A 140,839-nucleotide genomic window follows, 5' to 3' on the forward strand; every position below is an offset into this window, starting at 1 on the left:
GATCCGCTCCCAGGAGCAGCCACGGGGAGCCGGGACCGCGCTGTGTCCAGGTGGCACGGAGGAATTTGGGATCATCCCGAGCTGAGGAGGCCGGGATGGAGGGGCGGCCCTGCTCAGGGATGTCCGCGCATCCCGAGCGAGGCACAGACTCTTCAGGGATGCTGGAAAACCAAAGGATTCCCAGGAAGGGAGCAGGGATGCTGGACCAAGCCCGTGGGATGTCCCTGCAGATCCACGCGGCTCCAGAGGGAAGCTCAGGCTCCCAAAATCCCGGGGCCAGCTGCTGCGGCTTGCCAAGGTGGGAAGGGGCTGGCAGGAGCCCAGAATTCCTGTGGGATCCCAAGGTTGGAAAAGCTCCTGGTTCCCGTGGGTGGCTCCCACTGCCCGGGATCCCGGGATGTGGCTCCAGCCCCGTCTTGCATCCCATGGATTCCAGCTTTTCCTCAGATTCCAAAGGAAAAGCTGCTCCTGCCACCATCCCAGGCTGCTCCAACCCAGCCTTGGACATTCCAGGGATCCAGGGGCAGCCACAGCTGCTCTGGGAATCCCAGCCCAGCCAGGAATTCCGTCCCAATATCCCTTCTCTTCCCTTCCCTCTGGCAGTGGGAAACCATTCCCTGCGTCCAGTCCCTCTACCCCTTATCCCAAGTCCCTTTCCAGCTCTCCTGGAAGGTTCTGGAAGTGGCTCTGATCTCCCTGGAGCTTCTCTCAGCAGGAATCCACCTTCCACTGGTCAACCACAAACCCCGAAACAACCCATAAAAAGCCAGGAAGCAACCATCCAACCCCTCCGGCGCTCCGGGAACACCAGCTCCCCGGGATTGGCAGGGAATGAAAGCATTCCCTGCTCCCTGCCAGCGCCGCTGCTGCCGAGTGCGATCCCGGCGCCGCTCCTGCCATGCATCCATGATGAGCCAAGAGCCCCGAGGAGCCGCAGCTTTCCCTCAGCCCCACTTCGGAGCCGCGTTCCCGCTTTTCCGTGTTCCCTGGCACATCCATGAATATATATTGACCTTATTAGAGCAGCGGCTGCCAGCAGCGCCCAGGCCTCGTTTGCACAAATTAAAGCTGTCGGCGGGTAATTTATGGAGCAGCGGGAACGCCGAGCGGCGCTGGGAGGGAACGGCCTGGATTGGGGAGCAGGTGGGGAAAGGGGATGGATTGTGGGGTAAAACGGGATGGGAATGGTGTGGATTGGGAAGCAGATGGGGAAAGGGGATGGATTGTGGGGTAAAACGGGATGGGAACGGCCTGGATTGGGAAGGAGGAAGGGAAAAGGGATGGATTGTGGGGTAAAACAGGATGGGAACGGCCTGGATTGGGAAGGAGGAAGGGAAAAGGGATGGATTGTGGGGTAAAACAGGATGGGAATGGTGTGGATTGGGAAGGAGGAAGGGAAAAGGGATGGATTGTGGGGTAAAACGGGATGGGAATGGTGTGGATTGGGAAGCAGATGGGGAAAGGGGATGGATTGTGGGGTAAAACGGGATGGGAATGGTGTGGATTGGAAAGGAGGAAGGGAAAGGGGATGGATTGTGGGGTAAAACGAGATGGGAATGGCCTGGATTGGGAAGGAGGATGGAAAGGGGATGGATTGTGGGGTAAAACGGGATGGGAATGGCCTGGATTGGAAAGGAGGAAGGGAAAGGGGATGGATTGTGGGGTAAAACGAGATGGGAATGGCCTGGATTGGGAAGCAGATGGGGAAAGGGGATGGATTGTGGGGTAAAACGGGATGGGAATGGCCTGGATTGGAAAGGAGGAAGGGAAAGGGGATGGATTGTGGGGTAAAACGGGATGGGAATGGCCTGGATTGGAAAGGAGGAAGGGAAAGGGGATGGATTGTAGGATCAACATCCCACTCAGGATGGGATGGTGGTGCTCAGGTGGGGCTAGGCGTATTTTTTTAGTGGTTTCTTGCTCAGGATGGTTTTCTCCCTTTCTCCCTTTCCCCTTTTCCCTTCCTCCCTTCCCTTCCCTTCCCTTCCCTTCCCTTCCCTTCCCTTCCCTTCCCTTCCCTTCCCTTCCCTTCCCTTCCCTTCCCTTCCCTTCCCTTCCCTTCCCTTCCCAGATTTTTCACCTTAGGGCACTCCCAGGAATGGCACATCCATGATTTTCCTGGAAAAGCTGTGCCAGGGCCTCCCCCCCCCACCTGGAAGGAACTCGTTCCTCCCTGCAGAGCGAAAAGAGACACAAAATCCGAACCTCCATCTCCCAGATCCGCCCAATCCCAGTGGATCCCAATCCCTCCCTGCTGGAGCCGCACTGATCCCGCGGAGCCGCGGCCGGAGCAGCGGCTCCGGGGTTGGATTTGTGCCCTGGGATTCGAGCTGGGGCTAAATTTGTCCCGTTGGCACTCGGGAGCGGTGACAGGCACGAGGAGAGGGAAGAGCCTTCCTTTTCCAGTGCCAGCAAGAGCGGCTGGAAAAACCTTTCCCGCTGGATTAGCACCCTGAGGCCCCCGGAGCTGTCACTTCCAACTGAAAAAAAAGGGGGAAAAGCCATTTTTTAGGGATAGCAACGCGTGGCAATCCGCCGATCCCACCTGGAACACGCCAGGAACTCCCTTCATAAACACCCAAGCCCGTGGCTGTCCCTCAAGCCGCAATTCCAAGTTTCCCAGCGGCCTGGGGGTTATTTATAGCAGGAATAAGAGTTGGTGTTTCCTTCTCCAGGAAACTTGGGAAGGGGGTAAATGACCTCAGTGTGAAGCAATGGGATTTTGTGGATTTCTCTGGGAATCTGGAGCGGGATTAGCGCCTCTCCTCCATTCCCGGGCAGGCTGGCAGCTGCTGGAGCAGGGAAGGACCCTCGGGAAGCAAAGAGCTCCAAACTTCTCTGCCAGCCTTAGATCCAGAGCCAAACTCCTCCAATTCCAGGCATGAGGAGCGGGATAACGGGAGCAGGATCAGCGGGAATGGGATGGGAGCCCCCCCGGGTGCCTTTCCCTTGGAAAGGGATCTGATATTTATGGGATCAGCTCTTCCTGCTCAGCGGCAGAGATCCCTGCTTTTCCCAGGGATATTTACACAGGAATGGCTTCGGATCCAGCCCTTGCCGTGGGTTTCCAGGGGAGACCCTCTGGGAATTCATTCCTTTAGGAAAAAGGATGTGGCAGGGAAATAAATGCAGGAATTGCTGCTGGGGGAATGGTTGGAGCTGATGACCATAAAGGGCTTTTCCAACCTAAACCATTCCGGGATTTTTATCTCCTCCTATCCCAGGGATATTAGGACAGGAATAAGTTCAGATCCCCCTCCATCCCTCCAGCATCCTCCAGCATTCCATCCTCTCCAGCTCTTCCCAAATTCCCCTCCAGCATCCATCCCATGGAGCTGTGAATCATTCCCATTGGAATTGGTGCACGGCTGGAAGGGTTTTCCCTCTGGATTTTCCCCTCAGGTTTTTTCCCCTTCGTGATTTTTTCCTGGGATTTCTTCCTCGGGATTTCTCCCTCAGCATTCTTCCTCGGGATTTCTTCTTCAGGATTTCTTCCTTGGGATTTTTCCTCAGGATTTCTTCCTTGGGATTTTTCCTCAGCATTTCTTCCTTGGGATTTTTCCTCAGAATTTCTTCTTCAGGATTTCTTCCTTGGGATTTTTCCTCAGGATTTCTTCCTCAGGATTTCTTCCTCAGCATTTTTCCTCAGCATTTCTTCTTCAGGATTTCTTCCTTGGGATTTTTCCTAAGGATTTCTTCCTTGGGAATTTTCCTTGGGATTTCTTCCTCAGGGTTTTTCCTCAGGATTTTTCCTTGGGGTTTTCCTCAGGCTCTCAGCAGCAGCCGGCTGTGCTGGATGCGGCTGATTCCCTGACCTCCCAGCTCCGCTACTCCCTCCCTTTCCCATGCAGGGAGAAATTCCGGGAAAGCTAATCTCCAGGATTTTTAGCCCAGGAGAGTGCTTTGCTCCCGTTTTTCCAGCTGCTGCCGTTTGGAGAGCCCGTGCCGGTGGCAGCTCCGTGGATGACGCCTTTGGAGCAGCGCTCCTTCAGAAAATCCAGCAGGGCCATCTGTGCCTCTCCGCTCTTGGATGGATCATTGGATTCGAGTGCAGGCTGGGCTCGGGGCTGGAATTTTTCCGAGCCTGGAAACACCAAGGCACTCACAGCCAGGCTCCAGGGGCATTCCAGGCAGGAATGGAGCCATTCCCAGCTGGGAAGGGGGAAGGGAGCTCTTTGTCCCTCTGGAATTCTCAGGGCCGCTCTGATATTGTCGCTGTTGGGAAGGAATCTCATTTTTCCTCCTCCGCTTGATCCCATATTTTAAAATGTCCCTTCAAGAGCTGTGGAATATCCTGGATTTCCTTTGGATCTGTGAGGATAGCCCAGAACCCCAAGGATTCATTAAGCATGGGATAATGGTGGCATTTCTGATGAAAAATGGGATTTTCCATCCTGGAGAAGGGAAGGATCCAGGGAGACCTTGGAGCAGATTCCAAGGGGCTCCAGGAGAGCTGGAGGAGGAACTTGGGATGAGAGATGAAGGGGCAGGACACAGGGAATGGTTCAGATTGGAAAAGGGGGCATTTGGGTGGGATTTTGGGAAGGAATTCCTGGCTGGGAGGGTGGGGAAGGGCTGGGATGGCATTCCCAGAGGATCTGTGGCTGCCCCCAGATCCCTGGAATGTCCCAGGCTGGGATGGACGGGGCTGGTGCCCCTCACGTTCCCCTCCTGGGGCACCTGGCAGAGCCAGAGGTTGAGTTTTCCACGGCTGCACCTTCCCAAAAACATTCCCTTAACATTATCCCGGCGTAAGCCAACAAATCCGGGAAAATCCCTGAATTTCCACACTTTTCCCGCCCCTTTGGAGTCGCGATCCGGCCGTGCCGCGGGGCTGGGCTGCGAGCGGGGCCGGATCCTCGGGATGCTGGCAGCTCTGCTTCCCATCAATCTTCCCCAGGATTTCCAAGGATTTCCCGTGCCAGCTGCTTCCCTGTTTCCAGCCCCTTTTCCCTTCAGTAGCCTCGGAAAACATTGAACCCGTGCCCAGAGCAACACCAGGATACGAAGGGGAAAACTTTAAGATGTTTTGTAACTCCTTTTTTTTCTTCTTTTTTTCTTTTTCCTTTTTTTTTTTTTTTTTTTTTTTTCCCAGGACCTGCCAACTCTTAATTTTTTCCAGTTTGGAATAAGAGCCTCGGATCCATCTGTTTGCTGTCAACTGATGTTTGTTTGGAAAGGGATTTTATGGATTTTTTCCAGCTCGCACTCCTGTTCTTCCACCCAGTTTACTGAACTCCATAAATGTCGGCTCTGGCAGTTTTTTTTGGGGGGGGAGTTTTGATTTAGGATTTAATCAAAATGGAGCCATCAGTGTCTTTAATCAATGGGAATGGAGATCAAAACCAAAGGAATGGGAGTGAGGAATGAAATATTTAATGGATCCCTTTGAAAGTGCCTGATTCCCGACCTAATGGCTACCAGGGATCATTAGGACAAACTTCCAAAAAAAAAAAAAAAAACAACCTCCAAAAACTGCTCGCTGTGGTTTTTAAAGATAAAAGAGGAAAAGCAATTTAAGGCTTAAAAGCAATTCCAGCCTTTTATCCCATTAAATATTAAAAATAAAGCAGCGCCAGCGGCTCCGGAGCTCCCGGGAACAGGGATACAGGGACTGGTGTCCAAAGGTCCCTGTGCTCCTCCCGATTTGGGCCGTGGGGGTGGGAAGGTGCCCGCCCAGACTGGGCTGAGCTCTCCATGGGATGGTGGCACCGGCGGGATTCAGCGCGGAAATGGATCCGCGGAAGGCGGGAGGTGCGGCCCTGGCAGTGCTCCGTCCTGCATCCCTCCAGCTCTTCAGCCCCTCGTCCTCCATCCCTCCATCCCTCCAACCTCCCGTTCTTCTTCCATCCTTCCATCTGTCTGTCCTTCCATCCTTCCATCCCTCCAACCTCCCGTTCTTCTTCCATCCTTCCATCTGTCTGTCCTTCCATCCTTCCATCCCTCCAACCTCCATCCCTCCATCCCTCCAACCTCCCGTTCTTCTTCCATCCTTCCATCTCTCCGTCCTTCCATCCCTCCATCCCTCCATCCCTCCATCCCTCCAACCTCCCGTTCTTCTTCCATCCTTCCATCTGTCTGTCCTTCCATCCCTCCATCCCTCCATCCTTCCAACCTCCCATTCTTCCATCCTTCCATCTGTCTGTCCTTCCATCCCTCCATCCCTCCATCCCTCCATCCCTCCAACCTCCCATCCCTCCAACTCTCCATCCTTCCAACCTCCCGTTCCTCAATCCCTCCATCCTTCCAACCTCCCATCTCTCCATCCCTCCATCCCTCCATCCCTCCATCCCTCCAACCTCCCGTTCTTCTTCCATCCTTCCATCTCTCCGTCCTTCCATTTCTCCATCGCTCCATCCTTCCATCTCTCCAACCTCCCATCCCTCCAACTCTCCATCCCTCCAACCTCCCGTTCTTCTTCCATCCTTCCATCTCTCCGTCCTTCCATCCCTCCATCCCTCCATCCTTCCAACCTCCCATCCCTCCAACTCTCCATCCTTCCAACCTCCCGTTCCTCAATCCCTCCATCCTTCCAACCTCCCATCTCTCCATCCCTCCATCCCTCCATCCCTCCATCCTTCCAACCTCCTGTTCTTCTTCCATCCTTCCATCTGTCTGTCCTTCCATCCCTCCATCCTTCCATCCCTCCAACCTCCCGTTCTTCTTCCATCCTTCCATCTGTCTCTCCTTCCATCCCTCCATCCCTCCATCCCTCCAACCTCCCGTTCTTCCATCCTTCCATCTGTCTGTCCTTCCATTTCTCCATCGCTCCATCCCTCCATCTCTCCAACTCTCCATCCCTCCAACCTCCCGTTCTTCTTCCATCCTTCCATCTCTCCATCCTTCCATCTCTCCATGCCTCCATCCCTCCATCCCTCCAACCTCCCATCCCTCCAACTCTCCATCCCTCCAACCTCCCGTTCTTCTTCCATCCTTCCATCTCTCCGTCCTTCCATCTCTCCATCCCTCCATCCCTCCAACCTCCTGTTCCTCCATCCTTCCATCTCTCCATCCTTCCATCCCTCCAACCTCCCATCCCTCCATCCCTCCATCCCTCCAACCTCCCGTTCTTCCATCCCTCCATCCCTCCTTTCTCCAGCAGTCCCATGACCTCCTGGTGTTGGGAACCAGAGCTGGAAGTCTCCCCTGAGGGAGCAGAGCGGGACAATTCCCTCGTTCCTGCTTCCCACGCTGTGGGATGATCCCGGGAGATCCTTTGGGAGTCGGTGCTGCTGGGGCTCCTTGTGCTTCCAGAGCCCTCAGGAATGACAGGGACAGAGGGTTTGGGATGAGCTCGATGCCACCTTGTCCCCTCAGATGCCACCAGACAACCGGAGGTGGTCCCTCAGAGCCCTGTCCTGGGCACAGCCACCCTGGGGGTCCCTCCAGCTCCATCCCAGAGAACTCCCAGGGAAGCAGCTCCCCAGGAGCCCTCCTCTGCATTCCCATGGATAAAACCGGCATGGTGGGACACCTGTGGCTCCAAGGAGCAGCTCCCCGGGCCTCCTTCCGGCACGGCTGCGTTTTTAATCAGCTTTTATAAATTTAATTTTCAACCTCTTTCTTCTCCTTTTTCTTCTCCTGGCGTTTTTATCTCCGCTTTGGATGCGCAAATCCCGACTATTTTGTTGCCGGCATCAGCGGGATGATCAAGGGGTTCGCAGCCTCCTGAATTATTCAGCATTTTGGAGCTCCTCGCTAAATATTTTTGCTTCCAGCCTGTCAGGGAGAAGATCACAGGAATATTTTGTTCATTCCAAGATCTCTCTTCCGAGCGTCGGTGACAGGCGAAGCGCTCCCATCATTTCCAAAGGTGCTCGTTAAGGGAGGGGCTCGTCATTAATTAGAGCAGCAGCAATGCCAGCATTAATTAGAGTGGCAGCAGTGTCATTGTCACCCCCAAGGTGGCTTTGGGCACACGGGGCTGGCTGGGAATCTTCTCCAGGGCTTGGAGAGGGAACGGGGTTGTGGTGGATCGGGATGGGGTGGTGGGAAGTCACCCCACGTGTCCCTGGCTGGAGGTGGCAGTGCCACCCCCCAGACCAGGGGACACCGGTGCCTGGCCGGAGTGTCCTGGGTTGGGGACACTCAGTTCAGCCATCCCTCATTCCTGGGAGGGATGGAATCCCAAAATCCCGGAGTAGGTGGGGCTGGAAGCGGCCTCTGCCCAGGCAGGGTCACCCCGGGCAGGTGACAGAGGGACACGTCCAGGTGGGTTTGGAATGGCTCTGGAGAGGGGCACGGGCCTGGTGGGACAATGGCATGTTCTTGGTGGGATGATGGCATGTTCCTGGTGGGATGATGGCATGTTCCTGGTGGGATGATGATATATCCCTGGTTGGACAATGGCATGTCCTTGGTGGGACAGTGGCATGTTCTGGATGGGACAATGGAATGTTCCTGGTGGGACGGTGGCATGTTCCTGGTTGGATGGTGGCATGTTCCTGGTTGGACAATGGAATGTCCTTGGTGGGATGGTGGCATGTTCCTGGTGGGATGATGGAATGTTCCTGGTGGGACGATGGAATGTTCCTTGTGGGATGGTGGCATATTCATGGTGGACAATGGAATGTCCTTGGTGGGACAATAATGTGTCTGGTGGGACAATGGAATGCCCTTGGTGGGATTTGGAGGGGCATTGGCACATTCCTGGTGGGACAATGGAATGTCCCTGGTGGGACAACGGCACAGGCTTGGTGGGACAATGGCAGGTTCCTGGTGGGACAATGGAATGCCCTTGGTGGGATTTGGAGGGGCACGGGCACATTCCTGGTGGGACAATGGAATATCCCTGGTGGGACAACGGCACAGGCTTGGTGGGACAATGGCAGGTTCCTGGTGGGACAATGGAATGCCCTTGGTGGGACAATGATGCACCCCAGGAGCTGCCACCACACCCCACCAGCACCTGGCACTTCCCCACTGCCACTTTTTGGGATTTGTGGTGGATTTTCCCAAACCATCCCAACCCAGACCGCTCCGAGACCTCCGACGTCCAACCTGCTCCCGTTCCTTGGGCGAGGCACCGCGGTTCCTCTCCCCGGCGCTCCGTCTCCGCGCACCGTCACCATCATCCAACCTCTTCTCGTGGTTACATCACAAAAATTCCTGGGATCCTTGGAAAAATGGGATCGTGGCTCCGGAAATCCCTTTTTCCTTGGATTTCACCCCATGTCCCAGACATGGATTGGGAGCCCTGAGCCCCACGGCCCACACCAGGATTTATCCTGAAGAACCGGAGAAGTTTTGGGGAGAAAACACTTTTCCTTGGGAACACAGGACAGGAATTCTGATACTTTAATTTCTTTCCAAGCCCGGATTTCGGTGTTTGGGGTTTAAAGGTGTTTTTTGGGATATAATGATATTTTTGGTGATTTAATGGTGATTTTTCAGTGTATGAATCTGGGGTGTTAGGACATAATGATGCTTTTGGATGTATAATGGTGTTTTTTTGGGATATAATGATTATTTGGAGATACAATGGTATTTTTTCTGCTATGATGATTTTTTGGGAATGTAATTCTATTTTTCAGGATCTAATGGAGTTTTTTTGGAGTATAATGATGTTTTCTAGGGTGTAATGATGGTATTTAGGGTACAATGATGGGTTTTAGGGTGCAATGATTTTTTGGGGGTATAAGGATGAGTTCAGGATGTGAGGATGATTTTTAGGGTGAATTTGTGGGGTTTAGGGTATAATTATGTTCTTTAGGCTACAATGATACTTTTAGGGTGCAATGCTGATATTTTGGAGCGTTGCAATGATATTTTTGGGGGTCTAATAATTTTTTGACTGTAATTACGCATTTTAGGACTTTCAGAGCATAAAGTTCCTTTTGGGGTGCAATGATTTTTTTGGCGTGCCATGATGTCTATTGGGGATGCGTTGAGGGGCACAATGGATTTTTTGGGATTCAATGATAATTTTGGGGATCTAAAAGTCTTGTCCCATGTCCCTAAGACGGTCTGGGATCTCTTCCATGTTGGAGAGCTTGTAAGGGATTAATCACCCACCCTAATTATTTTGGAACATCCCAAATTATCCGGGCAGAACAGCAGGAAAACAACCCAACCTTGTCTTCCAAGCAGAGCCTCATTCCAGAAATCCGTCATCTGTTCATTCCTTAAAGCTCTGACAGCAAAAAACTGGGATCCAAACGTCCCTAAATGATTCCCGATGACACGCAACGGGAATTTTCCGGCATTTTTCCGGAAATGTAACGACAAGGGCGCTTCCGCTGCGATTGATTGGCTCCTAAGTGGTTGCATGTGTTGTGCTCGGAGTGCTCAGATCCCAGGCTTGGAACGCCGCTGGAGGCTGGAATTCCGGGCTCGGGGAAGCGATTGATCTGGCTCCAGAGGGTAGAATGCAGTTTTCCAGGATTGGGATTGGAGCATCCAATGAAAAGGCTGAAAAAAAGATTTGAAGTATGATTTTAAGGAAAAAGGTTGTTTGGTTTTTGTTTTTTTTTTTTTTTCCCTAAAAATCCGAGCTGGATTTTTATAGCAAATTTCCAGATTTTATTTTGGTTTGTTTAAACATTTTTAAGGATTTTTCCAGGCTTGTGGAACCATCCAGGATCTGGAAATCCCGGAGCACCAGGGTTTCTGCTGGAAGGTGAGGAGCTGGGAAGGTCCCTGGAGCCAAGAACAGCAACAGGGCCTTGATGGAAATTCTGGGAGGATGAAGAATCCACAATGATCCATGAAATTCCGGAGGGACAATGATAAAAGGGAAAAGCAGGGATGTGGATCCCTTTGGGAGCATCCCAAATGTGCTGGGAACGCAGCAATGAATCAACTTTGATATCCCATCCCTGGAAATATTCCAGGTTGGATGGATCTTGGAGCAGCCTGGAATAGTGGGCGGTGTCCCTGACATGGCAGGGGTGGGACGGGATCAGCTTTAAAATCCCAACCCAAACCATTCCAGGATTCTCTGCAATCCCACCCCACCAAAAAATGGGATGTTTGCTGTGCCTTGTGCTGCCCACGGGATCTCCCTGTGCCCGGGGAATTCCCAGCTCGGAGGGATGGGCGAGGAGATTTTGGGAAGAAGATTCCAGGCTGGGAAGGGAGGCGTGGAGGTGGCTGATCCGTGCCATCCATGGCCCTTCCCGCAGGGATGGGAGTGCTCCTGGGAACAGGGACATTCCTGGTGTCCTGGAGGGGACAGGATCCTCCTGGAGGAGACAGGATCCTCCTGGAGGGGACAGGATCCTCCTGGAGGGGACAGGATCCTCCTGGAGGGGACAAGGTCCTCCTGGAGCTGTCCCAGAGCCATTTGTGCTGCCACATTCCTGATGGATCCTCGGGAGCTGCGCTGAGAATTCCCACCCAATCCCAACGACGCTCCAAGAGCTGGGAACAGGGACATTCCTGGTGTCCTGGAGGGGACAGGATCCTCCTGGAGGGGACAGGATCCTCCTGGAGCTGTCCCAGAGCCACCCGTGCTGCCACATTCCTGATGGATCCTCGGGAGCTGCTCTGAGAATTCCCACCCAATCCCAACAACATTCCCAGGGCTGGGAACAGGGACATTCCTGGTGTCCTGGAGGGGACAGGATCCTCCTGGAACTGTCCCAGAGCCACCCGTGCTGCCACATTCCCGATGGATGCTCGGGAACTGCTCTGAGAATTCCCACCCAATCCCAACGACATTCCCAGGGATGGGAACAGGGACATTTTGCACCCGCTTCATTCGTATCCCGTGGCTTTTTCCTGGCGGAGGGACAGGATAAATCTTCCCTGCAGAATTCTGTGGCTTTGTGCTCCGTTGGATTTGAAATAGCGCAGGAATAATGGGAATCCTTGGTTGGATGGGCTGAGGCCGGATCCGACCTTGAGCCCGCGCTCTCCTGACTTTGGAGCTCCGGAGGGACACGGAGCGTTGCCTTTCCCTGTTTTTTTTTTTTCCCTTTTTAAACAAGAGATAAATCCCCGGAGCCCTGGAGCAGGAATTGCAGCCGTGGCTCCCGTGATCCGTGAGGAGTTTTCACAGCTTTCCTTTCAGCTGGAAAATTGCTCCAGTCGGCTGTGACGGGCTCGGGAAGAGGCTGAGGCCGCCTCATCCCGTCCTTCCCAGGGCGCCTGGATGAGCAGGGACATCTCCCTGGCACAATCCCTTCTGGATTCTCCTGACTCACCCTGGGCTGGGAGCAGGGATGAGATGGAGCCGCTGCTCCCGGAGCTTTCCCTGGCGCTGCGAGAGGTCGGAGCCATTCCCAGCTCCCAGAAATTGTCCTGCACTTCCCAGATCCCAGCTCCTCCGGGAGGTGAAGGTCTGGAGTGTCTTGAGCAACTCAGCCTGGGCACATTCCCGGTAGGAAAGCAGGGATTGTCCCCCCTCTGTCCCCCTCAGGTGAGGCCCCACTGCAGAGCTGCTCCAGCCCTGGATCCCAGCACCAGCAGGACCTGGAGCTGCTGGAGAAATTCCAGAGGAGGCCACGGAGCTGCTCCAGGGCTGGAGTGCCTCTGGAGCCAGGCTGGGAGAGCTGGGAATGTTCTCCTGGAAAAGGGAAGGATCCAGGGAGGGCTCAGAGCCCTGGGAATGTTCCCCTGGAGAAAGGAAGGATCCAGGGAATCCTCAGAGCCCTGGGAATGTTCCCCTGGAGAAGGGAAGGATCCAGGGAATCCTCAGAGCCCTGGGAATGTTCCCTGGAGAAGGGAAGGATCCAGGGAATCCTCAGAGCCATTCCAGGGCCTGGAGGGGCTCCAGGAGAGCTGGAGAGGGATTTGGGATAAGGGATGGAGGGACAGGACACAGGGAATGGCTCCCACTGCCAGAGGGCAGGGCTGGGTGGGAGATTGGGAATTGGGAATTGGGAATTGTTCCCTGGGAGGTTGGGAAGGGGCTGGGCTGGAATTCCCAGAGCAGCTGTGTCTGCCCCTGGATCCCTGGCAGTGCCCAAGGGATTGGAGCACCCTGGGATGGGGCAAGGTGTCCTGCCCATGGCAGGGGTGGGATGTGAGGGGATTTAAGGTCCCTTCCCACCCCAAACCATCCCGGGATTCCACGATTCCGTGTAGCTGAGGCCAGGAGGCAGGAGGCAGGGCTGGGACAGCCGGGATTGAGTTGTCTCAGGATCCTCTGGGAGCAGCTCCAGCCCCGGTGCCACAACCCGAGCTGGGGGTGCCGTCGGCGAAAATAAATCTGCCTAATCCCGAGGAATGAGCGGGAACAGCAGCAGCTCCAGGGAGATTAGAGACGAGTTTTGCCTTACAGCGCTTGGAAGGGCCGGGATTTACTTGGAAACCGAATCCCGTTAATTAGCATTCTGCTAATGGCAGCCCTGGATAAATATAGCGTTCCCTGAGCCCAGCGCCAGGCGCAGGTTGACATTTTTAGATCGTTGATATCAAAGCCATTAACGCCTCTCCGTGGGAAGCCTATTCCCAGGCGGGGCTGGATCGGGATTCTCCGGAGCCAATCCATCTTCCCAAGGCCCCGCAGCGCCCGCGGCTCTCGGGGCTCCGGAGCCCAGGTGACCCCGGGATTGTCAAAAGTCTTTTTCTCCAAGCCCCACGGCCAAAGGAGTCGGAACGCGCAGGGGCGGCTTCCCAAGGTGGTTTATTTTATCTCTGACGTGCTTTCCCAAGGAGATGAGCTCTGTCCAGCAGGTCAGACTCCCCTCCTTGGGGTGGTGGTGCCGTTTTATACCAAAAACTACGTTTTTTGTAAACCTTTGTTTATAATAACGTGCCGATATTTATCATTTATGTGTGTCTCTGCCTTAAACCAATAGAAAAGCGTCACCATCACAGCAAGACAGGGAGGGCAAGAAGAAAGTCAGGACACGCCCAAATCCCTCCATCTTGTCCCTTTGAAACCTTTATTTTTAAACCCCAAAATTCTACTTTTCCACCCTGTGTTAATCCAGCTCCCACACTGCTCAAACCCTTGTGGTTTGTGATCCCTCACACGAAGCTGGCAGTTCTTTCCACGGGCTAAAATGGAAGCCAAGGTGTTTCTGACTTGGTGCCAGGGTCTGGAGCCAGCCGGGGCAGCCAGAGGGATGAGCTGGGCTCCCACAGCCGGACCTCCGGCCACCGGCGGCACGCGGCTTCCCAGAAATGTGCTTGCATCTGTCAGAATTCCAGCTGGCCGCCACAGCCAAAGGTCAGCTCCGCTCCGAGCGGGAAAATGGGATCCGGGGACAGGCAGCGCCGCTGAATCCGTCGGGATGCGCCCCCGTCCTCGGGCACGTGGTGGGGATAAATTTATCTGGAGCGTTCCTGCCGTCCTGGAGCTTCTCCAGGGTTCAGTGAACTCCAGGAACATCAAAGGATGGGAAAGGGCTGCTGGAGGTTGGGAATTCGGAGAGCTTAATGATTATTTGGCGCTAATTAACCGCTAATTTGGGGGTGGTTATTGGTCTGATTAACTCCCCCACCAGCTGACAGCAGGAGAAGAGGAGAAGGGAACAAATTCCTATAAAACCTGGGGGGGAGGGAATTCCAGCATGGAAGGAGCACAGGATTGGGACCATTCCTGAGAATCCACTGTGTGCATTCTTCGTGGAGTTATTGATGGGTTCTTAGAAGGAATTGTTCCCTGGGAAGGTGGGGAAGGGCTGGGATGGAATTCCCGGAGCAGCTGTGGCTGCCCCTGGATCCCTGGGAGTGTCCAAGGCCAGGCTGGAGCAGCCTGGGATGGTGGGAGGTGTCCCTGCCCATGGCAGGGGTGGGATGGGAGGGGATTTAAGGTCACTTCCAACCCAGCCCATTCCAGGATTCCATGGAATGCCGATCCCTCTCCCAGACCAACGACTGGGACAGGGAGCAGTGGCCTGGCAGGAGCCGTCGTCATCCCAGGACAGAATTCCCGAGGTGTTTGGGGCCCTGGGATGGAGCCACAAGGAAACCCCACATCTCCTTGTCCTGGGTTCCACCTGGGATTTTCCCTGGCTGGTGGTGCCAGGGATCAAACAGCCCAGCTTTGGGATTGTCCAAGCCCTGTCTGGTCCGTGGTGTCATTTGAGGCTGAGCATTCCAGCTTGGGAGTTCTCACTTGGACTCTCCTCTGGAGTACCCAAAGGTGGACAGGCTTCCCACAGATCCCGCCCTGGGCGCGGAGAGCCCACGGATGCTCCCAAAATCCGGCTGGATCTGGGCTCCAAGGGCTGGGGACACCTCCCCATCCCCTGGAGCCATTCCAGACCCGCTGGGGTTTTTCCCACCTCTCCAAGAAACCAGCATGGGAGCAGGAGCATCCCTGGACTGGGATAAAAACCTGGAGAAACGCTCTGATTTCCCACAAGAGGTTGGGATCCAGGCAGATCCCACGGGATCCTGGCCTGATCATCCCTTCCCTGTGGGATAAATCTGGGGATCCCTCTCCGAGTGCCGAGGGCTCCAAAAATGTGGAATAAACACCGGGAGGAGGGAAAAACACTCGGAACATGTGGAGCTGGGAGAGCTCGTTTGGACAGCAAATTTTGGGTTTTTTTGCAGCTGGGAGGTTTCATTCCTCGTAAAAGCTGCACTTGGCTCATGGATTGGGAATAACACTTATCTCATGGATGGAGCCAGACGTGTGTCAGCCACATTCCAGGGGCACAGATTCCCCAGCATTATTCCCACCTCCGATTTTGGGGGGAGGTTTAAGCCCAGCCCTGAAACCCCCAAAAAGATGCAGGTGGCAGCCAAAGGGTTTTTGAAGGTTCTCAATCCAAAAAATCTTTAAATAAATAGGGAAAGAGTCACAGAAGCTGCAGGAAAACTTGGGATCAGGTTTGGGAAATGCAGCTGATGGGGTTATTTATTTATTTATTTATTTTTTTAATTCAGAAAGGAGGTGTGGGGGTGGAAAAATTCCCGATCCTAAGAATGGCCGGGGTGATTTGTTCCTCGGAGCTGGGCAGCCGGAGGCAGCTTTGGATGGAATCCTGCTCCCAAGGAAAGGGAGGCCGAGGAAAAGACTCTCCAAGGAGAAAAGGTTTTAATGAGCTGCGAAGCCCTGATCACCCACGGAGAGCCGGGATTAATTAGGAGCTGCCGAAAGCCGAGCTCAGCCAGGAGCTGAAGCCGCTCCCGAGTGCCGGGAAGCGCCGGGATTGCCGCTGGATTCCCTCCCGTGGATTCCCCGGGATGGAGAACGAGGATGTGGCCACCAAAACCTGGCCCAGCTCCTCCGGGTGCTCCGGTTCCCTCTGGAATGCAGCGCCCGGGTGACCGGGAATGGGGCTGGGAAGGAGGAATGCTCTGGAGGAGGGCCTGCCTTGGGGTCCCGGCTGGAGTCGGACTTCTCCAGCGTTCTCAGGGATTCCCTGCCTGGCTCCATCCTCAGCACCACCACAGGTCCCGGGTGAGATCCCGGTGAGATCCTGGGTGAGATCTGGGGTGAGATCCCGGTGAGATCCCGGGTGAGATCCCAGGTGAGATCCCGGTGAGATCCCGGGTGAGATCCCGGGTGAGATCACGGGTGAGATCCCGGTTGTGATCCCAGGTGAGATCCCGGGTGAGATCCCGGTGAGATCCCGGGTGAGATCCCAGGTGAGATCCCAGGTGAGATCCCAGGTGAGATCCCAGGTGAGATCCCGGGTGAGATCCAGGTGAGATCCCAGGTGAGATCCCAGGTAAGATCCCAGGTGAGATCCCAGGTGAGATCCTGGGTGAGGTCCCAGGTGAGATCCCAGGTAAGATCCCAGGTGAGATCCCGGGTGAGATCCTGGGTGAGGTCCCAGGTGAGATCCCAGGTAAGATCCCAGGTGAGATCCCGGGTGAGGTCCCGGGTGAGATCCCGGTGCCCACGGGGGCTCCGTCAGGATCCGGGAGGGAGGAGCGGAGCCGCGTTGTCCCTGTGGATCCAGGGGCTCCAGCAGCTCCTTCTCCCCGCTTCCTCTCAGTGCTGGAGGATGGGTTTGGGTGGCCACAGCATCCCACACCTCAAATTCCCTGTTCTTTGAGGCAGGGAATTATGGAATCCTGGAATGTTTGGGTGGGAAGGGACCTCAAAGCCGATCTGGTGCCACCCCTGCCGTGGCAGGGACACCTCCCTCTGTCCCAGGCTGCTCCAAGCCCATCCAGCCTGGCCTTGGACACTTCCAGGAATCCAGAGGCAGCACAACTTCTCTGGGAATTCCAGCCCAGCCCCTTCCCACCCTGCCAGGGAACAATTCCCAATTCCCAACCTCCCACCCATCCCTGCCCCCTGGCACTGGGAGCCATTCCCTGTGTCCTGTCCCTCCATCCTTGTCCCCAGCCCCTCTCCAGCTCTCCTGGAGCCCCTCCAGGCCCTCCTCTGAGTTTTCCCTGGATTCTTCCCTTTCCAGAGCCTCTCCACCCTCGCAGGGAGGAATTCCTTCCCTATTTCCAACCTGAACTTCCCCTTTCGCCCTGAACCCGCTCCAGCTCCCAAGGAAACTTCCAGGACGTTTCCCAAGCCCTCCCCAAATCTCCCCCACGTGCACAACCTAATAACGAGCGCTCGCCAAACCTCCTAAACCCGGGAAATTTATGGAGCATGACCCAAATTGAATTCTCCATTACAGCAGGATAATTGATTTTTTAGAAGAGAGATTAAATTTATTTTCCGCCTCACTAACGAACAGCCAGATTTCCCTTAATTGCTTGGAATGCAGAGTTGGGATGATTCATTAAAGCCGGAACATGCCTGGGTACATTACACTGTGACTAAAGCTTCCCTGCTTGGAGCAATTAAAGTGGAGAAATTTGGGAATCTCGCAAGGAACTGAATAAAAATTCCAGCTCAGGATGTCTTATTAGGCTCCTCGAGAAAAAACTCACAAATTCCCCCTGTTCTCCAGGAAATCATTCGGTGATTTTTGTAGTTTTTTTTTCCCCCTGCCTGGCGTTGTTTTCTCCTCGTGCCAGCCCTAAAAAGAAGTGGTGTCTACGAGACAGATTTCGTGCCTCGCTTCACAGTTTCATTTTATCAATCACAACATTTAGAACCCAAATTGACAGCAGCGAGGAGACATCCCCGGATTCCGAGGGGAGGCATTTTGGGCGGAATCTCGGAACATTTGGTAATTATAGACACATTGCAAAAATAAAGGTAGCGATTGAGGAAAACAGGAGTGGAGAGGGAGGAGGCTGGGAGCTGGCAGGGATAAATGAGGATTGTTTGGCACATTTGAATCCAATCCCACCCAGGCTCTGAGGGCTCACGGAAAAAGCGGAGATGGATGCGGAGCCCAGGCTGGGATGGACACGGAGAGGGGACTTGGATCCTTGGAAAACCATTGGGATGCTCATTGCTGGCATCACCCCACGGCAGGGCTGTAATTCCAGCTGCCAGGGGGGAATATTTGGAAGATTCCCTGGCACAGAGGAATGCCTCTGGAATGCCCAAGGCCCCGTTGGATGAGGCTTGGAGCAGCCTGGGATAGCGGGAGCTGTCTCTGCCCATGGAATGGGTGGGATGGGATGAGCTCTAAGCTCCTTTCCGATCCAAACCATTCCAGAATTCCACAATTCATCCCAACTGGGAGGTCTGGGACTGGGAAGAGCCCATGGGATGGCGCAGGGTTGCAATGCCGGCGCCGCCGGATCCGTGCCGATGGATGCAGGCAGAGATCCCGGGATTTATGCCACTGGAGGGAGGATTGTGGGGTTTTAAACAAACCTTTCAGGCCTGGGGTGTACAGCCCTAAGGGGAGCAAAACACTGATGTTTCTTCTGCTGAAAAACGGGATGTTCCTTCCCCACCCCGATCCCAGCCAGCTCCATCCCTCCTGCTTCCCTTGGATGCCCTAAAAGCTCCCGTGCTGCAGGATCCCGGGAGGATTCCTGCTCCAGGAGGGAATAAACCGCTCCAGGAAGGAATAAACCACTCCAGGAGGAGCTGCAGCGGTGTGACAGCAATTCCGTCCTCATCCAGGGCTTTTCCTTCTTTTCCTGGTTTTTTTTTTTTTGGGTTTTTTTTTTTGTTTTTTTTTTTTTTTTTAATTTTCTTTTTCCTCCAGGAGATGAAGGGACTTGCTGGAGAAAGGAGCTGCTCTTTGTGTCCCTGCGCTCCGCATCCCTCGCAGCAGCTCCCGGGAATGGGGAGATCATTAAGGAATAACGGATGGCTCCACCCCGCTCGAGGTGCTGGGAGCCTAATTAACGATAACGAGGGAGGGAATCGGCGGGGCTGCAGCCTGCAGAGGCCACAAAGTCATTAATTATGTTAATTAGGGGCGGCTTCTGTCACCGCAGAAGGAGCCTTGGAGCTCCCGCCCCAGCTCGGGGTGGGCTCACACCCAATTCCCTCCCTGTCCCTGAAGATTCCCCATCCCGATGTTTGCTTTGGGATGGGTTTGGGGCATTCTGGAGGGTCCCGGGGAGCTCCCGGAGGGGATGGAGCTGCAGAGCATCGCAGGAGAGGGGGTGGGAGCACCTGGATGGGGTCTCTGCTCCCACCCGCCGGAGCAGGGAATTCAGGATTGGGATATGGAGTGGGGCTCTGCGAGGAGAGTTAAAATCCTCCTCAGATGCCCCATCCCGGGAAGTGCTTCCATCCCTGGAAGTGCCCAAGGCCAGGCTGGACGGGGCTCGGAGCACCCTGGGATGGTGGAAGGTGTCCCTGCCCATGGAGGGGTGGGATGGAATGGGCTTTAAGGTCCCATCCCATCCCAGGATTCTGTGACCCAAGAACGTTCCCAAAATCCAAGCAGATCACCCACAGTGCCCACAGCTCTGCTCCAGCGGGGTTTTGGGCAGCTGGAGCAGGAAAATGCCCGAGGGATGGCCGTGGCGCCAAGCTGTGCCTTTCTCCAGTGATCCCACGGCGTTCCATGCTGTTCCACCCCGTCCCAGCCCATCCCACGCCACCCGCGCCGAAGGACGCGGCAGCGGAGCCGCTCCGGGGAGAATCCCGGGCCACGAGGCACCCACGGATGATAGAAGGAGACTCCCGAAACACCTCGGAGCACGAACCATCTGCTCGGCTGCGCCGGCCTAACAGCTCCGACTAATTTGTGACGCCAGCTTTACGACGGATCCGCGCATCTCCCGTCCACGCGTGAGGAAACCCGCCCAGCGCCCGTGAGAAATTGGTCTCCCGTTTTTGAACTCCTTTCCCTGCATTAAAGGTGAAGCGGACCATGGAAGTGCCTCGCCGCCCCCGGAGCTGCCTCCGCCTCCTCATCCGTGCGGAAAACAGGGAGAGGGAGGAAAACTGCCTGGCCGAACGTGTCAGGCCACCGGCAGCAAGCCGGCTCCTTCAGGTTAATTAATTCTTATTAATTACGTCCCTTGAAATTTTCTCCGGCTCGGTGCTGCCCGCTGGGGTTTGAGTGCAGAGCTCGGCCTTCACTTCCCGGGAAATCAGAGCGGGAGCTGGCGCTGGAAGAGGCTTTCAGGCTGCAATCCCAGCCAGGCTCTGGCTCTGTAATAAATTTTTTAAACGGCTTTATCGGCTTCCAAACAGATTCGCTTAATTATTTATTTATCTTATTTATTTATCGCCACCCAAAAGTGGAGCTGTTTGTCTGAGCGAGCCCCAGATGTTTGGGATGGCGCTGGAATAGGGTTGGATTTAGTCGGAGCCAAACCTCGCCGGGGTTTGTGCCCGTTTCTCATGGAATTTGCAGCCTGGCTGGCCTCTGCCCCTCTCCTGATTGCCAGGAGATTTCCAAGGTGAGCATCTCCTTCTTTTGGCAAGATTCAAACAACCCTCGAATGCTTTAATTTGTGCTCCTGTTTCTTCGAATTTCCCCATCTTTTTTGGGGAAAAAAGGGGGAATAATGACGGAAGCTCAGCCAGGTCCGGCACGGCCATGACGTCATGTCATCCCTCTTCCCTTCATGGTGACATTCCTGTCCTTCCCACCCTGACATCCCTCTCCTCTCCATCGTGTTCTCCCACTTCCCTTCCACCAGCGCCTCTGGAACATCACAGTTCCAAGAGGATTCCTTCCTGGGCCAGCGGCAATTCCAGGATTTCATTTTTATCCATGAAAACCTGCAGCAGGACTTCAGGAAAGAGGGAGGCTTTTCCCAGTTCCCCTTCCTCCTCCCTTCCGTTGGGCCTGGAATGGGCCGGTGATTCCAAAGTGTTGAATCTGTTGAAGCCAGGCCTTTGTTTTCTCTGGAATTCTCTCCCAAAGGCATCGGGATTCCTTTCCCTGCCTCATCCCTAGGGATGAATGAATGAGCTTCACTGTAGTCTGGGAATTGGGCTTGGCTGGGCCTGGTGCTCCTTGTCCTGGTTTTACTCATGGATTGACCGGATGGAATCTTTTCTGTGGGAAAAGCCCAAGGAATGAGTAACCTGTCTCCTTGAGCGAGGATCCAGACGGGCTGGATTCCACAAACCTTTTGGGATTCACTGGGATTTGAACAAATAAACCACCGGATGCTGGATGGAGACAAGCTGAGGAGAGACCGGGGACAAACCGGGATTTTAATGGGAAGATCTACAATTCACTGCTCACGTGGAAACTTCAATCCCAGGCTCCCTGTGAAAGAAAAGCTAATTAAAAATTCCCTAATGAGCCCGGGCTCGGTGGCTGAGCAGAAGGGAAGCACCTCCGAGCGGCAAATCCATTGCCAAGGACAGAAAACCCTCCAAGTGCAACGTGTTACAAGGAAAATGTCACTTTATTGGATGTTCCCTCGCCTCGCTAACGAGCTCTCGGGTTAATTTTAGCTCATCCGCTGCATCCCAGCTCCGTTGTTTCTGGGGATTGTGGATCTCGGCTCCATCCTCAGTGGGAGTTTTCCCTTTAACTCCCAGTGGGAATGGGGCTGTTCTCTCCCAGTAAATCCCAGTGGGAATGGGGCTGTTCTCCCGTTAAATCCCAGTGGGAATGGGGCTGTTCTCTCCCATTAAATCCCAGTGGGAATTGGGTGTTCTCCCATTAAATCCCAGTGGGAATGGGGCTGTTCTCCCATTAACTCCCAGTGGGAATGGGGTTGTTCTCTCCCATTAGATCCCACTGGGAATGGGGCTGTTCTCCCATTAAATCCCAGTGGGAATGGGGTTGTTCTCCCATTAAATCCCAGTGGGAATGGGGCTGTTCTCTCCCATTAAATCCCAGTGGGAATGGGGCTGTTCTCTCCCATTAACTCCCACTGGGAATGGGGCTGTTCTCTCCCATTAGATCCCAGTGGGAATGGGGCTGTTCTCTCCCATTAGATCCCAGTGGGAATGGGGCTGTTCTCTCCCATTAGATCCCAGTGGGAATGGGGCTGTTCTCTCCCATTAGATCCCAGTGGGAATGGGGCTGTTCTCTCCCATTAGATCCCAGTGGGAATGGGGCTGTTTTCCCATCAGCAGCACCATTTGTTTGCTCAAAACCATTCCAGGTGGGAATTTCTTCATGGAAAGGGTGGCCAGGGAGGTTTGGAGCACACATTCCTGAGGAATTCCCAAGGAATGCCCAAGGAACTCCAGGATGTGGCGCTCAGTGCTCTGGGCTGGCTACAAGGTGGGGATGGGGCACAGCCAGGACTCGATGGCCTTGGAGGGCTCTTCCAGCCTCTGGGATTCCGGGATTCAGGGGAAAACAGCACAAAAATGGGAAGGGAATGTTGGGAGAAAGGCGGGAAGGGTGAGGTGTGTGGGCGTGGCAGCGCCCAGGTGGAGCCGAGTGTCACCCTCGTGTCCCGTCCAGCGGCGCCAGGAGCTCATCCCTGGAAAACCATGGAAAACCAGCGCTGTGGGTGCTCAATTCCCAACTCTACCTGGGACAACCGGCCTCGATCCCAACGAGCACAACCTGCGTGCTCCAGGATCCTGCCCTCGCTCCCGGGGACATTCCCACATCCCTGGGAGCCGGGATGGCGCTTCCATCCCCGCCCGGCACCGTGGGCGCTCCTCCTTCCCCACTTCCCTGCTAATTGTTGGCACTCCCGAGGTGTCCTCAATCCACTGGTTACACTTCCAGGGATCCCAGCCGGCCATAAATCCGCTGCTCTGCCCGAGGCTCCCGCGCCATCTTCCAGAGGCTCATCCCGGTGCTAATTCCATGGTTCCCGGCGCTCCGGATCCCCCGGGGCCGCGCCTGCAGAGGGCTGATAAGGGACTCGGCTTTGGCGGCCGCACCAGAGGTGGAACCCAAAGATCCCGAATATTTCGGGATGTTTATCCCTGGTAATCAGCTCTTCCACTGGATGTCCTCGGGAAAGCCTGGATTGCGCTCCGTGCCTGGGGGCAAACAGCTCTCATTAATATTTCACATCGTTTTCCTTTTTTTTTTTTTATCCCATCTTTTTTTTCTTTCCCTGCTCCCAGAGCCTTTGCAGGAGAGCGCCGGGATATTTTCCCATCTCTCGTGTTTGCCTGCTGCAGTAATCATCGGATTCAATCACGCGGGCGATGTTTTTATGGATTAATAACGGGCACTTTGGAGAGCTGGGAGCTGCAATCTGTACAACCTTAATGAGCACCGTGGGGACCCGGTGCCATGGTTTCCCAAATCCTCTCCCTGCTTCCCTCTAAATCATTCCCTGCTCCTGGTGGCTCTCCTGCCTCCAGCACACCGGGCTCCCTGCTGGAACTTGTCCCAATTAATTTTTTTTTTCCTGTTTTCCCTTTTTTCTCCCCCCTTTCCTAAAAGCTCAGCTTTGTCAGCGCTGACAAAATGTTTGTCTTTGATGCCTGGTCGGGATGGAGCTCCGGGGTGGGAATTCTCCACTCCTGGGTCTGGGAATGCCGGGATTGGGCAGTTTGCTCTGCAGGTGGGACTGGGGACAAGGATTGGCACCGGGTGACACTGAGGGGACACCAGCAGGGATGGGCACCTCTCTGAAGATTCATGGATGGAGCAATCCCTGAATTCCTGTCCTGGCAGGGATGGAGCAATCCTTGAATTCCTGTCCTTCCAGGGATGGAGCAATCCCTGAATTCCTGTCCTTCCAGGGATGGAGCAATCCCTGAATCCCTGCCCTTCCAGGGATGGATCAATCCCTGAATTCCTGTCCTAGCAGGGATGGAACAATCGCTGAATTCCTGTCCTGGCAGGGATGGATCAATCCCTGAATTCCTGTTCTTCCAGGGATGGATCAATCCCTGAATTCCTGTCCTGGCAGGGATGGAGCAATCCCTGAATTCCTGTCCTGGCAGGGATGGAGCAATCCCTGAATTCCTGTCCTGGCAGGGAGGGAGCAATCCCTGAATCCCTGCCCTTTCAGGGATGGAACAATCCCTGAATTCCTGTCCTGGCAGGGATGGAGCAATCCCTGAATTCCTGCCCTTCCAGGATGGAGTTATCCCTGAATTCCTGCCCGTCTCCCTGTGGATAGCCCAGGAACCGCCAGCCCCGGCAGTACAAAGGCACCTTCCAGAGAATTCCACAAGTTCTGGATTTATTCCCAACCTCCTCCATGGGAAATCTGGCAGCATTTGAGAGCAGGCCCAGCTCCGGCCCGTTCATTTCCCGGGATTCTCCCTGGATTTTCAGGGGCCTGTTCCCAGCCTGCAGCAATTCCAGAGCCCTGGGATGCAGCTCGGGGCGGCTCCTAAGGAATTGATGGAGCCTCGGCTCCAGGATTTCTCCGGCTCAGCTTTCCACGGGAAGCTCCCGGGGAGGGAATTCCCCCCCAGCAAGGGCCGGGAGCCGGGCGCGGATTCCCGCCTGGATTGATGGCAGATGTGATCCAGGCCCGGAGAGGGAACGCCAGATCCCGCTGGGATGGGGCTGCTGCAGCAGGGCCTTGGAATCCTGCCCTGCTGGGGTGACCCGAATTTATAAAGTAAATATATTTTTATGCTTGTATTTTTATATCCATGTGTTTAAAACTTATGTTTATAGTTTTGATAGTTTTTCTTATTTTATATATTTAAATATTTGTATTTCTGTATCGATATATTTCAAATTTATATTTATATGCATTGGTAATTTTTCTTCTTATATTCTTATTTTTTATATTTAAATATTTGTATTTCTGTATCGATATATTTAAAATTTATACTTATATGCTTTGATAATTTTTCTTTATATATTCTTATTTTATATATTTAAATATTTATACTTCTGTATCTATATATTTTTAATGTTATATTTATATGTTTTGATAATTTTCTTTATATATTCTTATTTTATATATTTCATTTTATATATTTATATTTTATATATCCATATATTTCTAGATGGATATATTATCCATATGTTATCCATATTATCCATATTATCCATATATATCCATATTATCTATAGGGATATATTTAGAATTTTATATTTATTTATTTTTATAACTTTGTAATTTTTTTTTTCTATATGTATATGATCAGGGAATTACAGAATGGGCCCTGAGGATACTGAGGGTGATGTCCCCACTTTGGGGACAATGAGGGCGATGTCCCCACTTTGGGGACACTGAGGGTGACGTCTCCACTTTGGGACAATGAGGGCGATGTCCCCACTTTGGGGACAATGAGGGTGATGTCCCCACTTTGGGACACCGAGGGTGATGTCCCCACTTTGGGGACAATGAGGGTGATGTCCCCACTTTGGGACACCGAGGGTGATGTCCCCACTTTGGGACAATGAGGGCGATGTCCCCACTTTGGGGACAATGAGGGCGATGTCCCCACTTTGGGGACACTGAGGGTGATGTCCCCACTTTGGGACACCGAGGGTGATGTCTCCACTTTGGGGACACCGAGGGTGATGTCCCCACTTTGGGGACAATGAGGGTGATGTCCCCACTTTGGGACACCGAGGGTGATGTCCCCACTTTGGGGACAATGAGGGCGATGTCTCCACTTTGGGGACAATGAGGGTGATGTCCCCACTTTGGGGACAATGAGGGCGATGTCCCCACTTTGGGACACCGAGGGTGATGTCTCCACTTTGGGGACACCGAGGGTGATGTCTCCACTTTGGGGACACTGAGGGTGACGTCTCCACTTTGGGACAATGAGGACGATGTCCCCACTTTGGGGACAATGAGCGTGATGTCTCCACTTTGGGGACACTGAGGGTGACGTCCCCACTTTGGGACACTGAGGACGATGTCCCCACTTTGGGGACACCGAGGGTGATGTCCCCACTTTGGGACACCGAGGGTGATGTCCCCACTTTGGGGACACCGCCTGGGAACGGGGGAATGGTTTCCTCTGCCTCGCTATCCCGGGAAGCATCGCCGGGATTTTGGGAACACGGTGGGTGACTTTGGAAGAGCCGGGGCACACCAGAGCCACCCCACAGCGCCGGGGACACTCAGGAATTGGGGACAAAAAGCGGGATTCAGGGAATCGGGGAGATGATCCCTTCGCTCTCCCAGCAGGGTGAGGAGACTGGGAACTGAGGAATGCGGCAAAATGGGGGAGAAATTAATAATTATCCAAAGCTCATCACCGCTCATCAAACCATTCCCAACTCCATCCCAGGCTCCTTTCTTCTCCCTGCCTCCAATAAGTGCTTGAACATCCCTTTAAAAATTAAAGGAGGAGGGTTCTGGAAGAGATAAGGGATAATTGCCTGGCTTTGACTGCGGCATTGATGTGAAAATAGGATTGGAATTACTCACTCCGGTTGAAAGGTTAGTTGAAGGTTATTACAGGAAAATTGTTATTCATCCATTTTTTCTGTGCCGCTGGATAGCCCCAAAGATTAAATCCGGGGAGCGCATAATGACCCATCAGGGCGGACAATGGTGGGAATAATCTCCAGAGGCTCCCGAGAGCCTTTCCTGAATAATTCATGGCTCAGCAGCCCTCCCTCCCTCCCTCCCTCCCCGGCAGATTACACGGGAGTTTTCTTTGGGAAGAGATCATTTAAAGGAGCTTTAAAAACCACCGCGCTTTTGGACGGAAGTGGAATTACCGGCAGCATTCCCGAGGTTTGTTTGCGCCTTCATAAATCTCCTTTCCCGCTGACCTCCGTGCCATGGGAACAAAACGGCGCGGGATCAAGGGAGGCTTTGTTTGGGATGGAGCTGGAGGAGCTCCCGTGGGGCTTTTTCTGCTGCGGGCAGAGACAGATCGGAGCTGCTCGGTCACCTGGGGCAGAAATTCCTGCTCCCCTAAAATCCAGCAGGGATCGGTCCGTCTTCCCAGGAGGAGAATGGTGACGCTCCCCAAAATCGCCTCTGCTGATCCATCCGCGGCTCGGGAGAGCTCTGCGGCTCGGAGGATGCTCAGGCCAGCCCTGGATCCTGCTGGAAAAGCAGGAGCGAGGTTGGGATGTCACTTCCCGGCCTTCCCACTGCTCCCGTGGCTCCTCCGGCTCCCAAATCCTGGCCTGGCTCCGGCTGATCCTTTCACTTCCTCCCCTGGAAGCGCTGTTATGTTTTAAAAGCTGATTGTTCGTTAAAAAATCGCACGATTTCTGGAGGTTCCCGGATCCCTGGCATCGTTGGGATCCTGGAAAACAATTGAAGAAATATCCTGGATAATGATTGATATTTACTAAACACTTCATTGCTATCAGATCAAAATTAAATCCTAATTAAACCTTCTCTGGGCTTTTCCAGACAGGAGGATGAGGAAGGATGGCATTGCTGCTGCGGGATGAGCAGGGAATCCTCTGGATTGGGAATTTGCGGGGGTTATCTTGATTTTGGACAGGTTTATCTTCATTTTGGGCAGGTTTATCTTGATTTTGGACAGGTTTATCTTCATTTTGGACAGGTTTATCTTGATTTTGGACAGGTTTATCTTCATTTTGGATGGGTTCATCTTGAGCTGAAGGGCTCTGTGGCGCTGAAGTGGCTCCTCCAGGCCTATCCCATCCCGAAATTAATGAGGAAGGATTTTCCCGGGAGGAATGGAGCAGGTACAGAGCAGCTCCTCCCTCCCCTCCCAGGGAGAAGGGTTGTTAGAAATAATCCTGGAGTTTAAGGATGTGAGCGAGGACTTTTATGGATTTAGCAGGAAGCTCCAACATAATTTCCCACTAAAGCTTCTGTCAATAAATCATTTTTTAATTATAAGCTCCAATTATCAGCTAAGCTCGGTTTAATGATCTCTGGAGTGGTTCCTCCTTCCGAGGCCCGGGAAGGAACTTCTCCTCCTTCCTTTGGAGCTGCTGCTATTTTTTCCCAGCTCCTGGAAAATCTCCCCCCTCCAGTGCCCGTGTGTCCGATGGGATCCGAGTGAAATCCAAGCCTCTCCTAAATCAGGGGCTGTCCAGAGGCGCATCCAAAGGCACATCCACAGGCCCCGAGCCAGGGGCTGATTTAGGGCCGCTCCGGGATCGGGTCACGTTCCCTGGGGCAGCTCAGGAGCGCTCAGGTGCCCTGGGGGTTATTCCGGGATTCGGGACACGTGGCAGTGCCTGGGAATCCCCGGGAGAAGGGGCTGGAGGATTCCCAGCTCTCCGTGACTCCTTGGGATCCAGCAGATCCCGCATTTTGATTTTCTCTTCTCTGTGCTCTGGGATCCTTCCCATTCTCCATGGGATCTGAGCTGGGAATGACAGCAGAGTTTGGGAGAAGAGTTAACAAGCTGGGAAAAGAAGGGATAAATGACTCGGGAATGCTCCAGCCCCGTTCATCTCCAGCAGCTCTCAATGTACCATAGATGATTCCTGGTGGGATTGAGATGGGAACTGAGCTGGGAATTGAGCTGGGAACTGAGCTGGGAATTGAGTTGGGAACTGAGATTGGAACTGAGCTGGGAACTGAGATTGGAACTGAGCTGGGAATTGAGCTGGGAACTGAGCTGGGAATTGAGCTGGGAACTGAGCTGGGAACTGAGCTGGGAACTGAGCTGGGAATTGAGCTGGGAATTGAGCTGGGAACTGAGCTGGGAATTGAGCTGGGAATTGAGCTGGGAACTGAGCTGGGAATTGAGCTGGGAATTGAGCTGGGAATTGAGCTGGGAACTGAGCTGGGAACTGAGCTGGGAATTGAGCTGGGAATTGAGCTGGGAATTGAGCTGGGAATTGAGCTGGGAACTGAGCTGGGAACTGAGCTGGGAATTGAGCTGGGAATTGAGCTGGGAATTGAGCTGGGAACTGAGCTGGGAACTGAGCTGGGAATTGAGCTGGGAATTGAGCTGGGAACTGAGATTGGAACTGAGCTGGGAACTGAGCTGGGAATTGAGCTGGGAACTGAGCTGGGAACTGAGCTGGGAACTGAGCTGGGAATTGAGCTGGGAACTGAGCTGGGAACTGAGCTGGGAATTGAGCTGGGAACTGAGCTGGGAACTGAGCTGGGAACTGAGCTGGGAATTGAGCTGGGAATTGAGCTGGGAATTGAGCTGGGAACTGAGCTGGGAACTGAGCTGGGAATTGAGCTGGGAACTGAGCTGGGAATTGAGCTGGGAACTGAGCTGGGAACTGAGCTGGGAACTGAGCTGGGAATTGAGCTGGGAACTGAGCTGGGAACTGAGCTGGGAACTGAGCTGGGAATTGAGCTGGGAATTGAGCTGGGAATTGAGCTGGGAACTGAGCTGGGAACTGAGCTGGGAATTGAGCTGGGAATTGAGATTGGAATTGAGCTGGGAATTGAGCTGGGAATTGAGCTGGGAACTGAGCTGGGAACTGAGCTGGGAATTGAGCTGGGAACTGAGCTGGGAACTGAGCTGGGAACTGAGCTGGGAATTGAGCTGGGAATTGAGCTGGGAACTGAGCTGGGAACTGAGCTGGGAATTGAGCTGGGAACTGAGCTGGGAACTGAGCTGGGAATTGAGCTGGGAACTGAGCTGGGAACTGAGCTGGGAATTGAGCTGGGAATTGAGATTGGAATTGAGCTGGGAATTGAGCTGTGCTCTGTGGCTCTGCACCCACCCGTGCCTTGGGAAACTGGTCACGCCTGCCGAGCATCCCGGGATTTCCATTGGGAACGGTGCTTCTCCTCAGGCTGGAGAGAGATGCCAAGGCCTTGTCCTGGTGCTTCTTCTGCTCCTGGAGTGTCTCGGTGCATCCCACACGGATCCCGAGTGCGCATCCCACACGGATCCCGAGTGCGCATCCCACACGGATCCCGAGTGCGCATCCCACACGGATCCCGAGTGCGCATCCCACACGGATCCCGAGTGCGCATCCCACACGGATCCCGAGTGCGCATCCCACACGGATCCCGAGTGTGCATCCCACACGGATCCCGAGTGCGCATCCCACACGTGCGCTCGTTCCAAGGGGTGCATCCGACACTCGTGTCCAGCACGTGCAGCCCTGGGAATCTGATCGGTGTTCCTGGAGTTTGCATCCAACGTGTGTCCAACTGCTCATCCATGGGAATCCAATGCAAGGTCCAGCACATGTATCCAAGGGAATTATCCAACATTTTCTTCCAATGGATGTATCCAATGTTTACTTTCAATGGATGTATCCAATGGATGTATCCAACATGTGCCTCCAATGGGTGTATCCGACATGTCTATCCAATGGGTGTATCCAACATTTGCTTCCAATGGATGTATCCAGTGTTTACTTCCAATGGATGTATCCAAGGGATGTATCCAACATGTGCCTCCAATGGGTGTATCCAACATTTGCTTCCAATGGATGTATCAAATGGATGTATCCAACATTTGCTTCCAATGGATGTATCCAACATTTTCTTCCAATGGATGTATCCAATGTTTGCTTCCAATGGATGTATCCAAGGGATGTATCCAACACATCAATCCAATGGATGTATCCAACACGTCCATCCAATGGGTGTATCCAACATGTGTGTCCAACACGGTTATCCGTGCGCGTCCAACTTGTTGTATCCACGTTGTATCCGTGTTGTATCCAGCATGTCCATCACACGCATGGAACCAATGGATGCAACCAACTGATATGTCCAAAATGCGTGTGCAACACGTGCACCCAACACGTGCACCCAACACGTGCATCCCACCCACATTCCAGCGCGGAATCCAAGCCCTGAATCCCACCAGGACCGCGCCCCAGCGTGGGGTCTGGCAGCATTCCCCCCTCCTCATCCTCCCGCTGTTTCCAACCTGCCTCCCACTTTTCCGTGCCCGGATTTCCTCCCTGGCTATTCTGGAGGATTTCCCATCCTCCAGCAGGGTCACGCCGAGGGTAACGGCGTTCCAGCCTTTCCAGGATGGATGGGGCTGTTGGAGCAGAGCTTCCCTGCCATTTATCCTCTGCAATTCCCTCCTCTGGATTCATCCCCCCTGCTCCCAGGCCGGGAGACAGCACGGATAGATTTTCTAAGATCTTTTTTTTTTTTCCATAAAAAAGTATTGGATGGCGGCATTGACAGAGCTCCGAGTGTAAAAGGACAAGGAAATATTTCCAAATGGTTTCTCTGGCAGCTGGGAATTCCAGCTCCTGTCGCTTATTGACCTCTAATTGTTTCCAGTAGGAGCGGGAGACAGGAAGATCAATAGGAATTGGAGAGAGCTAAAACCCTCCTGGTGCACTTGACTGTAGTTAGGAACCACTGGAATTCATCTTCCCGGGGTTTCCAGTGCTAATTGGAACATTGGGATTGCTCCACGTGCTGGATTCCGTGCAGAGCATGAATTCCTTCCCCAGTCCCGCTCCTCGCCTGGTCCCAGGGCTCGGAGCAGCCTCGTGGCTCTCCAGCCGCCCTTCCCCACTGCGATAGAAATCCAGGAGACCCAAATTTGGGTGGAATTCCAAAGGAGCAGGAGGATTCCGACAGCTGGAACTCCACAGGAAAGAAGGGATGGATCAGTTGAGTGAGGAGAGCGCTGGCACACCAGGATATGGGAAAGGATGCGGGAATGATGTCCTGGAGAGGCCGGGGGAGAGGCCGGGGGATGGAGCTGGATTTCCAGCTGGGAGCTGCTCAGTTCGGGAATGTTCTAGGTGATTTTGGTGTGGGGACCAGGTGGCCACCACTGAGCTGGTCCCATCCCAGCCACTGGTGATTTCCTGGGAATTGCGCTCCCCTGGGAGCTCCTCTGGCCAGCGGTGGTGCTGCAGGTGCCGGTGGCGCTCCCGGCTCCAGATGGAAGCTCCTGGCTTGTGATGGAAGCTCCTGATGGAAGCTCCCTGTTCCCAACGGAAGCTCTCTGTTCCTGATGGAAGCTCCCAGCTCCAGATGGAAGCTCCTGGCTCCTCATGGAAGCTCTCTGTTCCCAATGGAAGCTCCCGGCTCCTAAAGGAAGACCCTATTCCCAATGGAAGCTCCCTGTTCCCAATGGAAGCTCCTGACTCCAGATGGAAGCTCCTGGCTCCAGATGGAAGCTCCCTGTTCTAAATGGAAGCCCCCAGTTCCCGATGGAAGCTCCCAGCTCCCAATGGAAGCTCCCTGCTCCTGATGGAAGCTCCCTGCTCCTGGTGGAAGCTCCCTGCTCCCGGTGGAAGCTCCCGGTTCCCAGTGGAAGCTCCCTGCTCCCGATGGAAGACCCCGTTCCTGATGGAAGCTCCCAGCTCCCAATGGAAGCACCCGGTTCCCAGTGGAAGTTCCTGGCTCCCAATGGAATATCCCTGTTCCTAATGGAAGCCCCCTGCTCCCCATGGAAGCTCCCTGCTCCCAATGGAAGCTCCCAACTCGAGATGGAAGCTCCCGGCTCCCAATGGAAGCTCCCTGTTCCTAATGGAAGCCCCCTGCTCCTGATGGAAGCTCCCGGCTCCCAATGGAAGTTCCCGGCTCCCGATGGAAGCTCCCGGCTCCCGATGGAAGCTCCCAGTTCCCAATGGAAGCTCCCAGCTCCCAATGGAAGCTCCCGGCTCCCAATGGAAGCTCCCTGCTCCCGGTGGAAGCTCCCGGTTCCCAGTGGAAGCTCCCTGTTCCCAATGGAAGCTCCCAGCTCCCGATGGAAGACCCCATTCCTGATGGAAGCTCCCAGCTCCCAATGGAAGCCCCCTGCTCCTGATGGAAGCTCACAGCTCCCAATGGAACCTCCCTGCTCCCAATGGAACCTCCCTGCTCCCAATGGAACCTCCCTGCTCCCAATGGAAGCTCCCTGCTCCCAATGGATGCTCCCTGCTCCCGACGGAAGATGGAAGCTCCCGGCTCCCGGCGCTACTGTCACCGGGAATCACGGCCCAGCCCTAATCTGTCATTAGCGCATTCAGCACTAATTGCTGGCAGGGTGCCACGCGCCTATTTTCCCGTTTTAACAAAACATTTATGCATGGAAGATTTAATGCCAGGTATCAAGCATATCATTGTAAATTTACCACTAATTAAGCCTAATTAAAATAATTAAATGGCTGCCGAGTCACAATGTGAATGAAAATCACATTTCCTCTCGTGCGCTCGCCCCTCTCCCCGCCGGCCTCCCTCCGGCTTCCCAACACAAATATTTTCCCATTTGGATGTGGAAGGGAGGAGTTTCATCCCAACCATAACGCCGGGATTTGGGGAGAAGCTCCTCAATTCCAGGACCTCTGGAGATTTTCCTTTCTGGGGATGAAGGGCGGACAATCTGACAAATCTGTTCCTCGGAGCTTTTGCATATTCATCACTGCTCGGGTTTTTAATCAAAGCCTGGGCCATGAATAATGGATGGAGTTGGGATGGGGTGGGATGGGATCCAGGAGCTCCAGAGGATGCTCCGGGCACAGGCTCCAGGGAAAACTCTGGCTGGAGATCCAGGAGCTCCAGGGAATGCTCTTGGAAGGGCCTCCAGGAGAAACAGGGACTCCGGGGGATGTTCTGGCTGGAGGCTCCAGGAAATCCAGGGGATGCTCTGGGCAGGGATTCCAGGAACTCCAGGGGTGGGAAGGAGAGAGGGAAGGAGGGAGGGAGGGAGGGAAGGAGGAGCCACCGCCGGGCCGGTCCCCGTCCCCCGCTGTCCCTGTGTGGTCCCAGCCCGGGCTCACAATGGGCTCAAAGCCCTTTTTGTGCTCCAGCTGCGCTTTAGGCTCGGCTCATTCAAGGCCAGCCTGGCAGAGCTCCGATTAACCTTTGCTTTCCCAGGCACGGCCTCATTCTCCCTCGCGGCGGGGTCCCGGCACTCTCAGCCCGCCGGGAACGGCCGGGAAAGGGCTGAGAAGGGGCTGGGAATGGGAGTGTGGGAATGGGAGTGTGGGAATGGGAAGTGTGGGAATGGGAAGTGTGGGATTTCCTCTCTGTGCCCGCTGGGATCACAGGAACTCCCAACCTGCTGCCTGTTCCTCGCCTTCCTCTCCGTGGGTCCCGAGCGGAGGGGACATTCCTGCTTTGTTATCCCAGGAATGAGCGTCATCCTCCCGCCATGGCGTCATCACCATCCAGCTGGGACATCATTGTCATGATTGTCATCATCATCATCCTGCTGGGACATCAGTGCCATCATCGCCATCATCGCCATCATTGTCATCATCATCCCGCTGGGACATCATCGTCATGATTGTCATCATCACCATCCTGCTGGGACATCATCGCCATCATCGCCATCATTGTCATCATCATCCTGCTGGGACATCATCGTCATGATTGTCATCATCACCATCCTCCTGTGACATCATCGCCATCATCGCCATCATTGTCATCACCATCCTGCTGGGACATCATCGTCATGATTGTCATCATCACCATCCTCCTGTGACATCATCGCCATCATCGCCATCATTGTCATCACCATCCTGCTGGGACATCATCGTCATGATTGTCATCATCACCATCCTGCTGGGACATCAGTGCCATCATGGCCATCATTGTCATCACGATCCTGCTGGGACATCATCGTCATGATTGTCATCATCATCATCCTGCTGGGACATCAGTGCCATCATTGACATCATTGTCATCATCATCCTGCTGGGACATCATCGTCATGATTGTCATCATCATCATCCTGCTGGGACATCAGTGCCATCATTGACATCATTGTCATCATCATCCTGCTGGGACATCATCGTCATGATTGTCATCATCACCATCCTCCTGTGACATCATTGCCATCATTGCCATCATTGCCATCATTGTCATCACCATCCTGCTGGGACATCAGTGCCATCATCGCCATCATCATCATCATCCAATTGCTGTGACATCATTATAACCTGGCCATGACATGATCATCATCATTGTGCTGTGACACCATCATCACAACTGACATCATCATCCTGCTGGGACATCATGGTCATCATTGCCATCATCATCATCCTGCTGGGACATCATGGTCATCATTGCCATCATCATCATCCTGCTGGGACATCATCTTCTCACCATCACCCTCGTACTGTGGCACCACCCCCCACCATCATCCCGCCACGACATCATCCTTCCATGATGTAATTGTGACGTCATCGTCCACCATGATGTCGTTCTTCTGCCATGACATCATCCTCCACAATGACACCGTCTTTCTGCCATGGCATCATCCCACCACGTCATCTTAGTGCAATGACATCATCCTCCTGCCGTGATGTAACCTCCTCACCATGACATCATCCTCCTGTGACATCATCCTCCTGTGACATCACCCTGCTGTGACATCATCCTCCTGTGACATCATCATCCTGTGACATCATCCTCCTGTGACGCCATCCTCCTGTGACGCCATCCTCCTGTGATGTCATCCTCCTGTGACATCATCCTCCTGTGACATCATCCTCCTGTGACGTCATCCTCCTGTGACGTCATCCTCCTGTGACATCATCATCCTGTGACATCATCCTCCTGTGACGTCATCCTCCTGTGACATCATCCTCCTGTGATGTCATCCTCCTGTGACGTCATCCTCCTGTGATGTCATCCTCCTGTGACGTCATCCTCCCGTGACATCATCCTCCTGTGACGTCATCATTCTGTGACATCATCCTCCTGTGACATCATCCTCCTGTGATGTCATCCTCCTGTTACGTCATCCTTCTGTGACATCATCCTCCTGTGACATCATCCTCCTGTGACATCATCCTCCTGTGACATCATCCTCCTGTGACGTCATCCTTCTGTGACATCATCCTCCTGTGACATCATCCTCCTGTGATGTCATCCTCCTGTTACGTCATCCTCCTGTGACGTCATCCTTCTGTGACATCATCCTCCTGTGACATCATCCTCCTGTGATGTCATCCTCCTGTTACGTCATCCTCCTGTGACGTCATCCTCCTGCCATGACGTCCTCCTTGCTTTCCCACCGCCCATTTTCTGGGAATCCCATCCTTCCCCAGCGCAGGAGCCCCTGCCCAGCTGTGCCCCCTCTGTCCTCGTGCCCCCGTGCAGCTCCAGCTGCTCCCCCTGGATCAAACACCGGTTTTTCCATGGATTACCATTTTTTTTTCCCCCTGGGAATTGACCCCTTTGGCATTCCCGGCTCCCTGGGCAAACGGAGCCGTTTGTCTCCGTGTTTGCTCGTTCCATCCCAAATATTTGCCTGCCAAGCGAACGCCTCTCCCGGGATGTGCTATTAATGGGATAATTAGGCAGCCGCTAATGACAAGGATTCCTGGGAATTATGGCAGGATTTGTTTTGGCATTTGGAGGCTGGAGTGCTCCAATCTACCTGAGAGTTAATTAGTTCATTAGTGCTGGTGGAACACACCTGGAAATACAGGGCAGCCAAGGAACACTCTGGTTTATTTTCCAGGAGCCTGTGGAACGCGTTTTTCCGTGGGATACTGGGGAAGAAAACAAAATCCTCTTCCTTCCAGATGCTGGGATCTTCAGGGAAGGCTCAAATCCCGGGGATTTGGGGTGTCCTGGTCCTTTTGGGGTTTCTCTGCTGTCGCTCTGGGGGTCTGGCTGAGAGCAGCGGGAACGGCCGTGGATTTTCCGGATCTTTCCCAGTTATGTAACCCCTCCCCGGCTCCCGCCGAGCTCCGGGTGCCGCCGCTGGTGACAAACCCCGCGTGGGGCTGGCCCCACGCTGATTAATTAGGAAATTACATTTATATAACCCCTAATCCCCGGCTGGGCCTCGCCAGGGGCTCGGGAATTACATCCAGATTAGCCCCAAGCCCGAGAAAACCCCAGGCTGGAATTATTGCCCAGGCACAAATCAGCAAATTGGACCAATCTGGGGGAAAACGGCCAAAATTCAGTTTTTTTGGGGTTTTATCTCTCTTAATTCCCTCCTCCCGTGGGGCCTGCGAGGGGTGAGAGCTCCGTGCAGCCAGGGCTGATTCCGGCTGAACCTGGCCTTTGGTTTTCCCAACAAAATTGCTTTTATCCTTCCCAACATGTGTTCCCAAAGATTACAGGGCTGTAATCCCACACGGCTTAACCGGGGGAGGGGGGGCCTGGGGAGAGCTCCGGGAACGGCGCCGCCGGAATTGGGAATCCCGCTCATGGAAACAGAAAGAACCTTAAGGGATAAAGGATTGGGGAAGGAGGGATTGGAATACTTGGGGGGATTTGGGGGAGATCACAACAAATCATTTCAAAGTGTTTTGGTGGATTTGGTTTGGGGTTTTTTCTGGGGGAGGGTTGATTGGAAAATAGGTCGTGGCTGCGGATTGATCCGGATCCGATCGTTATAAAGGACGCGTCTTCCCCGTAATTACAGGGACACGTCCAGGAGGAAGCCTGGAGGCTTTGGGAATGCTCCACTAATGGACAAAGAGCCCGGCCGGGGCTCCCTGCTCCGAGGGGATTTGGGGATTGATCCATCCTGGAAGGCACGGGCAGCTGAGAACATCCTTGGGAAGGTCCATCAGGAGCGGATGAAATTCCTAATAGGTTTGGGATGGGCCAGAAGACAGGGAAAGGACTCGGATCCTGGGAATTCCCTCTGCTCCAGGGGTTTGGGGGGATCCGGCGGGGCTGGAGCTGCACCCTCCCCATCCTGTCCTGGTGATGGGATCTGGCAGGAGCAGGATTAACTCCAGCTTTGGGATTTGCTGGAGAGAGGAACTGCAGATCCTGCAGATCCTATTGTCTGGGATAATTCCCGCTGTCCCGGGGTAATTCCAGCTGTCCCAGGATAATTCCCACCGTCCCGGGGTAATTCCCACTGTCCTGGGATAATTCCCACTGTCCTGGAGTAATTCCAGCTGTCCCAGGATAATTCCCATTGTCCCGGGGTAATTCCCACTGTCCCAGGGTAATTCCCACTGTCCCAGGATAATTCCTGCTGTCCTGGGGTAATTCCCACTGTCCTGGGATAATTCCCCCTGTCCGGGATAATTCCCGCTGTCCCGCTCCCTCAGAGGATTGTGAGGATTAAATGAACTCACGAGACACAAATTCCAGCCCAGATCTGATTTTCCCCTGGGAATCGGGGTTAAAACTTCGGGAAGGAGAAACTCCCGTGGTCATTCCAGAGGGGGGAATTCCCAACAGCCCATCCCGAGCTGCTGGGAGCGATTTTGGGATCCCAAACCCCAACGGGATCAGCGAACCCTCCTTGGATTCCCTGATCCCACCAAAGCGCTCCCACGGAGACTGGGATGGATTTGGGGCTGGCTTTGCCCTGCCAGGACCCAAATCCTTTCCGATTTCCCATAAAATCTGCTGGAATCTGCCCATGGATGCAGGGACAGCTCCCACCACCCCAGCCTGGCCTTGCCAGGGATCCACAGGCCCGGCTGCCCTGGGAATTCCAGCCCGGCCCCTGCCCACCCTCCCAGGGAAAGATCCCTTCCCAATATCCCAATATTCCCACCTCAGGAAGGTGGGAATAAACCCCGGGCCCACCATTCCCTTCCATCTCCAGGATTTTCCCCTCCAGCCCTGGAAAAATGTCATTTTATGGCCCCGTGTTCTGCAGCGTTGGCGGAGCCTCCGAGCTGCGGTTTTTCCTCCCGTCAAGCAGAGTAAGGAGATGATCCCGCTGCAAATCTGATGGAAAAGATTCCCTTTAAAGTCACCGATGGAGCTCAATAAATAACGAGCTCCGGGGCTGCTTCCCGGAGACAGCGGAGCAGCACAAACAAACATTTCCGCGGCTGCTGTTGAAAGGAGAAATAACCCCAAAACAGCAAAACCTCGGCGCGCCCTGGCTTGGGGGCAGACCCCAAATTAGGGGGCAGCTTTATCCCCCTGCTCCTGGGGTGGGAACAAGGAAATGGAATTTAGGGAGACCGGGGGTGTTTGTGGGAGGAGGAGGAGGGAGAGGAGGAGAAAAAGGAAGGGGAAGAGGATGAGGATGGGGATGAGGATGAGGATGAGGATGAGGATGAGGATGAGGAGGAAGAGGAAGAGGAAGAGGAAGAGGAAGAGGAAGAGAAAGAAGAGAAGGAAGAGTGACAAGGGCACAGAGGCCTCAGCAGAATTTGGATTCAGCAGAATTTGGATTCAGCAGAATTTGGATTCAGCAGGATCTGGGTTCAGCAGGATTTGGGCTCAGCAGGATTTGGGCTCAGCAGGATTTGGGTTCAGGAGAATTTGGATTCAGCTGGATTTGGGCTCAGCTGGATTTGGGTTCAGCAGGATTTGGATTCAGCAGGATTTGGGCTCAGGAGAATTTGGGTTCAGCAGGATTTGGATTCAGCAGGATTTGGGCTCAGCAGGATTTGGATTCAGCAGGATTTGGGCTCAGCAGGATTTGGGTTCAGCAGGATTTGGGCTCAGCAGGATTTGGATTCAGCTGGATTTGGGCTCAGCAGGATTTGGGCTCAGCAGGATTTGGGCTCAGCAGGATTTGGGCTCAGCAGAATTTGGGCTCAGCAGGATTTGGGCTCAGCAGAATTTGGGCTCAGCAGGATTTGGGCTCAGCAGGATTTGGGCTCAGCAGGATTTGGGCGCGGGCCCGGGGCCACCCAGCTCGGGCTGCCCCCGATGATCGATCTCCTCCCTCCCTCCCTCCTGCGATGATCGATCTCCTCCCTCCCTCCTTGCTGCGATGATCGATCTCCTCCCTCCCTCCCTCCTGCGGGACGCGGGGCTTTGCGGAGCCTCTTCCCTTTGTTTCTGCAGCTCCATTGGAAGCCCCAGGGATTTATGGCCTCTCCAGTTTATTGTTGATCCAGATCTTGATCTGCCCCGGGCTTATAACTGACATTTAAATGACACCGCAAACAATGAATCAATATTTATGGATTAGCGCGCCAATACGAGTTGTCCCGGGATTCTGGCTCCCGGCAAACGGGACAATGAGGTCAAGGTCAAGGCTCTGTCTAACGAGGGGTGGGCGCAGACAGGAGCTGCCAGCGGTACTGACTTCCTAAGAGGAATTCATTTATGGCCGGCATTCGGCCCCGCTGAGCTCCCCCGCTTCCCATCCTGCGCTTTTCCCCAGGATAACCGGGAATCACTTCAAGCCCCGAGCCCGGAGTGATTCCCCCTGCCTGGAAAACCCGGGGGAAAACCCGGCGGAAACACCCGGCTCCTCACAGCCCGCTGCTTTTCCAGCAGGATTTTCCCAGGGGAAAGAGCCCGGGATGCTTGGAGGGGGAGCAGCGGCTGGGAAATTCATCCCGGCCTCGGGGAACCCAGAGGGGTCAGGAGCATCCTGCATCCCTTCAAAATCCCGGCTTGGATTTGGGATCATCCCTGCATCCCTTCAAAATCCCGGCTTGGATTTGGGATCATCCCTGCATCCCTTCAAAATCCCGGCTTGGATTTGGGATCATCCCTGCATCCCTTCAAAATCCTGGGTTGGATTTGGGATCATCCCTGCATTCCTTAAAAATCCCGGCTTGGATTTGGGATCATCCCTGCATCCCTTCAAAATTCCCAGGTTGGATTTGGGATCATCCCTGCATCCCTTAAAAATCCTGACTTTCAGCTTCCAATGGCGTCTTGCTCCCTTTTCCTAACTGAAATCGGGAGTCAAGCTGCCAAAAAAAAAAAAAAAAAAAAGAAAGAAAATTAAAAAAATTCATTAATTAATAATAATTATTTATTTTTTAGGGATTTTCCCGGCCCTGCTCCTGTCTAACTCCAGCAGCGGCCGCGTGGATGCGGCACTTGGGGGAGCGGCTGGAATCAAGGCTCTCGGGGGCTTTTCCCTGGAGGAAAAATTCCCGAATTCCCGATTGGAACATTCTTCCCATCGCCATTCCTGCTGCCCGCTGCCTGTCGCAATCCCCGGCAGATGCTCCCCGTGGGATTCCCCCAGTCCTGGAGAGCTGCACCCCGAGCGGGAAATGGGGGGAAAAGCAGGGATTTGGGGATTTTGATTTTTTGGCGCTGGTTTGGAAGCCGTGTTTATCCCTCGTTAAAAGCGAGCTGAAAACTTTCCGGGCTAAACGAGCCCCGTCCTCCTCCTCCTCCTCCTCCTCCTCCTCCTCCTCCTCCTCCTCCTCCTCCTCCTCCTCCTCCTCGCGTTTATTTACATTATAATCATCCCGAGCCCGCGAATTGTGTCAATTATTCTTTCCTCGGGGCGAGCCAAGGGTTCTTTGTTCCTCGCTGGTTTACAAAAGTGAAATATAGGTGAGGTTCGGGACCTCCTAATCCCCGATGTAATTCCCGCTCCCCGCAGCTCGGCCGGCCTCGCATCAGCCGCACAAAGTCGCCGCTCTCCATCAAAGAATTCCTTATCTGCCCGAGCCAGCCGACCAACAAACCCGCCCCAGTCTCGCCGCCCGCGCTGTTTATTTGCCCGGGACCCCAGGAAATCCACCGGCCGCAGCCAAACAGGCGCTTTTCCCTGAGAACGGGCGCCGGGTGGGAATTTCCAGGAGCGCCAAGAGGGCCCGGGACCACAGCGAGCCTTTTGAAGCGCTTTTTATTTTTTTTTTTTTTTCCACGTTTTAGGAGCCCAAAACGAGGATGAAACTAAAACGACGCGAAGAAATAATCCCCCATTCAGCCCTGAAAGGATTATTCTAATTACTTTGATTATTAAAGATCAGACAGATTTTTTTTTTTTCCCGGTCCTCCTCCTCCTCCTATTTTTTTTTTTTTTTTTCCCCTGCCAGCAGAAAATAAACCAAGAAATCCAAATCCTCGCTGGGAATTGAGGAACGCCTTAAGTAAACAGCGGGAACAAGCGGGCAGTGTGCGGAGCGGCGGCCGGGGGGCGGGGGTCGCGGCTCGCCCCTTTCAGATGCAAATTCGGGGGGCTCGGCTCCCCGTTCCCCCGCTCCCACCGCGGCCGGGGGCGCAGATGGAGCCGCCGGACCCCCCTCGCTCCCCGGCCGGGCCGCGATTCCTTTAAGGAGTCTGTTTGTTTCTGCTGATGAGGGCTGTTAATTTGCGCAGCGGTCTCATTAGGCCTAAACCACCAATTAATTCCTTTTGTTCCCGTGAAACGGCTGATTCCCAAACATTTCGGCAGCCCGCAATGGATGGCTGCGAGCCGCAGCCGCGGCATCCTCCCCGCCGGAGCTGGCGGCGCTCCCGGAGCCGCGGCAGCCGGGCCAGAGCCCCAAAAAACCCGGCAGCGCTCCTGGATCTGCCCCGGTACCTCAGCATCCCCCCAAAATCTACCCCTGTACCTCAGCATCCCCCCCAAATCTACCCCTGTACCTCAGCATCCCCCCAAATCTGCCCCGGTACCTCAGCATCCTCCCAAATCTGCTCTGGTACCTCAGCATCCTCCCCAAATCTGTCCCTGTACCTCAGCATCCCCCCAAATCTACCCCTGTACCTCAGCATCCCCCCAAATCTGCTCTGGTACCTCAGCATCCCCCCAAATCTGCCCCGGTACCTCAGCATCCCCCCAAATCTACCCCTGTACCTCAGCATCCTCCTGAATCTGCCCCGGTACCTCAGCATCCCCCCAAATCTGCCCCGGTACCTCAGCATCCCCCCAAATCTACCCCTGTACCTCAGCATCCTCCTGAATCTGCCCCGGTACCTCAGCATCCCCCCCAAATCTGTCCCTGTACCTCAGCATCCCCCCCAAATCTGCTCTGGTACCTCAGCATCCTCCCAAATCTGCTCTGGTACCTCAGCATCCCCCCAAATCTGCCCCTGTACCTCAGCATCCTCCCAAATCTGCCCCGGTACCTCAGCATCCTCCCAAATCTGCCCCTGTACCTCAGCATCCCCCCAAATCTGCTCTGGTACCTCAGCATCCCCCCAAATCTACCCCTGTACCTCAGCATCCCCCCAAATCTGTCCCGGTACCTCAGCATCCTCCCAAATCTGCCCCGGTACCTCAGCATCCTCCCAAATCTGCCCGGGTACCTCAGCATCCCCCCCAAATCTGCTCTGGTACCTCAGCATCCCCCCAAATCTGCCCCGGTACCTCAGCATCCTCCCAAATCTGCTCTGGTACCTCAGCATCCCTCCAAATCTGCCCGGGTACCTCAGCATCCCCCCCAAATCTACCCCTGTACCTCAGCATCCCCCCAAATCTGCCCCGGTACCTCAGCATCCTCCCCAAATCTGTCCCGGTACCTCAGCATCCTCCTGAATCTGCTCTGGTACCTCAGCATCCCCCCAAATCTGCCCCGGTACCTCAGCATCCCCCCCAAATCTGCTCTGGTACCTCAGCATCCCCCCAAATCTGTCCCGGTACCTCAGCATCCTCCCAAATCTGCTCTGGTACCTCAGCATCCTCCCAAATTTGCCCGGGTACACAGGCACACCCAGCCTTGGGGGCACCCCAAAACCCTGAGGACACCCCAAAACCTGGGGACACCCACAGGGTGACTGACACAGGCACACCCAGCCCTGGGGGCACCCCAAAACCGGGGGACACCCCAAAACCGGGGGGCACCCAGGGGTGCCACGGGCATTCCCAGGCGGGGCGCAGCTCAGGAGGGTCCCGGGGGCTCCCCGGCTCTCCGAGGGTCGGGGGGTCCCTGTGCACCCCCAGATTTGGGTCGCTGGCCGGGGCTGGAGCTGGCCCGGGGGGAATCGTGGTGTGAAAAGCCTCGGGCACGCGTGGCTATGAGCAGCAGCATTGGAGCCTTTAAAACCTCCGCTTTTTTCCCTTCTCTTTTTATATTTTTATATTTTTTTCCTTCTTTTCTTCTTCTTTTTTTTTTTCTTTTTTTTTTTTCTTTTCTTTAATATATATATATTTTTTTTTTTTTTTCTCCCCCTGCAAGGTAAATTCCAGCTGGGATCAACGCTCCCCAGGAATTCCCCCGCAGTAAGTTGGCTGTTCACCAACTCGTCTTGTAAAAAAAAAAAATAAAAACAATAATAATAGTGAAAAAAAAAAAAAAGATTCATTATTCCTGTTGAGCTGAGATGAAACAATTCCCTGGAATTAACGAGGCTCCATTTGGCCAGCCCAGCTTCTGCTCCAATGAAAATTTTTCATGTTGCCCAGAAAAGCCAAAAATCCCCAAACTCCCGATTGTGCTCCCGAGGATGGAATTCTGCTCCCGAGGATGGAATTCTGCTCCCGAGCACTTCCCTGCCGGGACTGTGGGAATCCAGGAATTCCCTCTGGCTGCCCTGGGACCCTGGCAGGGCTCAGAACCCCCTGGACAGAGCCCCCAGAGACACTGGCTGTGATCTCTGTCCATGGAAAAGAGTTTTCAATCCTACAGGATCAATTACCAGCTCTGAGTGTTTGATATCAGTAATAATTAAGTGTGGCACGGGTGCAAAAGTCAAATTTTAGGATTCTAGATGAGGGGTCCAAAGGGGACAAGCTGGAGGACATTGGGTGTGCCTTGTCCTTTTTCTCCTTCTCCATGCCCTCCATGTCTCACTGTGGTGTTGGCATTTTTCTGTTGGTTCAGGCTGGGGACACACTGTCCAACGTAGGTGACAGATATTGGCACGTTCTTGTAAATCCAGCCCAGGGAGTTTCTGGTATTGAATGTTTGTCACATCCCACTGAGGGCAGAGCCCCACACGCTGCCCTGCTCAGGATTCCCACCTCAGAATTCCCTGATCAGAATTCCCAGCTCAGAATTCCCTGATCAGGATTCCCACCTCGGGATTTCCTGATCAGAATTCCCGGCTCAGGATGCGCTGACCAGAATTCTCTGCTTAGGATTCCTTACTCAGGATGCCATCATCAGAATTCCCGGCTCAGAATTCCATCGGAATTCCCAGCTCAGCATTCCCTGACCAGAATTCCCAGCTCAGGATTTCCTGATCATAACTCCTAGCTCAGCATTCCCTGATCAGAATTCCTGGCTCAGAATTCTGTTGGAACTCCCAGCTCAGAATTCCCTGCTCAGGATGTCCTGATGAGCATTCCCTGACCAGAATTCCCAGCTCAGCATTCCTGGCTCAGAACTCCCGGCTCAGCATTCCCTGATCAGAATTCCCAGCTCAGAATTCCATCAGCATTCCCGGCTCAGCATTCCCTGATCAGAATTCCGTCGGAATTACTGGCTCAGCATTCCCTGATCAGCATTCCCTGACCAGAATTCCCAGCTCAGGATGCCCTGATCAGAATTCCTGGCTCAGAATTCCGTCGGAACTCCCAGCTCAGAACTCCCAACTCAGAATTCCCGGCTCAGCATTCCCGGCTCAGCATTCCCTGATCAGAATTCCGTCAGAATTCCCAGCTCAGCATTCCCTGACCAGAATTCCCGGCTCAGCATTCCCGGCTCGCCATTCCCGGCTCGCCATTCCCGGCTCCCCAGATCCCGGCAGGAGCCGGGGCTGAAGGGAGGATGGTTTTGGGATTCCCGGCAGGAGCGCAGCCCCGGCAGCGATCCCACGGGACCGAGCGTTGGGAATTCCTCCCCCCATCGATCCCGGCCCCGTCCCAGCTCCAGCGCCGCCCCAGCTCGGGGGTCCCCCAGGGCTGTCCTGTGCCCCCAACCCGCCCCTGCTCCTGCCTTTCCCCCACCTCCGTGAATTCCATGGATCAGAGGTCTAGAGACACTTTGCTCGCGGTTCAGCTTCAGTACATCGACTTTTTATTCTTTTTTTTTTTTTTTTTTCCTCTTTTCGGCCCTTTTTTTACAAAAACCAGTGGTAGTTATGAACAGCTGTACAGGTTCTGCTACATACTTTGGTGTGAAGTCGAGAGCCCGGCTCCGGAACGCGCGATTCCTGCATTTCGCTCCTGGCATTCCGGGAGAATCCCGAGCAGAGCCCAGCCGGGGGGAGCCCAGGGCAGAGCCCGGCCACGGAGCTGGGAATGCCGGGCTCGGGGGGCAAGCTGCCCCACGGATCCCAAAATCCGAGCCCTCCGGGGCTCCGCCGGCCCCAGGGGCATCAGTCGGAGCCGGAGCGCCCCAGAACGCCTTTCCCAAAAACGGCTCCAGGGAACTTTTCCTTGTTGATCACCCCTGCCCCACGCGGATCCCACCCCAGGCTGGGAATTCCCTGAGGCAGCTCAGGAGCTCCCACGGCCACGGAACAGCGGGAACAGCGGGATTGCCCCGAGATCCCAACTCCTCCTCCTCCTCCTCCTCCTCCTCCTCCTCCTCCCCAGCTCCGCTGGGAGCAGCCGGAGGGATGGGATGGGTTGGGATGGATTCCTCAGGGATAGGATGGATCCCTCGGAGGGATGGGATGGATCCCACAGAGGAGAAGGATGGGATGAAGGCTCCTGGGAGGGATGGGATGGGACGGGATGAAGGCTCCTGGGATGGGATGAAGGCTCCTGGGATAGGATAGGATGGGATGAAGCCTCCTGGGTTGGGATGGATCCCTCAGAGGGATGGGAGGGATGAAGGCTCCTGGGATGGGATGAAGGCTCCTGGGATGGGATGAAGGCTCCTGGGATGGGATGGGATGAAGGCTCCTGGGAGGGTTGGGATGGATCCCTCAGAGGGATGGGATGAAGGCTCCTGGGATGGGATGGGATGGATCCCACAGAGGGATGGGATGAAGGCTCCTGGGAAGGATGGGATGAAGGCTCCTGGGATGGGATGGGATGGGATGAAGGCTCCTGGGATGGGATGGGATGGGATGGGATGAAGGCTCCTGGGATGGGATGGGTTGGGATGGATTCCTCAGGGATAGGATGGATCCCACAGAGGGATGGGATGAAGGCTCCTGGAAGGATGGGATGAAGGCTCCTGGGATGGGATGAAGGCTCCTGGGATGGGATGAAGGCTCCTGGGAAGGATGGGATGGATCCCTCAGAGGGATGGGGTGAAGGCTCCTGGGATGGGATGAAGGCTCCTGGGAGGGCAGCAGCTCCAGCTCTTCCCCATCCTCCTCTCCCCTCTCTCCAAACCATTCTCCCCTCATCAATCAACCCTTGAAGAGCTGGTTTTTATCTCCTCTTGCACCAGATCCAACTCGCCAAAAATAATCCATAAAAATGCGGTATAAAAATCCTCTGCCGTGTGCTACGATACAGGCGAGCACTTCTGCTACACAAATACTTTTATTTTTCCCGTTAGGTCTTCTTTTTTTTTTTTTTTTTTTGCCTTTTTTTTTTTTTTTTTTTTTTGTCCTTTTTGGAACCCTTTAGTACAAAAGGCCTGTGGGGGGAGGGAGTTGCTCCATAAAACCAGAAGACACAAGACCATAAAGCCCACAAGGACCACGAACAGCCCCCCACCACACACAAACCCTGCTTGTTAGTAAACTTTGCGCTTTTAAAAAAAAAACTGTATTTTTTTTTGTCTTTTTTTTTTTTTTTTTTTTTCTCCAAGGTTATCAATTCTAATTCTTTACTTTTCATTTGAATACAAAACACATAAGTTTGCTATTATCTTTCGTGGCTCCCTGAGCTGAATTTTCTAAGCTTTCTTTGAAATCACTCCTCATTTGCTTCTGTCCGAAGACCAAGAAGGGCTTGCGTGGGCTTCCCCTTTTCTTCAAACATCCAAGCACGGGGGGAGGAAAAAAAAAACCAAAAAAAACAACAAAAAAAGGGATAAATCCATAAATCCATCTATAAAAACCAAAGCCCGAGGTGATTTTGGGTTGATGTCCCGTCAGTAGCTGAGGATCCGAGCGATTCCCCACCATCACTAACACATGACGCACGACAGGAGGAACAACTTTTCACCGGTGGACATCTCTGCTCAGCCTGGATGGCAAAGTCCCCACGGACACTTCCCGAGCGGGGAAGGAAAAGGAGGGGGGGAAAAACCCCAAAAAACAAAAAAAAAACCAACAACAGGTGGAAAAAAAAAAAAAACCAACCAAAAAAACCCCCAGAATAAAATTGCCACCACCAAAACCATCAGTGGAATACAATTACAGCAGACAAAAATACACAACTAAGTGTACTGGGAGGGTCCCCCCTTCCCACGCTATTTCCTAGTCCAGTATTTACATTTTTCACAAGTCTTATGCGGGATGCACAAAAAAAAAAAAAAAATCCCAATAAAAAAAGGAGTCCTTTATAGTGCCACCAAAGCCAGACGGAAAGAACCGGAAAACCAAAAAAAAAAAAAAATTTTCAAAAGGAACCCCAAAAGCTTAAAACCAAATAAAAATCCGTTTAGGGCTTCCATGTGTGCCAGAGTTGCAGATCTCCAAATAAATCCGAGTGTGGCGGGCGGAGCTGGGCCGGGCGTTCCCGGGTGTTCCTGGGCATTCCCGGGTGTTCCCGGGTGTTCCTGGGCATTCCCGGGTGTTCCCGGGGTGTTCCTGGGCATTCCCGGGTGTTCCCGGGCATTCCCGGGTGTTCCTGGGCATTCCCGGGTGTTCCCCATGCTGCTGGAAGTGCCAGGCTCAGTAGATGACCTCGTAGACCGTGGCCTTCTTGTCCCCAGAGCCCGTGACGATGTACTTGTCATCCGCAGAGATGTCACAGCTCAGCACCGACGAGGATTCCTTGGACTGGGAAAAGCAGCGGGGAGAGGACGCGTCAGGGGGGAGAAAACCCAGAGCGGTGGGAGAGGGAGAAGCCAGAGGGTCAGGGAGAGAGAGAGAACTCAGAGGGGTGGGAGAGAACCCAGCAGGATGTGAGAGAGAGAACCCAGAGGGGTCAGGGAGAAAGAAAATCCATCAGTGGGGAGAGAGAACCCAGCAGGATGTGAGAGAGAGAACCCAGAGGGGTCAGGGAGAAAGAAAATCCATCAGTGGGGAGAGAGAACCCAGCAGGATGGGAGAGAGAGAACCCAGAGGGGTCAGGGAGAAAGAAAATCCATCAGTGGGGAGAGAGAACCCAGAGGGGTGGGAGAGAGAGAACCCAGCAGAATCGGGGAGAAAAAGAGAACCCAGAGGGGTCAGGGAGAGAGAATCCATCAGTGGGAGAGAGAGAACCCAGCAGGATGTGAGAGAGAGAACACAGAATGGTGAGAGAAAATCCATCAGTGGGGAGAGAGAGAACCCAGCAGGATGGGAGAGAGAGAACCCAGAGAGGTGGGAGAGAGAATCCAGCAGTGGGGGAAAGAGAACCCAGCAGGATGGGAGAGAGAACTCCTCAGTGAGAGAGAAAACCAGCAGGGTGTCAGAGAGAGAATCCAGCAGGGGTGGGAGAGAGAGAATCCAGCAGAATCGGGGAGAAAAAGAGAACCCAGAGGGGTCAGGGAGAGAGAATCCATCAGTGGGGAGAGAGAACCCAGCAGGATGTGAGAGAGAGAGAACCCAGAGAGGTGGGAGAGAGAATCCAGCAGTGGGGGAAAGAACCCAGCAGGATGGGAGAGAGAACTCCTCAGTGGGAGAGAGAAAACCAGCAGGGTGTCAGAGAGAGAATCCAGCAATGGGGGAGACAGAGAACCCAGCACGGTTTGGACAGAGAACACCTGAGTGGGAGAGAGAGAACCCAGAGAGGTCAGGGAGAGACAGAGAACTCAGAAATGGGGGAGACAGAGAGCCCAGCAGGGTGGGAGACAGAGAGCCCAGCAGGGTGGGAGACAGAGAGCCCAGCAGGGTGGGAGACAGAGAGCCCAGCAGGGTGGGAGACAGAGAGCCCAGCGGGGTGGGAGACAGAGAGCCCAGCGGGGTGGGAGACAGAGAGCCCAGCGGGGTGGGAGACAGAGAGCCCAGCGGGGTGGGAGACAGAGAGCCCAGCAGGGTGGGAGACAGAGAGCCCAGCAGGGTGGGAGACAGAGAGCCCAGCAGGGTGGGAGACAGAGAGCCCAGCAGTGGGGTGGGATTCCAGGATCCCTCAGCAGCACCCATGCTGGGGGCAGCACCACACCCGGCACCCCGACACCCCTCCAGCCATCCCCAAGGATCTCCCCTCTCTCCAGGGTAGTTGGGAAGGGGGATCTGGGGGCAGCCCCCACCCCACCCAGCTCCCCTACCTGGAAGATGCTGGCTCCGTAGGGCGTCCTCCAGGCGTTGAGCAGGTTGTCCTTCCCAGTGCTCACAAACCACTTCCCTGCACCAGGAATTTGGGATCAGCAGCTGAATGCTGGCAGTGCCACCTCCCCGACCCTTCCCCGGCTCCACAGGCTGGCTGAGCCCAGAGGTTTGGGGGAAATGGGAAAACCTGGAGGTTCCCTGGGAGTCCTGCCCAGCCTGACTCAGCTGGAAGAATCCAAGTGTGGATTCCCACCTCCGGTGGTGCTCCGTGGCCACAGTTAGGATGGGGTTATGGGAATAACCCAGGGAATAAACCCTGCCAGAACCAATAACCCAGGGAATAAACCCTGCCAGAACCAGGATGAGGTTATGGGAATAAACCCCACAACCAGGATGGTTTTATGGGAATAATCCAGGGAATAAACCCTGCCAGAACCAATAACCCAGGGAATAAACCCTGCCAGAACCAGGATGGGGTTATGGGAATAAACCCCACAACCAGGATGGGGTTATGGGAATAAACCCTGCCAGAACCAGGACAGGGTTATGGGAATAACCTCCATCACATCCAGGATGGGGTTATGGGAATAACCCAGGGAATAAACCCTGCCAGAACCAGGATGATTTTATGGGAATACTCCAGGCAATAAATCCTGCCAGAACCAGGATGGGGTTATGGGAATAAACCCTGCCAGAACCAGGATGGGGTTATGGGAATAACCACAGGATGGTTCTATGGGGATAAACCCCACCACAACCGGGATGTGTTCACGGGAATAACCCCCACGTGCAGCACCCATGGGATGGATCCTGCTGGAAACACCCGAGCTCATCCCCCCTGCAGCTCATGGACATCCCTGGAAGTGCCCATGGCCAGCCTGGGTGGGGCTTGGAGCACCCTGGGACTGAGAGGGAGGTGTCCCCCAACTCAAGGCTCCTCCCAGCCCCAAACATTCCATGATCCCACGATCCCATCCATGAGGAGGGGGTCAGGTGGAAGGTGCCCGGAGCTGAGCCTGGAGGTGTCTCCCAACCCAAACCACTCCCCGAGTCGGTGATGCCCATCCCTGTCCCAGCTGTCCCAGGGGCTGCTCACCGCAGTAGGCGAATTTGAGGGAGAGGACGCAGCTCTCGTGCAGGTGCAGCTGGTACTTGTCGGGCTTGGTGTGGTGCAGCACCTCCACGTTGCTGCTCTCCATGCCCACCGCCAGCCACTCGCCCGTCGGGCAGTACCCCAGGGAGAAGATCTGCGGGAAGAGACGGCCACGTCGGCGGGAATTCCCGGCCTGAGAGATCCTCAGGGTGCCTCCCCCAGCCCAGTGCCCGAGGTCTGGGATCTGTGGCACCGCTGGAGGTGCTGGCCAGCCCCAGGTGGATGGAGCGGGTGGGCAGAGGCAGATCCCTGCGTTGGGATGGCTCCATCCCCATGGATTCTGCTGCCCTTGCCAACGGGACACCAGCTCTGTTCCTCTGGATCAGGGCTGATCCCTGCTCTCATGCCATCCACAGGGCACCCAGAGAACCCCGTGACATCCACGGGCACCCCACGAGAAGAGCTGCTGCCTCACCCTGCCGGGATGGAAAAGAGGAGCTGGCACAAGACCCAGGGAGCCCCATGGCTCCAGCACCCCTGGGCCACCCCAGAAGCAGCGGGCAGAGCCGGGCTGGGAGCCCCCAGCAGGAAGAGCCCCTCCGGGAGCCAGGGCAGCAGGAGCCCACCTGGGAGGTGAAGTCGTGCTGCTGCAGCTGCCGGCCCTCGCGCAGGTCCCAGGAGCGCACGGTGTTGTCCAGGCCCCCCGTCCACAGCTTCGTCCCGTCGTGCGAGATGTCGATGCAGCTGGCCCCGTCCGTGTGCCCTTGGAATTGCCTTGGGAGCAGGGGAAAAAAACCCCATGGAATTCCCACCGGGAAAAGCTCGGACCACGTCTGCGCGGCTGGTCCGCAGGGAATGTTCCTGGCAATCCATCCCGGGCTGAGGAGCAGCAGCCTGGCCGAGGACTGGGCTGGTGTAGGGATGAGCACCGGGAGATGGTGCGGCCTCACCAGAGGGTGTTCCTGGCTCCAGCCCAGAGAGGACGGTGGATTCCCCATCCCGGGAATGTTTAAGGCCAGGCTGGATGGGGCTTGGAGCAAGCTGGGAGAGTGGAAGGTGGTTTTGCTCAAGGAAAAGAGGAAAGGGACCATGATGGGCAGAAGAGGGAAAGGGACCATGACGAGAGGGAAGAGGGAAAGGGATGGCAATGGGATGGGGAAAGAGGAAATGAGACATTGATGAAGGAAGAGGGATGTTGATGAAAGAGGAGGAAAACATTGAAAAAAAGAAGAGGAAAAGGAACACTGACAAAAGGAAAAGGAACCCTGACAAAAGGAGAAGGAAAGGGACATTGTGGGGGAAAGGGAAAAGGGGGAAAGGAACACTGACAAAAGGAGAAGGAAAGGGATGTTGCAGGGGAAAGGGGAAAAGAATGGTGACAAAAGGACAAGGGATGTTGTGGGGGAAGAGGAAAAGGGGAAAAGGAACACTGACAAAAGGAGAAGAAAAAGGATGTTGTGGGGAAGAGGAAAAGGAACACTGACAAAAGAAGGGATATTGTGCAGAAAAGGGAAAAGGAACACTGACAAAAGGAGAAGGAAAGGGACATTGTGGGAGAAAGAGAAAATGGGAAAAGGAACACTGGCAAAAGGAGAAGAAAAAGGACATTGTGGGGAAGGGGAAAAGGAACACTGACAAAAGGAGAAGGGGATGTTGTGGGGAAGAGGAAAAGGAACACTGACAAAAGGAGAAGGGATGTTGTGGGGAAGAGGAAAAGGAACACTGACAAAAGGAGAAGGGATGTTGTGGGGAAGAGGAAAAGCTACACTGACAAAAGGAGAAGGGATGTTGTGGGGAAGAGGAAAAGGAACACTGACAAAAGGAGAAGGGATGTTGTGGGGAAGAGGAAAAGGAACACTGACAAAAGGAGAAGGGATGTTGTGGGGAAGAGGAAAAGCTACACTGACAAAAGGAGAAGGGATGTTGTGGGGAAGAGGAAAAGCTACACTGACAAAAGGAGAAGGGATGTTGTGGGGAAGAGGAAAAGGAACACTGACAAAAGGAGAAGGGATGTTGTGGGGAAGAGGAAAAGGAACGCTGACAAAAGGAGAAGGGGATGTTGTCGGGGAAGAGGAAAAGGGACGTTGTGGGGAAGAGGAAAAGGAACGCTGACAAAAGGAAAAGGGATGCTGTGGGGAAGAGGAAAAGGGATGTTGTGGGGAAGAGGAAAAGGAACGCTGACAAAAGGAGAAGGGATGCTGTGGGGAAGAGGAAAAGGCACGTCGCGGGGCGGGATGGAAAAGCAGCGCCGACAGAAGGAGGAAGGAAGGAGCTGGGACAGACGGACCCCGAGGCCCCCCAGGCCAGCAGCCCTGCCAGCAGCAGGCCGGCGGCGCTCACCTGACCAGGGTCTGGTTGTGCAGGTCCCAGACGGCGATGTTGCCGTCGCTGCAGCACGAGAAGCACACCTTGGCGTCGGGGCTGATGGCCAGCGCGTAGCAGGCGGGCGCCGAGGACGTCAGCTCGGCCTTGATGCGCGGCGTGGGCGACGCCAGGTCCCAGATGGTCAGCGTGCTGGCCTCGCCCCCCACGATCAGCGTGCGCCCGTCCGGCAGCAGCTTGCAGGAGCGGATGTAGTTATCCCTGTTCTGGGGACACACGGCGCCGTCAGCGGGCAGAGAGGGACGGGACACGGGGGAGAGGGAGGGGATGGGGAGGGGAAGGGATGGGGAGGGGAAAGGGATGGGGAGGGGAAAGGGATGGGGAGGGGAAAGGGATGGGGAGGGGAAAGGGATGGGGAGGGGAAAGGGATGGGGAGGGGAAAGGGATGGGGAGGGGAAAGGGATGGGGAGAGGGAAGAGGAAAGGGAGTGGGAGAAGAGGAAAAGGGACACTGATGGAGGGAAGAGGAAAAGGGACCATCATAGGGGAAGAGGAAAATGGACGTTGATGGGGGAAAAGGAATGTTGATGGGAAGAAGAGGAAAAGCGACCATCATGAGAGAAGATGAAAAGGCACATTGATGGGACAAGAGGAAAAGGGACATAGATGGGAGAAGAGGAAAAGGCACGCTGATGGGAGAGGAGGAAAAGGCACCATCATGGGAGAAGAGAGCAACGAGGCGAGAAAAGAGGAAAAGGGACACGGATGGGGAAAGAGGAAAAGGGAAATTTAAAGGGGGAAAAGAGGCGATGGCAAGAGGAGAAAGTGATGGAAGACAAAGAGCTGGTAACGGGGAAGAGCAAGAGGCGTTAAGGGGGAAGAGGAAAGGGGAACACGGACGGCAACGCGGGGAGGAGAGGCCGAGGTTCACGGGGAGAAGACGAACACCAGGGCTGCCCTCCCTCACCAGGCAGTCCAGCTGGGAGATGGGGCTCTTGCTGCCGGGCTGGCTGATGTCCCAGATCTTGACGCAGCCCTTGCCGCCGGTGTAGACGTGGCGCGTGGGGTTGCTGATGGTGACGGCGCACACCACCTCGCCGTGGCTCAGCGTGTTGATCTGCCGCGCGTGCCGCGGGATGCCCGGCCCCGCCAGCGCGTCGTGCGGGAACGGCACCGGCTGCATCTGCCCGTCGGCGCTCACGTGGAACGAGTAGGCCCTGCCGGGGTGGGGACGGGGCTCAGCTCCAGGGACGGAGCTCGTGGGGACTCCCGCCTCCCTCCCGGCCGCGGAAACCCGAGCGGGGCTTACGGTTTGCCTCCAGGGATGGACGCCAGGCTGGAGGGCAGGCCCGGGGCGCGCATGGGCGGGTGAGGGTCAAAGCCGACCTGCCGGGAGATGCAGGGACAGGTGAGGCTGGGAATGGCACGCAGCTCCCCATCCCTGAGCCCCGGGCAGCTCAGAGAGAGCTGGCCTTTGCCCTGGCACCAAGGGGAGCCAGCCAAGGAAGCAGGGTCTGCAAGGAGCACGTGGGACACGCTCCCTGTCCCCGTGGGGTTACCAAGCCCCCAGGGATGGGATCAGCCTTGTCGTGCCCAGCACCCCGAGGGCAGAAACCCCAAAGTCAGCTTTAATGGCAGAAACACCAATGTCTGCTTAAATGGCAGAAACCCCAAACTTTAATGGCAGAAACCCCAATCTCTACTTTAATGGCAGAAACACCAATGTCTGCTTAAATGGCAGAAACCCTGAACTTTAATGGCAGAAACCCCAAACTCTGCTTTAATGGCAGAAACCCTAGACTTCAAAGGCAGAAACCCAAATGTCTGCTTAAATGGCAGAAACCCCAAACTTTAGTGGCAGAAACCCCAATCTCTGCTTTAACGGCAGAAACCCCAATGTTTGCCTTAATGGCAGAAACCCCAATTTCTGCTTTAATGACACAAACTTCAATCTCTACTTTAATGGCAGAAACCCCAAACTGTAATGGCAGAAACCCCAATTTCTGCCTTAGTGACACAAACTCCAATCTCTACTTTAACGGCAGACACCCCAATCTCTGCTTTAATAGCAGACACCCCAATCTCTGCTTTAATGGCAGAAACTCCAACATCTGCTTAAATGGCAGAAACCCCCAAGTTTAACGGCAGAAACCCCAAAGTTTAACGGCAGAAACCCCCAACTTTAACGGCAGAAACCCCCAAGTTTAACGGCAGAAACCCCCAAGTTTAACGGCAGAAACCCCAAAGTTTAACGGCAGAAACCCCAAAGTTTAACGGCAGAAACCCCAAAGTTTAACGGCAGAAACCCCAAACTTTAACGGCAGAAACCCCCAAGTTTAAGGGCAGTGTTTGACTCCTTGCTCTGCCTTAACGCAGGAGTTGAGAGAGAGGAACGGGAAGGGGGTCGAGGAGCGGGGCGAGGGGGCCGAGGAACGGGAAGGAGCAGCCCCAAGCCGCCGGCACGCGCACGTCACCCCAGCAGGAATCACCCTCCCACAGCCGGCTTCGAGGAGGAACCCCAACCTCCCCGGCCTCCCCCCGGGGAGAAAGCAGCTGAAAGTGCTACGTACAGCTCCAAAGCTCACCATTGGCGCCCGGCCGTAGGCGGCGGCGGCGGCGGCGGCCGCGCTCATCTGCGGGGGGAGGTTGTGCAGCCCCGCGTAGGCGCCGGGGCTGGTCAGCGAGCCGTTCATCTCGTGGTGCCCCATCATGGCGAAGGGCGCCGCGTAGGAGCCCGCGATGGAGATGGGCGTGCGCAGGGCCGAGGCTGCGGAGAGGGGCAGCGTCGGGATGGGGGCACGGCAGGGATGGGCAGGGATGGGGGCACCGGTGGGGATGGGGGCACGGCGGGGATGGGCAGGGATGGGGGCACCGGTGGGGATGGGGGCAATATCAGGGATGGGCAGGGATGGGGGCAATATCAGGGATGGGCAGGGATGGGGGCAATATCAGGGATGGGGGCAATATCAGGGATGGGGGCACCGGCAGGGATGGGCAGGGGTGGGGGCAATATCAGGGATGGGGGCAATATCAGGGATGGGGGCACCGGCAGGGATGGGCAGGGGTGGGGGCAATATCAGGGATGGGGGCACCGGTGGGGAAATGGGGACATGGGTGTGGAGTAGAGGAGACATGGGCAGGAAGTGAGGGGGACATGGACAGGGCTGGGCATGGGTGGGGAGTGGGGGGACACAGGCAGGGCTGGGGACATGAGCAGGGCTGGACACAGGGAGTGAGGAGGACACGGGGAAGGAACAGGGGGACACAACCAGGGCTGGGGACATGGGCAGGGAACTGGGGGGGACACGGGCAGGGAACTGGGCATGGTGGGGAGTGAAGGGGACACAGGCAGGAAATTTGGGGGGACGCAGACGGGGAATTTGGGGGGAGGCGGGCAGGGAATTCGGGGGGAACATGGCTGAAATACCAGCAGGGCTGGGGGAACGCAGGCAGGGTGCAGAGCAAAGCATGGCCATGGAAAAACCCAAGAGCACAGAGTCCCAGCCCTGGCCAAAGCACTTCTTCCCAGCCCAAAGCACTGAGTGCCACAGCCAGGGATCCCCTGGACACTCCAGGGATGGGGTCTCCACCACCTCTCCCTGGGCGAGCCCTGCCAAGGCCTGAGCACGCTTTACAAGAATTAATTTCCTCCCGATGTCCAACCTGAACTCCCGGCACAGCCTGAGGCCGTGTCCCCTCATCCCAAACCCGCTCACTCCATGACCAGCCCTCCCTCCCCACCCCATCAGCTGTCCAGACCCGGATTAGCTCCCCCAAAAACACAATCCCCCCCAGAGCTGCTGCTCCCCACCACAGGGACGAGCTGGAGCCGTGCTGGGGACAGCGGTGACACCACGGGTACCCACCCAGGGGGTCCATGCCGCTGGGTTTGCCGGGCATGGGCCGCAGCCCCGGGGTGCTGCTGGTGCCCGGGGTGGGAGCGTCGTTCCTGGGCGTCGGAGTGTTGGACTTGAGGCCGGGCGTGGAGGATTTGTCGTTCTGGGGTGGGGAGAGAAGGGATGGAGAAGGAGGGATGAGCTGCAGCTGCAGGGACACGCCGCCCTGCCCGCCCCGGGAGCCCCGGGAGGGACGTACGTGGCCCAGGTCCTTGGTCTTGGAGGAGGGAGTGCTGCTGGAGGAGGCCACCGAGGCTGGGCTGTTGGGAGCATCGCCTTTCTTCAGCCCACGGGCTTTGTCCAGCCCGTTCTCCGGCGGGGAATGGGCCGGGCTCACCCGGGGGGTGGCGGGGTCCTGAGGGACGGGAAAAGCAGTGCAGAATTCCCACAGTGGGAAGGAAGGGATCCCTCCAGCCTCCCCTCCGGGCTGGTCCCTAAGGAATCGCCTCCCACGTCCCGATCCTGCAGCTCACCTCGTTGGAGACGTCCACCACCAGGTCGTCGCTCTTGTCACCATCGCTGTCCTGGAACACAAAACGTGTCACACCCCGCAGGGAGCCCCAAAAACTGGGGGGGGATCAGCCCCCCGAGGAGCCAAACCACCAGCAGCAGGAGGGCACTCGGGCTGGAGATCAGGGCAAATTCTTTCACGGAAAAGGTGCTCAGGAAAAGGAAACGGGAAACGGAAAAGGGGCTGGAAAAGGACAAGGAAATGGGGCTGCCCAGGCCAGGGCTGCAGCCAGCCAGGGGAGCGGATGTGGCACTTGGGGACACGGATCACGGTGGCCTTGGCAGCGTGGGGGATGCTTGGACCCCGCGGTCTCTCCGGGTTCCCTGTCACATCTGGACAGCACCACCTGAAATCCCAGATGCTGCCCCCCAGGTGTCCCCGTGAGCGTCCCTGTCACTCACATATCGGCTCATGCTGTCCTTCTCCTCCGCTTTCCTCTTCTTGGAGTCCATGCTGTAATCCGTGGAGCTCCGGTGCTTCTCGCTGGCCCGCAGGCTCTCCGAGGGGGACACGGAATTATTCTGGGGGGGGGAGAAGCTTTGAGGGGGGAGCGTGAGAACTCTGGGTTTGGTTTGGGGTCTTGAGTGGGGGTAAAGTCTTTCCTCTAACTCGTGCTCTTAAAGGAAAACTCTGCAGTTTCTTGTTGTTGGGTCTCAAGATGATTAATTGCTAGTTATTTAACAGATTGTGTTCTTGGGCTGTGGCTGTTTGATCAGTGGCCCAGGCAGGGATGCACACACTCCTGACACCCTCTCTGTCTGCTGTCTTCTTCTCTCTCCCCACCCAGGGCTGCTGCTATCTTTTACGTGATATATTACGTATTACATGTTTACAGTTATTCCCTAATACTTATTACTTATATTACAAAGTGCTTTTCTACTCTAAACCAATCTGTGAGTGCCAACATCACCAAGAACATGGAGGTGAGGAAGAAGAAGGAGGAAGAACAGGATCAGCCCACTTTCCTCCATCTTAGAACTTCTGACCCCCATGTACAAAGTAAAACCCCCCTGGACAGGTGCTAAAACCCCCCTGTACAATACTAAAAAAATTTCCCCTCTACTTTGTAATTACTTTTACTATCCCATCTAACCCTTTGTGACTGCTTGTTCCACCTTCAAAGTTGGTAACTCATTCCATGGCTCAAACTCAAAATTACAGCTGTTTGCAGCTGCCTGCCAGGGTCTAAAATGCTTCTGACCAAGGCCTGGAACCTCCAAAAATGTCTGAGAGACATTCTGAGCTCCCCCAGGGGAGCAGAAAGGAACAGGGCACCACGAGCAGCAGATCCCGAGGGGACCCAGCAGGGATGAGAGCCCCTGGTCCCCTCCGTGTGTCACGGGATCCAGGGGACAAACCAACACCAGCCTCGCCGGGAATGCTGTGAGGATGCCCATGGACACCTGAGCTCCTTGCTGCAAGAGCAGCAAAGTGCAGGAGGAGGTTGTTGACAGAAACACCTGGGAGAGACCACACGGCCAGGAATGGCCGAGCCAGCGCCCACGGCACAGCTCTGCTCCCTGGGAACGCTGTCCTTGCCTCAAGAGCCAAGCCCAGGACACGCTGGCATTCCCAGGAGAGCCCCAGAGCCCTCAGCCAGGAGGAGCAGCTGCATCCCGGCCCCGGAGCCAAAGGACATCCACAAAATGTCCTGGAAAACCCACGCCACCAGGAGCGCCAGGGGCACGGGGGCCATTCCGACCTGGCTCCAGACAGCAGAGCCCAGGAGAGGCCGGCATTCCTGGGAAATGCTGGAGGAAAATGGCAGCACAGCGAGGAGGGTGCCTGGCCCCAGTCCTGCATCCCCCTGCACATTCCCTGCCCTCGTTCCCTGGGAGCAGCAGGATCCATCCCTGCTCCTTCCCCTCAATCCCCGGGAACAGCAGGATCCATCCCTGCACAATTCCTGGGATCAGCAGGATCCATCCCTCCCCATTCCCTGGGAGCAGCAGGAGGATCCATCCCTGCTCCTTCCCCTCAATCCCCAGGAACAGCAGGATCCATCCCTGCACAATCCCTGGGAGCAGCAGGATCCATCCCTGCACAATCCCTGGGATCAGCAGGATCCATCCCTGCACAATCCCTGGGAGCAGCAGGATCCATCCCTGCTCTCTCCCCAGGGATGGATCCATCCCTGCTCCCTCTCCTCATTCCCTGGAATCAGCAGGATCCATCCCTGCCCCTTCCCTTCCCTCATTCCCTGGGATCAGCAGGATCCATCCCTGCCCATTCCCTCTCCTCATTCCCTGGGATCAGCAGGATCCATCCCTGCCCATTCCCTCTCCCCATTCCCCGGGATCAGCAGGATCCATCCCTGCCCATTCCCCGGGATCAGCAGGATCCATCCCTGCCCATTCCCTGCCCTCATTCCCCGGGATCAGCAGGATCCATCCCTGCTCCCTGCCCTCATTCCCCGGGATCAGCAGGATCCATCCCTGCCCATTCCCTGCCCCCATTCCCTGGGATCAGCAGGATCCAATCCCTGCCCATTCCCCGGGATCAGCAGGATCCATGCCCATTCCCTCTCCTCATTCCCCGGGATCAGCAGGATCCATGCCTGCTCCCTGCCCATTCCCCGGGATCAGCAGGATCCAATCCCTGCCCATTCCCCGGGATCAGCAGGATCCATCCCTGCCCATTCCCTCTCCCCATTCCCCGGGATCAGCAGGATCCATCCCTGCCCATTCCCCGGGATCAGCAGGATCCATCCCTGCCCATTCCCTCTCCCCATTCCCCGGGATCAGCAGGATCCAATCCCTGCCCATTCCCCGGGATCAGCAGGATCCATCCCTGCCCTTTCCCCGGGATCAGCAGGATCCGTGCCCGCTCCCTGCCCAGGGCCGGATCCAGCCCCGCCGCTGCCGAGCCGTGCCGCCTCCGTGGCCGGGCTGAAAGGGAGAAGCGGAGCAGCTCGTGTTCTGCCCGGTGCCCGCTAAGCAGCTCCGGCTAACACGGAGCCCTTTCTTCCCAGGCAGTCATGCTGAAAACCCTCGCAGCTCCCAGAGAATCGTGTCAGGCATTTAGAGGCATCGATCCATTCAGCCCCGCTCCTGGCCCGCCGCCAAGCAACTAAATATTTTTTATTGCACGGGCAAAGGCTGGGGAAAATATGAATGACTAACGCTGATTATCGCCCGCATTAAACCTCCACGGGGAATACCCCGGCTCGCACTTGATGGATTGGGAAGCTGCCCGGCCCCGCCGGCCCCTGCCCGCCCCGGGAGCGGGTTAATGATGCCCAATTCCCCGCTGGCTCTCCCCCCTCGCACGGCACTTCCCTTCCCCGCTCTCCGAGGGGCCGTTGTGGGCTCGGGGCTGGCAGGAAACCGCTGCCAAGCCGCAGCTCGGCTGCCGGGTCCTGGCAGCTTTTCACACGGAATCCGGGCTGGGGAAAAGAGCTGGGCATGGCCCGAGCCAGCCCCACCGTGTCACCAGCACTGAGAGCTCAGGGACACATCCAGGCCATTCCTGGAGCCAGCCCCACCGTGTCACCAGCCCCAGGATCTCAGGGACACATCCAGGCCATTCCTGGAGCCAGCCCCACCGTGTCACCAGCACTGAGAGCTCAGGGACACATCCAGGCCATTCCTGGAGCCAGCCCCACCGTGTCACCATCCAGGGTGTGTCTGGAGCCAGCCCCACCGTGTCACCAGCACTGAGAGCTCAGGGACACATCCAGGCCATTCCTGGAGCCAGCCTCACCTTGTCACCATCCAGGCCATTCCTGGAGCCAGCCCCACCTTGTCACCAGCCCCGAGAGCTGGGGACACATCCAGGGTGTACCCAGAGCCAGCCCCACCGTGTCACCATCCAGGGTGTACCTGGAACCAGCCCCACCTTGTCACCAGCCCCAAGATCTCAGGGACACATCCAGACCATTCCTGGAGCCAGCCCCACCGTGTCACCAGCCCCCAGAGCTGGGGACACATCCAGGGTGTACCCAGAGCCAGCCCCACCGTGTCACCATCCAGGTAATTCCTGGAGCCAGCCCCACCGTGTCACCAGCACTGAGAGCTCAGGGACACATCCAGGCCATTCCTGGAGCCAGCCCCACCGTGTCACCAGCCCCTAGAGCTGGGGACACATCCAGACCATTCCTGGAGCCAGCCCCACCTTGTCACCAGCCCCCAGAGCTGGGGACACATCCAGGTCCCACCTTGTCACCAGCCCCTAGAGCTGGGGACACATCCAGACCATTCCTGGAGCCAGCCCCACCTTGTCACCAGCCCCCAGAGCTGGGGACACATCCAGGTCCCACCTTGTCACCAGTACCAACAGCTCAGGGACACATCCAGGCCGTGCTGGACGCCTGCAGTGCCTCCCTGTGCTGCCCCTTCCCACATTTCCCAGCCTTTCCCACGAGCAGCTCCTGCTCCTGTCCCATTTTCCTCAACTGGGGTGGGAAGTGCTGGCTCAGCCCCCAGCTGGCTCCTGCCACCCTCCACATCCTCTCTCCATCCCTGCTCCCAGGGAATCCATCCCAAGGGAAGCCTCCCGGGTCTCCAAAATCCAGGGATTTCCCTGGTTAGGAGCTCCCAAGTCCTGCTTACTACAGAGAAATAACCAACCCCATATCCCAAATTAGGTGGTCCCAGACAAAAGGGGAGTGCTCAGGGATGAACCTGAGCTTCCCTGACCACCCCGGGGTTCTGGGTCTGCCCACGCTCACCCAGCCAAAAACAATGGAATTTCCTGAGGTTCTGCCACGAGCAAAGGGATTTCAATCAAATTTCCAAACCACCACCACGGAGAAGGTGACTCCAGCTCATCCCAGCACAGCTCTCCCAGGCAGGATGAGGGATTTTCTTGCCTGGTTTTGTTATTTAATAAGCCCTGTGCCAAAGGCAGCCCTGCAGCTCCCAGGCACCAGGTGGGTTTTTAAGGGATAAATCAAACTCGGCCCTGCAGCCACCAAAAAGTGGGAGCAAAAGGAAGGAAAGGGACTTACTGCACTTGAGTCTCGCTCTTCAGGAGATGCCAGGGCAGTGGGGAGGGCACAGCCAGAACAGAGACAGGAAAATAAAGCCAGTTAGGACAAATCTTACACCAGAAAAACAAACCCACAACCTCCTCGTGCTCTTAACTCAAACCCTTAAGCCTCAAGCCCTGCCTGGGCTCTCTGCAGCTTTAGAATCTCCATCCATCCATCTCTCCCATCCCATTCCTGCCCCTTTTGTCCATGGATTTCTTGGGCCAGACACAGCTGGAAAAGCCCTGGCCCCAAAGGGAATGGCAGCAGCTCCAGGGCACAGCTCCACATGCCAGAGGTGCCCCAGCCCTTCCTTTGTACCCCAATTGTCCATTTTTCCCTGGAAATCTCCGCCAAGCTGGCTCCACGCTCCAGGAGAAGGAATGGAGCAGGAGCATTGCTCCCACTGCTTTTTCCCCACCCCAAATCCCCCAGCAGAGCCCAACAGCTCGGAGGGGCTGGGAGAACCTGCCCTGCCAACGGGGAGTGGAAATATCCCAAATCCTGCTGGGCTGGGGGACCTGCCAGGAGCATCCCGAGCCCCCCTGGACCCACAGACCCTTCCCACAAAAGGTCAGGTCCCAAATCAGGGGGAAAGCAGCGAGTTCCTGCAGCACGGAGCTGCAGCCCTGGCCATGGGAAGGCTCCGGTGGTGATGGAGAGGAGGAGGAAGAGGAGGAGGGTGAAGGCTGCCTGCCTGTTAAGGCACAGCACGGGAATTGCAGCCAGCTCCAGCAGAGGCTGAGCATCGTTCTGGGAATTCTGCATCCCTAAAAGCCCAATGCCACGGTCTGAACGCAGCCAACCAGGGGATGGGAAAGGGAAACTGAGTCACGACAGCACCAGGGGGCTCCGCCAACATCTGAGGGTCATGGAGCAACTCCTGAGGAGGCCACGGAGCTGCTCCAGGGCTGGAGCCCCTCTGGGAGAACTGGGAATGTTCCCTGGAGAAGGGAAGGATCCAGGGAATCCTCAGAGCCCTGGGAATGTTCCCCTGGAGAAGGGAAGGATCCAGGGAATCCTCAGAGCCCTGGGAATGTTCCCCTGGAGAAGGGAAGGATCCAGGGAATCCTCAGAGCCCTGGGAATGTTCCCTGGAGAAGGGAAGGATCCAGGGAATCCTCAGAGCCCTGGGAATGTTCCCCTGGAGAAGGGAAGGATCCAGGGAATCCTCAGAGCCCTGGGAATGTTCCCTGGAGAAGGGAAGGATCCAGGGAATCCTCAGAGCCCTGGGAATGTTCCCTGGAGAAGGGAAGGATCCAGGGAATCCTCAGAGCCCCCTGAAGAACCTGAAGGGGCTCCAGGAGAGTGACTGGGACAAGGGACAGGAGACAAGGAATGGCTTCATAGTGGAAAAGTGGAAATTCGGGTGGGACATTGGGCAGGGATTGCTCCCCGTGAGGCCCTGGCACAGGGTGCCCAGAGCAGCTGGATCCCTGCAAGTGCCCAGACCCAGCGGGGATCACCCTGGGGTGCTTTTTAACCCTCCCCTCTCCCCAGATCCAGCAGGGATCACCCTGGGGTGCTCTTTAACCCTCCTCTTTCCCCAGATCAGGCTTGGATCACCCTGGGGTGCTCCTGAACCCTCCCCTCTCCCCAAACCCAGCTGGGATCACCCTGGGGTGCTCTTTAACCCTCCCCTCTACCCAAATCCAGCTGAGATCACCCCGGGGTGCTCTTTAACCCTCCCCTCTCCCCAGACCCGGCTGGGATCACCCTGGGGTGCTTTTTAACCCTCCCCTCTCCCCAGATCCAGCAGGGATCACCCTGGGGTGCTCTTTAACCCTCCCCTCTCCCCAAATCTGGCGGGGATCACCCCGAGGTGCTTTTTAACCCTCCCCTCTCCCCAAATCCAGCAGGGATCACCCCAGGGTGCTCTTTAACCCTCCCCTCTACCCAAACCCAGCTGGGATCACCCCGGGGTGCTCCTGAACCCTCCCCTCTCCCTGCCCAGCACCCCGGGAGCCGCGGCCCGTCTCACCTCTGTGGTCCAGGTCGTGGTGGTTCTTCTCGTCCTTGACGGCCAGGTGGGCCTGGCTGCCCAGGGCGCCCAGCGCCAGCAGCCCCGAGCTGGCGGCGGCGCCGGGCGCCACCCCGGGCGGCTGCAGCGCCGACGGGTGCGGGGGCAGCTGCACCGGCGGCCCGTGCGCCGCATGCGACAGGTGCTGCGCCTGCAGCTGCTGCTGCTGCAAGGAGAGCCCAGTCAGCGACACGGGAGGGACGGGCACAGAGCACCCGGAGCAGCACCCAGGGGTGGCAGGGACACGGGAGGGACGGGCATGGCCACAGAGCAGCACCCAGGGGTGGCAGGGACATGGGAGGGATGGGCACAGAGCAGCACCCAGGGGTGGCAGGGACATGGGGAGGGACAGGCACAGAGCACCCGGAGCAGCACCCAGGGGTGGCAGGGACATGGTGGGGATGGGCACGGCCACAGAGCAGCACCCAGGGGTGGCAGGGACACGGGAGGGACGGGCACAGAGCAGCACCCAGGGGTGGCAGGGACACGGGAGGGATGGGCACAGAGCACCCAGAGCAGCACCCAAGGGTGTCGGAGTCAGGGCAACAGGTGGCACCCCTGGCACTGGGTAAATCCTGCAGGATCCTCCATCCCAAAATGGGGCTGGATGTAAAACCCCACTGGATAAATCCTGCAGGATCCTCCATCCCAAACATGGGGCTGGATGTAACCCCAAAATTGATAAATCCTGCAGGATCCTCCATCCCCACCCCAGCGGGTAAATCCTGCAGGATCCTCCATCCCAAACATGGGGCTGGATGTAACCCCAAAATTGATAAATCCTGCAGGATCTTCCATCACAAACATGGGATTGGATGTAACCTCAAATGGATAAATCCTGCAGGATCCTCCATCCTCACCCCACTGGATAAATCCTGCAGGATCCTCCATCCCCATCCCACTGGATAAATCCTGCAGGATCCTCCATCCTCACCCCACTGGATAAATCCTGCAGGATCCTCCATCCTCACCCCAGTGGATAAATCCTGCAGGATCCTCCATCCCAAACATGGGGCTGGATGTAACCCCAAAATTGATAAATCCTGCAGGATCCTCCATCCCAAACATGGGGCTGGATGTAACCCCAAAATTGATAAATCCTGCAGGATCCTCCATCCCAAACATGGGGCTGGATGTAACCCCAAAATTGATAAATCCTGCAGGATCCTCCATCCCCACCCCAGTGGGTAAATCCTGCAGGATCCTCCATCCCAAACACGGGGTTGGATGCAACCCCCCGAATTCCCCGGAGCTGCCGCCCCGCCAGGATGGCCCAGGGCACCCAGCTGCTCCCCGGGGTTTTTTTGGGAGTGAATCCCAGCCATTCCCAGCACTCCTCCAGCCAGCTGAGCTGGAAAAAGCTGAACTGCAGCTCTGGGGAGAGAAGGGGGAAAAAAAACCAGACAACATCCTCGGCTCCAAACACAACCTGGGAAGGGGAAAAGCAGCCAAAAATCCAGGGAGCAATTCCCAGCGCCCCAGGGCTGCCCTGCTCCGGCCAGGAGGGGCTGGGAGCTGCTGCTGCTGCCTGGGACCCTCCTGCTGCACCCCAGGACATCAAATTTGGGCATCCGAGCACAGCTGGAATGGGGGGAACACCTGGAATGGGGGGACACCTGGAATGGGGGAACACCTGGAATGGGGGAACACCCGCAGCCCCCCCGGCCCCCAGATCCAGCTTGGATCAGGATCAGGATTTGTCCCAGGACACTGCGAGGGGCAGGGGGGACAGCAGGAGCTGCTGGCACAAGGGACACCCCCAGGAACACCCCAAAGCACAGCTGGGGATGGAGGGGTCCCCAAAATATCCCCAGGGATGGAGAGATCCCCCAAACAACACCCTGGGGATGGAGGGGCTCCCAAAATATCCCCAGGGATGGAGGGGTCCCCGAAACAACACCCTGGGGATGGAGGGGTTCCCAAAATATCCCCAGGGATGGAGGAGTCCCCAAAACAACATCCCAGGGATGGAAGGATCCCCAAAACACCCCTGGGGATGGAGGAATTCCTAAAACAACACCCCTGGGGATGGAGGGATCCCCAAAACAACATCCCAGGGATGGAGGGATTCCTAAAACAACACCCCTGGGGATGGAGGGATCCCCAAAACACCCTCAGGGATGTAGGAGTCCCCAAAACACCCCTGGGGATGGAGGGATCCCCAAAAAGAACATCCCAGGGATGGAGGGATCCCCAAAACAACATCCCAGGGATGGAGGGATCCCCCAAAACAACATCCCAGGGATGGAGGGATTCCTAAAACAACACCCCTGGGGATGGAGGGATCCCCAAAACACCCTCAGGGATGTAGGAGTCCCCAAAACAACATCCCAGGGATGGAGGGATCCCCAAAACACGCCTGGGGATGGAGGGATCCCCCAAAACAACATCCCAGGGATGGAGGGATCCCCAAAACAACATCCCAGGGATGGAGGGCTCTGTCCGTGCTCCCACCAGCTCCATCAGGGAAATTCCCAGAGCAGCTGTGGCTGCCATGGATCCCTGGCAGTGCCCAGGCCAGGCTGGACGGGGCTGGGAGCCCCTGGCACAGCGGGAGGTGTCCCTGCCACGGCAGGGGTGGCACTGGCTGGGATTGAAGGTCCTTCCACCCCAAAGCATTCCAGGATTCCAGGCTATGGTTCCCAGGTTTTGGGGGAACAGCTGTGCCCCGTTCCCGAGGGAAGGACGCATTTTGGGCAGCAGAAGGTGACCCTGGCTGGGTCCCCCACCCCTTCCAGGGCTGCTTGCTCATCCTGGTGGGGTGGAGGGGGGATGCCCAGGCAGAAGAAGATTCCCGGAGGGAGCTGAGGGCTGAGGCTGCAGCCCCAGGCTCGGGAGATCCATGGCAGCAGCTCCAAGATCCCAGCTGCAGCAGCAGGCACACGGAGGAGGCCACCAGGAAATCCAGAAAGCCCCGAGGGCAGGAGGGGAGGTATCTTCGGGATGGACATTCCAGAGGGTCCCCAAAGGGGGACACGGAGCAGAGCTGGGGTGAGGGGCACAAGGTCGCTCCCTCGGCAGCTCCCCGGAGCCAGGAGCAATCCTCTGCCTCCAAAACGGAGGGAACAGATCCTTGGGGCTCTTCCCAAGCCCAATTTCACAGGATTTTTCCACGGGATTTCCACCCACTTGAGGGCCAGCCACTGTAGAACAGCCCCGGGTGGTTTTGCAGCACCTCCAAAGCATTCCCACATTCCTCTCCTGGGACTCTCCATCCCTGGAACACACCAGGATCCAGCGCTTTATCCTCAGCGACCTCCAGCTTCCAGAAACATCTCCAGGCTGTAGCTCATCCCAGCAGCTTTCCACCCGGAAAAAGGGATCCCGTGGAACAGCAGCGCTCCAATTCCCAGGGTGTGGATGGCAATTCCAACCCTGGAACAGCCCAGGGGACAGCACAGCCCCACCAGGAGCCAGGCAGCAGCACCACGAGGAGGAGGAGAATCAGCACCTGGAGCTGCTCCAGCAGAGAAGGAAAAAACTGGGATTTTTTTTCCTGGTTTTTAGGCTGCCAACAGGTAAATCCATGCGGGGCTCGGAGAGCTGCAGGAACAGCCCCTGACGGGAGTGGGAAGCAGGAGCAGCATCCCTGGTGGCCCAGGGCAACATCTCCAGGTGGGTTTGGTTCCTCCCTCTGGCCGTGGAGAGCAGGATCCGTGTGGGGTGTCCCGAAGCCCCCGTGCCAGGCAGGATCCCAGAGCAGGGCAGCAGAGCTCCAGCCGTGTCCCAGGCAGGTCATTCCCGAGGCAGGGAGAGCCAAGGAGATCATCCTGGCGTGGAGCCGCAGAATTCCCAGGCTGCCAGGGCGCCATCCTTCCCGCACATCCCTCGGGAACAACGTCCTGGAGACTCCCAGGAGGGGCACAAACCCCACCCGGCGCCCAGGTCCTGCTTGTCCCGGGTGTCCCCTGCTGGAAATGCCCCTTCCCTCCCTGCCAGCCCTTATCCCAGGGCTGGGAACGCTGTGCTCCAGCTCCAGCAGCATTCCAGGGACGAGGAGGCTCTGGGGAACCCCAAATCCCCTGCCCAGGGACCCAGGTCCTGCTGGGCGAGCGGCACACGCGGGACCAGGACGTGGAGCAGCACTCCGGCACCCTGGGGTGCCCGAGCCCCTCAGGATGGGGCTCCAAGTGAATTCCAGCCTCAGCTGGGCTGGCAGGACCCCGGCAGGGAGCGGTGGCCCCCAAATCCCCAAAACCAGGAGCTGGGGAGGGAGGGAGGGGTGAAAACCCCCCAGAGCCGCCGGGTGCCTCAGCGGTGCCACACGGAGACGGGGACACAGAAGAGGCTCCAAATTTGGGAGGAAGGCTGGCAAGGAGAGGCTGCTGCTGGAGTGGCTTTAACTGGATTAGGTCCATCAGGCTCCGTGCCTTTGCTCCCGATTTCATGTTCAGCACTTGGGTTCAGCGCCGGCGTTTCACCATTTCCAGGCCTCCAACCAAATCCAGGCTGCCCTGCAGCCCAGCCTCGAGAGCAGGAGCGGCCAGACAACGCCCAGATGGATAAAATTAACAGTTCCTGACCTCAAAAGGGGTAAAAAAATGAGCTCTGCACCATTTCGGGGGGTTTGGGTGCTGCAGCACCTGCCCAGGGTGGTGGGGCAGGGTGGGACAGGCTGGAGCTCGGGGACACTGGGACACCCCAGGGCTGAGCACAGCAGGGCAGGGACGTGTCCATGTGGGCAACCTGCAGAAAGGACCTGCTGAGGGCAGGGAAAAACACCAAATCCTCTGCGCCTGGGGATTCGGGCTGGAGCTGGACCCAAAGCAGCCCCACGCTCCAGGAGGAGCCTGGAACCATCTCCAAAAACCACGGGAGAACATGGGATCACCGTCCCCTCCTGCCATAGGATCACCGTCCTCTCCTGCCATGGGATCACCTCACAGTAACAAACCACTCCATGCACAGAGGGCAGGGAAAAAATCCTCAAATCCTTTGGATTTTGTGTCTTTGTGGGCACCAGAGCAGGTGCAGGAGCTCAAATCCTCCAGCCAGACCAGCTCCACACCCCAGGAGGAGCCTGGAACCATCTCCAAAAACCTCAGGAGACCATGGGATCACCATCCTGTTCTACCATGGAATGACCCTACAATAACAAACCAGTCCATGCACAGAGGGGAGGAAAAAAAAACCCAAATCCTTTAGATTTTGTTGTCTTTGTGGGCACCAGAGCAGGTGCAGGAGCTCAAATCCTCCAGCCAGACCAGCTCCATGGAGACCATGGGATCCCCATCCCCTCCTGCCATGGATTCCCCTCACAGTAACAAACCAGTCCATGCACAGAGGGGAGGGAAAAAATCCCCAAATCCTTCAGATTTTGTGTCTTTGTGGGCACCAGAGCAGGTGCAGGAGCGGAAATCCTCCAGCCAAACCAGCTCCACACCCCAGGAGGAGCCTGGAACCATCTCCAAAAACCTCAGGAGACCATGGGATCCCCATCCCCTCCTGCCATGGATTCCCCTCACAGTAACAAATCAGTCCATGCACAGAGGGGAGGGAAAAAATCCCCAAATCCTTTAGATTTTGTGTCTTTGTGGGCACCAGAGCAGGTGCAGGAGCGGAAATCCTCCAGCCAGACCAGCTCCATGGAGACCATGGGATCACCATCCCCTCCTGCCATGGAATCACCTCACAGTACCCAGCCCCTCCATGCACAGAGGGGAGGGAAAAGGCAAAATCCTCTGGATTTTGTGCTCTGGGAAGCTGTGGAGCAGGTGCAGGAGCACAGAGCCAGCACCCAAACCCTCTGCCCACCTCTGGAGAGGGCACGGAAGGATGTGGGACCATGGCACCCTGCCCCTTCCTGCTGAGGGAGAGCTGCTCCTGATTCCAGCTGCGAGCTCGTTAGGGAGGCAATTAAAAGCTGGGCTGGCTGTTAATGACAGCAGGGTGAAGAATTCTCCAGGGCATGGGGGTCACGGGTCTCCTCATCCCCCTGAGCTCAATTCCAGTGGCTCCAGCTCCATCCCCAGCCCACCCCAAAGGGAGGAGGAGCAGCAGGAGGGAGCAGTGGCACCCCAAAACTCAGCTCCCCTTCCTGGGGCACTTCCCAAAGCAGCACCAGCCCCACCAGGAGGGATCCAGCCCTTTCCTCATTCCAAAAATTGCAGATTCCGCAGTGGGCGCCACCCACAAAATACAGGAAAACGGGCAAAGAGCAAGCGAGAATTACAAAGATCCTTGAAGCCTAAGAAGTGCAAATAGTCATTAAAAAAATTAAAGCCATTATAAAGGAGTGTTTTTTTGGGAAAGCAAGCCAGAGGAGCTCTGGAGCCACCAGGACGTGGAGCGGGAATTCCGGGGGTTTGCTGCGGGATGGAGGCAGCGCCAGGAAGGATTAAAATTGGGAATTGTTCATTTTCCAGCGTGCGGGACGGGGTCAGGCACGGGCCAAGGGCAGGTGCACACCGAGAACCCGCAGAGCCAAGCCTGGCCTCAGGGGCGCGGGGGCTCCCAGCCCAAATTCCCCCGGGAACGTCCCACCGGGATCCTGCAGCGCCCAGCCCCGCAGCTTTGGGGCTGCTTGGGGCTTCGGGGCAGTTTTGGGGTTTTGGACAGCCAGGAGCTGTGAGATTGGGGCAGTTTTGGGATTTTGGGGCAGTTTTAGGGTTTTGGGGCAGTTCTGGACAGCCAGGAGCTGTGAGATTGAGGCAGTTTTGGGGCAGTTTTAGGGTTTTGGGCAGCCAGAAACTGTGGGATTGGGGCAGTTTTGGGATTTTGGGGCAGTTTTAGGGTTTTGGGGCAGTTTTGGACAGCCAGGAGCTGTGAGACCGAGGCACTTTTGGGGCAGTTTTAGTGTTTTGGACAGCCAGAAACTGTGGGATTGGGGCAGTTTTGGGATTTTGGACAGCCAGAAACTGTGGGATTGGGGCAGTTTTTGGGGTTCTGGGGCAGTTTTGGGGTTTTGCGGCAATTTTGGGGTTTTGGGGCAGTTTTGGGGTTTTGGACAGCCAGGAGCCATGAGCTTGAGGCCGTTTTGGGATTTTGGGGCAGTTTTAGGTTTTGGACAGCCAGGAGCCATGAGATTGAGGCCGTTTTGGGGCAATTTTAGGTTTTGGACAGCCAGGAGCCATGAGATTGAGGCCATTTTGGGGCAATTTTAGGTTTTAGACAGCCAGGAGCCAAGAGATTCAGGGAGTTTTGGGATTTTGGGGCAGTTTTAGGTTTTGAACAGCCAGGAGCTGTGAGCTTGAAGCCATTTCAGGATTTTGGGGCAGTTTTAGGTTTTGGACAGCCAGGAGCTGTGAGCTTGAGGCCGTTTCAGGATTTTGGGGCAGTTTTAGGTTTTGGACAGCCAGGAGCTGTGAGCTTGAAGCCATTTCAGGATTTTGGGGAAGTTTTAGGTTTTGAACAGCCAGGAGCCATGAGCTTGAAGCCATTTCAGGATTTTGGGATGGCTGGGGACTGGGAGCCGCCCTGCGTGCCCCCCTGAGCGCAGGGTTGCCTCTGGACATGGTAAATGATAGGAATAAAAGGGGAATACACACGGTGAGAGGCAGATTGGGAAGTCCACGTACCCCGATGATAGCATTCAACTCCGTCATTGTCACCTGCTTGGCACGCTCAACAGCCTGGGCCACCTGCTGTTGGTGCTGTGGGGACACGGGGCCGGGGTCACCCACAGCCCCCCTGCTCTTGGGCCCTATTTTACCTGGGTTTCCCTGGTTTTTCCCCCTATTTCGTGTGCAGCTCCTCAGGGCAGCCCCTCGCAGCTTTTCTGGGCTCAGGGCAGCCCCCCAAGCTGAGCAGAACCCCAGCAGGGCCCAGCCCTGCCCATCCCAAGGGTTTTCCAGCACTGGGGCAGGATTTAAATCCCATTTCTCACATCCCCCTGCCCCCAACCAGGGACCCAGCACTGCCTGCGAGGGAGGGGAGAGCCCTGGGAGAAGCCCCAGAGCCTCCAAGAGGGTGGGGAGAAGTCCTTACCTCTTGTGACAGAAAAGGCATGATCTGGGCTAAAATGGTGTTGAGTCTTTTAGCAATTTCTGTCTGCAAAAAGGGAAGAAGGAAAAGCAGCAGTCAGCACCCGGCAGCCTCCCACGGCTGGCACGAGACTTCCCGGCAGCAGCACCGTGTCCCCTCCCTGTCCCTCCAAAAAATGCCCTCTCTGTCCCCCAAAAATCCCCTCCCTGTCCCCTCCCAAAATCCCCTTCCTGTCCCCGCAAATCCCCTTCCTGTTCCCCCAAATCCCCTCCCTGTCCCTCCAAAAAATCCCCTCTGTCCCCCCAAATCCCCTCCCTGTTCCCCCAAAAGTCCCCTCCCAAAATCCCCTTCCTGTCCCCCCAAATCCCCTTCCTGTTCCCCCAAATCCCCTCCCTGTCCCCCCAAATCCCCTTCCTGTCCCCTTCTCAAAATTCCCTCTCTGTCCCATCTCCCTGTCGTTTCCCCAAATCCCCTCTTGTCCTCCCAAAATCCCCTCCCTGTCCCCTCCCAAAATCCCCTCCATGTCCCCCCAAAAAATCCCCTTCCTGTCCCCGCCAAAATCTCCTCCCTGTCCCATCTCCCTGTCATTTCCCCAAATCCCCTTGTCCCTCCAAAATCCCCTCTTATCCCCCCGAAATCCCCTCCCTGTCCCCTTCCCAAAATCCACTCTCTGTCCCCCAAAAAAATTCCCTTCCTGTCCCTTCCCAAAATCCCCTCTGTCCCCCAAAAAAATTCCCTTCCCGTCCCTTCCCAAAATCCCCTCTGTCCCATCTCCCTTATCCTTTCCCAAAATCCCGTCTCTGTTTCCTCTCCCTGTCCCCTCCCAAACTCTCTGCACTGTCCCATCTCCTTGTCCTTTCCCAAAATCTCCTCTCCCTGTCCCTTCCCAAAATCCCATCACTGTTGCCTTTCCCTGTCCTTTCCCAAAATCTCCTCTCCCTGTCCTTTCCCAAAATCTCCTCTCTCTGTCCCCTCTCCATGTCCCTTCCCAAAATCTCCTCTCTGTCCCCTCTCCATGTCCCTTCCCAAAATCTCCTGCCCCCTCCCCCTGTCCCTTCCCAAAATCCCATCACTGTTGCCTCTGTCCTTTCCCAAAATCTCCTCTCCCTGTCCTTTCCCAAAATCTCCTCTCCCTGTCCTTTCCCAAAATCTCCTCTCCCTGTCCCCTCTCCATGTCCCTTCCCAAAATCTCAAGTCCCCTCTCCCTGTCCCTTCCCAAAATCCCATCACTGTTGCCTCTGTCCTTTCCCAAAATCTCCTCTCCCTGTCCCCTCCCAAAATCCCCTCACTGTTGCCTCTGTCCTTCCCCAAAATCCTCTCCCGAGATGTTCCTGGTGGGATGGCCCACAGCTCAGCTCCCCGGACACGTCCTGCAGCACCTCTGGGTTTAAACCCAGCCAGAGCAAAGGGGGCCTCGGAGGAGATCCCCAGAGATCCTCATTTGGAGGAGAAATCCCAAAGGACACGCAGCCCTTGCTGCTCCTGCTGCACAAACCACCCAGCAGCACCACAGGCAAGGAGACGCCGGGAAAATCCCGACCTGCCCCGGATCCTGGAGTCACCCCCGTGGAGAGAACCACCCCCCAGAGCCCAGAGCTGCTCCAAGGGCTCCCCACAGAACCCCCCGTGGGCTGCAGAGGCACAGGAACGCTCCTGGCCACCTTCTCCAGAAGCACTCCCGGTGATTGGGTTACACCTGATGCTTTTCTTAGCAATTCCAGAGGCAGGGAACGTGCTGGCACAGCGTGCCAAGGCAGGGAGGGCTGGAAGCCACCACAGCGTGCACTCGGCTACCCTGGGCACAGCCACCAAGCCACCGGGATCATCGGGTCCTGGGCGTGAGGATGCACAGATCCAGCAGGCACGCAGGGGAACCATGGAATCCTGGAATGGTTTGCTTGGAAGGGACTTCAAAGCTCGCCCAGCTCCCCTCCCTGCACCTTTCTAGGAGGCCAGGCTGCTCCAAGCTGCCTTTGGACATTCCAGGAACGGGGCAGGCACAGCCCCAGCCCCTTCCCAGTGTCCCAGGGGAAGCCACTCCTGTGTCCCACCACTGCAGGGACGCTCTGCCACGCTGCTCCCTGTCCCAGCAGGGGTTTTCGGCCCCCAACACCCCCACGGCACCCGGCTGGAAGCTCCAAGGGCCCAGCCCGGCCCAGCCCCCGTGGTGCCACCGCCCTGGCAGGGCACGGGAAAAGCTCCCTGCAGGCTCTCTGGCACTTGGATCACATTGTATTTACTGCAGCTCCATTAGGGATTTATTCCTCCAGCTCCAGCTGCTGGATGTACTGCTCCAGGAGCTCTGCCCAGCTCCCAGCTCCAGGAGCTCCAGGAGCTCTGCCCTGGCAATTCCCTGCTCCAGGAGCTCTGCCCAGGCAGCTTCCAGCTCCAGGAGCTCCAGGAACTCTGCCCTGCTCCCTGCTCCAGGAGCTCTGCCCTGGCAGTTCCCTGCTCCAGGAGCTCTGCCCAGGCAGCTTCCAGCTCCAGGAGCTCTGTCCTGCAGTTCCCTGCTCCAGGAGCTCCAGGAGCTCTGTCCCAGCAGCTTCCAGCTCCAGGAACTCTGCCCTGCTCCCTGCTCCAGGAGCTCCAGGAGCTCTGTCCTGGCAGTTCCCTGCTCCAGGAGCTCTGTCCTGGCAGTTCCCTGCTCCAGGAGCTCTGTCCTGGCAGTTCCCTGCTCCAGGAGCTCTGTCCTGGCAGTTCCCTGCTCCAGGAGCTCTGTCCTGGCAGTTCCCAGCTCCAGGAGCTCTGTCCTGCAGTTCCCTGCTCCAGGAGCTCCAGGAGCTCTGTCCCAGCAGCTTCCAGCTCCAGGAACTCTGCCCTGCTCCCAGCTCCAGGAGCTCTGTCCTGGCAGTTCCCTGCTCCAGGAACTCTGCCCTGCTCCCAGCTCCAGGAGCTCTGTCCTGGCAGTTCCCTGCTCCAGGAACTCTGCCCTGCTCCCAGCTCCAGGAGCTCTGTCCTGGCAGTTCCCTGCTCCAGGAACTCTGCCCTGCTCCCTGCTCCAGGAGCTCTGTCCTGGCAGTTCCCTGCTCCAGGAGCTCTGTCCTGGCAGTTCCCTGCTCCAGGACAAACCTGAGCCAGGTTTGAGGCAGAACAGCAGCAGCTTCCCTGGGCTGCATCCTGGAAAAACATCCAGCTGGGCCGATTCCATGGAGCAGGAAAGGGTTCTCCACGGACAGCCCTGACCTGACCAGCAGCACACGTGGTGCTCCCACCTTTAAATGCAGAAACTCCCAAGCCAGACGTGAAGCCAAACTCGCCGTCCCACACAGAAAGAGACTTCCCATGTGGGGATTCGGCGAGCACGGAGATATTGGATGTCCAAAATATTATGTTTACAACCATGAGGCTTCCTGCGAGCACGAGACTCAGTCTTCAAATATTTGCTCACTTTTCCCATTCCCTGGCACATTAAACTCCAGTTGTTCCCAGTAGAACTTTAACCAGGAGGGAAGGGGATTCTCTGGAACACCGGGAAGAGAGGAGGAATCCACGCCTGACACCTTCCCCCTCATCCACCCCCTTGCCAGAGCCCCACCTGGAGCTGCTCCTGCCAGGAAAGGCTCCATCCATCCATCCATCCATCCATCCATCCCTTCCAGCGTGGGTTGCCATGGCAATGCCAACTCCACATCAAACCCCCCGAGGGGACAACGGGCAGAGGCTCCAAACACCCGGGGAGCCAATCCCGGGATTCTCCTGCCTGGGAGAAAGGGCAAGGAGCGGGGAGGAGCTGCAATCCCAGCTCGTCCCCCCTCGCCCCGTGCCCCTGCCAGGAATCTGCCCTGCTCCCTGCCCAGAGCCCGGCGTGGGGTTTCAGAGAGAGCATCTGCAGAGGTGATAAATCAGCACAGGCAGCGCCCGGCCCCGGCTCAGCCTCCTGGCACCTGCTCCCGGAGCAGCCAGAGCCACCGGCAGCATCCCGAGCACTCGGGGACACGGGAGCTGCCGCTGGCACTGCCAGGAGAGGCGGCAGCTCGGGGTGAAAGAGCTGCGGCTGGCATCCCTACACCTGGATGGGGCAGAGGGAACTTAAAAATATCCCCAGGGGAGAGGCAGAGCAGCCCTACAACTGACCCCAGGAGCTGGGAGCGCGGAGACACCCCACATGGGGCTCTGGGGATGCTCCTGGTGCCAAATTGTGCCAGCTTTGGATGCCCAGGAGGCAAAGGGGAGCTGCAGGGATGTGCCAGCCGGGGTGACACCCCCAGATGGGTGCCAGCGTCCCCCCCGGGCACAGGACAGGGCACGGATCCCTCCTGGGCTCCCCGTTCCTGCGGGGAGCAGTCGCACAGGCCTTGTTCAGCATCCGAAAAAACCCTGCAGGGACACCCCAAAAAAACCACCAAACCTGCAGAGAAAAATCCCAGAACACCCTGCACAGGAACAACCCAAAAAATATCCCAAACCTGCAGAGAACAACCCCAAAAATACCCCAAACCTGCAGAGAACAATCCCAAAAATACCCCAAACCTGCAGAGAACAACCCCAAAAATACCCCAAACCTGCAGAGAACACACCAAAACAGCCTGCACAGGAACAATCCAAAAAATATCCCAAACCTGCAGAGAACAACCCCAAAAATACCCCAAACCTGTCGAAAACACACCAAAACACCCTGCACAGGAACAACCCCAAAAATACCCCAAACCTGCAGAGAACAACCCCAAAAATACCCCAAACCTGCAGAGAACAACCCCAAAAAAACTACCAAACCTGCAGAGAACAACCCCAAAAATACCCCAAACCTGCAGAGAACACACCAAAACACCCTGCACAGGAACAACCCCAAAAATATCCCAAACCTGCAGAGAACAACCCCAAAAAAACCCCAAACCTGCAGAGAACAACCCCAAAAATACCCCAAACCTGCAGAGAACAACCCCAAAACAGCCTGCACACAACCAACCCAAAACACCCTGCACAGGAACAACCCCAAAACAAGCAACAACCCCAAAACATCCTGCACAGGATCAACCCCAAAACACGCTGCACACAACCAATCCCAAAACAAAGAACAACCCCAAAACACCCTGCACACAACAACCCCCAAAACACCCTGCACAGGCACAATCCCAAAAAAAACCCCAAACCTGCAGAGAACAGCCCCAAAAACACCCCAAACCTGCACACAACAACCCCAAAACAGCCTGCACACATCACACACCCCTCAATCTGTCCCCCAGATGGAAAACATTCTCCATGGGGAAGGGAACCCCAGCAGACCCCGGGACAGATTTTGGGGCACACCAGCCCCAGGCCCAGCCTGCCCTCGCTGCTGGGTGCACGCAGCAGGGTGCAGGATGGGGAGAAGGGGCTGAACGCTGCAAAACACCCCAAAACCATCCTCACTTCTATCCAGAGGGGACACCAGGATTACCCAAGGCCCCGCACAGGCACCCCGGTGACCCCAGAGCGCCGTCCAAACTCTCCTGCAGCTCCGGCAGCCTCGGGAACGAGACCATTCCACGGGAAAGAACGAATTCATCCACAAACCCTGAGGTGGGGCTGCAGGACCACGGCACCAGCAGCACCCCAAGCCCACGGCGGCAGCACCCCAAGCCCACGGCAGCAGCACCCCAAGCCCACGGCCCAGCTCCCGGGGTGATTTCCCAAAAGCTCTGCACCCCACAGCCCCCTCCAGACCCCCCCAAACCCTCGTCCCCCCGGGCAGGAGCAGCAGTAAATCACACCAGGCGTGAAGCACCAGCAGCATTTGTTGAAACCAGGATATTGTCTCTTTAAGCACATGAAAATCAGGCCCTTGAGCAGTGTGGTTCTCACTCGGGCGCACAATTATGGGTACTTTCAGCTGTCTACCACTATTTCAAGTGCTCTCTCCAAGCGGGCTGTCAATGGCATGTTGAAAGCTATTTGTGGCTGCTATCGTTATTAGCAAAGTGGAGAGCCCGGCTGATGAGAATTAAATTCAGGGCGGGGGTGTGGAGGGGCAGGACACAACCCCTCATTAGGGAATTACCACCAGCAATGGGGTAAAGCTTGCCGAGACCCCCAAAACTGAGCCCAGGAGCCCCCAAAATTCAGCCAAGGGCCCCCAAAAACCCCAGGAAGAGAGGATTCCCTTCTGCTTCGGGAGTGCTGAGAGCACAGCTCACAAATTACTCGGCTTCTGAAGTATTTAGCAAATTATTACCTGGCACTCCTTGCTAACGAGCACGACAGAAAGGATATTGTGTTGCTGGAATATTCTAGAATCGCGCACACAAAAAGCTGCCTCTCTTCCCTGGAAGTGTTGGGGGGGTTTAGGTTTGTTCCAAGCGTCAGGCAGGAAAACAAGAAGTGCTCAGGCACAAGAAGAAATCAAAGGCGCACGGAGGTTCTGTCCTCCGAGGTGTCCCGTTTCCCCACGCAAAAATGAGTTTTCCTTTTGGAATGGTTATTGCCCTCGGCGATTATCCACGGAGATCTGCACAGAAACAATGCGCGGCCCGCAGGGGAAGGGAAGTTTCTTTTGGAAAAATCAATTAACCCGAGGAAAAAAATAGAAAAGGAAAAGAAAAAAAAAAAAGTTTTGTCGGGGTTTCAAAAGAAAACTCCTGATTGGAGTCGGGTTTAGGAAAGCTGAGCCCCGGGAAGGAGTCGAGTTCAGCAGGAAGACTGATGTAAGGAGCAATTCACTGCAACCGACTGGGGAATCACTTCCTAAATATTTCCTTGCATATGGAGTTGTTTATGAAACTCCATTTTTTTTCCTAACTAGAAACAAAACCAGAAGAAAAGGGGGGGGGGGAAAGGCAAAAAAAAAACCAACCCAAAAAAACGCAAACCCCAACCCCACACGCAGCCACATATGCACACACTTAATATTCAGCGTGGAAGAGATAATCTGTTATATAAGCCCACAGACAGACAATCCCCTTTTGCTTAAAGATGAAGTATCCATCAATGTTTGTCTGGAGCAGATGTAATCACAAGCAGTCAAGTCTGGAGGGCAGGACACCGCATGAATAATTCAGGCACTTCAGTCTACTTGATTGTGTGCAGATAAACACAAGTCAACCGCTAAACAGGTCAGCTGATAAACTTGTTTGTTCAGGAGCAGCCACCCTCGGCCAGATGCCGCCAGGACCACGCCGCAATTAGCGGGATGCCCCAAAAAACGGGGGGACCCTGGCCGCTCGCCCCGGTTTCTCCTGCGAGCTTGGTTTGCTGCCGGTGAAAGGAGAAGGAGGTCCCGGCTCCCCGCAGGTCTGCCGGCGGCGGGCACGCAGCAGATGGCAGCGGGAAGCGGCCGGGCGGGCACGGGATGCGGGCACCGGGGACAAACCGGGAGTTCTGAGGAACCTCGGACACCCCCGAGGCTCCACCCGCAGCTCCCAAACCTGGGGATGAACCCACGGAACGGGGAAACGCTTGGGAACGGCTTGGGAAGGGCATCTCCAGCGAGGTCAGCATCCTGGGGCATCTCCCAGCGAGGAACCAACAGGGGAACCAACATTTCCCATCTTGGGGCATCTCCCAGTGAGGAACCAACAGGGGAACCAACATCTCCCATCCTGGGGCATCTCCCAGTGAGGAACCAACAGGGGAACGAACATTTCCCATCCTGGGGCGTCATTCCAGCATCTCCCAGCGAGGAACCAACAGGGGAACCAACATTTCCCATCCTGGGGCATCTCCCAGCGAGGAACCAACAGGGGAACCAACATCTCCCATCCTGGGGCATCATTCCAGCATCTCCCAGTGAAGAACCAACAGGGGAACCAACATCTCCCACCGAGGTCAGCATCCTGGGGCATCTCCCAGCGAAGAACCAACAGGGGAACCAACATCTCCCATCCTGAGCCTCATTCCAGATCTCCCAAGGAGGGAACCAACAGGGGAACCAACATCTCCAACCAAGGTCAGCATCCTGGGGCATCATTCCAGCACCTCCCAGAGAGGAACCAACAGGGAAACCAACATTTCCCATCCTGGGGCGTCATTCCAGCATCTCCCAGAGAGGGAACCAACAGGAGAACCAACATCTCCCACCGAGGTCAGCATCCTGGGGCATCATCCCAGCATCTCCCAGCGAGGAACCAACAGGGGAACCAACATCTCGCATCCTGAGCCTCATTCCAGCATCTCCCAGCAAAGAACCAACAGGGAAACCAACATCTCCCACCGAGGTCAGCATCCTGGGGCATCATCCCCACATCTCCTAGAGAGGGAACCAACATTTCCCATTGAGGGAACCAGCCCAGCATCCTGGAGCTTCATTCCAGCACCTCCCAGAGAGGGAACCACAGGGCAACCAACACCTTCCAGCCCATTCCAGCATCTCCCATCAACGGAACCAAGCAGGGAACCGACATCTCCCAACCTGGGGCATCACTCCAGCATCTCCCAGCAAGGAACCAACAGGGGAACCAACATTTCCCATCCTGGGGCATCACTCCAGCATCTCCCATCGAGGGAACCAATCCAGGATCTCCCAGTGAGGGAACCAATGCAGCCTTTCCCATCGAGGGAACCAACATCTCCCATCCTGGGGCATCATTCCAGCATCTCCCATCGAGGGAACCAATCCAGCATCTCAGGCCATCATTCCAACCTCTCCCAGCAAGGGAACCAACCCAGCATCTCCCATTGAGGAACCAACATCTCCCATCCTGGGGCATCATTCCAGCCTTTCCCATTGAGGGAACCAACATCTCCCATCCTGGGGAATCATTCCAGCATCTCCCAGCAAGGGAACTGATCCAGCATCTCCCATCATCAGAACCAACCAGGGAACCATCTCCCATCCTGGGGAATCATTCCAGCCTCTCCCATCATCAGAACCAACCAGGGAACCATCTCCCATCCTGGGGAATCATTCCAGCCTCTCCCATCATCAGAACCAACCAGGGAACCATCTCCCATCCTGGGGCACCATTCCAGCCTCTCCCATCATCAGAACCAACCAGGGAACCATCTCCCATCCTGGGGCACCATTCCAGCCTCTCCCATCATCAGAACCAACCAGGGAACCATCTCCCATCCTGGGGCACCATTCCAGCCTCCCCCAGCACGCAGCACCCAGGCAGGAAGAGGGTGGACAGAGGACACCTTGTGCCCCAGGAGCCCGGGCTGGGGTCCCCCCGGAGTCCCCCCGGTGCCACCGAGGGCTCCGCGTCCCTCTGGCCACACCAAACCCGTCCCCTCCTGGCAGGAGGCCGGGCCCAGGGCACCAGCCCGAATTTGGGGTGCTCCCAGCACAAAGCCAGCAGCCCCGGCCCCCGAGCGGGAAGCGGGGCCCGTCTGCGTGGAAGGAGATATTTATACAAAACTGAAGACTAAGCAGGAATTATTTTGGCTGCCCCGTGACTACGGCGCGGCGAGGGGAGGAAGAGAGAGGCGCTTTCAGAGACGCTGCTTTGCATCTCATCAGCGCCCTGGAGCCCAGGAGGAGGAGGAGGAGGAGGAGGAGGAGGAGGAGGAGGAGGAGGAGGAGGGCGATGCAGCTATTAAGCCCAACCACTCCGGAGTTGAATGGGGCTGATTTGCGAGCGGCAAAGTTGATGTCAACTTCTATCTGCCCTAAGTTCTTAATTAGAACTCCTTCTAAAACCAGTAAGCAGCAGCAGCACAAATAATCAGGTCTAATCTCAATAATAACTTTATTCCTTTAAGTTTTACCATCATGTGCGCAGCCTTTAGGCTCTTTAGCGATAATCTTATCAAGGTAGCACACCACATTCTGCTGGGGCCTTCTCTTATTTTTTCCTTCAGGCAAGTTACACATTAGAGAAGACTGGAAGGGAGTGGAGGGGGGGAAAACAAAAAAACAACAACAAAAAAAAAAAACACCAACAAAACCCCAACCAGCCCCAAACATTGCTTCACTTCCCAGATGCAAAGAGAACTCCGTGCCATTGAGCAACACACGGTGAGCTCTGGAGATAATTCCCAGCTCGGTCTCACGCTCGGGAGCAGGGGATGACCTTACAAACAGCCCTGCTGTACCCACAGCACAGCAGAGGCCGGCGCAGCCCCCCTCGCTGTTTTCCAAGCCTTGGGAACGCGATATTCCAGGTACTGACCTCCCAGGCGCGGGGGAGGCGAGGCTCTTCTCACCTCTCCGCATAAACGCCCTGCCTTAAAACCCAAATTTCCGCGTGAATATCGACAGGATAACCCCACGGAGCGCCATCAACCCGCGGCTGCCGATTTCACAGCCGGGCCACGGGATCCCACCTGGAGCCACATCCCTGCCTCCAGCACTTATTCCCTATTTAGCGCAATCAGGGCCGATTTTACCTCAGGTGGAGGAAAAGGGCAACAGGAGATCAATCAATCACAACTTCCCCCCCTCGGAATTACTCACCTGTTTGTGCATTTCAATATTCAAACCGTACGACATTTCGTAGTACTGGGGAAGGAGAGCAAGAAAAAAAAAATAGAAATAAATAAATTCAATTAAACGCGAGAGCCAAGGAGAATTTGAATTCAATTCACAGAAGGCATTTGCATAAGGTCATTACCAAAAAGCATCCTGGGCAAAACTGGGCTTAAAGCACGGGTAGCCAAGGAAATTACACCTTATAATAAGCAGATGTTTATGGGTTTAACTGGCAGGCACTTAACGAGGGGACACTCCTTTTGACTCCTGTTTTCTCCTCCTAAGCTACTTAGAAAAACAAAGAGGCGCAGAGCCGGGTGACAGGCGTCTGCTCAGCCCTGGCAGAACAGGTACAGCCCGGAGTCTGGCCAAAAATCCAGCTTCTCACCGGGGGGGGCGGATTCGTTCCCCCCGGCACCGGGGGAGCTGCCGGCAGCCCGGGGAGCGGCGGGGAAAGGGGCTGCCGGTGCTGCCAAGCCCAGCCGGGGCCCCGCCGTGCTGATTTAGCTTCAAACCCAGCGTTTGGAGGCAACAAAAGTGCCCGTTTCCCTCGGGAAGGATGAGCGGGAGGCGGGGGAGGAGCTGGGATGGCTCCCGGGTGGCCCCGGGGGAAGCAACGGGGGGACCCCCGGCAGCACCGGGGATGCCCCCCGAGCTCGGGGTCGCCGCTCCAGACCCCCCCCCAGGGTACAGGACCGCGGCAAAGGGGTTAACAGGAAACTTGGGATCGCGCTCGCAGCAGCCGGGCACCGCCGCCCCCCAGCCCCGGGGGTCCCCGGGCAGGCGGTGCCGGTACCGGGGGGATGGAGGAGGGGGGCGTCCCCCGGTCCCCCCCGTTCGCCGGCTCGCAGCTAATGACATTCGCAGGCTGATCCGAAATCTGATTAAAGTCTCTCACCATAACGTAATGGCGCTGCATTTCGGTCTTCTCGTTCGCCAGCTTGTCATACTCCACTTTGAGGCTGGGGAGGGGGGGGAGAGCGCACGGTGAGACCCCGCGGAACCGGGGCGGAACCGGGGCGGGACCGGGGCGGGGGGCTCGGGGCGGGGGTCGCCCCGGGGCTCACCTGTGGTACTGGGCCTGCAGGAACTGGAACTCGTCCTTGATCCGGTCGCAGGACTCGGCCACGGTGAATTTGAAGCCCGGTTGGCCCGGCTGGTGCGGAGCCTGCGGGAAGCGGCCGCGGGGGTTACCGGGGCGGGGGAGGACGGAGGGAGGGGAGCGGCCCGGGGGGACCGGGACTCACCGGGTGCCGGCCCTGGGGGTACATGGCCGGGTTGGGGCGCGGTCACGGGGAGCTCAGCCGCGCCGAGCCTCGCTACGGCGATCGCGACGTGCGGAGCTGCCGCTGCTGCCCGCCGGGCTCGGAGCGCTCCCGGAGAGGCCGAGAACTGAACAAAGGGACGGGAGAGAGGAAAGTCCGTGCGGGGGGCGGAGGAGAGGAGAGAGGGAGGGCGGAGGGGGTGTGGGGGGGGGGAGCGGGCCCGGCCGGTTTCCCCCCGCACATTCCCCACCGCACACACGCACACACACACAGACACGCACACACACCCCGGGCCCCGCAGCACCGGGGAGGCGCCCGCGGAACCGAGCCCGGTGCCGCCACCCCCCCCTCCGCCGAGCTCCGCGGGCCTCCGCTTCCTCACCCCCCCCCGTCCTTCCGGCAGTCGCTGGCGGAAAAAAAAAATAAAAAAAAAGGAGAAAAATCAAAAAAAGGAGAAAAATCAAACCAACCCCCCCGCAAGAAAAAAAAAAAAATATTAAGGGAAAAAAAAAATAGATCAAAAAGCCACAGCGACAACAAGAAGAACGCGGCGGCGGCAGGAGGAGCTCCCGCGGTATTCCTGCGGCCGGGAGAAGGGGAAGCAAAGCCAGGAACTAACGCCGGAGCACGACGGCCATGGAGGAGAGGAGGAGGGGGAGGAAGGCCGTACACACATCCGACTTCCCGGGCGCCGCGGACATGCGAGGAGACGAGCGGGCTTCCCCCCCCCCGCCCCCGGGGGGCGGCCGGTTCAGCGGCGTGCGGCCGGGCGGGCCGGGAGCGCGGGAGCCATCGCGGAGCGGGCGCGGAGCGGGGCAGCGGCGCCCGAGCACGCGGTGCCGCCACAGCGCCCGGGCGGAGCGGGGCGGCGGGCGGGGGACAAAACCCGGGCGGCCCCGCCGCCCGCAGCCAATGGCAGCGCGCCGCGCCCACGTGGGGACGCGGCCGGCGGGCGCTGATTGGGCGGCGCCGGAGCAACGTCACAATGGGCAGCTTGTGTCTGAGCGAGGGGCGGCGGAGGGCCACGCCCACCGCGGGCCACGCCCACCGCGCGGCCGCTTTGATGTGTGGTGAGGGCCGCGCTGCTCCCCCCGCCCCTCTCCCTCCGCGCATCACGCCTGAGGGGTTTTAACGAGGAACACGGGTAATGGCGTTAACGTCAGAGCCTCCCACCCGGCCGGCGCCCGCGGGAGCGGCCCCGGTGGCGGCGGGCCGCAGGGAGCGGGGCCGCGGCAGCGGCGGGCCCGGCCCAGCGCACAAAATGGCCGCTCGCCCGCGCGTCAGACGGAGCCTCCGCCCCACGTGGGGTTCCGCGCGCCGCTCCGCCAATCAGAGCGCGGAGCCGGCCGCCGCCGCCACGCTATTGGGCGAGGGGAGCGGCGCTGTCAATCAAAGCCACGCGGGGCCGCCGCCGCGCAGCCCCCCCCGCCCGCCATGGCGGCGTAATTAGCCCGGGCCGGCGCTTCCTCCAGCTCAAACAATCTGTCACCGCCGAGCCGGGCGGGCCGCTTCCCCGACGGGAACGAAACGCCGCCGCTTAAATAACAAACAGCAGGCAAAGCGCCCCGACAGGCCGCCCCGCTCCTCGCCGCCGGGCGCGGGGGTGCGAGCCCCGCGCTGTCCCCCCCCTCCGCCCCCCCCCGGCTGCGGGATGGGGGTGCCCCGGCCCCCCCCGCCCGCCGCTAATTGGGCGCGTTCCGGTTGTTGACGTGACGAGCGCTGTCAGCGCCCGGCGCTGCCCATTGGCTGCCGCCGCCCGGCCACGCCCCTGCCCCACGTGGGGCGCGGCCGGAGCGCGGCAAGACGCGGCGCGGATCGCAGGCGGAGCGGAGTCAGCCCTTGCCGCCCGCCCCGCCGGTCCCAGCTCTGCCCAGTTCCCTCCTTTTGCCGCCTTTCGGCTTTTTTGGGGGGGTTTCAGCTGTGGAGGCAGCAGCTCTTTGTGAATCCCCCACACTGCATGGGGTACCTCGGGGGATGTTGGGGGATCCATTGGGGTATCCGCAGGTGCACCCCAATGGGACATTGGGGTGTCCATCCCTTGGGATATCCACGGGAACACTCATTGGGATGGACATTGGGTGCCCATTGGGGTGTCCATCCCTGGGAGCACCCATCAGGATGGACATTGGGGTGCCCATTCTTTGGAGCACCCATTGGGACATTGGGGTGTCCATCCCTTGGGATATCCACAGGAACACTCATTGGGATGGACATTGGGTGCCCATAGGGGTGTCCATCCCTGGGAGCACCCATCAGGATGGACATTGGAGTTCCCATCCTTTGGAGCACCCATCAAGATGGACATTGGGGTGTCCATCCCTTGGAGCACCCATCAGGATGGACATTGGGGTGTCCATCCTTTGGAGTATCCACTGGAGCGCTCATTGGGATGGACATTGGGTGCCCATTGGGGTGTCCATCCCTTGGAGCACCCATCAAGATGGACACTGGGGTGCCCATCCCTTGGAGCACCCATCAGGATGGACATTGGGGTGTCCATCCCTTGGAGCACCCATCAGGATGGACATTGAGTGCCCATTGGGGTGTCCATCCCTTGGGGTATCCACAGGAGCACCCATCGGGATGGACATTGGGGTGTCCATCCCCTGGAGCACCCATCAGGATGGACATTGGGGTGTCCATCCCCTGGAGCACCCATCAGGATGGACATTGAGTGCCCATTGGGGTGTCCATCCCTTGGGGTATCCACAGGAGCACCCATCGGGATGGACATTGGGGTGTCCGTGCTCCCCTGCCAGCGCTCTCTGCAGCTGGCAGGGACCTGGGGCAGCAGCGTGGCCGAGCTCCCGGTGCCACGCGCCACCCTCGCCCCCAGGAGCTCCAAAAAGAGGGAACGGCACCTGGAAATCCCCCCCGCGGCAGGGAACGGGGCACGGACACGGACAGGGACACGGACAGGGACATGGACAGGGACATGGACACAGACATGGACACGGACACGGACACGCTGCCCTTGCCCAGCACCCTGCCCTTCTTCCCAGCTCATCCCTGCAGGAAAGGGGGATTGTCCCCTCTGAGACCCCACTGGATCCAGCACCAGCAGGACCAGGAGCAATTCCAGAGGAAACCACGGAGCTGCTCCAGGAGCACCTCTGGAGCCAGGCTGGGAGAGCTGGGAATGTTCCCTGGAGAAGGGAAGGATCCAGGGAATCCTCAGAGCCCTGGGAATGTTCCATGGAGAAGGGAAGGATCCAGGGAGAGCCCAGAGCCATTCCAGGGCCTGAAGGGGCTCCAGGAGAGCTGCAGAGGGATTTGGGATAAGGGAATGAGGGCCAGGACCCAGGGAATGGCTCCCACTGCCAGAGGGGAGGGATGGCTGGGATTTTGGGAATTGGGAATTCCTGGCTGGGCTGGAATTCCCAGAGCAGCTGGGGCTGCCCCGGATCCCTGGCAGTGCCCAAGGCCAGGCTGGACTCTGGGACAGTGGCGGTGTCCCTGCCATGGCAGGGGTGGCTCTGGCTGGGATTGAAGGTCCCTCCCTCCCAAACATCTCCCGGGTTCAGGGATTCTGTCCAGGCCTCGCTCTGTGCCCCCTGAGCTGGGAAATTTGGGATTGGGGGTGATTCCAGCGGGGCTGAGCCAGGCTCTGTCCCAGGGACTTTCCAGGGCCAGACTCGGGGGACGTGAGGCCACCAGGAGAGGAACAGAAAGTGGCGACTTTGCGCTGAAAATTCACTTTATTGCTCAAAATAGAAGCCATTAGCTGGGCTGTGCCCCTCCCCCTGCGGTACTTCTGGACAAATTCTGATTTTTACTTAATGGTTTCCCTGAAAAGGTTGTAATTTTCTTCCCATTCCCATCGAGCCGCAGCTCCAGCGCTGCCGTGCTGGACTCCGAGGGCTGAGGATGGCTCTCGTTAATTGATATTCCTCATGCTGGGACTGCGCTGAAAGAGGAGATGTTTTATTTTAGCTTATTAAAACTCACCTGGTTGGGGGGGGGAGGAAAAAAAAAAACCAAGAGAACGATTAGGGGTGAAAGGAAACGTTCTGGTTCACATTGATTGAAGGTCTGCTCAAATTGATATTTGCACATCCCAATTAGAAACCCGTGATCTTTTCCCAGAATTTCTCGTTTTCTTTTTCCCAGCCGGGTTTTCTCGTTCCGGAGGATCTCAGGAGAAGCCTCGGAGGGAGGAGCTGCTGTCCCCCATCCCAGCTGGCCCCGAGCAGGACATGGGGGACACCGTGTCCCTCCTCTCCGGGATGGGGACGCCTCCGGGTGAGGATGAGGAGGAGGATGAGGAAGGCTTTGAGGACATCCAGAGTCACCTTGCAAAGGGCAGCTCCCGTGGGACGCTGTCCCCACGGGGAGCAGGAGGATTTGGGGTTTTTGGGGAGCAGCGGCGCTGCCTCCCGGGGCTGTCACCGCTCCAGGGGTGGCTCTGTCCCGTCCCCGGTGCCCTGCGAGGTGGCACGGCCGGGAAGGGAAGTGGAGATGTCCCCTCCCCTCGTCTGGGGACAAACCTCGGCTCAGCCTCTGCCCACGGGCTGTTGTGACACTTGGGGACACCGTCCTGGCCCCAGCGGCCTTTCGGGGAAGTGTCCCAGCTGCTCTTCCCCTTCCCCCACAGGAAACCCCAAAATGTCCCCGTGGCACAGGAGCCCAAAGTGTCCCCGTGGCACAGGAGCCCAAAATGTCCCCATGGCACAGGAGCCAAAAATGTCCCCGTGCCACAGGAGCCCAAAATGTCCCCATGGCACAGGAGCCAAAAATGTCCCCGTGCCACAGGATCCCAAAATGTCCCCATGGCACAGGAGCCAAAAATGTCCCCGTGCCACATTATCCCAAAATGTCCCCGTGCCACATTATCCCAAAATGTCCCCGTGCCACAGGATCCCAAAATGTCCCTGTGCCACAGGATCCCAACATGTCCCCGTGCCACAGGAGCCCAAAATGTCCCCGTGCCACAGGAGCCCAAAATGTCCCCGTGCCACAGGATCCCAAAATGTCCTTGTGCCACAGGAGCCCAAAATGTCCCCGTGGCACAGGATCCCAAAATGTCCCCGTGGCACATTATCCCAAAATGTCCCCGTGGCACATTATCCCAAAATGTCCCTGTGCCACAGGACCCCCGGGATGTCCCCATGCCCCGGGACCCCCGGGGTGTCACAGGACCCCCAGGATGTCCCCATGCCCCGGGGTGTCACAGGACCCCCAGGATGTCCCCATGCCCCAGGATGTCCCCATGCCCCGGGGTGTCCCCATGCCCCGGGGTGTCCCCATGCCCCGGGATGTCACAGGATCCCCGGGATGTCCCCATGCCCCGGGACCCCCGGGATGTCCCCATGCCCTGGGGTGTCCCCATGCCCCGGGGTGTCCCCATGCCCCGGGGTGTCCCCATGCCCCGGGATGTCACAGGACCCCCGGGATGTCCCCATGCCCCGGGACCCCCGGGACGTCCCGCAGCCCCGGCGGGCCCGCAGCTCCCGGGGCGGTGCCGCAGCTCCCGGGACGTCCCGCAGCTCCCGGGACGTCCCGCAGCTCCCGGGGCGGTGCGGGTTCGGCGCCGGTGGTGCCGGAGGCGATTCCCGGCCCCGCACGTGTGCGCACGGAGCCACCCAGCCCCGGCACCCAGGGGTGTCCCGCGTCCCTGCCGGCGGTGCCAGCCCGGGCACGGTGCGTGGTCGCAGGGCGGGACCCCTGCCCCGTTCCCCGCGGCTCTCCGGCGATGTGAGCCGGGATTCCCGGGCGCCGGAGTTTGGGCTGGTCGGGAGCTGGGCTTTATCCGCCCCGGCAGCGAGGATTTCCTGCGGCCCTGCAGAGCCAGCCAGGGCTCAGCCCTGCGGCCCCGGCAGCCCGCAGGCACCGGGAGGAACCGGGAGGTACCGGGAGGCACCGGGAGGTACCGGGAGGTACCGGCAGACACCGGGAGGCACCGGGAGGTACCGGGAGGCACCGGGAGGCACCGGGAGGCACCGGGAGGCACCGGGAGGCACCGGGAGGCACCGGCAGACACCGGGAGGCACCGGGAGGTACCGGGACGGGGCAGGAGCTGGGAGAGAGATGTCCCTGCTCGGGCAGGGGCGGGCTGAGCCCTTTGGGGTCCCTTTTCCCCTTTTGGGGTCCCTTTTCCCCATGGCTGAGCCCTTTGGGATCCCTTTTCCCCTTTTGGGGTCCCTTTCCCCCTTTGGGGTCCCTTTCCCCCTTTGGGGTCCCTTTCCCCCTTTGGGGTCCCTTTTCCCCTTTGGGGTCCCTTTTCCCCTTTGGGGTCCCTTTTCCCCCTGGCTGAGCTCTTTGGGGTCCCATCTGGTTCCTGGATGTTCCTGGGTGCTCTTGAGTGCTCCTGGATGTTCCTGGATGATCCTGGCTGGTCCTGGATCCTCCCGAATCCTCCTGGCTGCTCCCGGGTGCTCCTGGCAACTCCTGGGTGCTCCTGGATCCTCCCAGATCCTCCTGGGTGCTCCTGGATCCTCCTGGATGTTCCTGGATCCTCCTGGATGCTCTTGGGTGTTCCTGGGTGTTCCTGGATCCTCCTGGATGTTCCTGGATGCTCCTGGATGCTCCTGGATGCTCTTGGGTGTTCCTGGGTGTTCCTGGATGCTCCTGGATGCTCCTGGATGTTCCTGGATGCTCCTGGATCCTCCTGGATGCTCTTGGGTGTTCCTGGGTGTTCCTGGATGCTCCTGGATGCTCCTGGATGCTCCTGGATGCTTCTGGGTCCTCCTGGATGTTCCTGGATGTTCCTGGCAGCTCCTGGCAGCTCCTGGGGCTGTCCCGTGGCCGTCGCCCCCGGGGCCCGCCCGCGGTGCCGCAGGCTCCGTGCCCTCCGGTGCCGGGGCAGAGCTCGGGGCCGGCTCTGCCGAGCGCCGCCGAGTTCCAGATTTTCAACCGCCCGCGGCTTTTGGGGCCGCTGATGGCATCGGCGGTGTTCTTCTGCTGCTTGTTAATTAGAACCAATTTGTTTGGGACGCCGTCCCAGTTTTGGGCTGTAATTGCTCTCCCGGCTCCCCGGCGGCCGTGGCTCGGCAGAAGCAGCGCAGCTTCGCTCCGGGGTGAGGGATGAGCTTCCACCGCCCGGGGCACGGAGGGGCGGGCAGGGCTGCGGGACCACAACGGGAGCCGCTGCTGCTCGCCAGGTAAAGAGAAAGTTTAATTTCTGACTCCTCTGGGAACCCAGAGCTCCCCTCGGGCTGCCCTGGGACCCTGGCAGGGCTCAGAACCCCCTGGACAGAGCCCCAGAGACACTGGCTGTGATCTCTGCCCATGGAAAAGAGTTTTCAATCTCACAGGATCAATTACCAGCTCTGAGGGTTTGATATCAGTAATAATTAAGTGTGGCACGGGTACAAAAGTCAAATTTTAGGATTCTAGATGAGGGGTCCAAAGGGGACAAGCTGGAGGAAATTGGGTGTGCCTTGTCCTTTTTCTCCTTCTTCATGCCCTCCATGTCTCACTGTGGTGTTGGCATTTTTCTGTTGGTTCAGGCTGGGGACACACTGTCCAACGTAGGTGACAGATATTGGCACGTTATTGTAAATGCAGCCCAGGGAGTTTCTGGTATTTAATGTTTGTCACATCCCACTGAGGGCAGAGCCCCACACGCTGCCCTGCAGGACAGAGCTGGGCAGGGCAGCAGAACATGTGAGAGATAAACAGAATAAACAACCTGGAAACCAGCACAGAGGAATTATGATTTCTTCTTTGGCAGCAGGGCTGACAGACAGAGACTTTTACAATCTCAGAATGATCAATACCTCAGATTCCGACAGATTTCAACTCTTCTACTTTCCCAAAGGTGCCAGTGGATTGCAGAGTGGACGTGCCGCCTCTCCAATGACATTGGACAAAGCCCCGGTACATCAAATTTCTCCACCCCCACGAAGGAATGCAAAACAATGCGCTGTTTACAGAAATTGTCTGGGAAAGCTTTCCAGCAGAATGGAAACTCAGAAGGCTTTAGGAAATCTTAATCAGGGTGACGGGGACCCCCGGCAGCTCCGCGCCCCCCGAGCGGCCGGGCGCGGCTTTGGGGCGCCCCGGGGGAGCCGGGCCGGGGCTGTGAGCCCCGAACCATCCCCGATCCCCCGGCCAGACCCCAGCCCCAAAGGCTCGGCCCGGGCAAGGCGGCGATGCTAAAGGGATTGTTTTCTTTCTCTTATTGCTCAGTTCTTCCCAAGTTTGCTCTCGTGCTCCGGCCGGCTTTACCTGCAGAGCAGTTCTTTGGGAAGCGAGTATTTGGGCAGAAGAGCCGCTCAAGTAGCCCGATACACGCAGCAGAGTCTGTTTGCACTTACAAGAAGTGGGAGGCATTAAACCAGCCCCCGGCCAGATAGGCGCTGTGTAAACAACCGCTGTTAACTCCCTCTCCACAGCGAGGAGAGCGAGGGGAGGCAGAACCGCCCCCGGTGTCCCCGCCGGCCTTTTGGAGCTCTGGGCAGGGCACGAAAACCAATCCCGGGAGCTGCCGGCTGCGGGGGGACCACGCCGAGCCCCCGGCCCGGGAGCGCTCGCAGCCGCCGGCCGGGAGGCGGAGAGGCTCGGGGAGCTGCGGGGGCAGCGGGACGTGGGGCAGGGGGTGTCCCCTCGCTCGGGGGGTTCCCATCCTGCTGTGAGGGAGCAATGAAAGCTGCCCGAGCCAGTGGTGCCCGCAAAAGGGCACCAGACAGCCCCAAATAAATCCCAAAATAAACGGGATGACAGCCCTGCTGTTCCACCTTGGACTGCTCCTTCACCCGAGCTCGGAGCGACCGTGAGAGCCGTGAGGAGCCTCCTCGAATTCCTTCAGCTCCTTCATTAGGGACATCCCCGCTGCCCTGGAATTCCCTTCCCGGAGGATGCTCCGGAGGAATCCGGGCTGGGCAGCATAGAGGCCTTGTTCCCGCGCTGCTTTTGTGTTAAACCATTCCAAGACACTTCTTTAATAGCTCCCGAAATACCCTTTTCTTTTGTTTTATTTTTAATTTTTTTATTTCATGTGGCCGGGGCTGCTCCCTCCTGGAAGCGGCACAAATCCTCCCGCAGGTTCAAAGCTGTCTGCCTTGTGCCGCTCCGCCGGGAGTTTGGGATAATTGGGACGAGCGCCTTCAAAGCGGAGCGGGGCCGGCGGAGCGGACACCGCCCGGTGCCTCCCGCCGAGCCCAGCCCGGCCCGGTCCCGGGGACCCCCGATGGCCCAAAGCCCCCGGGAGCGGGCCCGGGAGCGGCCCGGAGCCCGCGGCCAGCCCGGGCACGCCGCTCGGGCCGGGGATCCCGGCTCCCGGGACAGCGCGGAAATGAAACGCTGCTGGAACGAGCCGATAATCGTTAAACAGCGGCGTTCCGGGGTCACCGGCCCCGAGCGGGCCCGGAGCCCCCCGGGAACGGCTCCGGGACAGGAGGATGAGAATGGTTCGGGGTTCGGGGGTGTGGGACCAGCAGACCCCCAGGAATGGGCTCCGGGACAGGAGGATGTGAATGGTTCGGCACTGTAGGACCAGGAACTCCCCGGGAACGGCTCCGGGACAGGAGGATGAGAATGGTTCGGGGGTGTAGGAGCCCCCCGGGAACGGCTCCGGGACAGGAGGATGGAGGATGAGAATGGTTCGGGGCTGTAGGAGCCCCCCGGGAACGGCTCCGGGACAGGAGGATGAGAATGGTTCGGGGTTCGGGGCTGTGGGAGCCCCCCGAGAACAGCTCCGGGAGAGGAGGATGTGAGGATGTGAATTATTCGTGGCCGCGGAGGATGCAAAGGAGCGGGGAGGGATGTGGGAATGCGGGGGGGAAAGGGAAATTGGAGAAGTGGGAAAGGAGAGCGGTGGGGGCACAGCTCTGCCGGCCGAGGCTCGGACCCCGGGGGATGCCGGGGGATGCCGGGGGATGCCAGGGGATGCCAGGGAATGCCGGGGGATGCCGGGGGATGCCAGGGAATGCCAGGGAATGCCAGGGGATGCCAGGGGATGCCAGGGAATGCCATGGAATGCCGGGGGATGCCGGGGGATGCCAGGGGATGCCAGGGGATGCCAGGGGATGCCGGGGGATGCCAGGGGATGCCAGGGGATGCCAGGGAATGCCGGGGGATGCCGGGGGATGCCAGGGAATGCCAGGGAATGCCAGGGGATGCCGGGGGATGCCGGGGGATGCCAGGGAATGCCGGGGGATGCCGGGGGATGCCAGGGAATGCCAGGGGATGCCAGGGGATGCCAGGGAATGCCAGGGAATGCCGGGGGATGCCAGGGGATGCCAGGGAATGCCGGGGGATGCCGGGGGATGCCAGGGAATGCCAGGGGATGCCAGGGGATGCCGGGGGATGCCAGGGAATGCCAGGGAATGCCGGGGGATGCCAGGGAATGCCAGGGAGTGCCGGGGGATGCCGGGGGATGCCAGGGAATGCCAGGGAATGCCGGGGGATGCCAGGGGATGCCAGGGAATGCCGGGGGATGCCGGGGGATGCCAGGGAATGCCAGGGGATGCCAGGGAGTGCCGGGGGATGCCAGCGGCAGGGAGGGCCCCTGCTGGAGCGGGAGATGGGGCGGGCGGAGCGGCTCAGCCATCCTGGGAAAGGCCGATCCCATCGGGAATGCCCCGGGGCTGGCACGGAGGCTCCGGCACCTCCTCCCGGGGCCAGGGCTGCTCCAGCTCGGTGTCACCGGTCCCTCCACCGCTGCCCCGGGGCTTTGAGGTCCCGGCTGGAGCTGCTCCCTCCCCACGCCGCTCCCGGGGCTCAGCTCCGCGGTTTCCCACGGAAAAGGGGAGCGAGAAGAGCCCCAAATCCACCCTGGGACAGAAACCCGCAAATCCCCCAAAGGGCGGCCCCGGCCCCTGGAGCTCCTGCGGGAGGAACGCGCTCCAGAGCACCGGGATGGGGTTTTTTTTGCCCCGGTTTTGGGAACCCCCCGGCGGGGAGCGGCTCCTTCAGAGCCGGGTTCAGCATCCAGGAGCTCGCGTGTGTCTTGGAGCGGGATGCGGCGCGGCTGGGGCCGTGTGCGAGGTGTGATTTCAGCTCCAGCTCCGGGCCCGGCTGCTCTCCAAGCGCGGAGGTTTTGGCACCGAGGGTCTGGTTTGGTCCCAGCTTTCATGGCAAATTGAATAATCACAGGAGGGGGAGGAACGGGGAGAGAGCAAGGGGAAAAAAACCAACCCAACAACACTCGACAGTTCTTCCAAAAGTGGAAAGAACCAAAACACATTTTGGCTTCCTGAGCCCTGAGCCGGAGTTATTTCCCTCTAGATCTGGAGCAGCTTTTCCAACAAGCTTTTTCAATTTAGCTTTTTATTAAAATCAAGCCGTGCCCTGGCAAATCCGCGCGGAGCTGCCTCCTGCCAGGGCCGTGCCCGCTCTGCAGCTCCTGCTCGTGCTGCTGCGGGCACCGGAGCCGCATCCCCCTCCGGAGAGCCCCGGGCACGGCTGGGAATCTCCTCCCGCTGCGCTGACTTTCTGCCCTGCCCTATCTTTAATTATTCCCACGTTGGGGGCTGGCTGCGGCTTTGATTTCCCCCCTCAAACGCCTGTTTTCCTGACAATCAGCCCTGCTGGCTGGAAAACAGGGATCGAGGGATGGGGCTCAGCACCGCATCCCAAACCTCAGCACCGCATCCCAAACCTCAGCACTGAATCCCAAACCTCAGCACTGAATCCCAAACCTCAGCACTGAATCCCAAACCTCAGCACTGAATCCCAAATCTCAGCACTGAATCCCAAACCTCAGCACCGCATCCCAAACCTCAGCTCATCCCAAACCTCAGCACTGAATCCCAAACCTCAGCACATCCCAAACCTCAGCACATCCAAACCTCAGCACATCCCAAACCTCAGCACCGCATCCCAAACCTCAGCACTGAATCCCAAACCTCAGCACTGAATCCCAAACCTCAGCACTGAATCCCAAACCTCAGCTCATCCCAAACCTCAGCACCGCATCCCAAACCTCAGCACCGCATCCCAAACCTCAGCACTGAATCCCAAACCTCAGCACTGAATCCCAAACCTCAGCACATCCCAAACCTCAGCACATCCCAAACCTCAGCACTGAATCCCAAACCTCAGCACATCCCAAACCTCAGCACCGCATCCCAAACCTCAGCACTGAATCTCAAACCTCAGCACCGCATCCCAAACCTCAGCACTGAATCCCAGACCTCAGCACTGAATCCCAAACCTCAGCACCGCATCCCAAACCTCAGCACATCCAAACCTCAGCACTGAATCCCAAACCTCAGCACTGAATCCCAAACCTCAGCACCTCATCCCAAACCTCAGCACTGCATCCCAAACCTCAGCACATCCCAAACTCTGCATCACATCCCATTCTCAGCAGCACATCCCAGCCCATCCCTGAGGCCCCCAGGGGGATTTTGGGGTGCGGGGGTCCCAGCGGAGCCCCCTGCCCCCCGCCCCGCCCTCGTTCGGCCGCTGTTAATCAGCTACAAACGATTAAATCATTGGGCCAAGGCTGGGCTGCTGCTCTGGCGGGGAATTAGGCCTCCATAAAATCAAGCAGCATGAATCTCCGAGATTTACACGCTGCTTTCTTAACAGTTTTCAGTATATTTCAGTAGTTAATAAAACTAAATGCTGCTTTGTGTAAAAGGTAATAGATTAGGATCGGGGGGGTTTACTGGCACTCAGTGTGCTCAGCCAACACCTCATACGTTCACCTCAGAATCCACGGAAAGCACTTTGTGCAGATTAAAAGCAGATTTATCACAGATGTGCCTCAACATTATGCTTGGCTTGAACCATTAGACTCCTGGAGTTTAAAGGTTAGGCTTTAATGACTTCAAGGAAGTCGAGTGCTTTTTAAAGCTTTAAATAAGCAGCTGGGATCCTCCTGGCATTCCCAAACAGGGCAGACTGGTTACGGGCCGCTCCAAGGATGCACAATTCCCACTCCGGAGTCTGCTGGGCACAGCCCTTTGAAGCAGGCCCAGCTCAGGCTTTAACCCTCATGCAAATCCCTAATAAATTATTTACCGGATGAAAGCGCTGCCCTGAGAACTTCGGTGGCGGAGCAGCTTGGACGGGACGGGAGAGATCAGCTGGAATGGGACGTTAAATCTTGTCCTGCTCCACGGCAGGGACACGTCCCACCGTGCCAGGCTGCTCCAAGCCCATCCAGCCTGGCCCTGGGCACTGCCAGGGACAGCCACAGCTGCTCTGGGAATTCCATCCCAGCTCCTGCCCACCCTGCCAGGGAACAATTCCCAATTCCCAATCTCCTACCCATCCCTGCCCTCTGGCAGTGGGAGCCATTCCCTGTGTCCTGTCCCTCCATCCTTGTCCCCAGCCCCTCTGCAGCTCTCCTGGAGCCCCTCCAGGGGCTCTGAGCTCTGGGCTCGGTGTCCAGCCTCTCCCACAGGAAGATGCTCCAACAACAAAACCTCCCCAAAGGAGGCAGGACAAAGTTTCTGCCGGGATTTTTCCCTCCGGGCCACAAACGGTGAAAATCCGAGCAGAGGTTTCCCCTTGGAGCTCTCCCAGAGTGTCCAGAGTGCCCAGAGTGCCCAGAGTGTCCAGAGTGTCCAGAGTGTCCAGAGTGTCCAAAGTGTCCAAAGTGCCCAGAGTGTCCAAAGTGTCCAGAGTGTCCAAAGTGTCCAGAGTGCCCAGAGTGTCCAGAGTGCCCAGAGTGTCCAGAGTGCCCGGAATGTCCAGAGTGTCCAGAGTGTCCAGAGTGCCCAGAGTGTCCAGAGTGTCCAAAGTGTCCAGAGTGTCCAGAGTGCCCAGAGTGCCCAGAGTGTCCAGAGTGCCCAGAGTGTCCAGAGTGCCCGGAATGTCCAGAGTGTCCAGAGTGTCCAGAGTGCCCAGAGTGTCCAGAGTGTCCAGAGTGCCCAGAGTGCCCAGAGTGCCCAGAGTGTCCAGAGTGTCCAGAGTGTCCAAAGTGTCCAGAGTGCCCAGAGTGTCCAGAGTGCCCGGAGTGTCCAGAGTGTCCAAAGTGTCCAGAGTGTCCAAAGTGTCCAGAGTGCCCAGAGTGTCCAAAGTGTCCAGAGCATCCAGAGTGTCCAGAGTGTCCAGAGTGTCCAAAGTGTCCGGAGTGTCCAAAGTGTCCAGAGTGTCCGGAGTGTCCAGAGCATCCAGAGTGCCCAGAGTGCCCGGAGTGCCCGGAGGTGCTGTGATGCTCAGATCCGAGCCCCGGCGGAGCCGAGCCCCGGCGGAGCCCCCAAGGAGCCGCAGCCCCGGGCACTGGATGGGATTTCCCCGATGCCCCGGCAGCTCTCGGCGCCGCCCCGCGCGGATTTTGGGTTCCCCCACCCGTGTCCCCGTGCCGGGAGCGCTCCGGGCGGCCCGAGCAGCGCGGAGCTCCGCGGCGGGGGAGGATTCCGGCAGAGCAGCCGCGCGTGGTTGATGTGGTTTAAATTAACCTCCATTGCTGTCTAATATTTTAAAAAGACGCTTTTTCTAACATGCGGGAATAACGTAGGAGAACTAATGCTCCCTCCTGAAACGCCTTTCAGGATGGTGATAAAAGTGCACTTTAATCTGCTGTGAGAAGGCTCCGGGAGGGAGAGACGTCACCCGGACAGGTGGAACCGTGGAATAAATACAACCATTAATGAGAGGGAAGAATTTGCATCTCCCGACTTTTCCACAACACCTGCTCCGTTGTTTTTTGTTGTGGTTTTTTTTGGTTTGGTGTTTTTTTTCTCCTCCAAGCAGTTTTATTTTGTTTCCTGCGGGTCCGGAGAGCTCAGGGATTCGGGATCGGGGAGCGACACTTCCAACGGCTGTAAAATGTCAGGGAAGCAGCGCCTGGGAACCGAGCGCTCCATTAAGCATTCCCTGTGAAATTAAGCACCTTTATTGCCCTAAATGAGACTCACAGCCTAATGAGGGCCCCATGCAAATCCGCAGCTCCCGAACCGAGGCCGCTTCCCCCGGGCCGGGGGCACGGCAGCGCTCCCAGCCCAGAGCCGCACCCCAGGGAATCAGCCCGGCCTGGGGGAACCGAGGGATGCGGGGGCCAGGCACGGGCAGGAGGGCGCTGCTGGCTGTCCCCGGCCCCACCAGCAGGAGGGATCACAGGGGACAGGTCCCAGTGCTGGGGCCCCATCCCAACTCCCCACGGAGCCTGGGATGGTTCCCAGCTTCCCCCGTGGATGGCGGCTGCTGCAGACACTGCCGGGGAGCTGTGGGCACACCGGGGTCAGCCCCAAGATCAGCGTCACCCCAAGCTTCAGCATCACCCCAAACATCAGCATCACCCCAAACACCGTCATCACCCCTAAAATTCAGCATAATCCCCAAATATCAGCATGATCCCCAAGCATCTGCATCACCCCCAAGCATCAGCATCACCCCCAAACATCAGCGTCACCCCAAACATCAGCATCACCCCAAACACCATCATCACCCCTAAAATTCAGCATAATCCCCAAATATCAGCATGATCCCCAAACATCTGCATCACCCCCAAACATCAGGATCATCTCCAAACATCTGCCTCATTCCCAAACATCTACATCATTCCCAAACACCACCATCATTCCCTAAAAATCAGCATCATCCCCAAACATCTGCATCATTCCCAAACATCTGCACCACCCCAAACGCCGCCATCATCCCCAAAAATCAGCATCAATCCTAAATATCAACATCAATCCAAAATATCAACATCATCTCTGAGCATCACCATCATCCCCAAATACCAACCCCCCCAAACACCCTCATCATCCCAAAATAGCTGCATCATCCTCCAAAACCACCCTCAAATTCCCTCAGTGTTCCCTCAAATTCCCTCAACGTTCCCTCAAATTCCCTCAACGTTCCCTCAAATTCCCTCAACGTTCCCTCAATGTTCCCTGAAGTTCCCTCAATGTTCCCTCAAATTCCCTCAATGTTCCCTCAATGTTCCCTCAACATTCCCTCAAATTCCCTCAGTGTCCCCTCAGTGTTCCCTCAAATTCCTTCAATGTTCCCTCAATGTTCCCTCAAGTTCCCTCAATGTTCCCTCAGTGTTCCATCAGTGTTCCCTCAGTGTTCCCTCAAATTCCCTCAATGTTCCCTCAAATTCCCTCAATGTTCCCTTAAATTCCCTCAATGTTCCCTCAGTGTTCCCTCAGTGTTCCCTCAAATTCCCTCAGTGTTCCATCAATGTTCCCTCAATGTTCCCTCAATGTTTTCCAAACCCCAGGGGAAGAGCGGACACTGAATCCGCGGAGTTTTCCCCGAGCTGACAACAAAGATGTTCCACCAAACCTAACAGGAGCGGAAAACAGCTCCAGCGCGCAGGAGTAATTAGAACCTCATTAATTTGCATTTCCCAGGGGAGGCAGGCGTGTCACAGGGAAAGGAAAAATCCCCTCCCCGCCGAGATTAAAGCGAGGGGTGGATGGATCGCTGCCCCTGCGCAGGATTCGACGGGAGCAGGTGGGAGATGACGGCTCTGGGAGCTGCGGGTCGTGAGAATCGCTGGAAATCCCCCAAAAAGCGACTTTTCCTGCGGAACAGCATCCCCGGCCCGCGGGCTCCTTCCTCCCGCTGCCCCGCGGCTCTGCCGCGGCAGCCGAGGGACAAACGGACAAAAAGTGACCCCGGGGAGGAGCCTGGCCCGGCAGCGCCTTCCCAAAATGAAGCGGTGCCGGCCGGTGCCGGAGCCGGCTGTCCCCCGAGCACCCCGGAGCTGCAGCTCAGCCCGGGCACATCCACGGCTGCTCTGCACGGCGATGGCAGCGGGCAGCAGGTTCCGCGGGCAGGGCTGGGGGTGAAAAACAGCCCGCACAGACCGGGGTGATCCGTGGTTGTCAGGCCTGAATCCATCCCTGCTCCATCCCTGTTCTGTTCCTGCTCCATCCCCGCTCCATCCCTGATCCGTTCCTGATCCATCCCTGATCCATCCCCGCTCCATCCCTGCTCCATTCCTGATCCATCCCTGATCCATCCCCGCTCCATCCCTGATCCGTTCCTGCTCCATCCCTGCCCCATCCCTGCTCCATCCCTGTTCCGTCCCTGCTCCATCCCTGCTCCATCCCTGATCCGTTCCTGCTCCATCCCTGCCCCATCCCTGTTCTGTTCCTGCTCCATTCCTGATCCATCCCTGCCCCATCCCTTGCTCCATCCCTGCTCCATCCCTGCTCCATCCCTGCTCCATCCCTGTTCCGTTCCTGCTCCATCCCTGCCCCATCCCTCTTCCATCCCTGCTCCATCCCTGCTCCATCCCTGCTCCATCCCTGCTCCATCCATGTTCCCATCCCTGCTCCATCCCTGTTCCATCCCTGCTCCATCCCTGATCCATCCCTGCTCCATCCCTGATTCATCCCTGCTCCATCCCTGCTCCATCCCTGTTCCATCCCTGCCCCATCCCTGCTCTATCCCCGTTCCATCCCTGCTCCATCCCTGATTCATCCCTGCTCCATCCCTGCCCCATCCCCGCTCCATCCCTGCTCCATCCCTGCCCCATCCCCGCTCCATCCCCGCTCCATCCCTGCCCCATCCCTGCCCCATCCCTGCTCTATCCCTGCCCCATCCCTGCTCCATCCCTGCTCCATCCCTGCCCCATCCCTGCTCTATCCCTGCCCCATCCCTGCCCCATCCCTGCTCTATCCCTGCCCCATCCCTGCTCCATCCCTGCCCCATCCCTGTTCCCATCCCTGCTCCATCCCTGTTCCATCCCTGCTCCATCCCTGCTCCATCTCTGCTCCATCCCTGCTCCATCCCTGTTCCATCCCCGCTCCATCCCTGCCCCATCCCCGCTCCATCCCTGCTCCATCCCTCTCCCTGCTCCATCCCTTCCCTCTCCAGCTCTCCTGGAGCCCCTTCAGACCCTTCCAGGAGCTCTGGGCTCTCCCTGGATCCTGCTGGACATCCCCAGCCCTGCACAACTTTGCGGATTTTGGGCGAGGAGAAGCAATTCCCCGGAATTCCCAGGCTGGGGCCGGGAGCCTCCATGCCAGCAGCAGCCTCGATTCCTTCCCCGTCCCCACTGGAGCTTCCAGAACCTTCTCCCTGGGCTCTGCCTGCCCCCGCGCCACGCTGGGCGCGAACATCTGGCACATCTGCACGGGAGAGGGGCCACTCGGAACAAATGAATCCCAAAATCGGCCTTGGCAGCGCCGTGCTCCGGAGCGACCGCGCTGGGAATTCCGGGGGGTTCCCGCTGGCGCTGCAGGTTTGTCACTTGGCTAAAAACCAGGGACACCTTCCCCCGTCCCAGGCTCCTTCAAGCCCCGTCCAAGCCGCCCCTGGATCCAGGGACAGCCGATTTTCTGGAAAACCTGCGCAGGGAGGAGGGAATTCCTTCCCTGCCTCTCTCCCTGTCGATGCCTCCTTCCCTGTTAGGAGGGAAAATCGCTGAGCTCCCAGCGGCTCGGCTGCCAGCGAGGATTTGTGGCGTTCAATAAATATTATTAGAAAAGCGCAAGATAATAATTATGTCAATTAGAGGATGGGTAATTGGGCCTGCAGAAGAAAAGTGCTTTTCTCCCTAATTGCTGAGGCCATGTGCCTGTGATTGCATGTGTGCCTTCCAAAAATAAAAGGGCAGCCAGCGAGTGGGAAAAGCACTTTTGTTTTCCCAATGAGCTCCGTGGTGGGAATTGTGGGGATGGAAGGGGAGGGGAGGGAAGAGCATCCACCGGTGCATCCATGGTCCGGGAGGGAGGGGGAAAGGAACCCAAAACTGGGGGGAAAAGGGACCCAAAAATGGGGGGAAAAGGGACCCAAAAATGGGGGGGAAAGGGACCTAAAAATGGGGGGAAAAGGGACCTAAAACTGGGGGGAAAGGGAATCAAAACTGGGGGGAAAAGGGACCTAAAACTGGGGGGAAAGGGAATCAAAACTGGGGGGAAAAGGGACCTAAAACTGGGGGGAAAGGGAATCAAAACTGGGGGAGAGGTGCCCCAAAACTGGGGGGAAAAGGGATCCAGAACTGGGAGAGAGGGACACCAGAACTGGTAGGAGAAGAGACTCAAAACTGGGAGAGAAAAGATCCAGAACTGGGGAGAGAAGAGACCCAAAACTGGAGGATTAGAGACTCAAAACTGGGGAGAGAAAGGATCCAGAACTGCGGGATGAAGGGAGCCAGAATTGGGGGATGAAGGGATCCAGAACTGGGGAATGGAGGGATCCAGAATTGGGGGATGAAGGGACCCAGAATTTGGGATGAAGGGATCCAGAACTGGGGAATGGAGGAATCCAGAATTTGGGATGAAGGGATCCAGAACTGCGGGATGAAGGGAGCCAGAATTGGGGGGAGAAGGGACCCAGAACTGGGGGGAGGAGGGATCCAGAATTTGGGATGAAGGGATCCAGAACTGGGGGATGGAGGGATCCAGAACTGGGGGATGGAGGGATCTAGGACTGGGGGATGGAGGGGCTCCCAGCACATTTTGGGAATCTGGGCCACAGGAGCTCCGTGCCCTCTCCAGATGCCTGGGACCAGACCCTCCCTCACCACCATTCCCACGGGGAAGGGGAGCCAGAATTCCCTCGGAATTAAACCCTCCTGAGGCTCCAGCTGGAGCTCCAGCAGAGACTTCCCCACGCCGGCATCAAACCCGTTTTCCTCTCGCTGCCAAGCCCTTTCCCAGCAGCCAAATCAGCTCCCAAATATGCATTTGGCTTTAGCACATTCCCATATTCTGGAAATCCATGGTGAGCACCAAACCAGCTCCAAGCCCTGAAGGTCTGGAGGGCAGGAGGGGGAAGGGCTGTAAGCAAAGCAGGCGCATTCATTTCAAACAGGAGCGAAAAAAACATATATATATATAAATTTTCATTTTCATTTGGCTGCCTGGGGCCCGCTGGAACATATGCACAGACAAGTTATGCGGAATTCCTGCATGGAAATGGGCTGGCTGGCTCCTCTGGGTTTATCAGCTCATCCAGAGAAATCTGCCGGGCCCTCCCCTCCCTGCAGGGCTGTCCTGAGGGTCACCGCGCCAGGAGGTGACAGCGCAGGGAGCAGAGCCCTGGTGGCACAGGGGGCAGGTCCCTCCTGGGCACTCCTCCACCGGCAGTGCCACGTCCCTGGAAATCCTCCAGGCGGGGCTGGGCAGCGCCTGGAGCAGCCTGGGCGAGGGGAAGGTGTGCCAGAAAATGTCCCCTCCAACCCTGAGCAGCCCGGGCTCTGCCATTCCCTGTGCTCCTCTGGGACCTGTCCACCCCGGAATTCCAGAGGGAGTCCAGGCTGCATCCCGGGAGATGTCCAGGGATGGTCCCACAGCCAGGAGATGTCTGGGGATGGTCCCACAGCCAGGGGAGATGTCTGGGGATGGTCCCACAGCCAGGAGATGTCCAGGGATGGTCCCAAAGGCAGGAGATGTCTGGGGATGGTCCCAAAGGCAGGGAAATGTCTGGGGATGATCCCACACCCTGCGTGATGCCCGGCCCGGCACCGATGGAAACCCCACGCCCAGAACTCCCGGGGTTTTCCAGCAGCTCTGATAAATATCCACCGAAATCCAGGCCTGGAGAGATCCAGCCGCAGCCACGGCAGGAAAGCAGGGACACAGCAAAGCCCCAGCTGCTGCTGCAGCTCCCAAACCCAGGGGCTTGGGGCTCTCCAGCACCCAAAGGTCTCTCCCACCTCTGGGATCCACCCGCCGCGAGGTGCTGCTTTTCCTGGCATAATCTGCATTATTCGTGGCGTGAGCTCCTGATTGTCCCGCTCATCTGAGAAGCGATGGGGGCAGGGCGGGCCAGGGCAGTCCTGCCAGGGCAGAGCTGTGCCCGGCCGCTGCTTTTGGAAATCCTTCCCAGCGGGAGACGAGGCCCGGGAGGACCGGGAAGAGCCTCGGATCCGCCGCGGGGAGGATTTCTGAGGCGGAGATTGCAAAGATGAAGCAGATCCGCAGCTCGGGTTCTGCCGTCACCCCCTCTGGGCTTTCCCAATCCTCTCCTGAGCTCCCTTCCCATCCTGGCACTGCTGCTCCGGCGGCTCCCCGGCACCAATCCAGGCTCTTCGAACCACGAGAAGGTGGATTTAGGTGGGATTTTGGATTTTGGGGAGGGATTCCCCCCCGTGAGGAGGTTGCCCAGAGCAGCCCTGGCTGCCCCTGGATCCCTGGCAGTGCCCAGGGCTGGGTGGGACGGGGCTGGGAGCACCCTGGCATGGTGGGAGGTGTCCCTGCCAGGGCAGGAACCACTCCAGGGTTCTCTGATCCTGTTCTGAGGCCAAACCTCCATTTCCTGCTGGGGGATGCAGGCAGGAAAAGCCCTGGGAGCATCTCCAGGCTCGGGGGACACCAGGGTGGGGCTGAGCCTCGGGAATCGGGCCGGGATGAGCCCTGGGGTGGGCAGGGGTCGGAACCCTGGCCTGGCTCAGGGGCTCCGTGTGCTGGAAAAGTCTCTCCTCCAACCCGAGCTTCCAAAGAAAACTCAGCAGTCTGTGTTGTTCTGTCTCCAGGCAGTTTATTGCAAGTTATCTAAAAGATTTCTCCTTGGGCTGCTGTGGTTTGCTCACAGCTCAGGCAGAGGCACACACACACCCTGACATCCTCTCTGGCCCCTCCTCCTCCTCCTCCTCCTCTTCTTCTCCTTCTTTCTTCTTTTTCTTTTTCTTTTTCTTTTTCTTTTTCTTTTTCTTTTTCTTTTTCTTTTTCTTTTTCTTTTTCTTTTTCTTTCTTCTTCTCCTCTTCTTCTTCTCCTTCTTCCTTCTCCTTCCTTCTTCTTCTTCATCCCTCCATCCCTGTGCCCTGTCCCTCCATCCTGTCCCTCCATCCCTGTCCCTCCATCCCTATCCCCAGCCCCTCCATCCCTGTGTCCTGTCCCTCCATCCCAGCCCCTCCATCCTGTCCCCAGCCCCTCCATCCCTGTCCCCAGTCCCTCCATCCTGTCCCTCCATTCCCTGTGTCCTGTCCCTCCATCCCAGCCCCTCCACCCTGTCCCCAGCCCTTCCATCCCTGTCCCCAGCCCCTCCATCCCTGTCCCCAGTCCCTCCATCCTGTCCCTCCATTCCCTGTGTCCTGTCCCTCCATCCCAGCCCCTCCATCCTGTCCCCAGCCCCTCCATCCCTGTCCCCAGTCCCTCCATCCTGTCCCTCCATTCCCTGTGTCCTGTCCCTCCATCCCAGCCCCTCCACCCTGTCCCCAGCCCTTCCATCCCTGTCCCCAGCCCCTCCACCCTGTCCCCAGCCCCTCCATCCTGCCCCTCCATCCTGTCCCTCCATCCTGTCCCTCCATCCTGCCCCTCCATCCTGTCCCTCCATCCTGTCCCTCCATCCTGTCCCTCCACCCTGTCCCCAGCCCCTCCATCCTGCCCCCAGCCCCTCCATCCTGTCCCTCCACCCTGTCCCCAGCCCCTCCATCCTGCCCCCAGCCCCTCCATCCTGTCCCTCCATCCTGTCCCCAGCCCCTCCACCCTGTCCCCAGCCCCTCCATCCTGTCCCTCCATCCCTGTCCCCTGTCCCTCCATCCTGCCCCCAGCCCCTCCCGGCTCTCCTGGAGCCCCTCCAGCCCGGAGCTCTGCCAGCACCGCACAGGCTGAGCTGGCACGCTCGGCAAGCCCCCGCCGAAGCCAAGGAGCGCTAATGAGCAGCTGGAAACCATCAACCCGAACCTGTTCTGGCTGCGGGAGCCGCCCTGACGTGCCAGACGAGCCGGGAGCTCCGGGCGAGGACGAGGAGGCGGCGGCGGTGGCGAAGGCCGAGGCGGGCGCCGCCGCCTCGGGGCTCCGCGGAGATGAAACGGGCTTTGGGAATTTGGAAATCCGCGTCTGCAGCGGGCCCGGGGGAGGAAGGGCTGCGGGGAGCGGCAGGAGCACCCAGCGCCCTGACTCAGCCCGCTCCCAAAGGACACCGAAACCCGCCCCAGCCCCGGCCGGCAGCAAAAGGGAAAGTTCCATCTGATTTCGGCGCTTTCTGCCTCTCTTTTTTTAATAATTATTTTTTTTTTTTACTTTCCCTCCCCTTTAATTCCTTGTTATTACTTTTATTAGCCTCGCTTCTCTGGCTGCGGGGCCTCGCTCGGAGAATGGAGCGTGGCGTGGGTGTTACGGCTGCTGGCGCTCTCCCCAGCTTCAGAAAGAAATGCCAATTACTAATTTCATGGAGATAAGCCATCCTGAAGGAGGGGAGGCGGAAAAAAATAAGGAAGGAAAAAAAAAAGGGGGGGAAAAAAATTCCTCCCGGCATTGAAACGCGAAAGGCGCCTGCTTTTTTCTTTTCTTTTCTTTCTTTTTTTTTAAATTTCTTTCTTTCTCTCCGGCTCGTGGGGGCACCAGAATTGCTCCGTTCTGTTTGCGGAGGGGTGGGAGCACCTGAGGCGCGCTGCTGGGAGGTGGCACTGGGATACCCACGGATCCATTTCCACCCCCACGCGTGGTCCCGCGTCCTGCTGGATGCGGTGCCAACGCTGGGGCTGGCACGGCGCTGCCCGGGCTCCCAAAGCTGGCATCCCAGCGGGACCCGCCGCTCTCAGCGGCCTCTCCCAGCTCCTCCCGGCCGGCTCCCACAGCCCGCAGCCGGCGAGGGCAGGGGCTGGGCCGGGAGGATGACGGGGCCCGGAATGAATCTGGGTGTAGTTTGCATTTTTATTGCTCCAGCCTCAGATTCCAGCCTACAGAAAGGTTTCAAAAAGGATTAGATGCCATAAAACCTTTAATAATCCTCCCACATCTCGGGTTTAATTATTGTTTTTATGCATGCGGAGCCAACACGCCTGGAGCGAGCAATCAAGGCTCCTTCGCCGCGCCTCCTCCTCCTCCTCCTCCTCCTCCTGCTGCTGCTTCCCGGCTCTCCCGGAGCCTCCCCGGGATCAGCCGGCACCCGAGGTCTCCTCCTTCCCAAAAACTCTCCTCCCGCACCACCCGGCGCTGTACGAGCTGATCCCGGCGGGGTGGCTGCGCTCCGGGCTGGGATTTGGGAAATGGGATCGGTTTTCCCTGCTGGGGACACCCCTGGGTGGGAGCTGCCGAAATCCCCCCCGGCTGGGGGTGGCAGGAAATGCCCGGCCCCACGTCCCAGCCTGACCGCGAGGAAGATTTCGGGTCGAATCTGGTGCCCTTGGAATCGCCGCTGTTTCTTTTCGGGGGAAGAAAGAAAAGGAAAATCAGACCTTGGAATTGTGTTCTTCTCAGCAGCGGGCACGGGGAGCCCAGCGGGCACCGGGAGCCTCCGGCAGGGAAAAGAAAATCACAGGGAGTGGAAAACCTCTCCAAACGGGGCTCTTGGGAATGTGGAAACAGCTGCAATATTCCTAATAAATCATTTCAAGTACCCGCTCTGCATCCCGAGCACCCGCACGGGCTGGCACCGGTGTCACAGCCATGAAGGTGGCACCGGTGTCACATCCACGAGGGTGGCACCAGTGTCACATCCACGAGGGTGGCACCGGTGTCACATCCACGGGGCTGGCACCGGTGTCACATCCACGGGGCTGGCACCGGTGTCACAGCCACGAGGGTGGCACCGGTGTCACAGCCACGAGGGTGGCACCGGTGTCACATCTACGAGGGTGGCACCGGTGTCACATCCACAGGGCTGGCACCGGTGTCACATCCACAGGGACACGACAACAGAAACACTCAGGGCCACAGGGCCACACTCCTGTGGGGATAAACAATTGCACTGGGCATTCCCTGGAGAGGATAAATAACTCAATTAGGCTCCCAGTGAGCTGGTTTATTATTATTCATTATTATTATTAATTACATTATCGTCATTTTCATTCTTGTTGTTATCATCAGCGCCGCTTGCCCCGTTGCCTGCAGCGTGGCTCCGTGGGGGAAGGAGCTTTCCCAGCTGCTTCTGGGCTGGGGCAACCAACCAGTTCTTCCACTCCTGCGCCTCTTGGGATTCTCCAGCAAGTCCCAGTTTCTTCAGGGATGTTCCCCATTGCATCGGCTGTGGGCTGGGATGGCCTCAGTGCGGTCACAATTAATAATAATATATTTAATAATCATTTATTGGGAATCATGCAGCTTTTTCCCCTGCTCAGCTCCCGGGTGGAGCAGCGGATGTCCCCACCCTGGCAGGGCTGGCACCCCCTGGTCCTGTGCAAGGTGTCCCTGCCCAGGGACCGGATCCCTTCCCACCCAAACCGTGCCAGCCCCAGGAGGGCACTCGGGTTCGTGCATTGTGGGAACCCCGGCCTTGCTCTGGGGTCCCGTGTGGTGGTGAAATTTCTCCTCCAACCCGTGCATCTAAAGAAAAACTCTGCAGGCTTTTGCTGTTTGGTCTCAAGGCAGTTTATTGCCAGTTATCTAAAAGATTTTCCTCTCGGGTGCAGCCCTTTGGTCAGCGGCCCGGGCAGAGGCACACACACACCCTGACACCCTCTCTGTCTGTGTCTTCTTCTCTCCCCACCCAGGGCTGCTGCTATCTTTTATATGATATATTATGTATTACATGTTTATAGTTTTCCCCCAATACCTACTATCTATATTACAAAGTGCTTTTCTACTCTAAACCAATCTGTGAGTGCCAACATCACCAAGAACGTGGAGGTGAGGAAGAAGAAGGAGGAAGAACAGGATCAGCCCACTTTCCTCCATCTTAGAACTTCTGACCCCCATGTACAAAGTAAAACCCCCCTGTACAAGTGTTAAAACCCCTCTGTACAATACTAAAATAATTTCCCCTCTGTTTTGTAGCTACTTTTACTATCCCATCTAACCCTTTGTGACTGCTTGTTCCACCTCCAAAGTTGGTAACTCATCCCATGGCTCAAACTCAAAATCACAGCTGTGTCCAGCTGTCTGCCAGGGTCTAAAACGCTTCTGACCAAGGCCTGGAACCTCCAAAAATGTCTGAGAGACATTCTGAGCTCCCACAGTGCATGAGCTGCTCTGCCCTTTCATGCCCTGCGGCAGCCGGACTTTCAGCGCTCCTGACTCACTGGGAGGAAGGCTTAGCTCGGAGCAGCCGGGTCCCCCCAGTGCCACCAGTGCCACCAGTGCCACCAGTGCCACCAGTGCCACCAGTGCCACCTCCCTGCGGGGCCCCGGCTCCTGCGGGGCCCCGCCCGGCCAGCGACAGGACAACAATCGCTCATTTTTCTCCGGGGCCCGTGAAAACCCGGCCGGACAAAGGCGGCCTGTGCCGCGCCGATGTTTTATTCATGGCCAGCCCGGGAGCGCGACCGAGCCCGGCTCATTCCGCTGCCCTTTGTGCCCTGGGGCCGGGAATGGCACAGCCGGGCTGGCACCGGGGCACGGCTGCGCCCCTTCCTGAGCTCAGCCGGGCCCGGAATGGCACAGCCGGGCTGGCACCGGGGCACGGCTGCGCTCCCTCCCCGAGCTCAGCCGGGCCGGGAATGGCACAGCCGGGCTGGCACCGGGACACGGCTGCGCCCCTTCCTGAGCTCAGCCGGGCCGGGAATGGCACAGCCGGGCTGGCACCGGGGCAGGGCTGCGCCCCTTCCTGAGCTCAGCCGGGCCGGGAATGGCACAGCCGGGCTGGCACCGGGACACGGCTGCGCCCCTTCCTGAGCTCAGCCGGGCCGGGAATGGCACAGCCGGGCTGGCACCGGGACAGGGCTGCGCCCCTTCCCCGAGCTCAGCCGGGCTGGGTATGGCACAGCCGGGCTGGCACCGGGGCACGGCTGCGCCCCTTCCCGAGCTCAGCCGGGCCGGGAATGGCACAGCCGGGCTGGCACCGGGACAGGGCTGCGCCCCTTCCCCGAGCTCAGCCGGGCTGGGTATGGCACAGCCGGGCTGGCACCGGGACACGGCTGCGCCCCTTCCTGAGCTCAGCCGGGCCGGGAATGGCACAGCCGGGCTGGCACCGGGGCACGGCTGCGCCCCTTCCCCGAGCTCAGCCGGGCCGGCTCAGCCGCGGGGTTCGGGCTCCTCGCCCAGCTCCTCTGCTGGTGGAGTTTTCATCCATCAGGTCCCTCTCGGGCCGCGGGGACAGCAGGAAAGGGCCGAGCGGGGCAGCGCTGGCAGAGCCCCCGGTGCCCCGCTGGGCTCCGAGCGGCATCAAACCCACCCCGGGGTCCCTCCGACGCTGCGCTCAGGCCGGGCAGGGCGGGATCCTCCTCCCGGAGGCGCAGCCGGCGATGGGAGAGAGGCACAAAGCTGCAATTCCATCCTCGGAATCCGCATTTCAGCCCCCAACTCCCGCTGCCAGGTCAGGACGGCCCCGCCGGCCACGGCGGGGACTGGCAACAGCCGGAGCTCCTGCCCAGGCACCACTTGGTTTTTCCTGCTGGAACCCAGGCGCGGCAGAATTCCCGACACGTCCTGGGATGGGAGACAAGCAGGGTGAGGGTCAAACTGGGGGGAAAAAAATTTAAAAATTTAAAAATATGTGTGGGAGGGACTGTGTCCCTCGCTGCAGAGCGGGCTCAGGCACCCCTCAGTGCCACCCTGTCAGCCTGGCCCGGTGTCCCCACGGCTCCCGCACAGCTCCGGGTGCCCGGGAGGCAGGGCCGGTTTAACCCTCCCCAAACCGGGACAGCCCCGCGGGATGAAGGCGGGACGGGCTGGGCTGCCAGAAGTACCGGAGGAATCGGCAAACCGGGCCGCAGCTCCGGAGCAAAGCAGCGACCGGGGCCGGCCCGGTGCCTCCCGCAGCCCCCGGTCGGGAGCTGAATCACGGAGCCGTGGGATGCTGGAGTCGCTCCTTGTCCTCAGGACAGAGCTCCAGCCGGGCTCCTGCTTCCCTGTGCCGCAGAGAACAGAGGGAGCAGCCTGGCCAGGGACCGCAGGGGCTCGGAATCACGGAAACACGGAACCCCTCCGTGATCCTTCATGGAGTCATGGAACCATGGAACCATGGAATGATGGGATCGTGGAATCACAGAATCACGGAAACACGGAACCCCTCCATGATCCTTCATGGAGAGGGGGAACCATGGAACCATGGAGTGATGGGATTGTGGAATCACAGAATCAAAGGATCATGGAGTCGTGGAACCATGGAACCATGGAGTGATGGGATCATGGAGTCATAGAACCACGGAATCATGGAACCCCTCCGTGATCCTTCATAGAGTCGTGGAACCATGGAACCATGGAATGATGGGATTGTGGAGTCACAGAATCACGGAAACACGGAACCCCTCCATGATTCTTCATGGAGTCGTGGAACCATGGAACCATGGAGTGATGGGATCATGGAGTCATGGAACCACAGAATCATGGAACCCCTCCATGATCCTTCATGGAGTCGTGGAACCATGGAACCATGGAGTGATGGGATCGTGGAGTCATGGAACCACGGAATCACGGAGCCATGGACTCACAGGATCATGGAATCATGGAACCATGGAATCACAGAACCATGAGATCATGGAATCATAGAATCATGGAACCACAGAGTCTCAGAATCACGGAAACATGGAATCACAAGATCATGGAGTCATGGAACTACGGAATCACAGAATCATGGAACCACAGAGTCTCGGAATCATGGAAACATGGAATTCACAGAGTGTTGGAATCATGGGATCACAGAATCATGGAATCACAGAGTGTTGGAATCATGGGATCATGGAATCAGGGAATCACAGACTCATGGAACCATGGAATCATAAAATCACAGAATCACAAAAATCACAGAACCATGGAATCACAGAATCGTGGAACCATGGAATCACGGAACCATGGAGTCACAGAATCACACAATCACACAATCATGGAATCACACAATCACACAATCATTGACTCACACAATCATGGAATCAAACAATCACACAATCATGGAATCACACAATCACACAATCATTGACTCACACAATCATGGAATCACACAATCACACAATCATGGAATCACACAATCACACAATCATTGACTCACACAATCATGGAATCACACAATCACACAATCATGGAATCACACAATCACGGACTCATACAATCACGGAATCACACAATCATGGAATCACACAATCATGGAATCAAACAATCATGGAATCAAACAATCATGGAATCACACAATCATGGAATCACACAATCACGGAATCACACAATCACACAATCATGGAATCACACAATCACAGACTCACACAGTCATGGAATCACACAATCACACAATCATGGAATCACACAATCACACAATCATGGAATCACACAATCACACAATCATGGACTCACACAGTCATGGAATCACACAATCATGGAATCACACAATCACACAATCACGGACTCACACAGTCACGGAATCACACAATCATGGAATCACACAACCATGGAGAATCACAGAATCACGGGATCACAGAGTGGTTTGAGCTGGAAGGGCTCTGAAAAATCATCTCCTTCCACCCCTGCCTTCCATACAATCAGCCGGGTCCAAGCTGGACACGTCCAGGGAGAGCCGGCTCAGGGAAGTTCAGCACTCCCGATATTTGTTTGAGGGACACTCATGGAGAATACAAAACACCTGGTGCCTCCAAACCAGAGAGGCGCCGCCTTCCCCAGGCACTGCCAGGGGGACAGGGAAGGGACAAGGGACCTGCCCCGGGGAGCTCCCTGCTCTTTATTTGGAACAAAAACAACGACGGAGAAGGAAGCTTCGAGGGAAGACGGAGCAAAGTGCCCGGTGAGGGAGGCTCCATCCTGCCAGCAGCACCGGGAGTTCAGCTGGGCGATGCCAGCCCTGGTGGCACCCGGGGCTGCTCCCTTCAGCAGCGGGGCTTGCGTGCCAAGCCCGGCCGTGCCCGGCACTGCCCGGCCCCTCTGCGCCCTGCCGGCTCGTTGGGAATTGCCCCTCTTGGGGCTGAGCAGTTGCTTCACTGCTGTTTGTGCAACCTCGCTGCTGCAAATCCTTCATTATTCACGATGCTATCTCGCCACTTGATATGCAGAATAGCTCAGAGGTACCGTTGACTACATTTTTCCAGCTCTTTGATGTGCCAGAGATAACTCGTTTCTGTTTCGCAGCCATTAAGCTCGGTGGAAATCATTACACCACGGTTAAACGCGGTGCTTGTTCTTTAATCAGCGCCCTTCTGGTTCCAGGCTGGGTGTTGCAACCTGTCAGACGAGGAAGAAGCTCCTCTGAACCCAGGTGAGCAGCGCTGGAGGAAGTGGGAGCAGCCCAGCGGAGTTTCTGCAAGGTCAGAGCTGCAGCCCTGGGAGATGCCAGCAGGGCTGGGGACCCACTGCTCACCCACCCGCCCCACACCAGACACGTGGAGGCTGCTGCAGCCTCCTAGACCAGACCCCACAGCCCAGAAACCATCGAATTCAGCCCAAAAAGGCCCTTCAGCCACCCAGACCAGACCCCACAGCCCAGAAACCATCGAATTCAGCCCAAAAAGGCCCTTCAGCCACCCGGATCAGACCCCACAGCCCAGAAACCATCGAATTCAGCCCAAAAAGGCCCTTCAGCCACCCGGATCAGACCCCACAGCCCAGAAACCATCGAATTCAGCCCAAAAAGGCCCTTCAGCCACCCGGATCAGACCCCACAGCCCAGAAACCATCGAATTCAGCCCAAAAAGGCCCTTCAGCCACCCGGATCAGACCCCACAGCCCAGAAACCATCGAATTCAGCCCAAAAAGGCCCTTCAGCCACCCGGATCAGACCCCACAGCCCAGAAACCATCGAATTCAGCCCAAAAAGGCCCTTCAGCCACCCGGATCAGACCCCACAGCCCATAAATCCTCAAATCCTGGCCCAATCCAGCTTGGCAAGGACCTTCAAGTTCATCTGGTTGCCATGAGCAGGAGAACTTTACCCGGCAGATGTTTCTCAGGCCTTGCAGATGGGAGGGATGGGAGGGAGGGCAGGGATGGCATGGCTTGGCATGGCTTGGCATGGCACCACACACCACAGTGCATGCCCAGGGCTGGCCGGGCACGGCAGCTCCCCAGCCCCAGGAAAGCTTTTCCACAGCACCAACCCCGACCCCCCAGAACCCTCAGCCAGGGCAGGGGTCACAAAAATCCCGGGATGAAAAAATCCCGGGATGAAATCTGCCTGGCGGGAAGCAGAGCCCGGGGCTCCCTGGGCGGGCCGGGCCGTTCCCTGCGCTGGGAATGAGGGATGAGGGTGATAAAGGGTTTGGCGATAAAGGGTTTGGCGATAAAGGATTTATTTGGGCAGCAGCAGGAACGCGCCGAGGCGCGGCTCAGGCAGCCCCATCCCCATTCCAGTCACGCTGCCCCAAATTGCAGCTGGGGATTTGTCACATTCCATTTGCTGCCGTCCCCGGGAAGCCGCTTGCCAGGAGCTCCCGGCTCCCGGGAGGCTCCGTTCCCACCGCGGGGAAAGGGAGGAGGGGAGGAAAGCCCTCCGGGGCTGCTGCAGGCAGCGGGGAGCCGGCAGCGGAGGGGTTAAACCAGGCAGAACTGGGACAGGGGACAGAGCCCGGGGCTGGGGATACTGGGACAGGGCTGTGGGAGAAATTCCTGCCCTGGAGCCAGGCTGGGAGAACTGGGAATATTCCTCTGGAGAAGGGAACGATCCAGAGAATCCTCAGAGCCCTGGGAATGTTCCCCTGGAGAAGGGAAGGATCCAGGGAATCCTCAGAGCCCTGGGAATGTTCCTCTGGAGAAGGGAAGGATCCAGGGAATCCTCAGAGCCCTGGGAATGTTCCTCTGGAGAAGGGAAGGATCCAGGGAATCCTCAGAGCCCTGGGAATGTTCCTCTGGAGAAGGGAAGGATCCAGGGAATCCTCAGAGCCCTGGGAATGTTCCTCTGGAGAAGGGAAGGATCCAGGGAATCCTCAGAGCCCTGGGAATGTTCCCCTGGAGAAGGGAAGGATCCAGAGAATCCTCAGAGCCCTGGGAATGTTCTCCTGGAGAAGGGAAGGATCCAGGGAATCCTCAGAGCCCTGGGAATGTTCCCTGGAGAAGGGAACGATCCAGAGAATCCTCAGAGCCCTGGGAATGTTTCCCTGGAGAAGGGAAGGATCCAGGGAATCCTCAGAGCCCTGGGAATGTTTCCCTGGAGAAGGGAAGGATCCAGGGAATCCTCAGAGCCCTGGGAATGTTTCCCTGGAGAAGGGAAGGATCCAGGGAATCCTCAGAACCCTGGGAATGTTCCCTGGAGAAGGGAAGGATCCAGGGAATCCTCAGAGCCCTGGGAATGTTCCTCTGGAGAAGGGAAGGATCCAGGGAATCCTCAGAGCCCTGGGAATGTTTCCCTGGAGAAGGGAAGGATCCAGGGAATCCTCAGAGCCCTGGGAATGTTCCCTGGAGAAGGGAAGGATCCAGGGAGGGCTCAGAGCCCTGGGAATGTTCCCCTGAAGAAGGGAAGGATCCAGGGAGGTCCCATAAGGGACGGGGTGACCCCAAAAGGGTCAGGGAAACTCCAGATGGGACAGGGATATCCCTAAAGGGACAGGGGTATCCTAAAAGTGTCCCCCCACTGGAGCCCTGCCCCAGGGCTGGAAGCGAAGCTGCTCCTGCAGGACCCCACCCTCACCCCGAATCTCCCCCGAGCAGAGGGCTGCTCCCGTGTGCGAGTCCCAGCCCTGCTGCCACTCCCCTTTTTTGGGATGTGGTTCGGAGGCTTTGGAGCCCAGGAGCTGCGGCGGAGGCCGCAGGGGTGTCAGGGCAGGGCTGCTGCTGCCCGGGCTGATGAATATGGATGGGCTCTTCCTAAACGTGGCTTTGTGGCATTGAATTCCTTCACACCCCGCTGCCTGCGGAAAGGTTACCCAGAATTAAACGTAAATCACGGATTTACCGGGAGGAAACCGCGGCGTGGCGGGGCTTTTCAGAAACATCTAATTTAATAACGGGGGCATCTTCCCCCATGGATTCCGAGCTCTCCCGCCCGGGGGAAGGAGATCCGGGTCTCACCCGATGGGCGATTTTCCCCCTTTTCTTCCCCAAACCGCAGCCTTTGGTTCCTGACCGTGCCGGCGCTGGAGGAATTAAGGAATTATTTCCCCCCGCCGCCGCTCCGCGTAATTAAAAGATTAAGGAATAGCTTCTGCCGGGTTAGAAACGAAGGGGCGGGGGCTGGCGGGAGCGGCGGGGCTGGGAGCACCAGTCTGATCCAGCCGACCCCCCCGGCCCATAATGGGATCACAGAATCCCAGACTGCGCTGGGATGGAAGCTTCGAGCTGATCCCAATCCACCCCCGGCCGCTATCCCAGGACAGCCCGAGCCTCGTCCGAGCCAGTCCCGGGCACTTCCCGGGCTGTGGGGGGTGGCACGGGCACCCCCGGGCGCGGTGGGCGCGGGTGGCTCGGGGGGGATTTTAAGGAGCGTTTTTAGCAAAGCAAAACCCCCTCGCAGACTGCTCCGAGCAGCCCGGGCACGTCTCAGCCTGCCAGGGAGAGCTGATTAGTAATTAAATGGCTTTTAAGAATAAACCCATTAAGAGTAATCCCATCAAAATTGGAGCTTCATCCCGGCAGCTCTTATTAATTATCGGCCCACCTTGCGGCTCCCGGAGGCGGGGCTGTAAATAAACCAACACGTGGATTTTGGGGAATTCTCGCCCGGAGTAAATAGCGGGGTTCTGCTGAATTCTCCATGGGAGGGGGGAATTCTCGCTCCGAGCTGGGGAACGGCCCGGGGCCGCTCCAGCTCCCCGGCCCCTCCCGGAACGCGCATCCCCAGTGCCGGGGATGCTCCCGGGGCCCGGGGCCGCCTTCCCCGGGGACAAAACCGGCGCTGAGCCCGGCCGATCCCGCCGGGGCTGCCGCTCGCCCCCGTGGCCGCGGAGCCGCGGGTTCCTGCTCCTGGTTTCCCCCGGAGCATCCCTAATTCCGGGGTTAAGGAAACAAAAGCTCCTCTCTGCTTGTTTGTGTTCTCCCCCTCATCAGTAGCGGGGCCAGGCAGGGCACTGGCAGCTGCTCCCCGGGGCCTGCTCAGCTATTAAAGGCAGAAATTACATCTTCATAACCCGGGATATTGCCGCTCGCTTATTTATGACTTGCTCCGTTGCGAGAATATTTATTCTAGACAGGGAGCCTGATAATTTTCATCCAATCTACTCCTCGTAGCTCAGGGCGAAAGAATGGAACAGCTCAATTGGAGGAGCACTTTCCCATTATTGCCAGGTAAGGGCAGAGCACGCCGAGCTCTTTGCTGCCCTCGCCTCGCCACCGCCGCTGCACCAGGCTCCGGGGATTTGTTCTCCTGCTGCTTTTTCTCCCCTCTATTTTTTTTTTTCCTTCCTTCCTTTCTTTTCTATTTTTTTCCTTTTTAATTCATCGCGGAGTGGCAGCCCACACAACCACTTGGAGGAAGCAGCGCATAAATCCCAGCGCAGTAATTACCCGTTTGGAACACGGCGTTTACAGGAGCGGCGGCGCCGTGCCAGGACGCTCAGCACGCTGCTCCTGCTCCAGCTGAAAATTCCCAGGGCTCGCGGGGAGAGGCTCCGGCTCACAGCCCTGGAAAAGGGAGCTGCTCCAGCCGGGGCAGCGCCGCTGCGGCCCACGGACGGAGAACGAAGCTCACAGGGGGAGAACGGAGCTCAGGGAAGGAGAACGGAGCTCAGGGAAGGAGAACGGAGCTCAGGGAGGGAGAACGGAGCTCAGGGAGGAGAACGGAGCTCAGGGGGGAGAACGGAGCTCAGGGAAGGAGAACGGAGCTCAGGGAAGGAGAACGGAGCTCAGGGAAGGAGAACGGAGCTCAGGGAAGGAGAACGGAGCTCAGGGAGGGAGAACGGAGCTCAGGGAGGAGAACGGAGCTCAGGGAGGGAGAACGGAGCTCAGGGAAGGAGAACGGAGCTCAGGGAAGGAGAACGGAGCTCAGGGAGGGAGAACGGAGCTCAGGGAAGGAGAACGGAGCTCAGGGAGGGAGAACGGAGCTCAGGGAAGGAGAACGGAGCTCAGGGAGGGAGAACGGAGCTCAGGGGGGAGAACGGAGCTCAGGGAAGGAGAACGGAGCTCAGGGAAGGAGAACGGAGCTCAGGGGGGAGAACGGAGCTCACAGGGGGAGAACGGAGCTCAGGGAAGGAGAACGGAGCTCAGGGAAGGAGAACGGAGCTCAGGGAAGGAGAACGGAGCTCAGGGAAGGAGAACGGAGCTCAGGGAGGAGAACGGAGCTCACAGGGGGAGAACGGAGCTCACAGGGGGGAGAACGGAGCTCAGGGAAGGAGAACGGAGCTCAGGGAGGGAGAACGGAGCTCAGAGGAGGAGAACGGAGCTCACAGGGGGAGAACGGAGCTCAGGGAGGAGAACGGAGCTCAGGGAAGGAGAACGGAGCTCAGGGAGGAGAACGGAGCTCAGGGAGGGAGAACGGAGCTCAGGGAGGAGAACGGAGCTCAGGGAGGGAGAACGGAGCTCAGAGAAGGAGAACGGAGCTCAGGGAAGGAGAACGGAGCTCAGGGAAGGAGAACGGAGCTCACAGGGGGAGAACGGAGCTCAGGGAGGGAGAACGGAGCTCAGGGATTAGAACGGAGCTCAGGGAAGGAGAACGGAGCTCAGGGAGGAGAACGGAGCTCAGGGAGGGAGAACGGAGCTCAGAGAAGGAGAACGGAGCTCAGGGAAGGAGAACGGAGCTCAGGGAAGGAGAACGGAGCTCACAGGGGGAGAACGGAGCTCAGGGAAGGAGAACGGAGCTCAGGGAAGGAGAACGGAGCTCAGGGAAGGAGAACGGAGCTCACAGGGGGAGAACGGAGCTCAGGGAGGGAGAACGGAGCTCAGGGAGGGAGAACGGAGCTCACAGGGGGAGAACGGAGCTCACAGGAGGGAGAACGGAGCTCAGGGAAGGAGAACGGAGCTCAGGGAGGGAGAACGGAGCTCAGAGGGGGAGAACGGAGCTCACAGGGGGAGAACGGAGCTCAGGGAGGAGAACGGAGCTCAGGGAAGGAGAACGGAGCTCAGGGAGGAGAACGGAGCTCAGGGAGGGAGAACGGAGCTCAGGGAGGAGAACGGAGCTCAGGGAGGGAGAACGGAGCTCAGAGAAGGAGAACGGAGCTCAGGGAAGGAGAACGGAGCTCAGGGAAGGAGAACGGAGCTCACAGGGGGAGAACGGAGCTCAGGGAGGGAGAACGGAGCTCAGGGAGGAGAACGGAGCTCAGGGAAGGAGAACGGAGCTCAGGGAGGAGAACGGAGCTCAGGGAGGGAGAACGGAGCTCAGGGAGGAGAACGGAGCTCAGGGGGGGAGAACGGAGCTCAGGAAGGAGGAACCACAGGGAAACCCCGCCGGCCGGGATTGGACAGGAGCACGGCCAGCCCGGGGGCACAGATCCTGCCAGGATGAGAGGGAGCAGGGATGGCCCAAAGCTCGGAGGGATGGACTAAAAATGGATGCAGGGAGGATGGGAGGGAGGGAGGGATGGACACATGGATGGATCAATGGATAGATGGATGGATGGATGGATGGATGGATGGATGGATGGATGATGGATGGATGATGGATGGATGGATGGATGGATGGATGGATGGATGATGGATGGATGATGGGATGGATGGATGATGGATGGATGGATGGATGGATGATGGATGGATGATGGATGGATGGATGGATGGATGGATGGATGGATGGATGATGGATGGATGGATGATGGATGGATGGATGGATGGATGGATGGATGATGGATGGATGGATGGATGATGGATGGATGGATGGATGGATGGATGATGGATGGATGGATGGATGGATGGATGGATGGATGGATGATGGATGGATGGATGGATGATGGATGGATGGATGGATGGATGGATGGATGGATGGATGATGGATGGATGGATGGATGATGGATGGATGGATGGATGGATGGATGATGGATGGATGGATGGATGATGGATGGATGGATGGATGGATGGATGGATGGATGGATGATAGGATGGATGGATGGATGGATGGATGGATGATGGATGGATGAATGGATGGATGGATGATGGATGGATGGATGGATGATAGGATGGATGGATGGATGGATGGATGGATGGATGGATGGATCCATGGATGGATCCATGGAGGGATGGATGATGGATGGACATGGAGGGATGGTTAGGTGGTACTCCATGATTTGGAACAACTCCCTAAAAATGGATGGAGGGATGGATCCATGGATGGATGATGGAGGGATGAAGCTCCATGATTTGGAGTGGTTCCCTAAAGACGGATGGACGAGATGATGCCCCACATGATGGAGGGGTGCCCCAAAAGAGAGATGGATGATGGATGGAGCAACACCCCAGAAGTTCAGTGATATCCCCAAAACAAGACAGAGAGACACGCCTTGAGGTGGAATCATACCCCGGACTGGAATGCTGCCCTATGAGACAGACACAGCAACGCCCCAAAAACCCGAGTGGGACCCACAGAGCCCAGGGATGCCCCACACACCCCAGGGATGCCCCACACACCCCAGGGATGCCCCACACACCCCAGGGATGCCCCACACACCCCAGGGATGCCCCACACACCCCAGGGATGCCCCACAGGCCCCAGAGATGCCCCACACACCCCAGGGATGTCCCACACACCCCAGGGATGCCCCACACCCCCAGAGATGCCCCACACACCCCAGGGATGCCCCACACACCCCAGGGCTGCCCCACACACCCCAGAGATGCCCCACACACCCCAGGGCTGCCCCACACACCCCAGAGATGCCCCACACACCCCAGAGATGTCCCACACACCCCAGGGATGCCCCACACACCCCAGAGATGCCCCACACACCCCAGGGATGCCCCACACACCCCAGGGATGCCCCACACACCCCAGGGCTGCCCCACACCCCCCCAGGGCTGCCCCACACCCCAGAGATGCCCCACACCCCCAGAGATGCCCCACACACCCCAGAGATGCCCCACACACCCCCGGGCTGCCCCACACACCCAGAGATGCCCCACACCCCCAGAGATGCCCCACATGCCCAGAGATGCCCCACACACCCCCAGGGCTGCCCCACACACCCCAGAGATGCCCCACACACCCCCAGGGCTGCCCCACAGGCCCCAGAGATGCCCCACACGCCCCGAGATGCCCCACACACCCCAGGGAGACCCCACACACCCCAAAGATGCCCCACACACCCCAGAGATGCCCCACACACCCCAGAGATGCCCCACACACCCAGGGATGCCCCACATGCCCCAGGGCTGCCCCACACACCCCAAAGATGCCCCACACACCCCCAGGGATGCCCCACACACCCAGGGCTGCCCCACACCCCCAGGGAGACCCCACACACCCCCAGGGCTGCCCCACACCCCCAGCCCCACGTCCCCGCAGCAGGCAGCGCCCAGCCCCAGCCCTGGCCGGGCAGCCCCTTCCTGCCGCGGCTCCGCTGCCGCCCGCCTCAAATGTCAGAGGCAATGAAGTGTTGCAGAGGCTTTATTGCTTTCCGTGGAGCCGATTAGGAAGCTCTTCTGCTGGGTAAAGAGCAATATTGCAGCGTGAGGGACGGGGGGAGCGCGAGGCAGCGCTGTGTGAATTCCCCACAGGAAGCTCTGCTCTCGCAGCCAGAACAGTTATCAAAAAGACAATTTAGGCAGGATTGTGCTCTAACTGGCTGGAGGACAGGGGAGCCGGCCCCGGACAGGAATCTTTCAGCTCTGAGTAAATGAAACGGCAAAAGAAATCAGCTTTCCTGCCCGGCGTGCAGGGGAGGAAGGTGCCAGAAGGAATTGGGTTTTTTATAAGCATTAGCTCAGCTCGGCACTCCCTGCCAAGGCCAGGAGCTGCCGGGGACGGAGGCGGCTCAGCAGCCCCTGCCCCCGCGGGCTGCAGCGATCCCAGCCCCCAAAACAGCCAGCGGGGCACGGGGGAGCTCCCACCCCTCCGAGCCCCCCGACACCAAACCCTGCTGGGGCAAAGCAGGGCCTTTGTCACCCTCAGAGACAGGTCTGTGTCCCCATGAGCCAGCAGAGCCATGGCCAGAGGGGTCCGGGCAGGGAGGGGCACGCACGGCCCGGCTGGCTCCGTGCCCCCTTCCCAAGGATGAGATGGGTGAGAGATGGGTGAGGGATGGGTGAGGGATGGGTGAGGGATGGGTGAGGGATGGGTGGGCAATGGGTGAGGGATGGGTGAGCGATGGGTGAGCGATGGGTGAGGGATGGGTGAGGGATGGGTGGGCGCTGGGCAAGCAATGGGTGAGGGATGGGTGAGCGATGGGTGAGCAATGGGTGGGCGATGGGTGAGGGATGGGTGAGGGATGGGTGAGGGATGGGTGAGGGATGGGTGGGCAATGGGTGAGGGATGGGTGAGCGATGGGTGAGGGATGGGTGAGGGATGGGTGAGGGATGGGTGAGGGATGGGTGGGCGATGGGTGAGGGATGGGTGAGGGATGGGTGAGGGATGGGTGAGCGATGGGTGAGGGATGGGTGAGGGGTGGGTGAGGGATGGGTGAGGGATGGGTGAGGGGTGGGTGGGCACTGGGTGAGCGATGGGTGAGGGATGGGTGAGGGATGGGTGAGGGATGGGTGAGCGATGGGTGAGAGATGGGTGAGGGGTGGGTGGGCGCTGGGCACCCTCTCCCGTAGCTCCTCCCGGGCTCTCTCCTGCTGCTGCTCAGCGCTGGGTACGGCAGGAGCGGCCTGACCCGGGCAAACGCGCAGCCTTTGATTAGCGCCGCAGATAATTACATTTAATAAGGACGGCAGCTTTTCCCACAGCGGAGAGCTGAACCATCAATCTTGCCTTTAATAATAAACCCTCACGGACTCATCTGCATTCATCGTTCCTCTTGCAACACAACATTAGCCAGGCTTCACGGGCAGCCAGCGGCTCCTCCGGGTGCCCGTGCCGTGCCCGGCTGCCCCTGGCTGCCCTGGCACCTCTCCGTGCCCACGGCACCGGCAGCTCTTCCCCCGGGGAGCCGCAGCACCGAGCCAAATTTCCCGGTGACTCCGCGGCTTTGTGCGCTCCGGAGCAATTCCCACTGCCCTGGCAGGAGCCAGGGGCTGCGCCTCCGGAGATCCCGGCGTCAATCCTGGAATGGTTTGGGTGGGAAGGACCTTAAATCCCAGCCAGTGCCACCCCTGCCATGGCAGGGACACCTCCCACTGTCCTGCTCCCAGCCCTGTCCAGCCTGGCCCTGGGCACTGCCAGGGATCCGGGGGCAGCCACAGCTGCTCTGGGAATTCCATCCCAGGGCCTGCCCACCCTCCCAGCCAGGAATTCCTGCCCGACATTGCCCGTGTCAGTGTGAGGCCATTCCTGGCTCCTGTCCCTCCATCCCTTATCCCAAATCCCTCTCCAGCTCTCCTGGAGCCCCTCCAGGCCCTGGAATGGCTCTGGGCTCTCCCTGGATCCTTCCCTTCTCCAGGGAACATTCCCAGGGCTCTGAGGATTCCCTGGATCCTTCCCTTCTCCAGGGAACATTCCCAGGGCTCTGAGGATTCCCTGGATCCTTCCCTTCTCCAGGGAACATTCCCAGGGCTCTGAGCCCTCCCTGGATCCTTCCCTTCTCCAGGGAACATTCCCTGGGCTCTGAGCCCTCCCTGGATCCTTCCCTTCTCCAGGGGAACATTCCCAGGGCTCTGAGGATTCCCTGGATCCTTCCCTTCTCCAGGGGAACATTCCCGGGGCTCTGAGCTCTGCCTGGATCCTTCCCTTCTCCAGGGGAACATTCCCAGCTCTCCCAGCCTGGCTCCATCCCTGGAACCTCTCCGTGGCCTCCTCGGGACTCTCTCAGCAGCTCCAGGTCCCTCTGAGCCCAGGGGGTCTCACCTGAGCAGGTCTCACCTGTCCCTGCCCCTGCCCAGGGCTGGGTCCCTCCCCCGGGACACGGAATGTTCCTTCAAGGCAGAGCTGGTGGGATTTTGGGAGGAGAAGCAAGCGCAGTCACTGAGTCTCCCTCAGGAGATAGGAAAAATAATGGATAAATGAACGAGAGCGCAGCAAACATTCATCTTCCCGGCTGCAACTGGAGAGGAAAGCTGGGGTTATAAATCCTGTTTGCTGCTGCTGCTGCTTCGCTCTGATTTGGCTTTGCTGGCTCGGACCAGGACTGACATTCCAGGCCAGTTTTGCCTCCCTGCTGCTTCCCCTGCCCGGCTGGGATGTGTGGGGGCTCTGGGGATGTCCTCTCCTGGCCTGGGCTTCTGGAGGACACCGAATTCTGGGGCCAGGGGGCAGATACTGCTCTGGGTGCAGGATCCAGCTCTGGGTGCAGGATCCAGGCTCTGGGTGCAGGATCCAGGCTCTGGGTGCAGGACCCAGCTCTGGGTGCAGGATCCAGGCTCTGGGTGCAGGATCCAGCTCTGGGTGCAGGACCCAGCTCTGGGTGCAGGATGCAGCTCTGGGTGCAGGATCCAGGCTCTGGGTGCAGGATCCAGGCTCTGGGTGCAGGATCCAGCTCTGGGTGCAGGATGCAGCTCTGGGTGCAGGATGCAGGCTCTGGGTGCAGGACCCAGCTCTGGGTGCAGGATGCAGCTCTGGGTGCAGGATCCAGCTCTGGGTGCAGGATCCAGGCTCTGGGTGCAGGACCCAGCTCTGGGTGCAGGACCCAGCTCTGGGTGCAGGATCCAGCTCTGGGTGCAGGATCCAGGCTCTGGGTGCAGGATGCAGCTCTGGGTGCAAGACCCAGCTCTGGGTGCAGGACCCAGCTCTGGGTGCAGGATCCAGGCTCTGGGTGCAGGATGCAGCTCTGGGTGCAGGATCCAGGCTCTGGGTGCAGGATGCAGCTCTGGGTGTAGGATGCAGCTCTGGGTGCAGGATGCAGCTCTGGGTGTAGGATGCAGCTCTGGGTGCAGGACCCAGCTCTGGGTGCAGGACCCAGCTCTGGGTGCAGGATGCAGCTCTGGGTGCAGGATCCAGGCTCTGGGTGCAGGATCCAGCTCTGGGTGCAGGATGCAGCTCTGGGTGCAGGACCCAGCTCTGGGTGCAGGACCCAGCTCTGGGTGCAGGACCCAGCTCTGGGTGCAGGATCTGGGCTCTGGGTGCAGGACCCAGCTCTGGGTGCAGGACCCAGCTCTGGGTGCAGGACCCAGCTCTGGGTGCAGGATCCAGCTCTGGGTGCAGGATGTAGCTCTGGGTGCAGGATCCAGCTCTGGGTGCAGGATGCAGCTCTGGGTGCAGGATCCAGCTCTGGGTGCAGGATGCAGCTCTGGGTGCAGGATCCAGCTCTGGGTGCAGGATCCAGGCTCTGGGTGCAGGATCCGGGCTCTGGGTGCAGGATCCAGCTCTGGGTGCAGGATCCAGCTCTGGGTGCAGGATCCAGCTCTGGGTGCAGGATGCAGCTCTGGGTGCAGGATGCAGCTCTGGGTGCAGGATCCAGGCTCTGGGTGCAGGATGCAGCTCTGGGTGCAGGATGCAGCTCTGGGTGCAGGATCCAGGCTCTGGGTGCAGGATCCAGGCTCTGGGTGCAGGATGCAGCTCTGGGTGCAGGATCCAGCTCTGGGTGCAGGATGCAGCTCTGGGTGCAGGATGCAGCTCTGGGTGCAGGATGCAGCTCTGGGTGCAGGATCCAGGTTCTGGGTGCAGGATGCAGCTCTGGGTGCAGGATCCAGGTTCTGGGTGCAGGATGCAGCTCTGGGTGCAGGATGCAGCTCTGGGTGCAGGATGCAGCTCTGGGTGCAGGATCCAGGCTCTGGGTGCAGGATCCGGGCTCTGGGTGCAGGATGTAGCTCTGGGATCTCTCCTCTCTCCCCTCGCCCTCCCAGCCCACCAATATTTGTGTAAAAACCTCTCCCCCATTCCTCCAGCGTCACAAGCTGCTTTTTTTTTTTTTCCCCGAACTTTTTAATTCCGTTCATTAATCATTTCGAGAAATGTGCAATTACTTGAGTCCAATTACAGAAAATGTGCAACTACTTGAGTCCCATTATGAGCCCCTAGAAAATGCCAAGAACTTGATTAGAGCGAAACCACCGCCAGCCCCGCAGACTTTCCGAGCGAACCCTGCGACTTCTCCTGGCAGGGGAAGAGAAATCCCGATTTATTTACACGCAAACGTGCCCGAGCCTCGCTGACAAGACGGGAAATCTTTCCTATCGGCCGGAACGTGAGCTCAGCGTTCCCTGAAGGAAAAGATGTCTCTGCCTTAATTAAAGCAAGGCCTGAACTCGCCATAACCTCCTGGTTCCGTGGCGGGGATCGGCTGGGATTTTTCCCGGGGGTTTGGAATTACCCCAGGGGCTGTGCCACGGAGCAGCTCCTGCCTTTATTCCCAAATCCAGACTCACTCCGGGTCCCTCCCTGCCGACCAGGAGCGGCTCCATCCCTGGCTGCCCTTATTTAGGTCAGCGCTGCCCGTGTGTGTCTGTGGCAGCCACGGGAATTACGCTTTATTAGGGATTAAACCGGGATTTAAGGGCCTTTCTTAGCGTGGGGCTGCGAGCCCGACTCCCAAAGTCTGAGATTTTCGGGAGAATCTCAAGCTAAGGGGCTTAAGGAGGAGAATTCATTTCCTGGGATGCCGCGGCTCATCCAGAATAAAAAAAAAAATTTAAAAATCTCTTATAAAAGTATAATTTTCTCCTTGTTATTCGTGATTACAAAATAATAAGATTGTTTAAAAATCCAATAGAGTGGATGTCAATATTGGCAGGAGATGTAATTGCAAAGCACGTGCCAGCCGTCCGTGGCTTTTCTTAATTTTAATTAGGATAAAATTTACTAATCTTGCCGGGTTTGCAGAAGGAGGTTTGCCAAGAAGCCATCAATTGATCTGGATGATATTGGCTCCCTTTTAAGAGCCCCTCGCTAACTGCTATGTAAAGCCTAGGCTTTCAGCTCCCTCCTCAGATCCTCTCCGCAGTGTTTTTGGCATGTCAAAAGGCCAGATGTTTTTTATTTGAGAGCAAATTGACACGTTAAATTACATTGTGCAAACAGCAAAGCCAGCCATGAGTAAACAGGCGGCGAGGATTCATTGAATTTTATGGGTCGCAATAATGTTTATGTAATTTAACAAATTTATGCTTCGTGTCAGCTTCACCGCAGGAGTTGTTCATTCCGAAAGGAGGAGCAGCTTCCACGACAGCCCCGTGGGTTCTGCCCGGGAGCCGAGCAGGAGCAAGCCCGGCCCGAGGATGGGGTGACACGGCCGTGAGAGGCCAGCACATCACAGCCTGCCTCTCCTTCACCTCCATCCCTCTCCTTGGCCTCCATCCCTCTCCTTCACCTCCATCCCTCTCCTTCTCCTCCATCCCTCTCCTTTCTCCTCCATCCCTCTCCTTTCTCCTCCATCCCTCTCCTCCTCCATCCCTCGCCTTGGCCTCCATCCCTCTCCTTCACCTCCATCCCTCTCCTTCACCTCCATCCCTCTCCTTCTCCTCCATCTCTCTCCTTCACCTTCATCCCTCTCCTTTCTCCTCCATTCCTCTCCTTGGCCTCCATCCCTCTCCTTGGCCTCCATCCCTCTCCTTTGCCTCCATCCCTCTCCTTCACCTCCATCCCTCCCCTTGGCCTCCATCCCTCTCCTTCACCTCCATCCTTCCCCTTTCTCCTCCATCCCTCTCCTTCACCTCCATCCTTCCCTTTTCTCCTCCATCCCTCTCCTTCTCCTCCATCCCTCTCCTTCTCCTCCATCCCTCTCCTTCACCTCCATCTCTCTCCTTCACCTCCATCTCTCTCCTTCACCTCCATCCTTCCCCTTTCTCCTCCATCCCTCTCCTTCTCCTCCATCCCTCTCCCCTCACCTCCAACCCTCTCCTTCACCTCCATCCCTCTCCTTCACCTCCATCCCTCTCCTTCACCTCCATCCCTCTCCTTCACCTCCATCCCTCTCCTTCTCCTCCATCCCTCTCCCCTCACCTCCATCCCTCTCTTTCACACCTGCCCTGCTCCGGGACAGGTGGGACAGCAGCTTCCCAGTGCCAGAGGCAGGGCTGGATGGGAGATTGGGAATTAGGAATTGAGAATTGTTCCCTGGTAGGCCCTGGAATAGAATTCCCGGAGCAGCTGGGGCTGCCCCTGGATCCCGGAATGTCCCAGGCCAGGCTGGATGGAGCTGGAGCAGCCCGGGGCAGCGGGAGATGTCCCTGCCCTGGCACTGGGAGGGATTTTAGGTCCTGCCCAACCCAAACCGTTCCAGGATTCCAGGAGCTCCAGCTGCCCCTCCAGGCTTTGTTTAAGGTGGTGCCTTCAAAATCCCAAAAATCCTCGGAGGGGATGGCAGGGGAAGCTCAGATTTTGGCAGCTGAAGGGAAAGGTGCTGCTCATATCCCGAATTTCCCATCTGGCAGCGCTGCCCTTGTCAGCAGGGAGCTGATTCCCGCGTCTAAATGGAATTTAACGAGGGCCTGAAGGAGATCTGTGCACAGGACACGGAGAGGGAACACAGGGTTATTGCTGTCAATATAATTAATTTCAAGCTAATTTGAGCATCTGATTAAGTTTAGCATTACCATAAAAATGAAACTGCTATTTAAACCAGAGAGAGGTTTATTAAATAAGTGCTGGAATGCAACAGAAAGCAAAATGAAGGCAATAAAGTCACTCAAAGTAATAAAATCAAGTGAACGCCGGAGATAATCCTCAGATGGACCTTTCCTTTGCCCTTTCCCGGGATGGAGCTGTGCCTTCCTCTGCTGGGATTTTCCATCCTGATCTCCGGAGTTTTTATGGTCAAATGTCCAAACTCCATGAACAGGAATGTCCATGAAATGTCCAGAGCTCGTGAAGATGTGCAAATCCTCACGGAATCCAAAGCCCTGAGAGGAAACGGTCCCTTTTTCATGAAGGAGAAAAAAAATCCCTTTTTTTTGAAGGATTTTTCTTTGCAGAAGGAGGAGAGGGGCTGTGGGTGAGCTCCTGGCCGGAGCTGTTTGCTCACCCAGGGCCGGGGCCAGCTCCTCCTGCCGGGAATCCTGCGGGAGCGGAGCCTGGGGGGCAAAGGACAAAGGGGATCCCCGGGGTGCTGCTCTGGGGGGTCCCCTCACCCCTGCCCTGCCTGCCAGGAGACGCGAGTCCCGCCAGACAGCGGTGCTGAAATCCCTGCGGGGCTCCGGCCCCGACGAGTCCCCCGTCCCCAGGCCCCATGTCACCCCGAAAACGGGAAAACATTGATTTACCGTGAAGGCTGCAAACGCGGCGCTGGGATAACGCCGGGAGGAGCCACAGACATCCAGGCTCCTTTATCCCGTGGCCCAAGCAGCAGTGACGGGAGCGTGGGCAGCGCCGTGCCCACACCGCTCCCGGGACAGCGTGCCAGGGGCAGGGGCACGGGCTGGGGTGAGCTGGGATGTGTGCCAGGGGCAGGGGAATGGATTGGGGTGAGCTGGTACCCACAGGGATCTGTGCCAGGGGCAGGGACACAGATTGGGGTGAGCTGGTACCCACAGGGATCTGTGCCAGGGGCAGGGACACAGATTGGGGTGAGCTGGTACCCACAGGGATCTGTGCCAGGGGCAGGGACACAGATTGGGGTGAGCTGGGATGTGTGCCAGGGTCAGGAGCACGGGCTGGGGTGAGCAGGGGATGGTTGGGATGCTGGGGATGTTGGGGATGGTGGAGATGGTGGGGATGGTGGAGATGGGGATGATGGGGATGGTGGGGATGATGGGGATGGTGGAGATGATGGGGATTATGGGGATGGTGGGGATGGTGGAGATGCTGGGGATGATGGGGATGATGGGGATGGTGGGGATGATGGGGATGGTGGGGATGATGGGGATGATGAGAATGTGGGGATGGTGGGGATGGTGGGGATGGTGGAGATGGGGATGATGGGGATGATGGGGATGGTGGGGATGGGGATGATGGGGATGATGGGGATGGTGGGGATGATGGGGATGGTGGAGATGGGGATGATGGGGATGGTGGAGATGATGGGGATGGTGGGGATGGTGGGGATGGTGGAGATGGTGGGGATGATGGGGATGGTGGAGATGGTGGGGATGGTGGGGATGGGGATGATGGGGATGGTGGGGATGGTGGGGATGATGGGGATGGTGGGGATGATGGGGATTATGGGGATGGTGGGGATGGTGGAGATGGTGGGGATGATGGGGATGATGAGAATGTGGGGATGGTGGGGATGGTGGGGATGGTGGGGATGGTGGGATGATGGGGATGATGGGGATGGTGGGGATGGTGGGGCTGATGGGGATGTTGGGGATGATGGGGATGGTGGGGATGGTGGGGATGGTGGGGATGATGGGGATGGGGATGGTGGGGATGGTGGGGATGGTGGGGATGATGGGGATGGGGATGGTGGGGATGGTGGGGATGGTGGGGATGATGGGGATGGGGATGGTGGGGATGGGTTCAAGTCAACAACGAGCGAGGAATGGAGTTGGAATTCTCGGAGGAGGTCCCGGTGCTGTAAATCCGGGGAACACCGGGGAGGGAAGGGGACCAGGAGCGGCTCAGCCCCGCGGGCCATGCGGAGCTTTGCGAGCCGAGCCCAGCGCGGCGGGGCCGCCTCCAGCCCCGCTCCCGCAGCCCGGAGAGCGCGGCGGTCGCCAAGGAAACCGGAGACCGCCGCAGCCACCGCCAGCCCGGCTCTGCCGCTCCGCCGGGACCGGGATCGGCTCCGAGCGCCTCTCCCGGGGACCGGGACACCGCTCCGGCCGCGGGGGCACGGCGCTGCTCCGGCTCCTGCGGCCCCGCACGCACAGCGAGGGCTCAGCAGGAGCTCCGGAGCCGCTGGGCAGAGCCCCGTGCCCAGGGATGCCACCGGAGAGGGGCAAGGACACCGCGGTGCCGCACGTGGGTCACACCCGGAGTCGGTCCCACCCCGAGTCAGTCCCACCCCGAGTCGGTCCCACGCCGAGTCCCGTGTCCCGGGGAGCCGGGAGAGCTGCAGGAACAGGTGACAGTGGCAGGAGGGGACAGGGAGCCCCAGGGGCTGGCGGGGAGGGTCACCGCGATGGGCCAGGAATGAATTCCCGGCCTGGAAAGGAGCTGGGGAGTTGTGAAGGAGTCTCCAAAGCTCTGCACGCACGGAGGCGGCCGGGGAAGTCGGCAGGGACGTCTCTCCCCTGCTCCTGAGAGGCTGAAGTGGCTCCTTGTCCTGCAGGTGCAATCTCGGAGCAGCTCGGCAGCACCGCTCTCCTCCCCAGAGGGAAACCTCTGGAAAACCATGGAAGGGTTTGGCTTGGAAGGGACCTCGGGGGCCATTCCGTGGCACCATCTCCGTGGCAGCTCCACCTGAGGCAGCTTTAGTGTCCCTGCGCAGCACCGGGGCCCCTGGGCAGCTCCTGCTGGGGACTCTTGTCGCTGTCGAGGCAGGACGGGCACGAAGAGCCTCTGACCCACCAGGCTGTAGTACTAAAAACTCTGGTTTATTCAAAATACACTGCTCTTTTATACAGAGCTTCACAAGGATCAAATCCATCGGTTCTGAAGTGAAAACAAACCACACCATTGGTGTACAGTGCTTGATGCGCAGTGATAGAACTTAACAATGTGAAAAACAAGAGAGATAAAGGATTATTTACATTCTTTCCCAGCTCTTTCCCAGGCTTTTTGCCTGGCTAGAAACTCTCGGTTTCTTCCTGTGACTGAATCTGAGCCCCACGGACACGGATCTTCCCCTGGTGCTGGGGAAACCTCTCCTGCCCGCGGGGCTGGAGAAGCTGCCCAGGGAAAGCCCTGCAGGGCAGCCACGGCCTCGGGCCCCGCAGGACCCTGGCGTGTTTGGGCTGGAAAAGCCTCGGAGATCACGGAGCAGAACCGTCCCCAGCGCTGCCCCGTGTCCCCGAGGGCCACCTCTGCGTTTTTCCAGCTTTTCCATCTCCATCCCAGCCAAAGCCCAGCGGAGCTGCTCCCGAGGGGCGGCAGGGCTGGCTGAGGGTTCCTGCCGGGCTCTGCCCGCTGCCCCAGCACCCCAAAACTCCCTCGTCGTGCTCATTCCCGCTCCGGCTTGGCGGGGAAGCGGCAGGAGCCGAATCCTCGAGCACGGCGAGTTCTCTGCGATATAATTCTCTTTAATCTTTTAAGCATTTGACAGTATTTGCTTGAAAGAAGAAGCAACAAGTACATAATTATTGCACTAATTAAGCTGCCAAAACACAAGCATGCTGCAAGAGCACCTTTGAAACAGTGAGCTCTCGATTCATTAGCATCTGCTGTAAGCTTATTAATCACCTAACAGGCAATTAGCAAGCTGTTACTGTTTGAGACTAGTATGTAAATAAATTCTTGGGTTAATTTCTTCCTCTGATAATAAAGAAAACATTATGAAAATTAGCTAAGCGACAATGTAAATGATCTTGACTGTTAATTATGCGCTGGTGTTACACACGCGGCCGCCGCACGGCGCGGAGAGGCTGCACCTCTGCCTGGCGCGGTTGGAGAAATGGGATGAAATTGTTGACAGAGGCAGCGGGGAGGGTTCCCTGCGCCGCAGCTGCAGCTGGGTGCCCGCAGCTCCCCAGAGCCCGGCGCTGGCACCGCGGCGTCCCCGTGGGGCTGGGGGCACGGGGGGCTGCGGTACCCCCGTGGGGCTGGGGGCACGGGGGGCTGCGGCATCCCCACGGGGCTGGGGGCACGGGGGGCTGCGGTACCCCCGTGGGGCTGGGGGCACAGGGGGCAGTGGCATCCCCACGGGGCTGGGGGCACGGGGGGCTGTGACATCCCCACGGGGCTGGGGGCACGGGGGGCTGTGGCATCCCCGTGGGGCTGGGGGCACGGGGGGCTGCGGTACCCCCGTGGGGCTGGGGGCACGGGGGGCTGTGGCATCCCCGTGGGGCTGGGGGCACGGGGGGCTGCGGTACCCCCGTGGGGCTGGGGGCACGGGGGGCTGTGGCATCCCCGTGGGGCTGGGGGCACGGGGGGCTGCAGTATCCCCACGGGGCTGGGGGCCACGGGGGGGTGTGGCATCCCCACGGGGCTGGGGGCACACGGAGTTGTACCCACTGCAGCATCCCCACGGGGCTGGGGGGCACACGGAATTGTGCCCGCAGCACCCCAAAGTCTGGCGCTGGCACCGTGGCATCCCCGTGGGGCTGGGGGGCACACGGAGCTGTGCCCACTGCAGCATCCCCGTGGGGCTGGGGGGCACACGGAGCTGTGCCCACTGCAGCATCCCCGCGGGGCTGGAGGGCACACGGAGCTGCCCCAGGGCTGCTCCACCCGGCACCCCTGAGCGTGGAACCCACAAAAATTCGTGGGAAATCCACGGAGGTGCCTGGCAAGCAGGAGCCAGACGCGTGCTGCCCCTCTGTCCTTGACAGGGACCCAGAGGAGAGGGTCTGGCCGCCAGGACACTGCCGACCTGCACAGATCCTCCACCTGCACGGATCCTCCACCTGCACAGATCATCCACCTGCACGGATCCTCCACCTGCACGGATCCTCCACCTGCACAGATCATCCACCTGCACGGATCCTCCACCTGCACAGATCATCCACCTGCACAGATCCTCCACCTGCACAGATCCTCCACCTGCACGGATCCTCCACCTGCACGGATCATCCACCTGCACGGATCCTCCACCTGCACGGATCCTCCACCTGCACGGATCATCCACCTGCACGGATCCTCCACCTGCACACATCCTCGACCTGCACGGATCCTCCACCTGCACGGATCATCCACCTGCACAGATCCTCGTTGTTCTGTCTCCTCAGGATAATCCCCAGGGTTTCCTGCCCTGCCGACAGATCTGTGGCAGAGCAGAGCGGGGCACTCCCGATGTGCTGGAGCTGCAGCAGAGGGACCCAGCGCCCTGCAGAGGCTGCGCTGGGGACATGGAGGGGACAGCAGCAGTGACCCAGAGCTGTCCCCTCGCTGCCACCACCCCCAGCCCCAGTGGGGCTTTCCCTGCTGCCACCCTCCCTGCAGGAGCCCTGCCCGCTCTGGGCTCGGCTCTCCACTCCTCTCCCCAAAATCCCTGCCAGCTCCTCCAGGAGCAGGAGCTCACTCTGGAGAGCTGCAGAGCCTGCTCGGCTGAGTGAGGCATTGCCAGAGCAGAGGTTACTCCATAACCTCATTAATTTAAACTCTTTCATCAGCAGCTCCTGCCCCGTAATTACGCCTGCAAAATGCACACAGGATATTTCACCGTGAGAAGCTTGAAAAAGATGAAGACTGAGGGCGAGGCGAGGCCCCTCCATGGGGCTGCAGGAGCTGCGGGCAGTGCCACGGCCCTTGGCACCAGTGCCCCTCTCTCCCCCTGAAGAGTTCTCCCAAAGGATAACTTCAAACCACAATAAAGTCTATGATTTTAACATGAAAAATAGAAAATACACCAAGCATGGCAGGTTTCCAGGGCCGGTTTCTGAGCTGGGCTGTTGGTGACAGCGACTCTTGGCCGGTGTCGGTGAGAACACAAACTCCAGCAGCGCTGGGTGTCAAAAGCAGCCCCAGCTTCACCCCGTGCTTGTGTTCCCCTTCCCACAGCCCAGCTCCAGCAGCTGCCAGAGATTGGATCCGTTCTCCACGTGAAAAATTGACTTTTTAATGGGCCAGGCTGCGGCAGCGCCTGAGCCGGATCCAAAATAACCTCTGAGCACAGGGCTCCAGGGGATCTGCAGCCATGCCCAACCTGGAGCTCAGCTTGCACTGAAAGCTCTTCACAGCCCAGCCCTCCTCGGCTGCTGGGGCCCTGCGGTCCTCGGAAAGCTCCAGCGCCTGCTCCAGGAAATGGAAAATGAGATTTTGGAACCACGCCGCCCGTGGCTTTTGTTTTCCAGTTGAAGCGAGCTCGCACATCAATATATTTGGAATTTTTTTTCCTCCTCCAGGATCCAACAGCAGAAGCAACCTCAGCAGCCTGGCCGAGGGGAGCTCAGGGCCAGGGGGAGCAGATGGAGGGAAAACTCTGGGATGTTTCAGGCTGTGAGGAAAGCTGGGACAGCACCCGTGGCCAGGGTGAGGTGGGGGCTCCGTCCCCTCCATGCCAGAGGAGCACGGCTCTGGTGCCGAGGGGATTTTGGGCAGAGCTGCAGCTCTGGTTTGGCCTGGGAGGAACCTGCAAGCTCCTCTCATTCCACCAGAGCAGGACACTTTTCATTTTTCCTCCTGGGGCTGGTTTCGTGTTGGAAACCTCCTCTGAGAAAAATTGATTTGGTGCAAGCAATGCACCCGCTGCGAGCAGTGCAGAGGGCACCAGAGCCACGCAGCTCACCCCAAACCCTGCGCAGGGTAAGCCCGGGATATCGGGATATCGATCCCTGAAATATTTCCCTGATGAGTCACAGCAGGGAAAGCTTTGGGGGAAGGATCGCTCCGGGGCAGAGCAGCGGGGCAGGAAAGCTCCCGGGCAGGCAGCAGCTCTGCCAAGGTCTCAGATGCCTCCGGGCAGGGCCTGGAACCTCCAGAAATGTCTGAGGGGCATTTTGAATTCCGACAGGAGAGCCCGTCCCAGTGCCCCAGCCCTGGAAGGTGGCATGGTGGCAGGAGGGGAGCTCTGAGCTCTCTTCCAGCCATGAATTCCACGGAAAAGCAGCTGCCAAATGTGAGCCCGAGCACCTTGGTGCTCTCCAAGGAGCTCCAGCACCTCCCATCATCAGCTCCGTCCCTTCCTCCCTTTTCCAGGATGGATGCTCACCCTTTCCTTGGATGCAGGAGGTGTGGGAAGGCTGGGAGCCACGGGCACAGGGCAGCAGGAGATGCCCTGTGCACCACAGACCTTTCCCTGCATGGAGGAAAAAAAAAAAATCACAAAGTAGGAGAGGAAAATGCCCCCTGGCCTGCCCTGGGGCCGGGGCTCCGCGTTCCAGCATTCCCGGTGCCCGAGGATTTCCATGGGATTGGCCTGGGCTAACGCACTGCGATCAAAGCTAATCTCTGATTAGCCGCGCTGAGGAGATTTAATTTGGTTTAAAGCCTTACCTGAAATGCAGAACTGGGTATTATTGCATTTCTGAGCGGGGCTGCTGCTGCAAAGCTGCGGTGTTGCCAGGAGAATGAAACCCTCCCTGCGAGCAGGGCTGAGCAGCGCCGGCTCAGACACCCCAAAATCGGCCTCAGCCACGGAGGCGGCGTTCTGGAGCGGCATTTATTGCTCTGGTTTTATCGAGTTCCAGAGAGCCGAGCCCACGTTGTCAAGCCGGGCATGGAAACCTGCCTCTCTCCTTGGGAAGGGGAGATTTTCCCGGGGCGCAGGGACCCCTCCAGGGATGGGGACCCCGAAGTTCCCTGGGCAGTTCCGCGGCCCGGCCGCCCCTGGCAGGCAGAAATTCCTCCTGCTGCCCGTCCTCATCCCTGGAGCAGCTCCAGAGGCCGTGCCCATCCCATCCTGTCCCTGGAGCAGCTCCAGAGGCCGTGCCCATCCCGTCCTGTCCCTGGAGCAGCTCCAGAGGCCGTGCCCATCCCGTCCTCATCCCTGGAGCAGCTCCAGAGGCCGTGCCCATCCCGTCCTGTCCCAGCCCGACCTCCCTCCCTGCTTCTGCTCCCTCCCGCCTGATCCCTGCTCCCTGAGCCGGGAATTTCAGCCCCCGAGGGGAATTTCGGCCCCCGAGGGGAATTTCAGCCCTCCCTGCTGCTGCTCCCTCCCGCTGGATCCCTGCTCCCTGAGCCGGGAATTTCGGCCCCCGAGGGGTTTTTGGGGCCGGCCCATCCCGGCTGCCGGGAGGCGCTGGGGACAGGGAGGGGTACGTGCAGCCCTCCCCAAGCCTCATTCCCTCGGAAAATCACAGCGAGGGGGGAAGAAATAACCTGGAGCCAGCTAATTCCTGCTCGGAACGAGCTGCTCTCTCCGCGCAGCTCCTGCGAGCGCTCTTGATTAGCTGATAAATGATTCATGGTGCCGAGAACAGGCGGCTCCTTCATCTCCCGCTTTCATCCCGCAGCCGCCTCCGGGCCACTGCGAACGTCGGGGGCAGATGAAAGGGGAGCCCCGAGACCCCACGGGTGCCCAAATCCCGGGGCCAGAGGCCGGAGCCGGGGGCATCCCGGGCGGTGCCCGCTGTCCCTGGCCTGGGCTCTGAGCCAGCTCACCCCAAAGTCAAGCCACAAATTCACAAATTCAGCTGTGCCCTGCTTTGGGGTCACCCCTGGGCTCTGCTCCAGCTCACCCCAAAACCAGCACACCCAGACTCAGCTCTGCCTTGCTTTGGGGTCACCCCTGGGCTCTGATTCCACTCACCCCAAAACCAGCACACCCAGACTCAGCTGTGCCCTGCTTTGGGGTCACCCCTGGGCTCTGAGCCAGCTCACCCCAAAGTCAAGCCACAAATTCACAAATTCAGCTCTGCCCTGCTTTGGGGTCACTCCTGGGCTCTGCCTCCAGCTCGCCCCAAATCCCAGCACACACAAATTCAGCTCTGCCCTGCTTTGGGGCCTTCAGCTCACCCCAATCCCAGCACACCCAGACTCAGCTCTGCCCTGCTTTGGGGTCACCCCTGGGCTCTGAGCCAGCTCACCCCAAAACCAGCACACCCAGACTCAGTTCTGCCCTGCTTTGGGGTCACTCTTGGGCTCTGCTCCAGCTCACCCCAAATCCCAGCACACCCAGACTCAGCTGTGCCCTGCTTTGGGGTCACCCCTGGGCTCTGCTCCAGCTCACCCCAAATCCCAGCACACCCAGACTCAGCTCTGCCCTGCTTTGGGGTCACCCCTGGGCTCTGAGCCAGCTCACCCCAAAGTCAAGCCACAAATTCACAAATTCAGCTCTGCCCTGCTTTGGGGCACTCCTGGGCTCTGATTCCACTCACCTCAAATCCCAGCACACCCAGACTCAGCTCTGCCCTGCTTTGGGGTCACTCTTGGGCTCTGCTCCAGCTCACCCCAAAACCAGCCCACCCAGACTCAGCTCTGCCCTGCTTTGGGGTCACTCTTGGGCTCTGCTCCAGCTCACCCCAAACCCAGCCCACCCAGACTCAGTTCTGCCCTGCTTTGGGGTCACTCTTGGGCTCTGCTCCAGCTCGCCCCAAATCCCAGCCCACCCAGACTCAGCTCTGCCCTGCTTTGGGGTCACTCCTGGGCTCTGCTCCAGCTCACCCCAAAACCAGCACACCCAGACTCAGCTCTGCCCTGCTTTGGGGCCTTCAGCTCACCCCAAACCCAGCCCACCCAGACTCAGCTGTGCCCTGGCACTGCCCGGGCTGCCCCTGGCACTTTGGCCACCCCAGCTTCCTCCCGCTGCCCTGGGAGTCGGGAGAGGCTCGGCGAGGGTGGGCAGGGACCCAGGACGGCCCCGGTGCCACCCACTGCTCGGGCACAGCGGCAGCGCCAGGGCGCGTGGCCGGGGTGGCACCCGCGCGGCTCTGGGGTCCCGTGGGTGTTTCCCATGGGCATTTCCCGTGGGCATTTCCTGTGGATATTTCCTGTGGATGTTTCCTTTGGATATTTCCTGTGGACATTTCCTGTGGATATTTCGTGTGACTGGTTTCTGATGGATATTTCCTTCCCGTGGATATTTCCTGTGACTGGTTTCCGATGGATATTTCCTTCCCGTGGATATTTCCCGTGGATGTTTCCCGTGGACATTTCCCGTGGCTGCTTTCCCGTGGATATTTCCTTCCCGTGGACATTTCCCGTGGACGTTTCCCCTGGAGCAGCAGTCCTGGTGAAGGATGGGGAGCGCTGCGGTCAGGGCGAGCCCGGCTGAACCACGGCCCCACTGCCAGGCCCGGGCATTAAGAATTAATTATTAATAATTAATTATGAATTATTAATTATTACTTATTAATCGTTAATTATTAACTCCAGCGGAGAGATTTGCCTCTCCCGCAGCAGCAGACGCTGCCCCGGCTCCCCCACAAAAGCGCATTAAGTGAAAGCCGGGATGAAGCCGATCGCTCTTAGGTGACGTCCCCGCTTTCAGGGCCCCGTGCTCGGCAGGAAAATTTACAATCCTTTAATTCCATTTACAAGGCGGCAGCACAAAAGGGAGCCGCAGACGGAGGCTGGAAGCCGGGAGGCCAAAGAGGAGGAATAAAATAAAATAAAATAAAATAAAATAAAATAAAATAAAATAAAATAAAATAAAATAAAATAAAATAAAATAAAATAAAATAAACAGGAGTCCGAGGGGGCCGGGATCGGGCCCCCCTCCGAAATTCAGCCGCTCATTAAATTCCAGCCGGGATTAGAGGCGGAAAGCGCCGCTGAGGCTCTGGCTGCCCTTCAGTGGGAGCTGTATTAAGTTATAGAGGTTCCATCTTGTCCCTATTCACGCCAAGCCGGGCTGTCTAAACCCGAGCAGCTCGGCGTAATTTGCTTATAAATAATTGACTTCTCGGCGATTAAAATCTCTGGAGGGGCTCCGGGTTTATTCACAACAAGCCTCCTCGGCCTGCCGTGCAAATTAGGCCTTTCAAACCTGTCTCATCTCCAACAGAAATGTTATGAAGAGTGATTTTTTTATCCCCCGTAATAACCTTCAACTAACCTTTAAACTGAAGTGAATAATTTAAATCTTATTTTCATATCAATGGGGGAGTCAAGCCAAGCAATTATCTTTTATCTGTATACTCTGTCGTCAGAGCGAGGCATAATAAAGTTTTCCCAAGTGGGCAGAGTGAGGCAGGAGAGGAGGAGAGAGCGGAGCGCGCCGGGATCTGAAGCCATTAATGCGGCGATGAATTATTCAGTAATGAGGGCAGGATCTGCCGGCATGGATGAGGATGAGAAGGAGGATGAGGATGAGGATGAGGAGGAGGAGGAGGATGAGGATGAGGAGGAGGAGGATGAGGATGAGGATGAGGATGAGGATGAGGATGAGGATGAGGATGAGGATGAGGATGAGGAGGAGGAGGAGGATGAGGATGAGGAGGAGGAGGATGAGGATGAGGATGAGGATGAGGATGAGGATGAGGATGAGGATGAGGATGAGCATGAGCATGAGGATGGGGATGAGGATGAGGATGAGGATGAGGATGAGCATGAGGATGAGGATGAGGATGAGGATGAGGATGAGGATGAGGATGAGCATGAGGATGAGGATGAGCATGAGGATGGGGATGAGGATGATGAGGATGAGGATGAGGATGAGGATGAGGATGAGGATGAGGATGAGGATGAGCATGAGGATGAGGATGAGGATGAGGATGAGGATGAGGATGAGCATGAGGATGAGGATGAGGATGAGGATGAGCATGAGGATGAGGATGAGGATGAGGATCCGCCCACTGCTTGACACAAATCGCCGGAGATTCCACATGATCGCCTGTCTGGCTGGGTGGGCAGCACCCCCTGCCCGGGGCAAAAAACAGAGGGAAAGGACAAAACACAGGGGAAAGGGACAAAAACAGAGGGAAAGGACAAAAAAACAGGGGGAAATGTCAGAAAAGAGGGGAAGGGACCAAAAACAGGGGGAAAGGACCAAAACACAGGGGAAAGGGACAAAAACAGAGGGAAAGAACAAAAAAACAGGGGGAAATGTCAGAAAACAGGGGAAGGGACCAAAAACAGGGGGAAAGGACCAAAACACAGGGGAA

The 140,839-nt window shown here is 57.6% G+C and overlaps 1 protein-coding gene and 2 long non-coding RNA genes across 13 annotated transcripts; 1 reads left to right on the forward strand and 2 right to left on the reverse strand.

The window, feature by feature from the left end:
- Positions 1 to 21,528: 21,528 nt before the first annotated feature.
- LOC146766561 (uncharacterized) lies at positions 21,529 to 28,444 on the reverse strand. The gene is made up of 2 exons (XR_014957726.1): positions 26,721 to 28,444; positions 21,529 to 23,098 (listed from the first exon to the last, which is right to left on the reverse strand). It is a non-coding gene; the product is annotated as an uncharacterized LOC146766561 (long non-coding RNA).
- On the forward strand, positions 25,958 to 41,504 carry LOC144246940 (uncharacterized). The gene is made up of 2 exons (XR_013340653.2): positions 25,958 to 26,736; positions 40,498 to 41,504. It is a non-coding gene; the product is annotated as an uncharacterized LOC144246940 (long non-coding RNA).
- Positions 41,505 to 46,869: 5,365 nt separating this feature from the next.
- On the reverse strand, positions 46,870 to 84,777 carry TLE3 (TLE family member 3, transcriptional corepressor). Of its 11 annotated transcripts, none has more exons than XR_014957727.1 (21): positions 84,561 to 84,776; positions 83,924 to 84,068; positions 83,744 to 83,844; positions 83,575 to 83,638; positions 82,662 to 82,706; positions 72,356 to 72,418; positions 71,917 to 72,021; positions 64,391 to 64,595; positions 62,390 to 62,406; positions 57,843 to 57,962; positions 57,404 to 57,454; positions 56,901 to 57,285; positions 55,620 to 55,801; positions 54,344 to 54,420; positions 54,002 to 54,251; positions 53,054 to 53,301; positions 51,340 to 51,487; positions 50,717 to 50,867; positions 49,620 to 49,696; positions 48,048 to 48,207; positions 46,870 to 48,007 (listed from the first exon to the last, which is right to left on the reverse strand). XR_014957727.1 is itself a non-coding variant. In XM_085589063.1 (21 exons), exons 2-20 carry the CDS (start codon positions 83,945 to 83,947, stop codon positions 48,100 to 48,102), a joined length of 2,421 nt encoding a protein of 806 aa, XP_085445189.1. In that variant the 5' UTR covers positions 83,948 to 84,068; positions 84,561 to 84,777; the 3' UTR covers positions 46,870 to 48,028; positions 48,068 to 48,099. The 11 variants fall into 11 exon arrangements, 10 of the variants coding, with proteins under 10 accessions (XP_085445189.1, XP_077642095.1, XP_077642094.1 ...); XM_085589063.1 differs by having other exon boundaries at positions 46,870 to 48,028; positions 48,068 to 48,207; positions 84,561 to 84,777; XM_077785969.2 differs by having other exon boundaries at positions 46,870 to 48,207; positions 56,901 to 57,033; positions 57,130 to 57,285; positions 84,561 to 84,774.
- Positions 84,778 to 140,839: the final 56,062 nt, after the last annotated feature.

The sequence above is a fragment of the Lonchura striata genome, chromosome 10 (assembly GCF_050655825.1).
Source record: "Lonchura striata isolate lonStrDom1 chromosome 10, ASM5065582v1, whole genome shotgun sequence".
Lineage (NCBI taxonomy): Eukaryota > Metazoa > Chordata > Aves > Passeriformes > Estrildidae > Lonchura > Lonchura striata.

Bases quoted from the DNA above. Each gene is read 5' to 3' on its own strand.
- TLE3 (XM_085589063.1), bottom strand. From the start codon at position 83,947: ATGTACCCCCAGGGCCGGCACCCG. The intron at 72,022-72,355 runs GTAAGGACTTCT...GTGTCCCCACAG, and splicing joins TGCCTTTTCTGTCACAAGAG to CACCAACAGCAGGTGGCCCA. The intron at 50,868-51,339 runs GTGGGCTCCTGC...CTCTTCCCGCAG, and splicing joins AGCACGACTTCACCTCCCAG to ATCTTCTCCCTGGGGTACTG.